Below are 133,527 nucleotides of genomic sequence, written 5' to 3'. Positions count from 1 at the left end.
ATTATTATTGCACCTAACAAAGAACAGTAGATAATGTCAGCGTTTGGGCTTCGAATTATTACATAACACAATAATAATAATAAATAACAAAAACAATGGTATTTTAAAGTCAAGATGGTCATTTAAATAATTTCAAAATAAGTAAAAAAATATATATATATTTGGATGGAGAAAATACACAAGTTTATTAAACCAAAAAAAAAAATCATCACATTTTTCGTCGAATTTTCTATGTAAACAAATCATGTAAAATGTGTATTTTCTGATAATAGTTTTTCTTCAGTATAATCACTCATGTTTAATTTTGTTTTGTAGACATTCCAGTGTTGACGACTTAGTGGCAAGCATATAACAAGTGTTCCGATGTTTCTGGCTGGTAGTGGCAGAAATTAAATAGATTTGAATCAACATATTTTATTTCATATAAGGAAGTGTTCTTTGGTGTAAGTCTATGTAGGAGTTCATATAGAAACTATAACAATGCTGGGTCTGACGGTGGAAAAGTAAATCCTTCGGCAGAGTATTTCATTTGAGATGTAGGAATGATAGTCGTATCATTAAGTACTTCTCCTTCTTTACTTCCAGATTTACCTTTCAAAGGGTGTTTCATTTTCAGTAACAGAATACGATGCTTTGCAACATCAACTGTTTGATTGTTTAAAGTAGTTTCTTGTGTATAAAAAACGTTCATAGCCTTTACTAAAGAATACAAATTCTACAACATTTGATTTTATGTTACATTTTAAACTAAGTGTTATAATCCATAAACTCTCCTTGGTTATTAAGTAAATCTTGTATAAATATAATGCCTTTTACAAAGTAATTTCTATATTTTAAAGTCTTATCAATTAAAATATTGTTATTGTAGAAAATGATCGAACTTAAAATGTCTTCTCTATTTACAAAGGTTTTTTTTTGCAATAAAAACCAACTATTTAGTACATCTTTTCATAAATAAATTGTTAATATTTTCCATTTTGATACATCCATATGTATAATAGTGCATTAAAACTGCTTTTGTTCTTATATCTGCTTTGTTTTGCCATATAGAATTTTAAAATGCAGTGTTTATTTGTTTTAATAATGTGTCGGGGGTGGGGATGAGGGTGGGGGGATTGGGTCTTATATTAATAATTAATGTTAGAAAACCCAAGTAAATAATGCAAGTTTACATGTCGGAACAAAAAATAAAAAAATATATATTTGTGTATGTACGTATACCAACGTATATGCATGTCTATAACACACACACACACACACACACACACACACACACACACATACACACACAAACACATACACATACACACACACACACACACATATATACACACACACTTACACAAACAGACACACAGACACACACGAGAATATGAAGTTTACATGTGTACTTTGAAATCCTTCATCTTTTCCCTGGTATTTCTATCAACCAGGTATATGGTGTTCATTTGGCCAATACATACAATGTTTGTCGTTTATATGTACGCGCATGTGTATGTTTAATAGTAAATGCATATGTCAATTTCTGCAAAGATTTGCGTATGTATATGCAAATGATTGCATACGCAAATGCAAATGTGCCAATTTATGTGTTCTTATATCTCTGCGTATACATACTTAGGAATGCATTTAAAACATGTTGTGTTATGTTATATGACATTACTTGAAATATGTATTTTTAAATAATTAGTTCAATGTGCCAGCCCAAAATACTGATTTATTTGGAATGTATGTATGTATGTATGTATGTATGTATGTATGTATGTATGCATGTATTTCTAAAAATTAATAATTTCTAATTTTGCATCAGGGCTTAGAAATAGATTTTAAGTTGGCCGTTGTTATATCCAAAATATAACTGTCTTCTGATCATTCTTGTTTTAAAGTGTTTGGCTAGTACTATGTTTTGTTCATTAACAAAATAATATTCATTTGTTTTTAGAAATGAATTAGGAAAAGGGGATGTCAAACAAACAAACAAATCGCTGGCCAATGGACTGGGTTAGAGGGTTACAGGCTTAGGCAGATAGTTCGGTGGAGACTACAACATCCCTGAGACTTGAATTTCTTGGGTCTGCAATAACTGGACGAGCTGTAATGGGTTGCAAATTGAAAAAAATATTCTTCTGTGCTAATTGTGCCAACATCTTGTAAGAATTTATAAGACTCGACATTGACTCCAAATGTTGTTGTTTTGTTGTTGTTTTTGTGTTGTTTTTATTGTTGGTAATGTACGAATGCAGAAGGCCTCTCGTTTAAGTCTCAAGAGGTCTGTTTCATCTTTCGAACCACATAACGGGGGTTGTTCAATTGGAATTATTTCAAAGTTTCCATCTAGTGAATGGTCAGGTAGATTGAAATGATTGGCAACCGAGGTGTTGACAAATATCATCATACTTGTGACAAACTGCTTTATTTCGCAGTTGAGTTTGGGTTTGTTCTACATACTATTCTTTTGCTTAAATTACAGGTGATTAATTATACATTTTTGTTTTTAAATCATAGTTCTAATCTGTACGTATTTGATATACAAATTTGGTCTGCTGACTTGTGAAGATCGACTGCGTTTCAATTAAGGTGTGAAGTCTACATCTAGTTTTGTTACAAGTAGCAGAAGACCAAGTGGTCGTATGGGGTTGTAATGTTGAAGTGTGTATGGTGCATATGTTTCGGTTGAAATAAGGGGATTTTCTCAGTTTCAGAATTAAAAACGTGCAGAATTTTTAAAGCACTAAATAAAAGTGAACAAGCCTCGTTGAAATAATTTTTCTTACACGAATTTCTGTGAAATCTGATATTTAATAATGCCTTTAAAAGTATGGAATGACTTGCAATTGACAAGTTGTGTGTGTGGGTTTGAAAAAACAAACACTTTGTTGTCTAGGTAACCTGATGTTTCAGACTGTATTCCTTTGTAAATTGTCACATCCAAACAGAATAAACTAATTTATCTGATAGTATTGCCTTACGCTTGATACTGTCAGCTTGCTGTTTTAATAGTTCTAAAAAGTTCCAAAATTCTTGTTTTAAGTGTGGTCAAATAATAAGTGTATCGTCCAAATATCTGAGATATAAAAGAGGAGTTTTAATTGATTTCTTTAATGCGGACTCTTCTTATTCAACGACATGATGCTAAATGTTTACTAAAACGTTTACCCATTACACAACAACACACTTGTTGGTACATTTCGTCATCAAATTCAAAATCATTTCCTTTTAGGCTTAATTCTAACAACTCAATAAAGTGTGTATCAGATCTTTCTGGATTCTTATCAAGTGCTATTTTAACCGAATCAGTGCCTATCCTGGTATACGTGGAGTCAATATCAAGGGTAACAAAGTAGGAATCTTTGGGGATTTTTTATTTTGTTCGATAGATCTTCGGTATTTTTCACCAAACTTGCATGCCTATTTGCAATTGGTTTTAAATGAAAGTCTATATATCTCGAAATATTGTATGATTCTGAACCACAGGCTGACATGATTGGTCGACTGGGTGGTGTGTTAATATCTGGATTTTTGGGAGTAGATAAAAGTTCCAAATTTGTGATTGAGACCCGGCTTCTAGATATTTTACTTGTGTGTTTTTTTTCATTTGTCTATGATGTATGTATGTATGTATGTATGTATGTATGTATGCATGCATATATGTTGTAATAGGAAAGCTCAATAGCTTCACTAAGAGGACTGACCCTTCATTGTAGTCCATTTCAAAGGAACGGATTAAAACGGAGGGGAAATCCCACTCGTTTGGCGCTCGGCCCATGATGTCCCAATTGTGACATCTTGGGCCGAGCACCGGCCTAAGATGTTCCAATTCTAAAACATATGTATCAAGGCGGCCCAAAATGTCCAAACTGCATTACATTAGCAGAAAAGGATCTTTTGTAAGCACCATCCCACATGCAGTTTGTTCTATCTGATTCCATTTCCTTTTAAAAGCAGAATCCACATGACGGGTTTTCAATCTGTATTTCTTGTTCTTTTGTTTCTAATGTGTTGTGGTTTGCTTTTTGTTTTTATTATTGGAGGGTTGGAAGGGTAATCCGCTGGTTTTCAGTTCATTTGTTTTCTTTGCAAAACTAACTCCAGATATTAGAAAGAATGTCTTTATTGCAACGTCTGTATCATCACATTGGTAAATGTTAAGGGTAAATGCAACAAGGGATAATATTAGTAGATAGACATCAGCTGCGTAGACTCCGGCAGATTGGTGGCTGTTTGGGGTTGTGTTATTGCAACGTCTGTATCATCACATTGGTAAATGTTAAGGGTATTGCAACAAGGGATAATATTAGTAGATAGACATCAGCTGTGTAGACTCAGGCAGATTGGTGGCTGTTTGGGGTTGTGCTATTTAAAATGTATCTCTGTGTTATTACTTCATATGATGCATTTTAATATGGGCAAGTATATTGACACCAAACTGTATTAATACCAAACTGTTAATCGATGGTCGAGTGGTTAACGTTTCTGGCAGTCATGTTCGAATACTGCACATTGCCTATTTTCAAAATATGTGTATTTGTGTATTTGATAGACGGAAAAAGTAAGGTTAACGCTGACAAATATATACAATCAACACACACAGACAGGAACATGTGATATTGGAAATAATTCCGTTTGTTTGTTAAAACTGATAAAAGTTGGAATGGGAATTTGTTCTCCATGTCCAGTTGCGCATTGACAGCGATTTTGAGATGTTAATATGGAAAATAAAGTTTATTACAAAATGGCACTTTAGTGCTATTGCTCCAAAAACACCCTTAAAGGGACATTCCCGAGTTTACTGCATTGTATGATATTTCCGACTAATAAAATATTTCTACGATTAAACTTACATATTAAATAAATTTTCTGGTTTAGAATATCAGTGTCTGTATATTCAATGTGCTTCTGGTCGTCTTATTATTTGTAAGAAGCCCAAACTGGATTTTGTTTTCAAATAATTTCGTACGTACGAAACAAATTTGTTTTAGGAAATATTTGAAATTTAACCTAGTACAAATATTAGAACCATCAGAAATACGTTTATTATACAGCCACTAATATTTTATGAAGATAAGTTTTTTGATAATTAATCACAATCGTTAAAAAATCTCTTTTAGTCGATAACATCTTAAAAATTGCAGCAAACTCAGGAATGTCTCTTTAACGCATTTACAACAAAATGACACTTTGAAAAATGTACCCGTGTGTCGTTTTGTAATAAACTGAAATAATTCCGTTTGTTTGTTAAAACTGATAAAAGTTGGAATGGGAATTTGTTCTCCATGTCCTGTTGAGCATTGACAGCGATTTTGAGATGTTAATAAGCAACATAACATATGGAAAATAAAGTTTATTACAAAACGGCACTTTAGCGCTACTGCTCCAAAAACACCCTTAACGCACTTATGGGTAATTTCCCAAGTCAGTGAATCGACAAACTAATGAAAAAAATATGCCAAATTTGGTCTGCTGGTACATATTTCGGCCCCAAGATTAAGTTAGAGTAGATTAGAATTAAATAAAACAATTTTAATTTTTTGTTTTCAATTCGACACTTTATTACAAAATGACAAATGGATGAATCACTCTGCTGCATGACTTTGTCGTCGTTATGTTGTGTTGTGTTGTTGTGTGTGTTGTGTTGTGTTGTGGTTTTTGTTACGTTTACCTTCAGTGTAAGTGCAATGAGGCCATGATGTATGATGTTGAAGTTACAGTGTTGGAATTGTACTTAACAGTTGTCTCACTTAAAATAATTAGGGCAGTAATTTGGTTGACGTTTGTAGTGAGGTGCATTTTTATTACCAATGAAAGAATTACACTTAATGCAGAATAACAATTCAACAATATTTTATAAAGTTTTATTATAAAAATCATAAATATTATAATAACTTCTGAATAAATATATTACACAATAATCTCATTCAAAACACATAGAAAAAAAAGATCACAAAGTGTACATTAGTGTCAACTTTAATGCATGTTTAAATAAAATTATTACAATAAATATATTTTAAAACATCATGACGAAACTAATGACATAATAATAAATGATAAATATTAAAATAAACATTTTAAGAATAATATTTTCAAATCTGATATATTACATAAAATGCTAGACCTAAATTTCAACTCAGTATAAGAAACATCAGTAATAAGGTTCATGACAAGACAATTAAAAACAACAACATTCACACTATTTTTAAATGAGAATATTGGTATTTTTGCTGTTGTAAATAGATAAACTAACACACAAATATATTAATCATAAAAGGTACACATATTATGATTGGCTCAGCTAAATGTAGGATGGAAAATGAGATAATATTCCGGATTTCGTAAATAGTTCATTCTTTCAGTTCATCAGGTGAAGATAGTTGATGGTTTGCAGAGGTAAATAGAAACCTACAAAAACAAGAACACAAATTAGGAAATGTTTGTTAATTAAAAATTGTTACTCATGTTTTGTTTGCATTTTGAGTGTGTGTGTGTGTGTGTGTGTGTGTGCGTGTGTGTGTGAGTGTGTGTGCGTGTGTGGTGTGGTGTGGTGGGGGAGGGGGCGAGGGTAGCTTTAACTAATATAAAATGTCTCATATCCTCTCCTCCTTATTTTGAAGACGACTTCTCCTCTCTATCAACCCTTCCCTAACTTTGTCACAACATCTCTCAAACGGGTTAACATATAATCGCTATCTTCTCTCTCGAACACTTAGTATGCAATCGGTTAAACTTGATTCAGTGAAAATCAGCAGGTGGCAACAAACCTGTTTGCACATAGGTCTCGGGTAGTAATTATACTCTAAGCAGGCAATGAGTGCGGGTAGTGCTTCCCACACATTTACGTCATACCGTGGGAGGTGAGATCCTGACCCTTATTTTCATTTAACTAAAAAAACCCACACCCTACCAATAAATATGTGCATGTTAGATTGTATAACCTATTTTAAGACATTAAAATCTATTTGCCCAAAACTATCAAATCTGTGGCCACTTCTAAAGTTATAGTTTGTTGTTCGTTTGAAGACACTACTAGTGTGCATTGATTTATTAATCATCTGCTATTAGAAAAATAGTTTAAACTTTGTTTTGTTTAACGACACCACTAGAACACATTGATATATTGATCATCAGCTATTAGATGCCAAATTGTTTGTAATTCTGACATATAGTCTTAAAGAGGAAACCTACTACATTTCTTCATTAGTAGCAAGGGATCTTTTATATGCCACAATTTCAGAGGATAGCACATACCACGGCCTTTGATATACCAGTCGTGGAGCACTAGCTGGAACGTGAAATGGCCCAAATGGGCCCAAAGTAATATTTTTATCTGTCTATCCTCCTGAAATAAAAGGCAGTTTATGGTCAACAACCAAGTTTATAGCGGAGTTCATATTTACCTCATCAATGTAACCCTGAAACGTTTCAGATTTTCCACAAGCTCCTATGGTCAGCGCCATTTTCGTTGTTTCCAGATTACCTACAAAACAGGTGTTTCTTACGTATTAAACATAGTCGTGTGGATATCAGATTGAAAAATTACAAATATTTACAACTCTACGGAAATGTATAAAAACAGACATCTGTACTTGTTATTGAAACCATGACCCCGAAAACGTTTTGAACATAATAACTGGTTATTTTCTTTATATTTGTTGTTCTTTTGTTGTTGTTTTTCAGTGTTTAAGTGAACGCTGCATAAATAGTTAACACAAACACAAACCACCCAAGCTACTATTCTGTAAATGAAATTATTATGTCAAAAATAATGAATCTCTTGGCAATGAACCATCATAATTCGCCTACAAGTACCTTTAGCCACTTGAGAATGTCTGTTATATCCAACCTGTCCTGTCACCTTCCCTTCATCTAGAACAAATATAGCTGTCTGGTACCCGTGGCTCTGAAAACAGTTTCACAATAATAAATGAATACGAAATACTACCCTTTTTAAAATGATTGTCTTGTTGTTATATAAAGCAAAACAATAATATGATAATATAGGTTGTTATTGCATAAGAGAGAGTTATGCCTGATGACGGTATTTTACAGAGGCGGATCTAGGAGGCACAGGGTCCCGCCCCCTCCCCCTAAATTTTGAGATAGTTATAATTTTATTTACGATCCCTCTACAAACCTCCCCCAAAATTCCCTTGGCATTCCACCTCATGACACCTAAATGGATTTTTTGGATCCGCCACTGTTTTACGTACGTGCTGAATCGCACTGAGAGACGTAGATCATTTAATATTCATGACCAAATATGGATATTCAAATGCATAAAGTTAATGTTTATTTAAAACAAAATTAACATCTAAAGCCACCTGGTACTTACTGATTGCGCAAAAGTAAAGTTAACTGCTTTGTTGCTCTCTGATGTCTTGGCATAAAACTCCACCCCTTCAGGGTTCGTGCCAATGAAAAGAGTCGGATGCGCATCACAGTCTCCGTTACAAACAAGGGATTGGCGAGACGAGCTGTCAATCACTTTGTATCTGACAGTGATGACGACAGTGCTGCCAAACCAACTGCTGGAGAACCTGTTAATCTTCAAACTTCCTTTACCGTCGAAATAAGCAACGCCATTGGATACCCTGACTCCGTTGTTTTCCACATATACCTTTCTGTCTGATTGGTCGTCAGTTGACCTATCAAAAGGCAAATATACCTCGGCCATACATGCTGAAAAAGATCGTGATAAAAATAACGATTATGCTTTGTGTCCAAGTTTATATGTTTTGTGTCATTTCCAGTATAAGAAAGAAGATACAAAACATTTGTTAGTATACAATACATACAAAACATTTGTTAGTATACAATACACACTGAGGCATGTTAACTTGCAAATTATCGTAACTTGTCAACTGAAGAGACTTACAAAATATGGCCTCTGTGAGCAGTTGAGTTGCTTCCAGTAAAATGGTAAATCTGAGAGGACTGATACTAAGTCATATTCTTAAAGTATTTCAGATTCGGCATTTTCTGATCAGAACCAAACCTGTAGTCTGTTAAGAGTTTACAGTGGATGATATAATTTTATTTACTCCAAGAAAAAGTATATGATACCATGGTCCAAGTGAAAACTTTACAGAAATGCTAATGGTCATGCTAAACATACCTGGTACTTGACTGATTATTCTCTCAGAACAGCCACAGGTATTGGGATTGAACGCTGTAAATGGAGCACAAGGCATTTGAACCCAGCCAGACTGAGTCCACTGGTTGTAGGATCGTTTGTCTGGTACAGCTCGTTTTTGACAGATGATCGCTGCAATGATAAGAGTTCAGTGTTAAATACTATTATAATTATGCCACACAGACCCCGACGGCTTTAAGTAATAAAGCCTCAACTGTTTTGTGTATAGAAACATATTAATGCTAGTTTGTATTAATACAATTGACATCGATGATAAAACTTTGATAATTGTATTCAAAATAATAATTAGGTACTAATTTAAACCTACCCTAGTTTCAACCCGTGAAAATTAACACTACCTTTAGATAATCTACAAACCTGTAACACATTTGGATAAAGTTACAATTGTGTGAAATATGAGTCTGTGACTTTGAAATGGTAAAATATCCTCTAAAAATAGACTAAAACTCGACTCCATAATTGTTACTTCTCAGACGCACGTGCATTTTTTAAAATATGAAAAAAAGGCATTTTGTGATATTAAAAACACCATTATGACCCAAAACACTTCGAATGTATGGATATTGATAATCTAAACTATAAAATCTAAGTAAAGTGTGATTTCAGTTATCAAAAACGGCTATAATAGTCAAAAATATGCCTTAGTGTTTAAAACTTAGGGTATGTCCCTTTAACTGTTGTAGCTTATTTAAAGCCAGTTGCATGAAGACAGACAAGCTGGTGGAATGAAATGCACGAAAGAGATAATGTAGATCTAAAAAGCAAGTACCTCCTACATCTCTGGCTGGACAGACATCACGACACGTCACATCCGGTACACACTGACGAAGTTGGGCGTTGAATGAGTGTCCATGAGGGCAGCATTGACCTGAAGGTGATCCAGAGTTACAATGCCAGAATCCTTTGCAGTTTCCTTCCATTGGTTGTGGTCCACTACCAGAGCATATGTCTAAAAACAGCAATACCACATTTTAGTAGACATAATAGTCATTATAGACGAACAATTCCATTCGTAGCCTAAAATAACTACGTGAATCAGGGCACAGTCATAATAATGTCTTTAAATCATAGGGACGTCTCCAGTGCAATAATAAAAAGGCATTTTCAAACTAAAAAGGACTTTTTTTCGTGGGGAGGGACAGCTTTCTCCCTCACGCCATCCCTGATTGGTTTGTTTTTGTTTAACGACATCACTAGAGCACATTGATTTATTAATCATCGGCTACTGGATGTCAAACATATGGTCATAGAGAGGAAACCCGCTACATTTCTTTTCCATTAGTAGCAAGGGATCTTTTATATGCACCATCCCACAGACAGGATAGCACATACCACGGCCTTTGATATACCAGTCGTGATGCATTGGCTGGAACGAGAAATAGCCCAATGGGACCACCGATAGGGATCGATCCAAAACCGACCGCGCATCAAGCCAGCGCTTTACCATTTTTGACTACGTCCCCCCCCCCCCCCCCCCCCCCTTTCCCCCATCTCCTTATTCTTAAACATGTGGTTGAAAACAAGCATGGGAACAATAACAAAATGTTCTGATTAGTGTTTTAGGATAAAAAATACATTTAAACATGTACATAGTCTTGCGTACCTTTACTGCACGGGACATTTTGTGGGTAATCACAGGAAAGTATTTTCTGATTCCAGAATAAGCCAAACGAACATTTTCGCTCCACTGCCCGGATGTTCGTCTGGTTATTATCGTCATAGTAACACTGGTAGTAGCGCGCGCAGTCAGGGTGTGACACATATCCAACCCCATTGGTCATGAGACAATCATTACAGATGCCTAAAAGGAAAAAAAGAGTGAACTAAAATGAATAAAACTGGAGACACATGCACTCCCAAATGAAAAGACGTATATTGCGAAATCAGAGCTTATGCTTATGATGGGCGTTCTTGTCTAGAATCTTACGTGATTGGAAGCACGTATCAGTCATTAGTTCCTTAAATTATAATATCAAATGTACATCGTTTTGCTAATCGTTAACTTGGCATTCTGACGATACGATGAATGTAAACTGCGTTAATGTAAGCAAAATTATACCTGAATATAAGAAAGGGTTTAAGCGTACTTTTTAACGATGATAATAATTATGCCATGAAAACTATCAAAGATGTAGTATAATTATGCAATATTATAGAACTTTGTTATGGTAATTGCTCCAATACTAAACATGTTGGGTAACATTGACAACGATGTAGCATCTACGTATGTATGTATGTATATATGTATTATTATTATGTTATTAGCCACATCTGTGTAGAAGTGACACCAGGTGATATTTAGTCGTATTTAATGTCGGTGTCAAGTGTTAAAAGGTAAGAAATGGTACAAGTGAAATTCTTTACAAGTATAGTCGATTTTACCTTTTCCCGATGATGTTGAAACTGGTACTGGTGATGACTCGGAGGTTATTGGCTCTGTGGTAGCTGCTGTCGTGATGTCTACTTTTGATGCCACTGTTGCGGTTTCTGTGGTTTCTTTATTTGTGATTGCCGCACTCGTTGTCGATGCTGCAGCTACAGTGGTCGTAGTTCCTGCCTCCTTTGGTGTTTTGTCTGGACAAGGTTCTACTGGTGGTATGGTTGGTATGGTTGGTATTTCTTCTGGAGTTGTTAACTCTTTCATTTTATACGTATATGGTTTCATCGTCGCTGTGGTTGTTGCTGCCGTTGTTGTTGTAGTTGTATCTACTTGAGGTGTTGGTGGTGGCATAGTCATGGATGGTGTGCTTGTTATTTCTTCTGGCGTTGTTAAATCTTTCATTTTATATGTATATAGTTCCACTATTTTTGTAGTTGTTGCCGCCGTTGTTTCTACTCGAGATTCTGTTGAGGGTATGGTTGTGGCTGATGTTGTGCTTGCTATTTCTTCTGGCGTTGTCAAATCTTTCATTTTATATGTATGTTGCGTTACTCTATTTGTCGTTGGTAATACAGTTGTGGTAGTTGTAGTTGTCGTTGTTGTTGGAGTTGTCATTGATTCTGGTGTTGTGAAATGTTTCATCTTATACGTATATGGAATTTTCATTGTGGTTGGGGTGGTAACTGCTGCTGCCGTCGTTATATCTTTCATTTTATAGGTATATGGCTTTACTGTTGTAGGTGCATTATTATTTGCATCAATTCCTTTACGTGGTGTGTAGGGTACAGGCCTTATTGTTGTTTGAAACCACTGTGTATTAGGTTTCGGTCGAGGAAGAGTCTTACAGTTGTTGATTTCATCAGAATCGTCACATTCAGTTGAATCATTATCGTCAGCACCATCACGACCATCGTCATCGTAATTGTTGTTTTGTTTGTGTGCTGGTGTCGCCCACGGCGGTGTGTATGTAGATCGCCAGTTTGTTCCTTTACGTGATGTGTACGGTACAGGCCTAGTGGTTGTTTGAAACAATTGCGTATTAGGTTTCGGTCGAGGAAGAGTCTTACAGTTGTTGCTCCCATCAGAATCATCGCATTCAGTTGAATCATCACGACCATCACGACCATCACCATCAACATTGTAGTTCTTGTTTTGTTCTGACCTTAAATACTTCAGCCAAGTAATAAAAGGTTTTACAGTTGTTGTCTTCTTCGGTGTTGGAATTGCTGCTGCCGTCGTTACATCTTTTATCTTATAGGTATATGGTTTTACTGTCGTCGGTGCATAATATTTTACATTAATTCTTTTACGTGGTGTGTTGGGTAAAGGCCTAGTGGTTGTTTGAAACAATTGTTTATTAGGTTTCAGTCGAGGAAGAGTCTTACAGTTGTTGCTTACATCAGAATCGTCACATTCAGTTGAATCATTATCGTCAGCACCATCACGACCATCGTCATCGTAGTTGTTGTTTTGTTTGTGTGCCGGTATCCATGGAGTCGCCCGCGGCGGTGTGTATGTAGTTCGCCAGTTTGTTCGTAATGGACGCTGAATTGTCTGATAATTGTTTGAAGGATGAAACCTATCTGTGTTAGGAAAAAAAATAAAAATATTAACTTTTCACAGTAAAATCAAAGTTTACTTACAAAGTGCTAAAATGACTTTTAAACATCATAAAGTACATGTAATTGTAATGACACTATTCAAACATGCAATATCAAATTAACGTTTATTTTAATAAAAAATCTTTTAGTATGGTGATGTAAATAATGCAAATACCCAAAGTTTAACTTTCAGTTTCTAACCAACTCTAAGAATATGAATTAAGATTTTTAAAAATAATATTTCAAATAATTTAAAAATAGAACCTTTAAATGCCTTAAAACATGAATCGTGGTTAGTAAAACTTAACATATTAAAACGCGCAACAAACATTAATCGTGTTTCATAAAAACCTGGATGCGATAGTTACCAATAACCCTGTCCTTTCGTGGATAGACATACGACTGGACAACCCTTCTGTCAGAACCGAATCCTCCCACTTCACCGGAGTCACCGCCGCCGAGTTCTCCCGACTCGCCGCCGTTCCACCCCCTGTACCACCCTTGTAGAGACTGCATCAGGCTTTGGGAGGACGATTCGTCCCTCTGAGGCTGCCAATAAAGCCGAGCGTGCACAGACTTCCGGTTCAGTTGAAGAAGAGAGGCAAGGAGTACCAGAGCCACTAGAGATTTCATTGTTCGTTATGTATACAATTCTGCAACAGAAAACATTTTCAAAAATAAACAAATGGAAAGAAGCAGTGTTTAACGTGGTCGTGTCAAGGGCAGACTATATTAATGATAAATATCACTTGATCATTTACTGAAGATACGTCTAGACAAGTAGACGTGTATACGTATTACGTTTCTGGTAATTTTCCCAGCTCTAACTCTTTATCATTTTTTTTAACCACAAAAACAAACAAAAGCAGAGTAAAAATCTTCCGTATCATTTTTCCTTCCTAGTATGACGCCAGTACATCTGAGCTTCTGTTGGATAAAGTTGTTCTTCAACCTCGAATGGGGCAGGGCGGTAGTGTGGTGGCGCACTGACATTGTTTTATTGAAACTCTAACCAATGTTTAAGAACGTATGATTACGTTCAAATGCCCCCCCCCCCCCCCCCCATTTATCATATCCTAGATCCGTCCCTGGTTTTGGGTCATCAGGTTTTATGATTATGATCCCTACGTATTAGAGGACATCAAGAAAGGTTTAAACATCACTTTTCAAGGAATATTATTTACCTAAAATAACATTATCAGGCGCCTGTCCAGGAAATTGTGCTTGCGGGGGTCTGTACTGTGGGGAGTCAAGTGTTTTTTTTTTTTTTTGGGGGGGGGGGGGGGGGGTCGAGTTATGCTACCCGGAAAATATATTGTAGAAAAGAAAATTCGCTTTGACCGTGTGGCGCGGGGACGGGGGTGGGGGGGGGGGGGGGGGGGGGGCTCATCAATTAAATTTGGTATTTTGTTTTATTTTATTCCTCTACTAATATATATATTTTTTTTTAATTATTATTCACCAAACGTCCTATTTTAAGCCCCACTCTATTACGTATCCGTGTTTCGGCGTCTATTTTGATGCACATGCCACAGTAAACCACTATCACTACGTCGTGTATGTTTGATGAATCACCGATGTTCCACGGAGACATGGCATACATTATTATAACACGTGGCCGAGCAGAGCGGCATAATTAATAGGAGCAGGAAATGTGACTGATATAGCGCACAGTGTCGTGTAAATAAACACAAATAAAGAATATTCCTTTATTTAACCATGCTTATAGAATTGGGGATTATTCAGTTTATGTAACTTTCAAACGATTTCTTTCTTAATACTTTTTGTTTTTATTAGTTATTTTCTTTTTGTATGCGGCAGACACTTGTGATGTAATTATTAGACGTTAGTAAGCTAACTAGTCGGGTCTGACGTTTGTACTTTAAAAAAAGAAGACAAAAAAAAAAGAAACAAACAAACAAAGAAACAAAAAGACCACGACGGACAGACGGGCAAACAGACAAACAGAAATATATGGAAATGCATTTTCTATTGACAAAAAAGAAAAGAAAAACATATGTACATAATAAAAAGATAGACCGGCACACAAATAATAATAATAATAATAATAATAATAATAATAAGAAGAAGAAGAAGAAGAAGAAGAAGAAGAAGAAGAACAGCAACAGCAACAATAACAAAAAAGACAAAAAGAACAAAAAGAAAGTTGATTAAAGCCAAAATTAAAGCTCATCGTATAACTGTACATTTACCAGCTAATAATATCAAGGGATCTTCTTAATTCGTTTCTTCTCCAGATGAACCGATGATTACAACACGTCATTATAGCTTTGTTTTACAGAACCACCATATATATTGTCTGTACACTCCTACGGCATACGGCCATATTTGGAATTGACCGCGTTTCCGGGAAACGATCGGAATATTTTTAGACAATTTTCATCTTGATTAATTCAAGAAAACCACGATTGGGTGGACACCAAGTTACACTGTGTATGCCAGACAGTGACAAAATACTAGTGAAATACGGGTGTGTGTGTGTGTGTGTGTGTGTGTGTGTATGACGTCAATTCTTAAGTTCGTTTCGTCAGTATAATCGAAATTCAACATATCATTAATTTAATTCACAACCCATATATTAACATAACTTCAGCCATTCGTGACATGCAGAACAAAACTCTGAAGATAATGATACTCCCCCACCCTGTCGAAAAGTGAATTAATACATTGTAACTGTCCACTCCATTTGCTATCATCTTCCGACATATATAAACTGTCCGTTATATGAGGATCTTCGTTTTAATTTGTTCCAACATGCTCAGTTATGTTGTAAAACGTTTATGTTGTTACCTGATTTAGGAAAGTTATGTGTTTGTAATATAACATCCAAAACCTGTTTTATATTTTACAACGTCGTAGTGACTTTTTATGTATACAATAGTGAAAAAAGTTTGTTTTTGTTTAACGACACCACTAGAGCACATCGATTTATTAATGATCGGCTACTGGATGTCAAACATTTTTTAATTTTGACATTAGTAGCAAGGGTTTTTTTCATTGATTTGTTTTTATTGAAAACATATTTTATTGCATATATATATATATATATATATATATATATATATATATATATATGCAATAAAATATGTTGTTATATATATATATATATATATATATATATATATATATACACACACACACACACACGGACTGGGAACAAGTTATCCAACTTACGAGTGATCTTTTATATGCACCATCCCACAGATAGGATAGCACATACCACGACTTTTGATGTGCAATTCGTGGTGCATTGGCTGAAGTAGTACAATGGGTCCACATACTACACAAAAGTGTTAACATTATTACTTTAATTGTACATGTATACTTGTATTATTTAACTATACTGTCTCTCATAATTCCATAAGTAATGGCTTATGTATTTTAATGTTTGTTTTATTTTGTATGTGTGATGTACATGTATAAAGCGACACGTTAATAAATTACCTACATGTCTCTCTTTCTGTGTGTCTATATATACTCGCGAAAAAAAGTTCTTATGTACCAAGTAATTGCATATAGAATATAATTTAATTGAAATCTGGTCATAAAAAGTCCAGTAAATGAACGTGTAACCACTCTCTTCGATATTCCAGCGGTGTCCTGTCTGCACGAGCTATTCATGCTTTGTGATCAAGTTGCATTACTAGCATTTTTGGTCACGTGCTCCTGTTTGACGTCATTTTTCTTATTATTGAACTCTAAAACTATTGTATGGATTCTCATCACTAAGAAAAATATTTGTGTTGGTATCACGTCTACAGTGTGATGCCACGCCTCCAAGAAAATTAGCTTCTACGAACGATGGGTATAACTGAGGTTAGAATGGCACAAATGTCGTTGCTAGTCATTTTGGTGTCCATTGGTGTGTTTATCAGAAAACTATGCAGTGTGTGCGGAGATGTTCTAATCAGTTTAGGGATACTAGGGATATTTCATGTTTAGGGAGTCGACACGTGACGTCACGTTAACAAATCGTCAATTGAAGCGGGTACACATACGGAATCATTTGGAAATGACAATCCCAATACATCCCTGTGTTAAGGCCAATCAGTGGAAGAACTGTACACAACCGAGTAGGTGATGACAGTACATCAATACGTTGTTCTGTTACATCGTCACCGACGGCGCACCAAGCATTGTGTAGACCGCACTTCAGATTCAGAAGACAGGAGAGGATCACTGTATTTTTAACAGATAAATAGTACATCTATGTAAAACATAATATTTGTAAATTTTAAAAATATATGTCTCACTGAAATGTTAATGATGTACAGGGCATTTTTTTTTCTGTGAGTATATAATTTAATAATTTAAAGAAAAGAAACCTTTTAAAAAAAAACACCCCACAAAAACATTCGGCCTACATCCAGATATTAAAAAAAAAAAAAAAAATCACAAAGTATTTTTAATTTCATTTCAGCCTACTTTCGTGCTTATATCCAATTAAAGTTCAAACACGTTGTCCTTGGCACACACCTCACGGTGGAGCAGCGTGGGCTTAGGTAGTAAATCTTAGGGCAAAGATGAATTTTACTTGCAGAATGCAGAATATTGCATTTCAGGATATCTACTTTTCAAACTTTTACAGGGAAGAACATCCCCGAAGCCTCTAGAAACTGCTTTGCGCTTTCGATCTCAGTCAGCCCCCCCCCCCCCCCACACACACACACCCACCCCCACCCCCAAAAGGTATATTTGCTTCCATGTGCTTGATAGGGACCATGGCTCTCACAAAACAAATACAGTTGATCTTTAATCACCACCCACTCTCACCCCCAAAGTATAACCGTGCCTACGTTCAGTGATTTTTTGTTGTTGTTAAACGTTTGTTGCAAAATATTTTGATTGGTTCCCGACGTTGTCATTAATTTTAAAAACGTAGCATAAAAACCGTCTGGATTTACCACAGTATAATTTCCTTGACGACGAGACATAACTTAACTGTCTCTACGTCTCTACGCAGGAAACATCGCACCATTGGGTAATGAGTTATTACCCGACCACAGTTGCACCCGAAACCACCAGTGCATTCATAGTGAAACCAGGATTGTTTAAAGATAATGGGAGCGGGGAGGAAGAAGAGGGGGTTCGCATACCGAGGGTACACATTAATTACCTACGTGTAGGAGAATACATTGCAGCCTTTCCTATCAGGAGGTTGATACGGGTTAGCGAAGAATTAGTAACATGACAAAGCGATATTTGTATAGATGAGGAAAAACTAACTGTGTTTACGAAATATAATTTATAGTTAAAGTTTGTTTTGTTTAACGACACCACTAGAGCACATTAATTTATAAATCAATTAATTAATTAATCAAAGCTATTGAATGTCAAACATTTAGCAATTCTGACATGTAGTCTGAGAGAGGAAATCCGCTACTGTAATTGTTCCATTAGTAGCAAGGGATCTTTTATATGCACTTTCCCAAGCAGGAAAGCACATACCACGGTGATGCATCAATTGAAATTAACGATACCGAAACTGACTCCTGTAACATACTAACTGTGTAAGCGTAAATAAGCTTTAGTAAAAAATATGGTTACAATCTATTAAATCTGTTTTTTGACGTGTTAAATAGCACTACAATCGCACGTGACCGTTAACTACCATTTATGTTTTAACTGTGTATATTTGTGTGGGTTGTTTTTAAGTATCCAATTTGCAACTCAACACAACTCAAACAAATAAAACTTTCTTCTTCGTCGTACGTTCAAAAGAAACAAAACCAAAACAGAAGGAAACAAAACCCAGAAAAAATCACACACAAAACATTTTATTATTTTAATAATAATAATAATAACCCCTCCCATCCCCACCTCACTTACCCCCCCCCCCCCCCCAATAATAATAATAATAAAAAATAAAAACCCTAACAAAAAAGAATAAACAGAAGTCAGCTCGCCATACCCACCTTTAAAAAAGAGAAAGAACAAAGATGGCTTGATTCATTTCATTTCAACTTATTCTTCGTGTTTAGCACGCTTTTCTGGAAACACACGTCAGCTATCTGGGCTGTATATCCAGGACAATGGTCAGTTGTTTGTGAGAACGAGAGACGGACAGACAGACAGACATAAAGACAGACAGACAGATAAAAAGAGCATTTATTAACGTCTCACCGTATGTACTTGACACATTTACAAACTAAAACAAACATAAAATACATACGCCATTCCTTATGGAATTATGAGAGACAGTATAGTTAAATAATACAAGTATGTACAATTAAAATAACAGTAATAACACTAGTGTGTATATAGTCTCTACAACGCAAATGCAAGGTTAGGTTCTGATATTAAAACACATAACTTTTCTAAATGAGGTAACAACATAAAACATTTTACAACATAACTGAGCGTGTTGGAACAAATTAAAACGAAGATCCTCATACAACGTACAGTTTATAAAAAAGTCATTTCATCCTCAACAGATTCGGGCACGGCGGAGCAGCTCTAATAATTCTGCATCAAACATATTATTGGAAGTAAATCTTAAAGAGACATTCCTGAGTTTGCTGCATTGTGAGATGTTTCCGACTAATAAAATATTTCTACGATTAAACTTACATATTAAAAAATATTTTATCGTTTAGAATATCAGTGTCTGTATATTCAATGTGTTTTTGGTCGTCTTAAAAAATGTAAGAAGCCCAAACTGGATTTTGTCTTCAAATAATTTCGTACGTACGAAAAAAAAATTTTTTAGGAAATGAAATAAAGTTTAACCTAGTACAAATATTAGATCGATCAGAAACACATTTAATGTACAGCCACTAATATTTTATGCAGAAAAATATATTTGATATGTAATTACAGTCGTTGAAAAGTCTCTGTTAGTCAGTAACATCTTAAAAATTGCAGCAAACTCAGGAATGTCCCTTTAAGGCAGAGATGAATTTTACTTGTGGAATGCACGAAATTGCATTTTAGGACATTAATTTTCAAATTTTTTACGGATGATCATATCCCTAAAACCCCTTAGAAACTTTGCTTTGCGCCCTCGACCTGTCGTTAAAACTCGCTCGGGGTGGCAACCGGTACCGGGCTGCAAACCCAGTAGCTACCAGACTTATGTCACATGGTTTAACTACGACACTACCGAGGCCGGTCAATGGCCTTATCCTCTACCTCCTATTTCAATGAACTTTACTGTGTGTGCGTGAGTGAGTGCGCAGGTAAGCAAACAGGCAATCTAGGATATTACTCAAATCTATATTTTCAACTTTTTCTGCTCCATACAGGAAGTCAAATGTAGTTTACTACGTGCAAGGGCAACTTCATGATCGTTTTAGCTATTTCGAGGTTTTTTCTTGGTTCTTTCAAATGCTCACAAGTAATTAATAGTAGCCAGGGAATATTCAGTGCATGACATCATGTCAAAAGAGTCAGTGTATATATATATATTTAGACATTCGTGTTGGGGAATACCACGTTAAGACGGGGACCAAAGTCCATGTAGTGAGAAGTCTTTTCTTTTCTTTTTTTGTTTCCTGCAGTTATCTTTAGGCTGTCAAGACATACTACTATTTACTAAAGTACTTAGACCAAAAACACTTCGAATGTACTAAAATTGATAATCTAAACCATAAAATCTAAGTAAATTATGATTTCAGTTATCAAAAACTGCTATAATAGTAACCAGTTGCTGGTCAACTTAACACAAAATAAAGCTTCATATAAAACATACCATGCCAATGATAAACAAAAAAACCTGATGCTAGCATATGTACTAAGAACATAGTAATTTGCTACATGTCGTGGTACACTTCAGAAGTGCATGTTCTAAGCCTAACCATAGTATATTACAACGAAATGCATTTAAAAAGAAAAAGAAAAACAAAGAAAAAATGAAACTATGGGGGAAAAAAAAGATTCACATGTATTTGTTTAACAGCCGAAAACACTGTTGACTAATTTAGTAAAAGTGAACTTCATAACCTCTGCTCATCTGGGTCTGGTTTGGGCATACTTATGTATTATGGCAATTAGAAACGTCTGATGACACCGTCACTCCTATTATCTTGTTAATGTTTGAATAACCCCTTCTTATTTTAAAGTATAGACACCCAATAGCCGATGTGTATTTTCGTGCTGGGGTGTCGTTAAACATTCATTCATTCATTTGTCGAGGCGGGACGTAGCCCGATGCGCGGTCGGTCTGGGATCGATCCCTGTCGATGGGCCCATTGGTCTATTTCTCGTTCCAGCCTGTGCACCATGACTGGTATATCAAAGGGATCTTTTATATGCACTATCCCATAGACAGGATAGCACATACCACGGCCTTTGGTGTACCAGTCGTGGTGCACTGGGTGGAGCGAGAAATATTGTTACAATAAAGTCACAACAATGAGAAATACGATGTAGTAAATATTTTCTCTATTCTTAGAAAGTTCAGTTAGTTATCATGTGTTTACCCATGACATTTATTTTATTTTTCGTTGATGCTGCCGACGTTTAAACGTTATATTTAACGCGAGTAACTAATGCTTATGTTGATACTTATATGAGCTTAAAGCGAAACTAAGAACGAAACAAATACTTTGGATGATCAAAATTATCCATGTGTGACGTACTTCCGTAATGTGATGTTGAACTACTGCGCAGTCTGATTAACGAAATATATTTAAAAAAATTATCAATTTCTGCTTCACGCTTTGAGCCAATATCTTTAGTAAGGTTTTCACCACAAGTTTCAAAATTAGGAAGTGAAAGCTCAGTATAATATTGGTTCAAATATCCTGGGGGTATATATTTTTTGCTTTATAAATATGCTGATTCCGTCCGTGACGTTTTGATTTATTTGGCAAATTAACGCTCACATTTTTTTCCTTCTTTTTTAAGTTTCCATGTGCATACATGTAGGCCTACCTAAAATATCAGTTAATAATGATATTGCTTAAAAATTATGCTAAAAACAAAATACTTTTTGTAGATCAAAAGCGTCCATCCGTGGAGGAGATGTTAATTAATCTCTTACTATAAAACAATTCTCAAAATTGTAAATTTCATCTGTGTATATATACACTGAGAGGGCGGGATTTAGCTCAGTCGGTTGAGTGCTCGCTTGAGAAGTTTGCGTCGCAGGATCGAACCACTTCGGTGGATCTATTCACCTGACTGGGTTTTGTTTCTCGTTCCAACCACAACTGGACAAAAGCCGTGGTATGTGCTTTCCTGTCTGTGGGAAGTGCATATAAAAGATCCCTTGCTGCATTAGGAAACATGTAGTGGGTTCCACTGATGACTATGTGTTAGAATAACCAAATGTTTGACATCCAGTAGCCGAAGATTAATTAATCAATGAGCTCCAGTGGTGTCGTTAAACAAAACACTTTACTTTGTACATTGAGACAAGACATTCAGTAATCACAAATTTAGAATGTGAAAGCTCAGTAAATTATTACCTCAAACATCTTGGAGCTTTTTTAAAACACACACCCACACACACACACACACACACACACATATGTCAATTTATTTTTAAAAGTTAGTCACTGAATGTCCGTCTCACTGAATGTCCGTCTGTGACATCACAACAATTTTAAATATGACCCACATATTATTTTTATTAATTCCAGTAAAAATAACCTATATATGTCTACTATAGGTATCAGGGTGATTCATAACAAAAGAAATATTACAAAACAGGCATCAAGCATTTTTAAAACAATACATTTCAATAATAAAACGTAACACATTTAAATTATTTTAAACCAAAGTTACATGTACTCTTAACAAAACAATAAAATGATAAGTAAAATGTGAAATGAAAGAACTAAAAAATATGGACCGAATTTACAAAGCCTTTTTTTTCGTCTTACACAATGTAACTACAGTGAAACCCATCAAAACCGGACACTCGATAAACCAAGAATTTCGTAAAACCAGATGTTTTTTCATAGTCCCTTTTTAAATGTCAATAAGAATAAATCTACCTAAACCAGATACCTCTTAAAACTAGACGTTTCAGCTGGTCCTATGGGTATTCAGTTTAAAGGGGTTTCACAGTATGTACATTTACAATGCTTAAAACATGCATTTAAGAAAAGACGAGATTCATAAATTCGTCTCTTACGATCTCTTGTCAACATAAATCTGCACCAAGTAATGCATAAAATGAAAACTAAAACAACTGTACATCATAAATAAACCAGATTCTGCCAGAATAATGGTCTTGGAAGATTATTTTTATCGCCCACTTTCACAAAACATCGTAAGCCTAATTTTGCATGTAAACATAAATCTACGAATAAAACACAATTCTTATTACTATTAATAGCACAGCAAACATAGCTTGAAATACACATACATATATTTAATTTTCTTTTGTCCTTAAAAAGCTTGATCTTTCGTAATAATGCAGTTTTGTGTGTGAAATAGATGCCAGCTACATGTACACATACGACCGGTATAACGGTTAGTCGCAGATGTAAACTTACAATGCTTTGTAAAATTGGCTTCAGAGTATTACTTTGTTGATAATAGGGAGGGATGTTTTCTGTGCCACCATATGAATGAATTAGGCTACCAAAACTAGTAGCCCATTTGGCTGCTCTGTCACTAGACAACCAACTCAGAAATCCTTGTTTATTACTGCCTATTACATTAAATTTCAATGCATAAAGGTAGAGATTAAAAATGAACTAAAAATGAATAAATAACAATTTCTACAAAAAGCTGTTTCACTAAAACTGCAATCTTGCCTCCATATTTCATAACTTTTTAATCTACTGATCAAAACAGATACAAGTACAGCTTTAAAGAAAAAATTAAAAATAAAAACCAACAAAAAACCCTCACATGTTCATTATTGACAGCTATAATCATTGGCTTGGTGTAACATACAAATCGTATTGCCATCTTTTATGCATGTATGCTATACAAAGCAACAATTCAGAAAGCATCCTACTTTTAGTGTGTCGTTAGGCAAACAGTATAGTTTTGTGTGCACTTGATTAGAGATAACAATCACAATTGTTTTAAAATTTTAAAACAGTTTGGTACTTCTATGGGTAAAATATTAACTTTGATGATCTATTCTAAATGCTAAATATTCAGAACATACTCCAGATTGTAGTTTCATTGAGGCTTTTACATTTCAGTGTCTAAACTACAATAACCATACAATAACTATATTTAATTCAATATACAAACTGCATGAAATTAAGAGTCTTTAATGTTTCAGCTAATTTCAGTATAATTTATAAAACTGATCGAACATATACCCGAGTCATCAAAAGTGAAGGTCCTGCTAGGTTATCAACCTTCTACATCAACCTTTATTTTGGAATGGATGCATCAAACATACCTTAGACACGGGCGTAGGAAAGTGCCAAAATGTGTGGACACACACACACACACACACACACAGATATATATATAAATATATATATATATAAATATATATATATATATATATATATATATATATATATATATATATATATATATATAAAAATACATGTACATGTATAAATATTTAAAAAAACCCCATCTCTGCTGCTAAAAAAGTATGGGGGGCACATGCGCCCTCTTGCTCCCCTCTCTTCTTACGCCAGTGTTAAACATAAACAGAAAGGACCAATTTTTAAAACAAATTTAAATACAAGAAGTAAAGTGAAACCCGTTTAAACCAGACCCTGAACAAACCGGAACACTGTCAAAACCGGCCAAGTTTCACAGTTCCATTTTCTAACTTCTATACTGTGACCCTCTAAACAGCGGATCCTGTCTAAATCTGATAAATATCAGGTCCCCGGCATGATCCGGTTTGAAGAGGTTTCACTGTACAACAAACACTTAATACCATCAGGTCTTATGGTCAACATTATTCAAATATCCACAAGCCAGCCTTTCCCCATCAGTGTTTTACACCAAACATGTATGTCTGGTTTCAGTTGATGTTCAGTCTATATTCATTACCAATAGAAATACCTGTAGAATGAGACGCTATATATCTTCATTTATTTTCAGTGGAAATAAAAGAGGGAAGGAGAGAACTGTTTTATTTAACGACACACTCAACATATTTTTATTTATGGTTATATGGAGTCGGACATATGGTTAAGGACCACACAGATATTGAAGGAGGAAACCCGCTGTCGCCACTTCATGGGCTACTTTCTCGATTAGCAGCAAGGGATCTTTAGACAGGATAGCACATATCACAGCCTTTGATATACCAGTCGTGGTGCACAGGCTGGACAAGTAAAATAATTTAGTTTAAAAAAATTATATATCAAAACATTTAATAAGTTTCTTATTCTATGAAAATGTTTAATTAAACAAGAATTCTGCAGAATTAAATGTCATGCTACCATAAACGTATTCGGTATTGCTAATAGTTGCACTCATAGGTGTTCATCGAAATGCATGTTTAAAAATAATAAATAATTGAACTATAAAAATGCTTTTAAAATTTTAATTTAATAAATTTGATTGTGTTAACATGCATTGAGATGAACATAAAACAAGTTTCAGCGATATACCTAGACTTGTAGTTTGTGAGAAATGGAACTAAATGTGAAACTTTAACATTGAGCTAAACGGAAATGTTGATACCGTTCCCACTATCAGAAAAGTAATATCTATATATCACTTTTATACTTCATAAAGGAGAGACACAAAACCAAAATAGAACAACTTTTAGTTCAAAAAGAAAACAATAGTCAAAATTATACCCCTCAAAAGTATCTCCATATTATTAAGGGGAGACAATTCTTCTGGAAAAACAAAATCAGAGTTTGTTTTCAAAGCCCATTCCTAAATAAATACAGGCAAACATATCTTTAAAATTCATGATGATACACATTGATGTTACAGAGACATCATAAAAAATTTAAGATTTTCTACATTATAACTTAACAACATATAATTTACCAATGTTTTTATAAACACAGTAAAACCTGGAGTTAGTATGTTTTTTATCCCCTGAGAAAGTTTAAAGTTTCTATATGAAACATTGAAATTTTAAGATAGTTTTTAAGACATATTCAATATATTTTAAAACCTAGATTAGTTTTTTTTCCAGTTTACTGTTTTATGAAATTATAAAGAGTATACAGTGAAACCTCTCAAGACCGGACCCTCTGTAAACTGGAATTCCTCAAAACCGGACGTTTTACAGAGTACCTTTTTAAAAACCAGTACAGAACTTAACCTCTATAAACTATATATATAGATATTAAACAATTTAACATTATTTTCATGTACATATATATATTAAACAATTTAACATTATTTTCATGTACAGTGTAAACTCTCAAAACCGGATCCTCTGTAAACTGGAATTCCCCCAAAACTGGACATTTTCCACTGTCCTTTTTTTAAAATCAGTACAGAACTTAAATTCTCTAAACTGGATACCTCTTAAAACCAGACATTTTACTTGGTACTGTGGGTGTCAGCCTTACAGATGTTTCACTGTATTAGCAATACTGTTCTCGTATACAGACATCTTGAATATTCTTCTTTATTTTATTTCCCCCCATTGAAAACAACAGTATAAGAATGAAGATGCCATTTTTAGTTGTCAGTTGAAAGACATATCAGGGAATCTAAAGTGCAAGTTACTCTCAGACTGATAATTATTATGTCGGTAATTTATCAAAATTTGGTGAATCTGATTTGGTTTGAACAAGATGTCCGCCATGTTTCTGCCACAGGTCTATAGCCTCGCTCACAAGTCTGTCTCCACAATCATCGGGAATCTACAATAAACACACATACTAGTTTATTAAAACCCCTGTGTACATATAGTTGTTATTTTCGATACAGTGCCTTGAAATTTGTTTCTCTTTCTTTAACAGACATTGAAAAAATATTTAAAACTATACTGACATCCAAAAGAAATATATATATATATATATATAAAATGCAATTTCAAGCCTTGTAAATATATATATATATACAGTAAAGTACTTTTAGAATGAACATGCTTCTTATAACAAACTACCAGTTAGAACGAACTGACATGTGAAACTCACTATACAGTCACTGTAATTAGCGTTAAATAATCAGATATTTTGTTTTGAAGGTAGGTAACACAAATATTATGAAATACTGAACAGTATTCGGTAGATGCGCAATAATGACAGACACGATAACACTGTTTTTCCAAAGGAAAGTTGATGTAGCTATGCCTGTTTCATTCGACTGCCGACATCACAACAGCCCTGCAGGCTATGAGACCAACGCTCACTAAGCAGATAAAATAAGCAACTTTGTTTCAAAACGTGACTGACTGAACACTCATTTGATTCAACATGCTGTATTTATTTGCATATTTTGCTTCTATTGGTGATAATAAATAAAATATTTAAAAAAACCCACCCCACTAATTCTTGTGTTTATGGTCTTTAAATTAGAAAAATCCAAAATGGTCGACTTCCTGAATGAAAACGGCTAACTTCTGTAAATGTTTACAACGAACTACTGCTATAACGAACTGATGGTCCTGGTCCCTTGCAGTTAGTTATATATATATATATAAAACAGTATGATTTGATATCAAAGTATCATGACGTTCAACATCTAATCGTCAAATATATGTAACGGGGACTAAATATTTGGCCGTTTGTATATAAATAACATATTTTATCTATTACTATTAATATTTATTTAGGATTCAATTTATTTTATTATAGGATATTCTCAATCTGCGTTGAGAATATCGTATTGGTGCATTAGACAAAGCCTTTTATGGTTGTTTCTCGCCATACTGGCTAGGGACGAGCCATTGGTTGATTCTATCCAATGGTTATGTGTATTTGGTGTCACGTGATCTTGAGTCAGGTCCGTGCAGCGCTGAGTGTAGATAGTGACACAACACGTTACATACTTACGACTTGCAGTTGCCTTTTCCTTTTCCTGAGCCTTTCGTTATCTTCAGACTTCCTTTTGGCACTTACAGGTTTGACTAATATGCATGTATTAATTGTTATAATGTTTATCTCATTATTTTAGATATATGTAAATGTAATACATAATGTGGAAAAGTGTTTAAACGTCCATAATTAATGCTAGGTAAATACGTTTTAAATATTGAATTCACTAAAACACACTAAACGAATAAATATATATATGGACGAGTTAACTTTATAAACAGTAATAAAGTAAAGGTGTTGGATATATACTATTAAACGTATAAATATAGATAGAGGCGCAAGTTAATTGTATAAACAGAATTAGTGATTAGTGTTGGATGAGATGTCTAATTGCTGTAGTTTTATTATCCATTTGAGTGGTAGCTTATATTTTACCCATTTATTCACAGGATGAAGCTCAGTACATGTAATAGTGTTATCATCCTATACGGTTCATCGCCCACAGCGAAGGTGTGTAGTAGTAGTAGTATTGTCTATTTCTTTATTACATGCAATTCTTGCAGCGAAGGTGTTTCACATGCGTCTTGACCAACGTACGTGACTTGTTTCACCTGCGCTGTAATCGAGTATTTTATGTATATATATATATATATTGTTTTAAATCGATTGTTCCAGTTTGTATTCTGTAATGGTCTTTATTTTAATGTTTGTCATACAAACCCGAACGTTATTGTTTTATATTGACAGCATTTGAAATGGGTAAGTTGTTTGTTTTGTAATCGAGTAACATTGGCAATAATGTTGCCAAGTCTTTACTGCTTTGTGGTATTTTTTTGTTTGTATAACCGCATTTAATTATCTTAAATGCATGTACTTATTTTGATTGTTTTTGGCATTAATGTCGCCGAAACGTATGTATAATTTTGAAGGAAAGTATTATGCCAGTAACTTGGCATAATTGTGTGATAATGGTTTAAATGAGTATATATATTGCTATGTAACGACATTTGTAATTTATTTTTATGATTAAGTCGAGGTTGTTAATTATTGTTATTATCAGTGTATTTATCGTTTGTAATTATTTTTACAGAACCACGCGTATGGTGTGATCGAGAGAATAAACCCTCGAACCCTTCCCAGCCTTGTTGTGTTTCTTTTGGGGAAATACTTTCGAGTAGGCTACATATATTAAAGATTTCATAATAAATAATGATTAAAGTAAACTCACATTTTTCAAATATGCAAGCATTTCTTCTGAACTGTGCATACTAAGAAGAGGTCGTCTAAAGGTCAGGAAGATTGCCACGGCAACAAATGCCAAGAAAACACAAGATCCTCCAATGACTTTGTCCCATATTCTACAGGTAAAAACAATCCATGTAATGATTAAATATATATTCATTTTTGTTCATCTTTTAAAACAATTGCTGAAAAATATTTAAAACCAATAGTCAAAGAAGTTTACTGTGCATGGAATGTCTATATTAGACAGTTCAGTGTAACCCATAAAACCACTGATACCTCAAGTAAAAGCTTTTTTTTTTTTAAATATAGTAACGTGTTTCAACGTGATATAACCCCAAAGTATTCATATAATGTGAATGCAAATAATAGCTGCAAATAAACAAACATAGTCTGATGCTGGTATAATTCCAACAAGTAACAACTCATTTTAGTGCAAAATATAAAATGAAAACGGCTTAAAAATACACACATAACCCGGCCCCCAAATATATATATAAAAAATAAATTGAGGAAATAACCCAGTGTATGTCTAGATCCCCTTTAACTTCAATGCAAAACAAATGTTGGTTTATGTGTACCTTTCAAATGATGTATCAGGTAGGACTCCAGTGAAACAGCAACTAAACCAGTCAATCAAAGGGAGACAACTTATAACATTGTGTTGTTGTAAATGATTGTACAGCTTCTGGTCAGAATCTTCTTTCTTTAAACATTGTAATGTCTTTGCTTGCTGAAAAAAAGGAAAACAAAAAAGTCCTTAACTCTCAGCTCTTCTAATATTTTACAGCAAAGCAGAAGCAACTAAAATTTAACACTGCCCTGTCTTAGTAAAAACTTTTTAAGGATTTTGTTTAACAACACCACTAGAGAACATTAATTTATTTATCATCGGCTATTGGATGTCAAACATATATATGGTAATTCCGACAGTCTTGGAGAGGAAACCCGCTACATTCTTTCATTACTAGCAAGGGATCTTTTATGTGCACCATGCCCACAGTCAGGATAGCACATACCATAGTTTATTATCCACATAGTTCAAGATACATGTATTCTGGGAAATATAATCAGTATGACCCACGTGTGTCATAATGATTTCACATGCACCACGAATGACGTAATTTTGTGAAGCAACATCATAACGTAATGTGGCTTCATCAGTGTAAACGCTTATAAAAAATGACATCATTTCAGAAAATGACGTGGTTTCGCCATCTCATTTTAGTTATGTTTCAAACTTTTTGACATGGTCCTAGCTTGTTATTCATAAACATATTTTGGATAATGTGGATAATAAAGAAATTATTATACTCACGTGTGAATGGTACCGATTTTACGAAACTCATGTCGAAATTCATGTATTAGGCCTATACTCGCTCTCACTTGGGTAATACAATAATCCTGACACTCGGTTCGTAAAATCAGTACGACACACAAGCTCGTATAATAATCTCTATTTCTGATATACATGTGCCAGTTGTGGTGCCCAGTATAAGTAATTTGTAGCTTAAATAAATGAAAATTAGCTGTAATTTGTATAAACCAAATCAAAATACACAATCATCATTTTATGTTTAATTTGGACTTCTAAATGAGACAGCTGTATTGTAGATTTTTTGTTTGTTTCATTTGTCACCACTATAGCACATTGAATAATTAACCATCATATTAGATGTCAATTTTTTTGTAATTTTGACACAGTCATCACAGGAAACCCACTACATCTTTCCTAATGCAGAAAGGGGTCTTTTATATGCACTTTCCCACAGACATGAAAGCACATACCACAGCCTTTGACCAGTTGTGGTGCACTGGTTGAAATGAGAAAAAACACAATCAGTTGAATGGATCCACCGAGGTAGTTCGATCCTGAGACGCAGGCACCTCAAGTAAGCACTCAACCGATTGAGCTAAATCTCGGCCCCATAGTATGGTTGAATGATAACAGAAATAAATAAACACAAGTCAATAAATGTCTATATTGAAAAAGAAGTACAGGTACTATGAACAGAGCTATATGAAATATACCATTCCTGTTATATATATACAATGTTACATACAAGTATAGAACCTTCCACCTCTTAATATGCTAATTCCTTCCTACATCAGGATTCTCTTAGCTATAAATAATCATGTTGGTAAAAGTGTATCAACATGCATGGTTTTTATCAAAGGATAGTTACCAGATGTAAGAACGTATCCCTATACTTCCAAAACTGTCGATAAAATCTGGATGTGATCCAGTAACGGTCAACGTCTCCATCCACTATGCTGCATACACCATGTGCCATAGCCAAGAATGATCGATAGCTTGGGTCAGTTTGCTGCAAAAAATATATCTAATTCAAAAACAAAAGAAAAAAACATGACATAGATGTACATACAGGTAAACATCTTGAATGCCATATTTGTAGGATATTACACAAGCTCCCAATTCATATCAAACTGATGTCATGCAGGCCTCTGAACACTGCAAGAGTGATAGTTTCATTCATGCATCGTTCTTGTTAGTATAGTTTGCATAACCCATTTTTTTTTTTCGTGCGTTGAATTTATGACATCATTTACATGTAAAAACAAAATAGGTCACCTGACTTTATTTTTGCATAACCCAGAGGCCTGTCATGGGTAAAATAATGTTCACTTGTCATAACATTGAGCATAAACTTGATGATACGAAATGATAGTGATCTTATTATTAAGTTTACTTTGTAATTGTTATTATCAAAGGGTCATTCCATGTCAAATCACCCAATGGGTTAAACCCTACCCTCTCCAATTTCAATGAAATTTGTTATATAAGGTTATTGTGGCAAAAAACCCTGAAATTTTGTCAAAAAAGGGCGTGGCCACCCTTTTTTAAATTGCCATAACTCGGCAACCAATGGTCCAATTTTGACAAATGAGGTATCATTGGAAAGGGGGAATTACAAGGAATCCAAATCTGGCATTATTCCTGACATTTGGTTACTTTTGGGCTGATGACTTTTTTACCTATATTTTGACCTTGAAATTGACCTTGTGGGACACGTGATTTTGAGATGACCTTTGATTAAAATTATAGCCCAACATGTTATCTACAACATATAAAAAAATTGGAGGTGGAAAATGTTTCATTAGTCAGCAATTTCAGATTTAAATATGTTTACCTGCTGTTGTTCTATGCTCTCTGTATAGACTGCATGCATTTCACTATTAAATGTATATGCGTCAACACTGTAAATGTCATGAATGTTAATGATACAATATAGTGTGGCAACCAGGCAACCAATTGATTACGGAAAATAGAATCTATAAATCACTACTGGTAGTTTCCTTCATCTTTTGTTAATTTTATATATTATTGTATTTCTGTTTATTTGAGGAGTCTGACTACTTGATTGAAGTCCACAAGCTTTCTAGTCTTTAACTATCCATGTTGAACAGACTTTAGAAATTCTGACGAGATAATTTTGGCAGATACTGTAATTCCTGGATGAAGATGATGTCAAGGATGGGGTGTTTATAACACAAAGCATATCCCTTTCTGGAATCCAACACCTGTCTGCTTTTGACGGCCAGTGGAACTGCCTTGAAGGTCCATGAGGGTGCATGAACTTGACGTTATAGTCTCCAAATTCCTCTGAAACCTCATCCACCAAACCAATCCAAGGAAGACCATCATAGAGGCTGCAGACAAAGTTCTGTGCCTTTATTTCTAGTAGAATTTGTGAATCGTCATTACCATCATCGAAATTGCTAGTATCTTGAATTTGTACCAATTCGGGTGGATTGGATTGTAAACTCAGCTTGAAAACCTGCATTGTAGACTGATAATGGGACAAAACGATGGTACTGCAGGGTTTTGTTTAACGACACCACTAGTGCTCATTGATTTATTAATCATTGGCTATTGGACGTCAAACATTTTGTAATTTTTACATATAGTCTTAGAGAGGAAACCCGTTACGTTTTTCAATTAGTAGCAATTGATCTTTTATATGCACCATCCCAGAGACAGGATAGCACATACCATGGCCTTTGATATACCAGTTGTAGTGCACTGGATGGAGCAAAACATAGCCCACTGACAGGGATCATTCCCAGACTGTCAGCGCACCAAGCGAGTGCTTTACCACAGGGCTACATACCGCCCCTGCCATCTATTTAACTATGTACAATGAAATAGCATTTGTTTGGCATTTTAAAAAAGTTCCATATATATGACTTTTCTGCCATTTATTGCTGAATTGTGACAATTCCATTTTTTTTTATATTCTTTATCCATAAAAAAAAATTGTTTTACCCTTCATTATTTATACATGTACTAAATTGTAGGCCTATCACTAAGTGCTATAAGTAACTTTTTTCAGTTGGATTCTCTGCTGCTTAAGGTACAGGCCTATGCTTGAAACCTTAGAAAATAAAGTGTCAAATCGTGAATAAATAAATTATTATTTAGCAATCTTACCATAATGACATGCTCAATGACATGATGTAGACTCAAAATTTTACAGTACAAACATTCTTCACTTCATCAATAAGGATGTAAATGTACACACACAAGTGTGCCAGTAGGCCTACAGACCACAGATAGTAATTAATCTTAAAAATAATTATCAATACTAATTACATATATAAGTAATAAGGATCAATTAGTTCTTTTGTTTGTCAGTTACCTACTGGAGATTTTCTGATACTTACATCTTAATAGATCTTGGAAATGGAGGGAAATCCAAGATCTAATGGATAAACATAAATTTCTTCGATTTTAGATACTCATGCAGCATGCTCTGAATTGGGGTTGGGGGGCTGCAGTTTCCTCCACATGGGGTCCAAAGTCCATTCAAGGGACCATAACTTCCTTTCAATGTAGTCCCCATGGTAATATAGTTTAGCCTGTTCTAAACAATATGAGTTGTTGGCACAAGATATTTTTTATAATTAGGCAATATTTCAAAAAATTAATCTTAAATCTGTTGGATGCTGGACTATATTGTTAGAACATTCATGACATGTACAGTGTTGATGCATGTACATTTAATAGTGCTTAAATACATGTGCAGTCTATACACAGAGCATAGAACAACAGCAGGTAAACATATTTCAATTTGAAATTGCTGACTAATGAAACATTTTCCACCTCCAATTTTTTTATATGTTGTAGATAACATGTTGGGCTATAATTTTAATCAAAGGTGATCTCAAGGTCACGTGTCCCACAAGGTCAATTTCAAGGTCAAAATATAGGTCAAACGGTCATCACCCCAAAAGTAACCCAAATATCAGGAATAATGCCAGATTTGGATTCCTTGTAATTCCCCCTTTCCAATGATACCTCATTTGTCAAAATTGGACCATTGGCCATAACTCAGAAATCGTTGGTCCGATTGAGCTGAAACTTGGAATTTCAGGGTTTTTTGCCACAATAACTCTATATACCAAATTTCATTGAAATTGGGGAGGGTAGGGTTTAAATTTCCTTTTTTGGGGGGGGGGGGGGATTTGACACGGAATGACCCCAAAACAGGTTTCAAAACAGTACTGATCAATGTAACTGTATAGATTAGTTTTAACAATATTGCATAAATTATTCAGAGTAATAGTTTCTGGCATGAATCCTTTTGTAGACTGTTTTCCTGACACAGGTCTCAAGAAAAAATCAATCATTCTTACATCGATCTGGTAAACAAAGATTGATTTTCTCAAAACAAGTGTCAGAAAAACCATATATAAAAGAACGAATGCCAGAAATATTTTCTAGTTCAACCAGTCTTTTAGTATAATTATTATAAAATTCACTGCATTTTATTTTTGTACCATGACGTCACAACCCTACTCACATTGGATATATATTATGTCACTAGAAGCAATGCATGCACTTTTGATTATGGAATAACGTAATGAACAAGTAGCAATGGCCATCTATCGTCTAAACGATGACACAAATTAACCAATGAAAAGGGTGCATTACCGTCTAAGGGTCGTGTGCTAGACATATTTTCTAGTATAGCTTTCTGGCACCTTTCTACAGGTTGACTGAACTAGAACCATCAGACAGACTGTAAGGATAATTTAATTTGCAAGTACCAGATCTTTGTCTTCGAATGGGAGGATGCCTTTTTCAAGCAAGTGCATTTTCAGCAACACTTCTTCCAGTGGAGTTTGTTTAGAAATTCTCCTCATTAACATCAGCCCTCTGTGACAGTCGTCAAACTGTTGTGTTCTCTGCTTCATCACAAAGTCATGTGATGGCTGATTTGCTGGTAGAATTCCTGTAGTTACAATGAAAACTTTATTTTTACAAGCAATATCCACAGTTTACATTTTATACACTGGCAGGGCTTCTAGATTATGGTAGCTCCACTCCCTTGGCTAGTGATATTCAATGTTGGGCTAGTAAATAACTAGTATTACCATGCCCGACGGCTAGTGAATAAAAGGTTGTCTATTTTGTAAATTTACCTCCCCAATCTTAGTGTTTTTAAGCTCTATCTCCCTCTTTAGATGACATATATGATTATTACTATTAGTAAAATTGTATTTACTTTAAAGTAAAGTAGGGCTAGTAGATTTTTAATCATGGCTAGTAAATTTTTAAAATTACTGATCCCATGGATAGTGGATTTTATAAAAATTCTAGAAGCCCTGCACTGGTCCTGGTTAGATGCAGGTTAACTTTTTAAAAATCAAACTAATTAGTAAAGGTTTAAACTATTTTATTTTAAAAGAAGAGCAAATAAAAAATACTTTTTCAGCAATAACATAAGCTAAATGTTTTTAATGACTTTGCCAACTATTTAAAAATATACTGCATAATTATATACCAAAAACTAAAATGGTGTTTTATTTTTTTTAAGTCCAGACTATTACTCACTTCACAAACTTAGATTATGATTGTTCAGTGGGTATGTGTATATTCATTTCATAGCATGAAAGGTATTGAAAGATGCCAGTAACCAGAGGGACCATTTATATAATTTAATTTTTAACTAAGGTGGGAGGGATAATACACAATCTTTAAAGTTTGGGATGGGGTGGGTGGTGGGGTGGTGGAGACAGTGAGGAGTAGAACAACCATTTATCTCTAATGTTACACAGCAGGATTAGCTAATTAGTTCAGAGACATTAATTTACAGTGTTTCCTTTTTATCATTTTTGGTATTTGGATGAGGCTAATTTCACATTTCTAAACTCAAATATAGCTCAAGGTGTATCATGACGAATCTTGAACAGCACCTAGTTCAGGCAGATGGAGCAAAACAATTTTCGCAAGACTGGTTTGTGTGCTTAAAGTAAACCAAATGGCCTCGTTTGCTGAACTGGGGGCAGGTGTAGTCCCATACTTATTCTGCAATAAATAGTGTTACTTGTCAGTCTTCTTACCAAGAAGAATTTTCCATAAGTAGAGCCTATACATTGCTGGCACTGGAAAACGAAGACAAAATATTCTTAGTTTTTCTACATCTAAAGGTTGTTCTTTTAAGAGAATTTCAATCGATTTTTTTTCTTCAACACCAAGAAACCCAAACTTTTCATAGTAGCAAGTACGAAAATTCCTTTCTTCTGTCATAACGTACACGTAAAAAATATTAACTGTGACTAAAAAAAAATCATTTACAACCACACATCTAAATAAAAGCTCTAAAGTAGTTTGTATGAGCCATTAGGCCTAATTTACTGTGATAAATTAAAAACTGCTATTACTAGCAGATGACAAGAGCAAGTACCCGTTAACTGGTTAACATGGCATGTTAGACCACACGACGTTTAAAGGGAAAGCGCAACTCGTTGGAGAACACTGGTGTAACCGTTATATATTACCGTTAGGTGGCGTTGTGGGTTGTTTGTTGTCGTTTGAGAAGAAGCTGTGGCCAAACCATCAGTGGTATGATGGCATCGAATCAGGACGATGTCAGTGTTCTAAATGTTGACAAAAAAGACAGCGTCACTGAAAAACATGCATCAATAGCAGCCTGCGAATTGTCAAAGAAATTGCAAAAAATTATGCTTAGGTAAGTAAATTACGATGAACACCTAGCCTATCTTCAACTCTTGCTTACGCAGCTTAGCCTTAGGCTTAGGCAGCTAGGCTAAGTAAATAAGTTTAATAAAGTTGTTTACTTCTTAAACTGTTAACACTTGGCTATCCATAAAACAAACATGGTTTCTTGTACATGTATTATTCATTCTAGTTCAGGAAGGTGACCTAGATTTGCAAAACAATAATCAGTCGATAAATCTATCGATAATCAAGCACCCAAAACATCTAGCCCGAGTACTCTGACTGTAAGAGAGCTAGACGGACATTTGGACATAAACACGCTCTCATTACAGTCAGAGACCAACCTATGTATTTTTTTGGCAATTCCTGACTACCAAACGGTAGGCAACGAGTCCCGCTCTAATACCACAACAATCCTATGTTTGACGTCAAATACCTTTACATCAATCATTTTCGAGTTAAGTGATAAAAAAAAATCCACATATTAATCAATAATACACATACTACAGAAAGAAACCCGACAGCACCCACATTCAGCTACGCTTCGTGACACTCCGTCGCAACAATTACAAAGCTCGGCGATCTATTTCGAGACTGGGCGATTCCGCCTTGTGCAACAGTTACAGGGGTCGTCTCATAAGAGGAGGCAGTACGTAGCACATACTTTTGCCGTATCCTGTCGATAACACCCCAAATGTATCCTTCAAATTCAAAATGGAATCAATAATGTGTAATTGTTTTGGTTTAATGACGTAATGAAATCCAAATTCATCCAAAACGGCATTAGCCAACTATTCCATGTTGTAACTTCGCTTGATATGAGACGGCCCCTGTAACTGCTGCACAAGGCGGAATCGCCCAGTGCGCGATCACGTGGTCTACGGCTCGAAATAGATCGCCGAGCTTTGCAATTGTCGTGACGGAGTGTCACGAAGCGTAGCTGAATGTGAGTGCTGTCGGGTTTCTTTCTGTAGTAAGTGTATTAGTGATTAATATGTGGATTTTTTTGTATCACTTGACTCAAAAATGATTGATGTAAAGGTATTTGACGTCAAACATAGGATTGTTGTGGTATTAGAGCGGGACTCGTTGCCTACCGTTTGGTAGTCAGGAATTGCCAAAAAAATACATAGGTTGGTCTCTGACTGTAATGAGAGCGTGTTTATGTCCAAATGTCCGTCTAGCTCTCTTACAGTCAGAGTACTCGGGCTACCAAACATCAATATATGATATCAATCAACCAATCAAAGAGTCAACGAACCAGTCAGTCAGTGATTCATTCAATCAATAAGCTATTTTACTGACAATGCTTACATATATACACTTTCCTACAACGAAAACTAATAATCCTTACCTTCTCAACAAAAATTATTATCAACATTGGATTTTTTTCTGTGCCACTCAAAGCAGTACCAACGTTGGATCAATAAACTACAATAATTTATTAATAAAGAATACACATGATGATACTATCATAGTAACTATGACTGGAATGAACAATGGTTGGACTTGCTGGGTGTGTGGGGGGGGGGGGGGGAATGGGGTGTCGGAAGTTAGGTTTATTAGGGCCATAAGGTGATGTAGGGGGTTTTGCCCTTAGAGAGGATGATTGATCTGACCTCCCCTTCCCACCCTCCCCTCCCTCATCTGGTCACACCCAAGTTCCGAATACAATTGGAATTTCTAAATTTCCATGCCAATTTTTCCAATGGGGCCTGGACCACCGTTTCCAGCCCTAACCTCCTGGGGCTTAAATTATTAAAATGTTAAATAATTTTTTATATACCGTAAATGAATTTTAGACTAGCCCATTTAAATTATGCGCCTTACAATTTTAAATAAATCTTGAGCAATTAATATTATAGAATTTTTTGGCGCATCTAAAAAAATTTTTTCCCCCATTTTGGAATAATTTTAAATTATTTTAAAATTGTCCAATGCCCATAATTAACTACCTTTCTGTCCCGAATCGGGTCCCTGATCTTATCAGAGACCGGACTTGTAAAGGGCGTGCTCGAAACCGCTGTGGTACATGAGCACGTTAAACTAGTTACCTATACCTACATATATATACATACACTGATTGTTTTAAAAATGCAATCTAATTAAAATTAGCTCCACTGGTTAATTACTATTACCAGTAGATCTAACAGCATTGCGTGGACTCCCATGTCCAGGTGACATTTCATCTATAAATAACAATTTAAATATCAACCAATTACAATAGTGTTATTCGGGAGCATACAAATTCTAAAAATATCGGGCGAGACTATTTATGCAATAGGCGAACTTGTTGGTCTATTTCAACATTGAAAAAATATGGGAAAAAGTGCAGTAATAAACTCTGGATTGTATACTAGTATAAACCGATTTTATAGCTATACCATCACTGGGTTTTTTCCGTCTTGAAACAAATTTTATGTAAAAGTTTACATTGAAATTAGTTTCCGGCATACTTCGTAATTCACCCGAATCTTTTCGCATACCCTCGGCATAATCCCAATTGTTTTCAAATTATTTTCAAATCACTGGAATGATTTTGCAAGTAGGGTTTTGATTGGTCGAATGAAAGGGCAACTGGACATGAGCTCCAACGGGCTGCTGTTAGATCCACATGTAATAGTGGAGCTAATTTTAATTAGATTGTTAAAAATACAGCTTTTTTTCTCTCTTTTTTGTTTGTTTAACTATACCACTAGAACACATTGATCATGTCTCACTTGGGCACATCAGATGATCTGATCTATATCCTGGAGTACCGTCTATAGCCCTATCCTGTTTATATCTGGGGATAGGGGTAGAGCATATTATATGCCTACTGTATTTTGAAAACTGTCAATTTCTAATCAACAATCTAATGGTCACCAACTATTGTGTGTAAGATACACACATTTTCCTAAAACTGATACCAGTTTCATCCTTTTTAGTCGATGAATTTACATGTAACAGGACACAAAATAGGAAGTAAAATACGGCCTGCTATTATTTTTCTAAAATAGCAGGACAACCGAAATATGGGCTGCTGGAAATAAAACAGCACATGGTGAAGGATTACAAGCTACATGTAAATACATGTAGCAGATGAAATAATCCTCGCTATTTCTGTCTTTTTTGAAAAACTGACCTGCAAATTTAAAATAGTTTTAGCGGGTGAATCTATTTTGAACACTTGCTGGGTCTAAAATAATAACAGCTTTTTGAAGGCAGCTATTTCAAGCCCTGTTTTAAGTACCCAACAAAATGTGTATTTTAGCAAAACCATGTCAAAGTTGCAATAATGGCAGTTCACGCCAAAAATATTTATTAATTTTTGCTTCAAAACATAAAAGTTTATACATTAAAAATTAAAACCAAATAATTGTAATTGGTAGTAGAAAAACAAATATTTTAAGAGAGAAAGTTTGAGGGTGTGTCACATGCATTAACAAGTGACGTTACTGTTTTGTGCGTGCACATTCAACACACTAAGAATTATTTGCAGCAGGGTTTCTAGAATTTTTTTTTAATCCACTAGCCATGGGATCAGTGATTTAGAACATTTACTAGCCACGATTAAAATTCACTAGCCCTACTTTACTTTAAGTTAATACATTTGTACTAAATAATAGTAATAATCAGATATGTCACCTAAAGAGAGAGATGGAGCCTAAAACGCTAACATTGGGGTGGGGGCAAGCTATTCATATTTACAAAATAGACTTGACTGCAACATTTGATTCTCTTTTTTTCACTAGCCGTCGGGCATGGCAATATTAGTTATTTACTAGCCCAACATTGAATATCACTAGACATGGGAGTGGGGCTATCATAATCTAGAAGCCCAGTTGCAGTCAGCTGACAAAAGAAACAAAGATGGTGGCTATGCTATATTTAGCCACAAATTGTTTGGGAAAGCGCTCTTGGTGTCCAGTGCAAGATTTGTAGTAATTTATTGCAAATAAAGGTAGTACTATACCAAATAACTTCCGGCTGGGTCAAAGTTCGAGGTGCACCGAACTTTTGATAGAGAAGTGAACACCACAAGTCCTGTGATTGGTTATAAATGTGAGTGTGTTGGTTGTAAAAAATAATAGTTTCATCTGGGTAAAATAAATGTGCAATTTTATTTCATCTAGTACCAATGTGTCAAGTAGCCTTGTGCTTGAAACATGTATGGGGTACCTGTAAAAAAAGTACTCAAATTTTGTGCGAAACTAGGGTAGTCATAGATGCTACCCGTTATCTCAGAAACGAGCAGCTTGACCCCCATTTTTTTCTGATTCACTTTAAGTGTAAGGGGTGGTAGTATTTATATCCGTGGCGTTTATGTCGGTTGATACGTTGCAGGTAGGAGTTTTAGCCGCATATGTTACTATTGTCGTCTATGGGATTTGATTTGGTAGTATACACCCTATAGCACATATTCAGTGCATAATAAAAAATATTATGATTTTGTCATTTTATTTAATTAAACTATACTGGTTGATTAATTAGCCATCACTCGATCATGCAAGTTCACAATGACCTTGACCTTGACAATAATCTCTGTATATGGCTCTGAATGGTGTTTGAATCCAAGTTAGCACTGAAGAAAAGTTGGTTTTGGCCTATAATTCATACTGTAAAGATTTCAATAATTTCTTTTTACATGGTATTTGACTTGCCATATACAACTGCTCTTAAATATGGTATTATATATAGGCAACCTGAACTAAGATTTTAATAGCAATTTATTTTTATATTAAAAATAGCATGTGCCAATAGTGGGTTAATGTCTTTAGTTTCCATTAACATTGTTAATTTTTTATGTATGAAATTCTGAAAACGCAAATTTGTAAAGAAGTTGATTTTTATTGTCATTTTGACATATTTATAGGGTGCTAAGTTATATTTTAGACAAATTTGTAGTTTTATGCAAAATTTAAAGTAAATTTGAAGGAAAACTTTACCAAAAACATAATTAAATTGTGTTTGTTTGCTTTGTTGTGTGTGTTGAAATTGTTGTCACTATTGTGCCTTCTGTTCTTATTTGTACATAACAATAAGGTTGTTAAACATGTACTTAGATCTCCAGATCATTTTTGTTTCTTAGTAATCACTTAGTTAGCCCTCATGAAAAGCATTTTGAGTTTATACTAGATTCAGAACCAATTTTTTCAGATTTGATTATCTGCCTTGGATTAAGTTGATAATTTATTTTATTGTTAAAGCTGTATTACCTAATGTTACTAGCTAAATAAAATGCTGGATTACAGATTGTAGGAATACATCTAATGTACATATTGTATTCATCCGGATTAGAAAATAATGCAAGAAAATAGATGTTCGGGTAATTTTGTCATTTAAAAATAGTTTTTTTTCAGTAATTAATCAAAAATAAATGTGTTAAAGCTGCATGATTATTCCAGATATCACAACTATTAAAACCTCCAACTACAGTAGGCTATAAATAAAATATAGTCAGGAATATTGGTGGCTGCCAATGGTTTTGATGGTTAATTATGAAAATCAGCATGGCCGATGGATTTGAAATTCTCACACCTGGTAACTTGAAGACACCCACACCCAGCATACAGGATTTCCTCCCAACACTAATGTTCAGGACATTAAGTCATTACTTCATACAGGTACAGTCATGTTTGTGTTTCCTTCCTCAGACAGTGTATTTTTTTAATACTGATATTTCTTTGATGTGCCTGTTAAGGTCTTCATAATCTAGGGGTCAATCAAGTGCATGTGTTTTAATGGCATTCTTTAAAGGGGTAGAGGTACTCTGACTATCTTTGTTGTCTCTACATATATACCTGAGTACACACACCCAACTGAAAGTAAATATCTTCAGGAGTTTTATTTTAAAACATTTTGTTGTTTAATATGACATATTGCATTTGTACAAAACTATATGCAATATATATGCTTTTTGAGGTGTACATTATATTAGGTTGCACTGTAGAAACAACAGTTTCAGTGAGGTTGTCAGTTTATGTCAGAATACACCAGATCCTGGTTGTCATAAAGACACATAGCTGGACACTTTTTGAAAAATGTATGTTATCAGTATAGGTAGTACTATACCAAATAACTTCCGGCTGGGTCAAAGTTCGAGGTGCACCGAACTTTTGATAGAGAAGTGAACACCACAAGTCCTGTGATTGGTTATAAATGTGAGTGTGTTGGTTGTAAAAAATAATAGTTTCATCTGGGTAAAATAAATGTGCAATTTTATTTGATCTAGTACCAATGTGTCAAGTAGCCTTGTGCTTGAAACATGTATGTGGTACCTGTAAAAAAAAGTACTCAAATTTTGTGCGAAACTAGGGTAGTCATAGACGCTACCCGTTATCTCAGAAACGAGCAGCTTGACCCCCATTTTTTTCTGATTCACTTTAGGTGTAAGGGGTGGTAGTATTTATATCCGTGGCATTTATGTCGGTTGATACGTTGCAGGTAGGAGTTTTAGCCGCATATGTTACTATTGTCGTCTATGGGATTTGATTTGGTAGTATACACCCTAAATGTGAAAATAACAGAATATTGTAGTTTCAACTTTGACATAGGACCTTTAAGCCCATGAAAATGGTCTGAGATGAGCAAACTATGCAATCAATGTTGTGGATTTCAGTGGTATACTGCATTATTCAGTGGCCTGAAAATATATGATTTACTCATGTTATTTTCCCCCATTAATCCATTAAATCCATTAATGTGGCCAGTTGACCAGCTAATATGAGACATATTATACAGTATTTATAACTTACACATTTATACAAATGGGAATTAACTATTTGTGACATGCAAATTTAACAGGATAATTTTTCAAAATCTTAAGTAACCAAACATTTATTGTTTAGTAACTGGTGAATATGCTGTGCATTGAGCACACATCCCAAAATCAGTCTAGGAATAACTGCACTTTTGGAATTCATAAATAAAGTTCTTGTGTTTCATAAGTTTTTTTACTTTTAATTTTAGAATATATTTATAGTAATAATTCACCAGGTAACTGACTGCCATACATCAATATAAAATTGCATATAGCTGACAAGTGAACAGAATGGCGGGCGTTTCACATCAAATAATTATATATTGCCCTGTGCAAGTCCATTCTGCACATTATTATTCAGGGCATACAATTTGAATTTTTCAGACAACCAATATGTCGTTCGTGTGGTTTTAGTGTTTACACGAACAATTTTGTTCAGTAGTTCAGATTCAAATGAAAAGGTTAATGGGCAACGATATTCAAATGAGAATCCAAGATTAGAGATTTTATTAGCTTTTCTCCTGTCATAAATACAAAAATATTATTTTTGTGCACTAGGACTAACTTAAAATCTACCAGGCAAATAAAAATTAGGTTTGTTTGTCTTAACCCGACAGACCCACGAAAATCGACCTGTGTCAAAATATTTTTTTTACCTCCTTTGGGGAACAATGTTTTTGAAAAATATTTAACCAATTTCAATTTAGGCTTAAACAATACAGCTTTGGCACGAATAATCCGTCATTTATGTTGATATTGGTTTTGCATAACTGACAGACGAACAACAAAATTGTTCTTGCCAAATTTTATCCCCTGATTATTTCATTTCAGTTATTTCCCATTAAACCTAGTAAGTACTTCATGGCTGGTGTCTATTAAAAGCTGTGGCATGAGCTAGTCTGTGGGAAAAGTATAAAATAATTTAAAGTTAATAGCTAGCTGTGTATGACTAAGGTCGATGACAGTCACTTTTCGCACCCTTGTTTTAGCTTCGTACATAATAAATAAAACATATCCAATGGTAATTTTTTTATATGATATATTTGACAAAAGGTACTTTTTATTTCTTTCATCTTTTGAAACTTAAAATTAATATTTTGTCCAGAATTATGAAAAATAACAAAATACCAACCTGTAAACAACGTTGTCCGCTTGTTATAGAAATTTTACAGGGGTCAAGGTTAGTAGACCAGTTTTTATTTTAATGTGGCGAAGCATTGTAATAATATAGCTAATTTTGAATTTGAATGATGTCAGTATTCCAATGACATCACTTTGAATCACCTTACAATAACCATACACTGGGTACATGACGTTTCCGTTGTAAGAATGCTAGAAAAATTCCATTGCAAACTTGCTATTGAAAATTGTTTGTTTGAACATTACTAATGCATCTGAATGTGTTTGAAGAAAATCTTGTGATTAAAAAATTGTACCTTTTACGAAATATGGATTTCAAGTGAAATTACGGTAAGATATGCTATATTTATTGTGTACGAACCCAAAACAAGGGTGCGAAAAGTGACTGTTGTCGACCTTAGGACAACATCATTGGATTATAGTTTATTAGTTCGTATCACTACAAAAATAATTCATGCTAACACCATATATTCTAAGAAGACTTCAAAGTGTTTTAGTTTTTTTTAATTGTCTTTTTGTTTCAGGCTGAAAGGTGAGTTTATGAGTGAGGATGGTAAAAAGATCAATTACAATCGAATAAAGGGATCTCCACTGTTTGCTGAATACAAACAGGAAGCAAAACAATTGCAGAATGTTGATCTCGAGTCTCTATCTGAACTTGAGAAGAAGGTGTTCTTTATAAGTATCCTTGTTTACTTATACATCATTACAGGGGCGAGATGTATAGCCCAGTAGTAAAGTGCTCGCTTGATGCACGGTCGGTTTAGGATCAATTCCTGTTGGTGGGCCCATTGGGCTATTTCTCGTTCTAACCAATGCACCATGACTGGTATATCAAAGGCCATGGTATGTGTTATCCTGTCTTTGGGATGGTGCATATAAAAGATCTGCTAAAGGAAAAATGTAGCAGGTTTCTTCTCTAAGACTGCATATCAAAATTACGAAATGTTTGACATCCAATAGCCGATGATTAATAAATCAATGTACTCTAGTGGTGCCGTTAAACAAAACAAACTTTTAACAAACTTTCCTGGAAAATTACATGACTAAATTACCATTTGTTATTTAACTGAATGATATATTAGTACTACAGTGTCATTAAATATAAACACAAACACAGAGAAAGGGAGAGGCAGACAGAGAAGGAAGGAAGTAAATATTTTATTTAACAATGCACTCAACACATTTTATTTACGGTTATATGGCATCAGTCTTGTGGTTAAGGACCACACAGATATTGAGAGAGGAAACCCGCTGTCGCCACTTCATGGGCTATTCTTTTCGATTAGCAGCAAGGGATCTTTTATATATACCATCCCACAGACAGGATAGTACATACCACGACCTTTGTGGAGCACTGGCTGGAACGAGAAATAGCCAAATGAGTCCACCGACGGGGATCAATCCTAGACCGACCGCACATCTAGCGAGCACTTTACCACTGGGCTACATCCCACCCAAGGCAGACAGAGAGACAGAAAGAGGCTATGATTATCCGGTCTCTGCCAGGAAAGATGAGTGATCACTCCCACTTCCCGGTACATACAATACATTCTCCTGGAACGGTTTAGGATAGCGGCAAGTTGATCGTCTTGCAGTAAAACATTTAATATGTTTTGTTTTAAATTTCATATGACTGCTCGCCTAGAACCACTTCAGGAGAGTGATCGTCAGCTCACCTTGATTTTGCTTACGGTGAAGATTGATTACATGTAGGTTACAGGTACCTGGATGTAGCATGTGTTCATTGACTGATGTACTACCATGGTGGGTATATAGACAATAACTTACGAGTTACAAGGAATTACGGATTATCTGTCCCGAGTGAAATTAATTTCGGACACATAATCCATAATTCCGAGTATCGAGTGGCTTATTGTATTTATTACCCATAGTGTAAATAGTTTAGAAACTTAAACTTTAAACTTGTTACATGACACAAACTATATAATATACAAGACTGAGGAAACTGATGACGTCACGAAAGAAAAGCAGTGACATAGCCTTTTGTGAATGGTGCCAGTTACCAGAGTCTAGAAACATAGGTGATAAAACATTGTTTCATGTAGATCAAGTTGTATGTTTGTCAACTACTGATGCTAATTGATTATTAATAAGCTTCTGTTGAATACACACAGTACAGGCATGATTTATAGTGTTTGTTTCACCGTAGTGACTCATATTATATACTCAGTGGACTACTGGTTGCTTGACTTCGCTCCAAACAATCATGACCTACTAAGTTAACCATGTTGAGTAAAATGAATTGTTTTGTTGACCATCTGGTGGCACAGAGAAAGAAAGAAAGAAAGAAAGAAATGTTTTATTTATCGACACACTCAACACATTTTATTTACAGTTATATGGCGTCAGGCATATGGTTAAGGACCACACAGATATGTTGACCACCTGGTGGCACAGAGAGTGGATCATATCAGTGACTGCTGAGGCAAAACTAATTAGTTTTTTTTAACATCATAGCTATAACTCACAGTTAAGTGTATGACCTTTGGTAAGCAGTAGTTAGCCTACTTGTATCTCTGTTGACTTCAGGGCTTGTAGAATTTTTATAAAATCCACTAGCCATGGGATCAGTGATTTTACAAATTTACTAGCCACGATTAAAAATTCACTAGCCCTACTTTGTATTATAAGTAACTTAAAATTTTGATGTTTCAATTTAGGCCACTAGCTAAAGTAGGTGGGTGGATGGATGGAGAGGGTGAACTACATTAAATTGTGTACTAAATGATAAGAAACGGAGTATAATCCAGGCTATTTTATCATGTAAATAATAGATGCTAGTGGCTGGTTTTAAGTTCACTCATGCAATGCAAGTACATGTATCTGATATGTGCAGTAAAGATGTAGAGAATACTAAATGAGTTCACGTGTGAGACTGTTTATATTACAACGAGTGTGTTTATTATTCTCTATGTAATGCAATTATTAATGTTCACCACTTAAAGTTTATTTTGTTTAATGACACCACTAGAGCATATTGATTTGTTAATCGTCAGATATTGGATGTTAAATATTTAATAATTGTGACATAGTTTTTCGAGGAAACCACAGCACTTTTTCATTATTAACAATAGGTCTTTGACAGGACAGCATTTATTTGTCGGAAGGTATTTAAAGCCACTATACATCGACTTTTCTCTTTGAGTCACTAACAGTTAAAAATTAACTTACCACTAACCCACTGTTTTGGACAAGCATGCTCAGATAGCTGAGGTGTGTGCCCAAGACAGCGTGCTTAAACGTTAATTGGATATAAGCATAACAATTCGAGTTAAAATAAAATTAATAAAGTAATCTTAACCATTCTTTATTAATTAATATAAATTTAAAGTTAAAGTTTGTTTTATTTTAACATCACCATTAGAACACATTGATGTATACATCATCTGCTATTGGATGTCATTATTCGGTAATTCTAACAAAAAAGGTCTTAGAGGGATCTTCGGTATGCACTTTCCTACAGACAGGACAACACATACCAGATGACACATGCCATGGCTTTTGATATACCATTCATGGTGCATCAGCTGGAATAAGAAATAGTCCAGTGGGCTTACTGACAGGGATCGATCCTAGACCGACTGTGCATCAGGCGAGTGCTTTACTGTGTGTTCTGCCCCCCCCCCCCCCCCAAAGAAAAATGAAGTTAAAATAAAATTAAATATTTTATTATTATTTTTTAATGAAGTAAATTAATCTTGACCATTCTTTATTGATTTATATGAACTGTGTGTCCCTCTGTATTCCTTAATGAGTTCCTAAAAAAAAAAATGAAGTTAAAATAAAATAAAATATTTTATTATTATTATTTTTTAATGAAGTAAATTAATCTTAACCAGAGTTTATTAATTTATATGAACTGTGTCTCTCTGTATTCCTTAATGAGTTCCTAAAAAAAATGAAGTTAAAATAAAATTAAATATTTTATTATTATTATTTTTTAATGAAGTAAATTAATCTTGACCAGAGTTTATTGATTTATATGAACTGTGTGTCCCTCTGTGTTCCTTAATGAGTTCCTCCAGACACGTACAACGCACTGACGATCCATGGACTGGCTGAACAGCAGACGATCCCGGACTCCGTGCTAAGGATCCAGCAGTTCTGGAAAACAACCGGCTACAACATCGGTGGCCATGTCTTCACCCTGGACGACATTGAACACGGCATTCTCAGATGTAAGAAACAGTTAACGTTTTGTTTAACGACACCACTAGAGAACATTGCTTTAGTAATCATTGGCTGTTGGATGTCTGAACGATATCGAACAACGGCATTCTCAGATGTAAGAAACAGCTAAAGTTTGTTTTGTTTAACGATACCACTAGAGAACATTGATTTAGTAATCGTTGGATGTCAAACGGACTGAAGTCCTGCTTAATCCAACCCAGCCTCGAGTATTCACAGATTCCCTAACCTGATCTTCAGATATTTATTATTAAAGTTTGTTTTAAGTTTTAACGACACCACAAGAGCATATTGATTTAGTAACCATCGGCTATTGGATGTCAAACATTGGGTAATTTGACTTATAGTCTTAGAGTGGAAACCCACTACATTTTTCCATTAGCAGCATGGGATCTTTTATGGGCACCATCCCACAGACAAGATAGCACATACCAGAGCGACCTTTGATATAACATTTGTGGTGTACTTGTTGGAATAAGAAATAGCCCAATAGGCCCACTGATGGAGATCAATCCTAGACTGATTGCACATTAGGCGAGGGCTTTACCACTGGGCTACATCTCACCCTGATTATGGTAAGAGAACTGCTGATTAAAATTTGTCAAAATACATACATGTATACATAAAATGCAGTGTCTAATTTCAAGCCTATAATCACCCACGTACCCGCAAATTATTTTCTGGCAGAAAGCCTGACTGGTTATCGTGATGTCTTTTTTAACAGTAAAATATCTCAACTATAGTACTACAGTTTATATACAGACATTGCTGTTTGGGAGGTGATTAACAAAGATACTTAAAGTTCAATTATAAATTAAAATAAGATTTAAGTAATTAAAAAATTTATAGGCTTTTTTTTTTCTGTGTTAAATTGTAAATGGGTTACAGTGGCGGATCCAGAAAATCCATCTAGGGGTGACATGAGGTGGAATGCTACGGGAACTTTTGGAGAGGTTGGAGGGGGATCATAAAAAATGAAAATTGATATATAATAAAATTATAACTATCACAAAATTTAGGGGGTGGGGGGGGCCTAGATCCGCCTCGAGATAGACTAATACTTATAGGCAAAGATACCAGATACACAGGACTGAGATGTACACAGTATTTATAGCTGTCCAGTAACTGATTGCATTGTCAGATATCCTGACATAAAACATGTCGACCTACATGTAAATGCTAAGATACATGTAGATGTATATTTTGTTTGCTTTAGCCAGCTGAGCAGGTAACTATTAAGCTGTAACTGTTGGTCTAAAGGTGAATATACTGGCACATGTAATTTCTTGTAGCATATACAGTAAAACCTCTCAATAATGCCAAATTAAGAAAAAAAGGTGTGTGTTACGGTTACATGTGAACAAAATGAGGGTAGGAAAGTTAAAGTTTGTTTTGTTTAATGACACCACTAGAGCACATTGATTTATTAATCATCGGCTATTGGGTGTCGAACATTTAGTAATTTTGACCTGTAGTCTTAGAGAAGAACCTGCTACATTTTTTCATTAGTAGCAAGGGCTCTTTTATATGCACCATCCCATAGACAGGTTAGCACATACCACGGTCTTTGATATACCAGTTGTGGTGCACTGGCTGGAATGATAGATAGCCCAGTTTTCAGTTTCATTTAAAAAACATCTTGTTAGAATTGACTACCGGTAATACTGTACATATGCTTGCATTTATTCAAATTAATATCTAGTCTTATGTATTGTTTTCAAAATATGCCTTTATATAATAAAAAATGAGAATTATTTACATTTGATTAGAAATTTTTTACTCCAATATTGGGAATAAAAAACGACATAGCTTTTGAGGAATGGTGGGGAATGATGCCGATTATCAGAGTCTAGAAACATAGGTGATAAAACCCTGAATCTTTTCCTTATATTTGTTTAACCATTTTGCACGGATTACTGTCCACTTGCAATAGTCCATCATGTTTAGACAGCCATAATAATATCATATTTTAATTATATTTTTCAGCCAATCGTGGACATCCAGCATCCATCCAGCCTCAATTTCCACCCAAGGATCCACGTTTAAAATTTATTGTCAAACAGATTGATCCAAGAATTCACTTTGCTCTTGTTTGTGGCGCTAAAGTATGTTTTTGTGCTCTAAATAGGTACTGTTATGTGACTATTTCATTTAATGCATGTGTTTGTCACAAACATAAGGGGTGGTTCACAATTATAAATCTTTTACCAAGTGTACAAACCATATGCTGGAGTGGGGATGGGGGCAGGGGGAGATAATACCAATGTAAACTTTTAAGATGAAACCCAAAAATCCTCATAAAAATATCCCCCCCCCCCCCCCCCCAAAAAAAAAAAAGAAGAAGAAAAAAAAGAAGTGTACTTAAAGAGGTGGTGGGGTGGGGGAGTATCAAACGAATGCAAGAAAATAATGATAATTGTGAACAGTGCCTATCTAAGATCTATAACTTGTTAAGATTACTGTTGATATTTAATTCTTTAGGGCCATTTATTTTCTTTGGTTGAATTTTGAACATGTTTATGGTTTGGTAACATTAAAAACTACTGAAGTTAACACTAGCTTAAATATATTTGATAACAGTCAACATGAAAAAACCCAGAAGAGTAATGAATCAGGAGAAGTGTTTCCATATACCGTAGTTTATAAATCAGATTGAAGATGAGTTACAAATGTAGTTACCTGATGGTTTTACACAATCAGAGATCATTTTATTTTAAAACCTCATGCTGACTAATATTTAAGGTTTGTTATGCTGTTATTAAAACATAATAATAAAAAATAAAGAAATAATTTGGAGGAATTTTACTATGATCTCTGTAAGTTGTAGAAACATTTATGCAGGTTATGTAAATCTTTTCTGTAAATCTTCCATTTCTGAAACTTGCATCACTGAATTATGATTTCAGTCTTGTCCTGCTATCAATGTGTACACAACAGAGAATATTGAAAATGCCCTGATGGATGCAACAAAGAATTTCTGTAAACAAGAAGTGTCGATGTTCACTGAAACAGAGGAAATATGGCTGTCCAAGCTCTTTCAGTGGTACAGACAGGATTTCGGGGAAACCGACGTCCATGTGGTCAGGTATGGCTCACTGAAATATAAGTCTGACTGAAACATAAGTGTCACTGAAACAAGTTTCACTAAAACATAAGTCTAAGTCTCACTGAAACATAAGTTTGACTGAAACATAAGTTTGACTGAAACATAAGTCTCACTGAAACATAAGTTAGACATAAGTCTCACTGAAACCTACATGTAAGTCTCACTGAAACTGTTACTGCCCACTCCAACTTTAGCTGGGATGTGATACACATTTTAAAATAGGACTGAACTGATCCTTAAAAAGCTGAAACTCTATACTATACATAATGTAACATACAAGGCTGTTTTAACAGTTTCTGATTGTTCTGGTTGCTTCTCCTCTTATGATCTGCACTGCTGACAACCTTTTTTGTACCTATCCAGTGCTGTAAATCACAAGAATCGTTTTTGCACTCCGGTCCAGTGAACTACCATAAACACATCTTGCTAAATATTGCATAAAAAGATGAATTTCATAAATACAACCAAACAGGAACATCACAACAGAAGTGGCTGTATACACAGTGTCATTGTTAATATCTTCAGCTAATGAAAGCTGGCTATCTCACAGTGGTTATATTTGTTTGGCAAGAGCTCTGTGTAAGGCAATCACACCCCATCTAAACTTTGCCATGCATTGCCATTAATTTGATTATCAAATCGTTATGCATTGCCCCTCCTACCTCTGAGGATTATGCATTATACTCCCTCCCCCCCCCCCCCCACCCCCCAAAAGGGCAAAATTAATATACATTTATAACTGCACCTGCCCCCCCCCCCTCCCCCCATATCCCTCCACCCCATTAGCTGGTATCTTCAACAACTATAGACTGAAACAATATGCAGTTTGTGGAGACTGCTATAGAGAATCATAGTACCAACTTTTATATTCTCATCAAATCTCTAAGAGATGGTAGACTTTCAGATTTTCAATTTAATTTTTAAAAACATTTTATAAAAATTTAAAGATTCAGTTTTCCAAAATGTCTCTCTATTAGTTTGTGGAGACTGCCCCTTTGAATACTTATACTGAGTTTCAGAACTATCCAGTCAAAACTCTAAGATAAAGTAAACTTAAATTGTTTTATGTTACATTTCTATTTAAAATTTAATAAAAATTCTAAATATCTCTCTATTTTGTAATATGTGAAGACTGCCCCTGAGAATCATTGTACTTAGTTTCAGAAATATTCAATCAAAATTCTAGAAGATAAGCTTTCAAATTTTCAATTTAATTCAGAATTAAAAAATATCTTATTACTGGTAGTTTGTGAAGACTGACCCTGAGAATAATTTTGCTAAAATCTAAAAATTACTAAATTAAAGTAGGGGGTGGGTCATAGCCCAGTGGTAAAGTGTCCGCCAGAAGCGGTCAGTCTAGGATTGATCCCCATTGGTGGGCTCATTGGGCCTTTTCTAGCCAGTGCACCACAACTGGTATATCAAGGTCGTGGTATGTGCTATCCTGTCTATGGGGTGGTGTATATAAAAGACCCCTTGCTGCTAATGGAAAAGACTATTTGTCAAAATTACCAAATATTTGACATCCAATAGCCGATGATTAATAAATCAATGTGCTCTAGTGGTGTCGTTAAAACAAAGTAGTTTTTTAAAGTAGAGTAGTCTCCCTTGTAAATACTCGAGACCCCCCCCCCCCCAAAAAAAATAAAATAATAATAATAATAATAAAATAATAAAAAATAAAATTGACTCAAGTCCTGTTTAACCCAACCCAACCTTGAGTTCTTGTGCATTCCCAACCCTGATCATCAGACAATTATTATGGAAGCATCGATTTACAGCTATGAAAACATTTATAATTATAACATTTAAGTTTTCTTTTGAATTTGTTTTGCCACAGATGGACAATTCCCTACTTGGAGCCCAACATACAGGACCGAGCCGAGATCCTGTTGATGAAGCTCACGACTCAAGGCACAGTGTCGATAAACTACAACTACTACGACTGGGCTTTGAACGCGTCATGATTAATGAGTCGGATAGTGCAGCGGGCTATTAATACAGAACACAGTCACTATCACATGTGGGGGGGTTTGTGTGGTTGAGGGACATGTGTTCAAAATATATGGTGCTGGAAATAATGTAATAGCATTCATTACACCCAGTGGTTATTCATAACTGGGGAAATAAAAAATACAATTTTTCGATTGAGAAATTATAATGCATTGCTGTCAGTACTAACTGATGTAATGGCATTTCTTACACACCCGTTGGTGAGAACACCATGCATTATTTTTGGTAACACATGGGTTGTTTGCACACGAATGTGTGTTAACAATTTCATGACATACGACTGGCTGCCTCTAGGTGATGACCAGGTCACCAGTGCCAAGCAGCCAGTGAAAAGTAAAACAGTGGAAATAGATTACATTGTGACGTATAGTTAACCTGACAATCATGGGTCTGTGACGTGTAAGTTCGCTACATATGCAATGGCTGTAAATAACTTTTAGTCCAAAAAGATGTTAAAATTTGCTTAAAACCTGGTATTTGCGGATATGTAAGAAATAGAATAATACATTCGTGTTCGTTAGATACCATTTATCTCACAACTCGTTGTTTAAAAACGTATCAAACTCGCTTTCGCTCATTAGATACATTTTAAAATAACTCGTGTGATAAATGATATCTAACGGCCACGCGTGTATTATTCTCTATTTATTACCCCCAGTGGGCATTCATAACTTGGGAAATAAAAATCATAATTTCTGACTGAGAAATTATGCATTGGAAGGAAGGAAGGAAATGTTTTATTTAATGACACACTCAACACATTTTATTTACGGTTATATGGTTAAGGACCACACAGATATTGAGGGAGAAAACCTGCTGTCACCACTTCATGGACTACTCTTTTCGATTAGCAGCAAGGGATCTTTTATATGCACCATCCCATAGATGGGATAGCACATACCACAGCCTTTGATATACCAGTCGTGGTGCACTGGCTGGAACGAGAAATAGCCCAATGGGCCCACCGATGGGGATCGATCCCAAACCGACTGCACATTAAGCGAGCGCTTTACCACTGATCATGCATTGGTGTCATCATGATTAAGCAAACACACAAATGACATTATGTATGGTAGTTTAAAGTGTTTGCATTTACACCTTTCTGTTGTTTGTTAATTATTTAAAATAAAATGTTATTTCAATACAGTTTATTATACCGTATACGCAAATATGTTCGCAAATAAAATATACCACGAACACGTTGATAGCACCGCAAATTTAAATACGCGCGAACTTATTTTCGATTTGGTATAATATTATTTACCTTATAATATATAGTCTTATCTCTACACGCCAAAACCCATATCAGAATCAAGCAGTCAGAGGTCACATGATTCTGTAAACGTGCCTGGTTACGTGGATTTGATCGAAGTGACACACAGTTGCGCGTAAGTCTGTTGTTACGTAACCTCAGTTTTGTTTGTTTTGTTTGTAACCTTGAATGGAAGTTTTTGGTGCCACAAATAATTCAAAGTTATTTCTTCTGATATTTGCGTTTTTCAATTTTCTGTATCGCATGTGTGTGTGTTTCATCAATAACATGTCTCATCAGACATACATACAACATTGACGTCTTGCTGATAACGTGCTTGAAATCATCATTGAAAAGAGTTTGGCAAATGAAATATGGGTAATTTTAATTTTATTATCGGGGGACACAGTCGCAAAAATAATTCCTCTCGAAAATGTAAAATGAATACCCAAACGGGAATTATTTTAGCCGCGAAAATATTTGCGTATACGGTATATATTTTTAACACAATAAATAGAACTTTGGTTTTTGAAAATTACCTGTGAATGTGAATAAAATACAAAGTTACAACAAAACTCAGAAAAGTGTGTTAAGTGGTTTACATTGTTTCTACATACCGGTAGCAGTACATGTATGGATATCAAAAGTAAACGGCGTGAAAAAAATAACTGAGGTGATAACAAATAATTGGTACCAGTTATCAAATGTAGGCTATGTTCTTCATGATATGATTTTTATTTGTCACTCACTAAAGCTGGTGGCAGTTCAAAATTATTTCACTCAGGACAAAACTGGTAACTTGTTTATTATATTCTATGCAATAAACATTTTGCATGAAACAGCACTAATAAGAATTTGTTGGACTTGGTTGTGAAACCAGTTTTTACGTTATATTATTACTTTGGGTTCTTTGTTGACTTTCAGGGTTATTAAGATACATTTATTTGTCATTTTCTATGCACATCGACTTCTAATAATAACTAAACCACTACCTGTATGTGATATAAACATTGGTGTACGGGTTCTTGCCCAAATAAAACGAAAATGCCCAAATCTGAATAACGTTTATTCATATTAGCATTACTGCCAAACAGCTATATACGGTTGTAAACAAATTACTATGCATTTTAACTGGATTACAAGTAATATTGTGGGTAGAATGATGCAAATACATGGTGAAATGGTTTCTCAATAGTTTTTGCCCGAATTTGCGGATTTGGTCCAGGCCTGTCTTCCTGTCAAGTACCCTTACGGATCCAGAATTTATGAAAGTCATTCAAGAATTATACTAGGCTGCTATCTTTCAGTCTGTATGTTCATTTCATAAATGTGGTACAGCACTTAGTAAACTGGATAAAACTAAGTAAGCCTAGCCACCTAGTCAAAAAATGTAATGGCTGATATAAGTATATAATTTTATAGTTTGATTCTAACAAATTATTTTGATTGCTGCAACAGAATATAAAGATTATGGCCCGCTTTTCACTGACAAAGTGTACAAGATTATCAATACAGTTCATTTATGTATTACCTTTTTCAGTGCCGGAAAAAAAGTCGATCAATGAGTGATTTTTCTGTAAGCAGGTTTATTCAGCACAGTAATGTCATAATGCAAAGTATTTACATTTTAGCTTAAAAGTATACTTCGATGACAATTTATTTTGTATGATAATCCACTTGGGTTATAACATAGATTTGGAAGAGAACATTTCCACGTGCAGAAATACACATGATAAATCACATGCAGAACACGTTGATGGAAAGCTGGGGCCTAATTTACTAAACTCTCGCAACTTTGCGATCTCGCAGTGCAATGCTAAACGACTTGCAAAGAGGATGCTTTGGTGTCTTGCAGAGCCCAAGAGACCTTTGTGAATTAGGCTCCTGTCCTATAATTTATAAAACAATGTTCATTCAACCATATGATACACAATCATTCCATCCATTCATCCGTCTATATCTACATAATTGTATATTCTATATTTTATATCTTTATCTGTATTTAAGTATCTAGTAGAAAATTATATACATGTATCTATAGAAAATATTACCAATGTGTGTTTCAGTATTGTCAGTATCATATATTAGGATTAAAAATATAATACTAACGATACTGAAAACACATGGGTATCAATCATATAATCTCATATTTTTGTAAATTTTATATTGGACTCTTAATGTCAATCAACCATTACTCGATATTCAAATGATGTAAGAGTATATTGTCATATTAAGAAAACCCTGATAATAATGTCAATGTTGGAATGACATAATTTTACGTATCCCTACAACCTAATAAACTAGTGCATAATGTTTTAATTTTCAGGATGTTGGACAACTTTTAATCTAAAACCATTATTGAAATGATTTTGTTTGTTGACTTAATCATGCATCTATCAATTCTAGAAAATTATCCATCTAAGTTTATTTGTTTACCAAATACATTGGCTTACATGTCAATAAACATAATCCTGTAACCTAATTAATTTACACCTAATTTACAAAGTTAACAAATTCTGAAAGTATTGACCTGAATATTATTTTATGGGATATGTTACGTATTCTATGATATATAGATATGTGGTAGATAGCCGTGGGAACTGTACATACATGTAGCTACATGTAATTCAAAATCATTTACAAATGGTGCTTCCTTTTTTTAATTCTCTGCAATCTGTGATATATAAACATATTTTCTATTCGAAATTATTGTTATTGTTATGTAATATGATCCATTTCTTGTGATTTTAATTTATGTATTATCCTTATTTTTTTTTGTATTATTACTTATTGTGTTAGCTAAATTCCTTACTCAGCATAACTGACCTCAGCAGTGTACTTGTTAAAGACATCAGACTTAAGGCTGGTAGGTACTGGGATCGCATCCTGGTACCAGCTCCCACCCAGAGCAAGCTTAAATGGCTCAATTGGGAGGTGTACGACCACTACACTGACCATTAACACACTGTCCTGTCCTGGACAGATAGCCCAGATAGCTGAGGTATCTGCCCTGGACAGCATGCTTGAACCGTACTTGGTTATGAGCATAAAAATAAAATAAAATCAGCATATTGGGATTATTAAAAGTGTTAATAATTTTTATGTATAATTATGCTAATGATGTAGGGAGCCATGATCAGTCCATTCTTTAGAAAATAATTGCTGATAAAATATTGTATAATAAACATAAATGTTATGTTTTTCTTTGGTCCGTGCAGTGTATTTGAGGAGTTATGTTTCGAAAAGTTTAATATGTTTGCTTGGGAAGGTGATGAAAACTTAAAATGACATTAAATAACTACACAATACAGGTGTTTTAAAAAAAAAAAAAATTGTTACACTATGAAGCGTTAAGGATCATTTTATGTTTCCCAAATTTACTGCAAGTTTGCTGTAAAAACTATGAAATCTTTTTATTTTAGTCTCAAATAAATATTAATGTTTGAGAACACACGGTGATGGTTTGTGTATTTGTTTTAAATAATATTTCGAATCTGATTTAATTTTTTTAATTCATGTTTGATTTTAAGATGATTAAAAAACAAATTATATTGTACATATACATGTATCTATTTCTTTTAGACTGGTGTCTATGTGACAAATTTATTTGGAGAAATACTAATGAAAATTAAAACATAATTCTATCAAGATGCATTTTTAGATACCGGTATCTTACTGAATAGTTTGCTTAACCAAATTTTAACAGACGAGCAATAGACTGGTATCTATGTGACAAATTTATTTGGAGAAATACTAATAAAAATTAAAACATTCTATCAAGATGCATTTTTAGATACCGGTATCTTACTGAATAGTTTGCTTAACCAAATTTTAACAGACGAGCAATAGACTGGTGTCTATGTGACAAATTTATTTGGAGAAATACTAATAAAAATTAAAACATTCTATCAAGATGCATTTTTAGATACCGGTATCTTACTGAATAGTTTGCTTAACCAAATTTTAACAGACAAGCAATATGGTATAGACTGGTGAACAAATTTGTTAAATCAAAATACTTCATGGGTAATAATTAAATTATATATTTGTCATTTGTTAATTGAAGAGAAGAATATGGCGAAGTTAATAATGTTAAAGATGGGTGGAATCTATTGTCCAATTATGAAAGATACTATTTTAGAGGTGATAGAGGTGAATATCCTAGATTAGCAAGCAATAATTGCTTAGTGAGAATTAGGTATTTTATTTTTTAAATTTGTTTTAGGTTTGCTTTTTCATATAGGTGGAAGATATCCTATCCAGTGAACCAATTTGTTAATTTTTAAATATCTGATTGGTAACAAGTAAAAATAATGTATTTAATTTGTTAATTAGTGCATTCTGGTCTAGTGCCTATGTCACACTTTAAGGTACCATTTTCAAAAAAGAATCCATTTACAACATTGTATTAAGTAATATACACAAAGTATGAATGTTTAATGACACCCCAGCACAACAAATACATTTGCTATTGTGTGTCAAACTATGGTAATTGCAAAACTTACATTAGGCCTATACCCAAAGAAGGCACATGTGTAGTGCTGACATCATGTTCAAATCTGTGTCATGATCAGATGACGTGAGACATGAGCCAAAATACACGTATTTTAAACCATATGGAAAACAAGCGTTCTGAGAGCACTGCTAAAGCAATACCTGTCCCCAACAAATTTTCATGGGCCATAACTATCAAAAATGGGTAAATCCTGATCTGTAACAGTACTTGATAAAGATATACAAAAATTCAGGAAAACTATATGTGGGACAGACAGACAGCACAGAGATGAAACCTATAGTCCCTTCTGGTTGGACTGGTAGGGAACTACTAAATACAGTTATCAGGAAGGAAAACCTCAAAGCTACCTTGACTGACAAAATGTTTTCTTAACAGTGATAATGTTGATCAGTATTATCGGTGAAAGGACATAAAAATTTACCACCACCACCCACCCACCCCATTCCCTAAAAAAAGAAGAGAAGATTGTACATGTATTAACAATGAGCACACATTGAAGGAAGGAAGGAAATGTTTTATTTAACAACCCACTCAACACATTTTATTTAGTTGTGGCGTCAGACCATACAGATATTGACGGAGGAAACATGCTGTTGCCACTTCATGGACTACTCTTTTCAATTAACAGCAAGAGATCTTTTATATGCACCATCCCACAGACAGGATAAACATGCCACAACTTTTGATATACCTGTCGTGGTGCACTGGCTGGAGCAAGAAACGAGCACACATTTATTAAGGGGCAGTCCATAATTTTCATGAGAGTACAAACCGAACACTTGACCACCCCCTCCCCCCCCCACCCTAAAAGTGTACATCCCCTAATAAAAAATGCTGATCGACATTTTTAATTTTCAAAAAATGTACGCTGGCCCCTTAACCCCCTGCACGTACGGTTTGTACGCTCGTGAAAATTATGGATGGCCCCTAATTAATCATCGACTACTGAATGAAAAAACGTGATTATTCCGACACAGAAGTCTTCAGAGGAAACCCACTACATTATTTCATTAGTTGCAAAGGATTTAATTGCACTTTCCCACAGATAGGACAGCACATACTATGGCCTTTGGCTTATTGTGTTGGGACACTGGTTGAGATTGGGGCGGAAAACCCCAACTAGAGAAGGAATACACTGGAGTTCGATCCTCTGACCAAACATCACAGGCGAGTACTCCACCAACTGACACAAATTTCGCACGCCTAATGCACAGTCGGTCTAGGATCAATCCCCGTTGGTGGACCCACTGGGCTATTTCTCTTTCCAGCCAGTGCACCACGACTGGTATATCAAAGGCTGTGGTATGTGCTATTCTGTCTGTGGGATGGTGCATATTAAAGACCCCTTGTTTCCTCTCTATGACTGTCAAAATGATCATAACTTTAACCTCCAATAGCTGATGAATAATAAATCAATGTGCTCTAGTGGTGTTGTTAAACAAAACAAACTTCTTCTTGCACCTGAAAAATAGGCAGCATATTTTTAACTGGCTACGAAGTGTTTTGTGTGTTTAAGATGTGGTCTAGAGTAAAAATGAAAAACGAATACAGTCGGCACAAAAACTATTTGCAGTACACACTATATAGCCTTTTGATATATTCATCATGAGAATTGCTTGGGAGTGAAGAGAAAAACAGAGGACTTGAGTAACAATTACATGTAAATAAGGCCCAACTATTTATACAAGTCAGATATCCACTTGTCAAGTTATATAGAGAATAACTAGTTGACGTCGGATGTCTGCTTTAGCCTAACTGGAAAAAGCAGATATTCAACTTGGTAACTAGTTATTATTTTTATCCTGCAGACCATAAAAATTAAGGGGAAAAGCTATGATTTCTGTTATTTCTGCCACATTTTACGATGACCTAGAGGTCAAATGAACAATTTTGTAATGTAGCTATGCATGTGACGTCACATGAGCAACATCAAAAGTCATAATCTGCTAGTATAAATTTATGACTTTGCTTTAATCAATCATCATAATCTGTCAATAGAAACAGTGGTTGCAGGATAAAATATAATTAAAAAATACTCATAAACTTCTACAAAATATTGAACAATTTATTCATACAAATCAACATGTACAATGATATGGGTACATCTTTAACCGCTGCTGCTATTTTCTCTTCTTTTTTTATTTAACCAAAACTAAGCAAAAAAAAAACTAAATAATAAAAAATTAACAAGCAAAGACAACATATGGTAATATAGAGCCATTTGGACATCAATATTTACAAAATTAGCACATTTTTTGCTGATGCTACTAAATGAGTTGCACCATTATAACAGTTTCTACAACTTTGCGTTGACTAGTTTCATAAGATATTTAAACTGGTGGGCATGTTTGTATGTGTTCATGTGTATTTGTGTTGATGAATAACGGTCTGATAAAAAGATAATTTGTTTAATGCATGCATCCAGTTTTGGGAAAAACAAATGATAGAATGTTGAAATCTTTAAAATATACGGGTAATATATTATATTATTACATATAAGAGTAAGTAATTTATGAAAATCACTTATGAATAATGAATTGATGGGAGGAAAATAAAGACTAACAAAAAATGACACCGACTTTTGTGTCATTATTTATCTTGAATTGAATAAAATAAAATAAATTTTGAATTATTTACATCATAAATGTCAACATATATTTATCAAATATATACACAAAAAGGCTGAATCCAGTTTCATGACATTAATGCAAATGTGTATAAATGACAATCACCGTAATACACACAAATGTGATGGAATTCTTTCACAATATACAAACTTTAATGGGTATTCATGAGTATCTTTTTAAGTACAATCAAACATGCCTAAATCGCACTTCCCAGACATCGGATTAATTGACAGTGTGATTAAAATGCCAATGTATTGTTAGTTATCCTCTCTTCCATGGACGTTTGCAAATGTTTACTATTTTGTAAGCATCCTATTCAGTAGTACATACATCTCAATTTTAGTATGAATGCAGGAAAAGAACACTAAAAAGTCTGGACTATATAATTTTCCAATAGATCTACAGATCAGTCGTAAACTGTTGTCTCTTACTAGACTTGCTATTTAATGGCTCTTCATTAAACTGAGAATACTACATGAGTCAAGAGTGTCTGTTACAGTCTGTTTACATCAAAACAGAATGGATGAATTGGCACTTGACTATACCAAATAATGGTAAACTCGTACTAACATACCAGCTCTCATAACGGTTGTTCCCCAAAACAATTCCAGTGCATATAAATGTCATCATATATACTTACCATCAAATTCTATTAACAATTCCAACATAAATAAAAGTTTCTTTACAAATTACCATCAAATTCTATTAACAATTCCAATTTAAATAAGTTTCTTTACAAATTACCATCAAATTCTATTAACAATTCCAATTTAAAAAAGTTTCTTTACAAATTACCATCAAATTCTATTAACAATTCCAATTTAAATAAGTTTCTTAACAAATTACCATCAAATTCTATTAACAATTCCAATATAAATAAAAGTTTCTTGACAAATTACCATCAAATTCTATTAACAATTCCAATTTAAATAAGTTTCTTTACAAATTACCATCAAATTCTATTGATTAAATCTCAGTTTTAAGGTAAGGAATACTTGTTTAATAACACCTCAGCACATTTTGGTCAACAGAGAAAGAAAAAAATCAACTGCTGCTATCTAGGCTACTCTTACTGACAGAGTTTGTTTTGTTTAACGACACCACTAGAGCACATTGATTAATTAATCATCGGCTATTTGATGTGAAGCATTTGGTAATTCTGACATGTAATCATCAGAGAAAACCTGCTACATTTTCCTAATGCAGTAGGGGATCTATTATATGCACTTTCCCACAGACAGGACAGTACATACAGTACCATGGCCATTGATCAGTTGTGGTGCACTGGTTGGAATGAGAAAAAAACCAATCAGCTGAATGGATCCACAGAGGTAGTTCGATCTTACGATGCAAGCACTTCAAGCGAGCACTCAGCCGATTGAGCTGAATCTGATTTTAGAGGCAATTTGTATACATTTGGTTTGCCAAACTAACTATATAGACTGGGTCAAGACGACACATAGACTACCATACCTAGGACATACTGGACATATTGGTATGGGCAAGTTACCAGGGCCCAATATTCCAAAACATTGTAAACCTATCTACGAGGGAAAACCAATTCATATAATTACAAGATGTAAAAATAATATTGTTAGGAATATACCTAAATCATCTGCTTTATCTAGAGCCATCATGAACCATGATAACATGCCACAAAGAAAGCTTCAACTAACACAATAGTATATTTATGGAATTGTGAGGAGGATAATGAATTTTATTTAAATTTCCCAAAATCTAATGTGAGAATTGGAGTACCGAATGACTTATTTTTATTCTGTCTGAATAAGACCCAACTAAAGATGGCTACGCATTTTTAAATAAAAATTGTCAAATACATTTGTTTATTATCTTCACCAGCTGTGTTGTATACTACATGTGTATAAAAATATATCAATATGGAATGTACCGAAGCAAGAGCAATACTATGATGTTCTCAATGGGTCTCATCCATGGTGTTTTTAAAAGTTGTCCAGCAGATATTTCCAAACTACCTTTTGAATATACTCAATTCCACAAAACAGTCTGGTTTTTCATATATATATATATTAATCTCTTGAAAGGTATTAAGAATGTACTTTCGTTGATACAAATACATCAATTACGAAACTTACAAGTCAATATCAGCCAACAAAGTAACATAATTCAATCACTAAACACTGAACAATCTAGTGGACTGGATCTCATCTGGGTGCCACGTTTCCCCTTAGAAACATCTGCTTTAGCAGACAAATAATTTAATATGAGGCTGTAAAACCTTTAGGGCCAGGAATCTTATTTCATCTATCCAATTGCCAGCACCCTTCATCTTCAGGAAAGGAATGAAATATAGTGAAATCCCTGAAAATCAGTCCTTCGGCAAACCTAAATTTTTAGTCAAAAAACAGAATTATTTTAATTAGTATATAACAGAACCTGCCTAAATCGGATACTCTAAAAACTGGACTTTTTACTTGGTCCCCTGGGTGTCCAGTTTAAAGGAGTGTCACTGTCTTTGCTTAAGACACTGTGACACATTTTGAACTATGGCTATTTGGTGTCAAGCATTTTGCCAGTAATCAGCCCTATGACCAATCACACCTGGAGTGAGTGTTCTACCAATGGGCTATACAGGTACACTACAGCTCTAATCTTCTGATTAATCCAGAACTTACTTAAATTTCAAATATAATTATTTAAAAAAAAATTATAATTGATATTATCAAAAATATAAAATTTGTTTCCAGGCCTTTAGTACCAAAGTAAGATTATAATTGTAATTTATTTGGATATAGATGTTCTTTACAAGATTAACAGGTTTATAAAATCATTAATCTGCTGCTTGGCAACATAATGAAGATAGTGCCTTGCCCTTTAGCTCGTCTTTGCTCTACTGCCAGTTTACATAATCCTTATTTAATCCATTTCGTATCTTCCTTTTCTGCACTGTATAGCCAGCTTGATATTGGAGCATGAACCCCCTGCCAGGAAAAATGCTATAACTCCATTGATGATGAGAATTAGGTACGCTGGAATAAGACTTGCAAGGTATAATGGTTCTGGTCGGCTTGCCGTTCTTTGGTTGAACAGAGTCTGGAAGGAAAAAATTGAAATAACTGTAAAGCTTTAACTACTGTACTGTAGAAGCCATTTTTTCTGATATAACCAGAATATGACAAGACAAAAGGAATACTGAAGCATCAATTGATTGTGTGTGCATGCTGGTGACTTAGCATGACATATTTTTATTTATTATCCCTGCAGTCATTCATAACAGGGGAAATATTTTTTATATTTTTCCAGTGAGAAATACTCTGCATTGGTGTACCGTACAATGATATTGGATGATTAGACGCTTACAAACCAATGACTGTGTCAATACTAAATATTTCATCATCACTATTTGGCAAGCACACAAAATGACATCACATACATGTTGTTTAAAAGAGTTTGTGTTTATGGCATTCTGTTTTCAGTGTTATAACTTGTAATTAAACAGGGAAATTTTTTTTCAAAATTTTGATTAGTCATATTTCTAGTCAATTGAAAATTAATTAGTAACTATTGCTTAATGATTGTAAAATTGTGTAGCAATCTCTGAAAGTTGTGTAGTGAATCGCAATGTGACACTGATAAAAATGTTCCCCGCAAAATGTTAGTTTAATTCATTATAGATTTTTTAACAGAATAAATAGAACTTTCAATTGGTTTTTGAAAATTATCTGTAAAAGTGATTAAAATACAAAGTTATAGTAATACTCCCTTATGTTTAGTGACTCGTAAAATAATTTTCATGTGTCACTCGCTAAAGCTTGTGACAAGTGAAAATTATTTCACTTGGGACATAAGTTTTGAAAATAAGTAGTAACTTGTTTATTACCCTCTAATTATTTTCACAAAAAAGATTTCAAAACATCTCCTCCATTCTGGAAATTAGTACCAGGGTATGTGTGTGTGTGGACGGGGGAACTAGGCGAACTCTTTATGTCTTGTGTGTTGGCTAAATTAATTTAGATTTAACTTAAATAAACTTAAAGCAATATTACTAAATTACTAAAACAAATGATGTAAAATTATTTTGGTAACCCAGTTCGTTACAACTTTAGGTATAGTTACCAAGTGTGTATGAACGGGGTTCAATTAATTGTTCTTGCCTGCTAGATTGATTGAGAAAACAATTTTTATGCATGTTAGCTTTTTGAAAAAAATATTATTTGATGTTGGTAAAATAAAAGTGAGAGGTTTTGCACGTGTGTGTGTGTGTGTGTGTGTGTGTGTGTGTGTGTGTAGGGTACTTTCCCCAAGAAGATTCTGTTTTCCCATGCATGGTTTGAATTATATTAAAGCATATTTACTGGATGATTTCTAAGTATTTGATATTACTGTGATGGGAGATAGTAGGAATTAAAAGAAACTGGTTTCCAGCCCCCCCAACACAACTGTTTTAGAACAACTCTAGAAAGCACCCAGTTGATCTTACCATACATGACACAACCATGTGCGAGACTATGACGACCGACAGCAGCACAGCACATGGAACGAATCGCTTGGTGTCGAGAGCGTGGAAGAATATCACCCCCCAGAATGTATGCAACAGGATGAAGCTCAGAGACAGGAAAGCTGAAAATGAAAGGTAAAGTATGTTTTGTTTTTTAAAGACACTACTAAAGCAGACTGATTAATTAATCATCGGCTATTGAATGTCAAACATTTGGTAATTCTGACTCGTAGTCATCAGAGGAAATCCGCTACATTTTTTTCATGAGCAGCAAGGGATCTTTTATATGCACTTTCCCACAGACAGTAAAGCACATACCACGGCTTTGACCAGTTGTGGTGAACTGGTTGATCCTGCGATGCAAGCACTTCAGGCAAGTGCCCTGCAAATGAAAGAACCAAAAAAGGATGGTCAAGGCTCACATAGGAATGGATTTTGGTTTAACCAATATTATTAAAATGTGGTTAATTTAAGGAATATATGATTAGCCAAAGACTAAATGTTGTAGCCACTTTGTACAGAAATTAGCAATTGGCTAATTTGTCAATGGACACAGCGAGCCTTGGATGACCTATTAGACAACAAATGAACATTTATAAAGCATAAACCTACCTGATACAAGGAGGAAGAATTTCGAATCACCATGGATACCAATGGTGCCTGGTCCCCACATATCTGCTAAAACGTTAATCAGTGAAAATGCTCCGCAGATGATTCCAAAGCCGAATCCAGACACTACAAATAGAAGGGCCATGTTTATAAGTGTCAGCTAAAAACGGTTACTAGCATATTAAATTTAAAAAAATAAAAGTATACTTACAATGGCCAGAGAAGTGTGGGATATATTCAGGGCTAGCTCTGGGTGAGCAGAAACATTTCGCCAAATTATCTAGTAAACTTCAAAAAGTTAGTTTTATTTTCCAACAAAATATCAATAAATACATTAAATATTTCTGCCAAATTAAAATAAAATGTGGCAATTGTTTTTAAAATTTGCAACTGGCAAATATGACTATTGGCAGAGCCAGTCTTGATACTGAAACTAGATGTAACCTGTGCTACGTACGGGAAAGACGCAAAGTGTACATGGGGTATGGTGACCTTACACTGGGCTTCCCAACAAAAATATGAAAGCCATTTAGATAGCCAGTTATAGTAATGGAATTAATCTTTGTATGCAATATTTAGTCTCGAGTGCAAAAAGATCCTTATGAACATGGCATTGGGAAAGTACAAAGAAGGTGGTCGACAGTACAAATTGAAAGAGGCGACAAGGTCGGAAAGATGGGAAACTGTTAAAATGCCCATGCATATTATATTACAGATTCTAGTATAAATATTAAATAAATGCAACTGTTAAAGACATAAATATGGTTAATCAGTATTTGCTTCGGCAGTGCCTTGACAAATAGTAATTAACACAGACTTGGTTGATATTTTCCATATTAAAAATTAAAGCAATGGTAACAAATTCTCAGTTTATGATTCCTGTAACATTAGAGTATATCTTCTCACCGTAAGCCATGATATGTTTGTTGGTGATGTCTTTACTTGTCAGACTGTCCGAATCTGTGGTCTGGGTCACTTTCTGCAGTCCGTCATCAGCTTTTCTGAATGGAAATTTCAAACATTTATAAACATAAATTCATTATCAGATTACAAGCTTTTCGGTTTGAAATGTTTATTGATCAAGTCCAAAATGTTCCAAAATAGACATTAGGTAAGATATATAATTATATATAAATGACTAAGAAGATCATGTAATTAAATGACATTGTATAATATATATGTGTATAATTACATTAATATTACTATCTAGAATTAAGATAATACAGTGAAACTCCTCTAAACCGGACACGCTCGGGACTAAGTTAAAAGTCCAGTTTAAAGAGGTATCCAGTTTACAGAGGTTCTCTTCTACACAGATATTTAAACAGGGACCACGAAAAACATCCGGTTTTGAGGGAATTCCGGTTAACAGAGGGTCCGGTTTTTAGAGGTTTCACTGTATGTATACAGAGGTTATTACCAGTGTTTTGGGAGGTTTCACTGTATATATATACAGAGGTTATTACCAGTGTTTTGAGAGGTTTCACTGTATATATATATATATATATAGAGAGGTTATTACCAGTGTTTTGAGAGGTTTCACTGTATATATATATATATATAGAGGTTATTACCAGTGTTTTGGGAGGTTTCACTCTATATATATAGAGGTTATTACAAGTGTTTTGAGAGGTTTCACTCTATATATATAGAGGTTATTACCAGTGTTTTGGGAGGTTTCACTCTCTATATATATAGAGGTTATTACCCGTGTTTTGGGAGGTTTCACTGTGTATATATATAGAGGTTATTACCAGTGTTTTGGGAGGTTTCACTGTATATATATATTTATATATATAGAGGTTATTACCAGTGTTTTGTGAGGTTTCACTGTATATATATATATATATATATATATATATATATATATATATATATATATAGAGGTTATTACCAGTGTTTTGAGAGGTTTCACTGTATATATATATATATAGAGGTTATTACCAGTGTTTTGGGAGGTTTCACTGTATATATATATATATACAGAGGTTATTACCAGTGTTTTGAGAGGTTTCACTGTATATATATATATATATATATATATATATATATATATATATATATATATATATATATATATATATATATATATATAGAGGTTATTACCAGTGTTTTGGGAGGTTTCACTGTATATATATATATAGAGGTTATTATCAGTGTTTTGGGAGGTTTCAATGTATATATATATAGAGGTTATTACCCGTGTTTTGAGAGGTTTCACTGTATATATATATATATATATATATATATATATATATATATATATATATATATATAGAGGTTATTACCAGTGTTTTGAGAGGTTTCACTGTATAGATATAGAGGTTATTACCAGTGTTTTTCGGTATCGTCAATATCATATATTAGGAATAAAAATTGTATTATGCGAGCCTCTGGTGAGCATAATACATTATTTTTATTCCTAATATATGATATTGACGATACCGAAATACACGAGGGTAATAATCTCTTTATCATATAAGCTCAAGCTTAACGTGTTTTTGTAAACTGTACATGCAACTTTAATTCCAGTCCACCATTACTAGATGTAAGAATATGTGGCGCGGTGTATTTTTGAATGGAAATGATGTCAAACACGAATGACGTCATTTTGGATGTCCTTACATTAAAATAAAGTTATGCCTAACGTTTTTTGTTTTCTGAACGCTGGACAGCTTTCAGTGTCAAATTGTCATTGAAATGTTTTTATTTGATGACTATGAATGCATATGTCAATCATGGAGTGTCACCCGAGTACGTTTGCTTAAATGTCAATAAACCTAGTGCCAAGACCGTGACTAATTTACATCTAATTTGCAAAGTTATCAAATTCTTAAAGTATGGGATCTGAAAAATATCACATACTTTGATTGCACTGAAAATGTAAGATATTATATGACAAATATATATATATATATATATATATATATATATATACGAATAATGGTTAACAATTTCCATCAATAACTTATCTTATAAGAGGTTTTTAAATTCAAACATTCGCTGTAGTTTGTGAATGTGTGTGTGCATGCATACATGTTTATATGTACATATGTGTGAATAGATACATGTATGTACTATATGCTTGCTTTTCAAAGTATTTCAAGGCTTGAACTTAATGACGGCAACAACAGCATTTGCTGTCGATGAGATATAAACTGCCATAGGTAGAGAGCATCACCGACGGTGCTCCTCAACAATGACAAAATGTATACACCTGGTGTATATTATCTGCCAATACTTAACATTTGCATGTTTGAAATATGTTTACATACAGCAAAATAACCTTTTAGTCATGTTTATTTGCTGCAAATGTTACTATAAAAAAAACCTGTTACAGGCAGTCTCAAAATTGCAATCGTTGGACCATTTCGCCCATGGCAATTCTTTAAAACATTGCCGTGAGAAACAACTTAAGTTTGAGGCTTGTATTCCACTTGTTTTTTTTCAGAGAGTATACACCCTTGCACTGCATGGAGCCAGAAATTCTACTTCATATATACATTAATATGTAGAAAACTGTGATTCTCATTTCTTTAATAATATAAACTAGTTTGCTAACTAAATGTATGGCTGTACCTGAGCATCTTGTAGAACAAGAACCTGAAGACTTCTTGGAAAATCACCGAGAACACCAGACCAAATGCCAACTGATCTCGGAGAGGCACCACAGCAAACCATAATATGGAAGAAATCAGTAGAGCAAGTAGCCAGAAAAACCCACTGGAAGACAAAAACAAAAAATGTATTATACAAAACATTATTAGTGTTAAGAGTAATTTGCATCAGAATATTTACCTGTTGTTAGGATCATGCTCAGTCTGATTATACAAATGTTTATATTATCACCTAATATCTTATTACCTTGATCCTCTCAAATTAAATTTGCCTGTTGTCATTTATACGCATGTATATACACATACACATTGTACATGTATGTATTTGGTATCCATGCCAGTTAGAATATATACATACATCAGAAATGTATCCACAATATTTTGCCATGGTCCCATGTCTGATGGGACTGGAAAAAGGAAGGAAGAAGGAAATGTTTTATTTAATGACACACTCAACACATTTTATTTACGGTTATATGGCATCAGACATATGGTTAAGGACCACACAGATATTGAGAGAGGAAACCCACTGGTGCTACTTCATGGGCTACTCTTTTCGATTAGCAGCAAGGTATCTTTTATATGCACCATTCCACAGACAGGAAAGCCTTTGTTACACCAGTTGTGTAGCACTGGCTGGAACGAGAAATAGCCCAATAGGTCCACCGACAGGGATCGATCCTAGACCAATCGCGCATCAAGTGAATGCTTTACCACTGGGCTTCGTCCCGCCACTGTGGAAAAATGAGTGCATATAAATGTTTTTAGGTCACTGAATAATGCAGTACACCATTTAAATTAATTTATTACAACAGATATAATAAAATATATATATGTATTGGGAATTTTAAGTATGAAACTTGAGAATTGTAAGTGCCTCTTTTTGGGGGGAAGGGGCCAATGATCGGACCCACAGAATGCCTGGATGGATCCTTGTACATGTACCATCATTTTAACAAAACCATTTTTAAATTAATATACCTTGAAAGCAAACATTAATAAACTAAAGAATGTCATGCATGTAAATCCTTAAAAAATTGTTTTAATAACTGTAAAGGAGAATAATGGAACTTCATAACTGGTTGACACATTTATCTATATGTAGGGCCTACAGGATCTAAAATAACAAACTAAATATATATCACAAGACTGAACAAACCTTGCTATCCAGACAATAATGCGCAATGGGTGTCTGGCGATGGTGAACACAAACATAGCCAATGCAGGACCAAAGGCTATGAAAGTACAGCCAAAAAACTCCATCATAGTCATGGTGGCAAGATTTCTTTACTAGTTAGTTACCTGAAAATTAATGTTGAAATATTAACAAAAAATGTATTACTTATTTTCATATGTACATGTGTGTATATTTTCATTATTACTTGATGTGTATCTACAATAATGTCATTAACAGGAAGCTGTCAATGTTAGGGGCATAAATTTAATAAATGTTCATCAGAAATAGAAATGCAAAGAAAATCCTTCCTAACCGAATATTCGTATTTTTGCAATCTGATTGGCACATATTGATGAAAAAGTTGACATCATCATCAGAAAACTAATATCTACAGGCCCTGGAGTAGAGTCAGGTAATTCCATACAGATTTGGATGGAAGTGCCTGTACAACACACTCTAGACAGATGGTATGCCAGAACAATACTAATAATGAGTGATTTTCCTTTTATGAAGTGTAAAATGTTGAACATTTTGAGTATGCTCTGAATAAAAATTATTTACAGTTATTCTGAGTAATGAAAACACAAAGTCGTAGAATGTAGAACATGCTTTATTTGGGTGTATGGAGTTAGCCAACTGTACGGATTACCAGACTCAACTCTAATTTAGAACTACATGTAAAAAAAGTAGTAGAGAATTGACAATAGGCAAAATGAACATTTATCTGTACATTTCATTGTTTTGTCTTGTTCCATGTTCATTGGGAAATTTCCAAATTACACTCAGTTCAAAATGTAAATTTCGATTTCAAACACCAATACTTCAGGGAATAAAATGTGATATTATTAAGTAATTGATCATTAATGTGCTGTTATGTTATTTAAAATGAAAGTAATAATTAGTATTTTGGGGCATTTATTACAGAAATGAATCTGGCTGAGAACCAAACAATGATTGACTGGACACTGCAAACAGCACGACATGCACTGATGTACAATCTGGTGTTAAAGTACAATGTAAAAACACTAACCGACAAAGTGACAAGTGAGCTATGGTATTTTAAACAAGTCAGTGTTTTAATGTCTGTTGGGTTATTTTGTTTTTAAAATCAAATTAGGTTGACTGTCAGTGAAAACCAATGCATTTCCCTGGCTAGATTAGGGCTTATATCTCGAGGCCATAGTTTATTATTTATTCCTCCTTCCCTTTCCTTTCCTTTCTTTTGAGTTTCATTCATTTCTGTCCAACAAACTCTTGTTTCTTGTTGTAATCTGTGCCACACACAACAATTTCCCATCAGCTTATACATGTATATTGGTAGAATATATTTTATTTTATTACACAAATTTGGCAAAATCTAGTAATCAGTAGCTTACGTGTTACTGGGATGTAAGTAATTTAACAGTATTTTTAACCACCTCTATTTTGTCCCATACCTGTATCCATTTGTATGTTTGATCACGATACACGCAATAAAAGTTATATTTTATTTGAACAATGAAAACATTTTATTTGTTATCGACTCGACAATCTCGAAAAAATGTGTCACGTGATCAAACCTGTCATTCTGTCTTTTCTTTCCACGACCGTCTGATATTTTGTCCTCAATTGCAGATTTAATTGGTTGTAACTAATGAATTTTACTTTCTGTCATATCTGACATTCTATTAATTCAGCAATTCTTTATAAAATATAATAAACTTTTCATTTTTGGGGGGATATCACAGCTTATAAAAACAACGGAAGTGGTAGTGTTTATAATTAAAATAATTTATCTTGGGTTTCAAATAATATATTATTATATACAATGCAGGCCTGCACAAATTAAAACTTTGCATAACCTGAAAAGGGGTTATGCCAAAAGATTTTGCATAACCTATTTTGGTTTGCATAAACTGTTTTTTTTCTTTAGAATTTAAAACAACAAAAAAAACCACTTAATTTTGAGAAACAAGAGAGTGGCAATGGTAAGTAAGAAGTATATGTATACAAATGTTTAAGAGATTTAAAATAATAATAAAGATTAGGACTATTGTAATAAATTACCAAAATATAGTGAATGTCAGGCTTGACCTATTATATAAAACACATCATCATGTGTGCATAACTACGTGTGAATAAATAAGAATTCACTGCAAGGCAATCTCTTACCATTAATTTTATAATATTATTCTTTTGTGTATATAATGTCATGACATTCAGTCTTGAGTGGGAAACTCGGTGCCATCTTCGTCATCTGAGGAACAGTGGATACTGATACTGTCACTGTCATTATCATTGTCACTATCCGATTCGAAATTACAGTTAATAATAGGGTCTCTGTGACTATTTTACTCTGGTTGCTGATCCAGTTCGAGATTGTAATGACCATTACAATATCGCCATTTTTGACTGGTTAAATTCGGCTATAACGCCTTCTAACAACCAATGGGAATGCACCTATTTCGCAAAATATTTATACAAACTTGACTGGTTACGTTACACGCTACGAAAAAGCACTGCGTCAGGAACAAGTCTAATGTTTGTACTCACAATAAAAATATTTTGGTACTTTGCCGGGACTAATCATTCAGTAAATTTTACACAAACGGTAAATCGGTTATGCCAAATAAAATGGTATAATCTATGCACGAACGAAACGGTCGTTCATGTAATTTGTGGAGGCCTGCACCGCCTTTCCAATTATAAAACTACTTTTTATCAGTTGGCGATATCAAACGCGATCGATTTATTCGATGAAGATGGAAATAATCCCACATTCGGGGATCACTTTACAAACATATGTATTGTTTTACATATATCTTGAAATCTTTATTAAAATAATATTAAAACTTTGATCGGTTTAGTAAAACCGGAATTGTCTGTGAATATCACACCGAGTCCGACAACTGTCACAACATAGTCAGCTTGTATTTTGTATCAACTTTTTTGTACCAAATAATGAGAGGCAAAATAATGAGTATGTTTTCCACAAAGTCGACCAACCGATACACAACGATATATGGTAACCAAGGTTTCCTTTTTTTTTTTTGGCTTTTCGGTTGGTTTTTGTTGTTTTTTTGGAAGGGTGGCCACCCTCCTTTAATTTTCACCCACTGCCCAGCGAGAACACTGCCAGTTTTGGCTTTTTAGTAAATTATATGCCAAACAGTACTTTTTGTACATTTTGTACTTGATGAATGGTACTTTTTTTTTCTTTTTAAATTTAAACAAAACTTCTTTTTTGTTTACAATAGAGACCACACCGGAAGACTGGTAGCGCCACTCACATCCGTTACACCACTGCCGAATGCAAGGTTTGAAAAGCACATGTTAGTTAACGTCTATAAAATATTTATTGTTTAATATTGGAAGAATACCAGGTATAAAATACATTGATAAAACTTTATAACAAATATAGAACTCATGTTACTTGCCACTTTACGTTTTATTCAGTGTGAAAGTAAAAAAAGTAGCGATACTGCATTTAATTATTGAAAAAATAGTGTTGATGTCGTTATTGCAAGTATTTATTTTTGTGAGGTAATTATATTTAATTTATTACTCTTGCAGTACATGACAAAATTTAGATGTTTTGATTTATTGTATAACTGTGATCGCCCGTTAACAACATCTTCCTGTTTGTCGGAATTAACGGATGTAGGAAAAAATGTCAAGTCAAAATATCAACTATTAAAGTGGAAGGAAGGAAGGAAATGTTTTATTTAACGACGCACTCAACACATTTTATTTACGGTTATATGGCGTCAGACATATGGTTAAGAACCACACAGATATTGTGAGAGGAAACCCGCTGTCGCCACTTCATGGGCTCTTTTTTTATTAGCATCAAGGGATCTTTTATATGCACCATCCCACCGACAGGATAGTACACACCATGGCCTTTGTTACACCAGTTGTGGGGCACTGGCTGTAATCAATTAAAGTGGTACCCAGGTAAAAATGTCAACTTTGACATTATACTTAATGTATAAAAAAACTTTTTAAAATCCTAACCATGTATTCTACGACTTTTTGTTTCACCAATTAAACCACTGTTTGCACACCTTTGACAATGACAGCACTAAATGTGTATATAATTGTCTCAATAACACAGCATGGGTGATGTAATTTTGTTTTTTAATGCCACTAACTTATTTTTAAAAAATCAAAGACAGGCTGGCTAATAAGCCATACAAACAACAATGAAGCATTCTCTAATTATTCCAAATTTTGTAATTATGAAGAAACTCAATTTCCCAAAACCTAACACATACATCTGTTATCTCTCTTGCTCTGTCCTTCTTTTCCTCTATCCCCCTCTTTCACTGTCTCTCGGTCTCACTTCTCTCTATCTCTCATATAAAACACACACAAGTTGACATTTTGACAGAGATACAACATTAATGGTACACATTTTGTCCTCTTACATATTGACCATTGACCTGTATATCACTTTTTGCATGGTCGACTGATGCTCTTTACTCTGTACAAGGCAAAGATTCCCGCTCTAATACCACAACAATTCTATGTTTGACGTCAAATACCTTTACATCGATCATTTTCGAGTTAACTGATACAAAAAAATCCACATATTAATCACCAATACACATACTACAGAAAGAAATCCGACAGCACCCACATTCAGCTACGCTTCGTGACACTCCGTCGCCATAATTACAAAGCTCGGCGATCTATTTCGCAGCCGTCCACTTTTATCCTCGAAACGTTCTTTACAGCATGCACATTCCATCACAGAAATACAAAAAGAAACTAATCCATGTTGTAACGTCGCTGCGTAGGAACAGGAATTTGTACACGGCATTAGCCAAATCTTCCATGTTGTAACGTCGTTTGGTATGAGACGGCCCCTGTAACTGCTGCACAAGGCGGAATCGCCCAGTGGCGATCACGTGATCTATGTCTCGAAATAGATCGCCAAGCTTTGTAATTGTGGCGACAGAGTGTCACGAAGCGTAGCTGAATGTGGGTGCTGTCGGGTTTCTTTCTGTAGTATGTGTATTAGTGATTAATATGTGGATTTTTTTGTATCAGTTAACTCGAAAATGATCGATGTAAAGGTATTTGACGTCAAACATAGGATTGTTGTGGTATTAGAGCGGGAATCTTTGCCTACCGTTTGGTAGTCAGGAATTGCCAAAAATATACATAGGTTGATCTCTGACTTTATGTCCAAATGTCCGTCTAGCTCTCTTACAGTCAGAGTACTCGGTCTAATTCTAGTCATATTTAAAAAGTGTCCCCGGTCCCTATTTACAATCAAATTTAAAAATAAATAAAAACAGTATTTTCTGCTCAACATGTAACTCAGAAAGTTATATTTTTAAAGGGATCGTCGTCAAACTCAATGTGTCAAGCCAGTTCATTTGACCACATTACATAATTGTATTATCAAACAAAATAATAACGATTATCTTTAATCTTATGAGTCATTGATCAGTTAAATTCATCGTAAAATTTAAAATTGTAATCTCACACTCTGCATTCACGGCGAAAAAAAAAATACATGTAAGGACGTCTTCCCATTATTATCTAATTGTTAATAATAATCAAATAACAGGTAATATTATTTTTTAGGTACAAATAATATAAATAAAATGATTTATATGAAAATTCTCAACAAAACCCACCAGGAAGTTCAAAACCGGAAGTAATTTTGTTTTTGACAGAACCGCAACTAAACAAAAACGAATGTTAATTCAACCGACAGCCGTCTTTCTTTCTTTCTTTTTCTTTTGTTTGTTTGTTGTTGTTGTTGTTTTCTCTGTTTTTGTTTTATTTGTTGTGAGTTTATTTTTACTTTAGTTAAATGTACAATCTCACTTTTGAATCCCGCCAAAAGTATTAACGAGCAGAAATATTGAACCTGTTAATGTTAATGTTAATGAAGTCAAAACGACCAAAGAAAAACGAGACCCCCCCCCCACCAAAAACCCCCCAACAAAAACCACTGCCATAGAAAAAAGTAAAAACGACAAAAAAATTATTACTAGTATAAATATTTATGCATTAGACCTAGGTATATGCATCCACTGCAGATGTTTAATTTGAGCCCTATTATTTAATTCTTATATATGTGTGGTGTGTGCTATCCTGTCTGTGGGATATGGTGCATATAAAAGATCCCTTGCTACTAATGGAAATGTTGCGGGATTCCTATGTCAAAATTATAAAATATTTGTCATATATCCATCAGTTGATGATTAATATTTTAATATGCTCTAGTAGTTTCGTTGAACAACATACTTATATAACTTTAAACTTTATCTAGAAGTCTACCGCAGTTACACGTGATTGATCTCCGTCGGTGGGATTATAGGGATAGCTATATCTCGCTTCAACCAATATATGCTACAAAGCTTAGGCTACTGTAACTAAGACTATGGTATACATTTTTATTCTCTCTGTTGGATATGATTCATATAAAAGATCTCAGGCTACTATTCGAAAAACAAACCCCAGTAGCCCATAGCGTAGCGAGAGCGGATTTTTTCTTATTTTCTGTGTATCATAAATAATATGTCCGACAGTGCCTCATGTCTCTTCCCCACTCCCCCCCCCCCCCCCCCCCCCCCCCCAAGCCTGTTCGCCCCAGTCAATTCACCCACACGTCACATTTAAACCTATATAACCGTTATTAAAATATGATTTTGTACGTCTTACTTCCTTCGTTGATGCAGATCGAAATACTGGATTCAAAATTTTATTTGTGCAATTCGAACATTAAGGTTCTGAACTTCATACTGTAGTCCGAGTAGGCCTACTCTGACGGTAAGAGAGCTAGACACACATTTGGACAGTTATCAACGCTCTTTAGATAACTGTTCAAATGAACGTCTAGCTCTCTTACCGTCAGAGTACCCGGGCTATGAATTGGCCTATTGTGCCGTTTGAGAGCTAAACGGACACTTGGATTTTACCGTCTAAATGTCCGTCTCGCTCTCGAACGGCAGAGTATATCGGCGTACTGATGTCCACTAGCAAGACCTACGGCTGGCCCTGTACAGACACTATGTTGATATTTGTTGAATTACAAGTGTATAGCCTATTCACCCCCCCCCCCCCCCATTATTTTGAATACAAATATTCATAGATCTTTGCTCCATCACGTCACACGTGTGAATATGTTTGTTTTTTTACTACGGTTCCGAACGCTTATCCGTTATTCTTTATTATTATTATCTCATAGAAAAACATTATTATATAAAATACACAGCTAGTTAATGATTAAAACATATTTTTGTCTGATGTACTGTGTAGATTTAACAAAATTAATAATTTGTTATTGTTGTTTTTATTATTTTCCTCGCCATGCACTAAGACTAAGCTTTTTAATAAAAAAATAAAAATCTAAATCAAACATTAAGTAGCGTTATTTCCAAAACTTAGGTTTTGATCATTTAGATTTTTTGTTATAAAGCTTTATTTTAATTTGGTAATTATTATTACTAAATTACTCTCTTAAATTGAATTCTGTCTTTGGCTCATCACGTCGCAATACGGAAGTGGGGGACCTGTTGTGTGTTAAAAAGTTCTCGTTCATTGTGTTATGTTTTCTTTTTATAGTTTACAATAATTAATAATCTCGATATATTCTGTTTATCATGATCGGTAGTAAAGAAGGAGGCAGATGTATTGAATTTGGAATTTTCGTTTTATGGTAGGAATTAATTAGTTCTGTTGTTTGCGATATTATGTGGATGTGTAAACTTTTTGACACTTTTTAAAGTTTTTTTAAAATTTTATTATTTCTGGTTGAATGAAATTGTTATAAAATAATTATAGGTCAGACGTGATAGTACATAGTAAGATCCCCTGTTGTAAATCCGGAATTGGGGGTTGGGGGTCACATGGTTCCTTTGACCCACCGTTTTCAAACTTCAAACGGTACCAGACATATCACCAGTTTGCCTAAGTCGGTTCACCCCCAGTTTGACCGAAGTATGGCGATCTCGCCCCGTGTGGATCTCGCCCTGGTGAAGTCGCCCCGGGTGAGTTTGCCAGGACTTATTTTCATCGTTAGGCGAAGTTATCATACATATTAGACTTGCTAGAAGACATATATTACAACATATATTATAGTATATATCTACTGTCATTATCAGCATGTTTTTGTGCCAAAACTACAGGGTTATACCACTTAAAGTTATACTACTATTTTTGTGTTGGGACACGCTGTGGCGAGATCGCCATATTTACTTCCGTGTTACATGTCTGTTTAGCGAAGTCGCCAGTACATTATAACTCAACAATATTCAAGTTACAAGCAGTTTAATGTTTACTTCATTAAGTAAATACAAGTGCAGTAGTCATGTTTTGATTTTCTTGTTGTAAAATGTAATACATTGGTAGTTTACTTGCAAGCCGGGGCGAGATCGCCAGGATTTTTCTTGTTTAAGTTTACATTTTAACGATTATTTGATATATACTAAATACTAAAGTATGCACTGAACCGATGAGGTACATTTATGATATATTATACCGGAGACACCAAGCGGGAGCAAGCACAGAGAAGTCTGGCTGCACTTCTCTCACCACATTCGTACTCCTCCCAATACTTGAATGTCTTAGCCTGCATGTCGCAGTACTTCTTCTTCTGCATCCGCTTCAACTTTCTATCTGACACCAGTCGAACCTGGTTGCTGATGTGGATGGCTTCTTGGTGCAGCAGGGACACAAGCAGGTAGAGCTGGACTTGGGGACGACCTCGGTTGTTAAGTCTGAAATGCCATCCTTCAACGTCGTTGTTGGTGCGTATACTCTGAAAGTATACACTCCAGCTGTCTGGTGTCCATGTTGCATCCAGGATCCAGGTCGCTTCCAGGTATTCGACTAAAGTTGTCAGCTGGTCAGTTGATGCTTCTGCCTTCAACCCATCAAACACAGCTGGAATGTGTTGATGGGGAAGAAAAGGCAATGACGTCAATTTCTTCAGATATCTGTGAGTGTCGTTGTCACTAAGGTAGGCTTGACGAAGACCAAGGTCTTGAATCTGTAGAGATACCATAATGATTATTTCAAAAATTAAACAAATTTTAAATTCAACAATCTGACCATCAATTTCCATACACACACACACAATATATATATATATACAATAATATAATAATAATGATATATTTACCTTTCTCCAGACAGCCTGTGTCCAGTGAAACGAACACCCCTTTATCTGTACGTCTGGGATCACGGATGCAGCAGCTCTCCACAAGGCTGATTCAAAGTCAATCACCAGACGTTGTACCCTCGGATGAACTGGATGATCGCAAACAAGGCATCCGTTAGCAGCCATATTTTGTAAATTCTATCTCAGTATTTGAAAGCGAATGATGTGTGCATATTTGTGAGAAGCTTTTTATAAAAGTGAATGGATTAAGAGGTTAACAATGTTAACTGATTAAAACAGCAGTGTAATTAATAGAACAAGGCATGTTTTGTGAGTTCCGTTGTGACAGTGAATACTGTGCACACTGTAATCGGGGGGGTAATGGTGAACAGTTAATCAGTCAATCAAGATTAATCAAGTAATGATGGCATTAATTCAGTAAATTGTGAACGGTTATCAGTAACAGCACTTCCATGTTTAATTACCATTCACATTAATTACCACTGTTTAGTTTCAACCAAAGGATGTACTCACTCACAGTAACATACAATTTAATTGTGAATGCTGTACATTTATTTATTTACTGTAACGAAATAAACGAATATGCATCAATAAAATCATAGTGATTTGGCACAGCTTGTTGAAGTGGAATGGACAGAACTAATAATTATGAATATATCACATTATACAAGAAAACAAACAAGTAAGTACTGTTTATGTATTTATTATTAATGAAATAATGGTTATATAACGAATGGCTCGCTGAGTAGTCAGTGAAATGTGGAAAAAATTCTGACTATCTCGCCATACCCTGGACATGCAAACTACGAAAATTACACATTACACAATGAAAACAAAACAATAAATGAATGTTGTCTTGTTCATATATTTATTATACCAAATTGAACCTCAAAGTGTGCACTTATGACAAATAGTTGCGTAGTAACGTGTGACAACTACCCAACATAAAAATGCTACACTGAGAAAATCCTGGTGATCTCGCCACAGCCTGAAAAACTGAAATAATAAAAAATGTAAACTTAAAAAATGTTACATTACATGATGAAAACAAACCATAAATGTGTACTTTACGTGTATTTATTATAATAAACTGTACCCATGAAGATATTGTCAAGTAATATGTAGGCGACTTCGCCCAACAGAAATCCAAATCGTAGAAAATCCTGGCGATCTCGCCCCAGTCTGAAAAAGTGAAATATATCTAAACACATTAACATTGTATAGCAGTAACGATGTATAGCAACCTCGTCAGTTCAGTACATACTTTAGTATTTAGTATATATCAAATAATCGTTAAAATGTAAACTTAAACAAGAAAAATCCTGGCGATCTCGCCCCGGCTTGCAAGTAAACTACCAATGTATTACATTTTACAACAAGAAAATCAAAACATGACTACTGCACGTGTATTTACTTAATGAAGTAAACATTAAACTGCTTGTAACTTGAATATTGTTGAGTTATAATGTACTGGCGACTTCGCTAAACAGACATGTAACACGGAAGTAAATATGGCGATCTCGCCACAGCGTGTCCCAACACAAAAATAGTAGTATAACTTTAAGTGGTATAACCCTGTAGTTTTGGCACAAAAACATGCTGATAATGACAGTAGATATATACTATAATATATGTTGTAATATATGTCTTCTAGCAAGTCTAATATGTATGATAACTTCGCCTAACGATGAAAATAAGTCCTGGCGAACTCTCCCGGGGCGACTTCGCCAGGACGAGATCGACACGGGACGAGATCGCCAGGCTCCGTTTGACCAGTTCACCCCAAGTGTCAGTTTTCCCTCAGTCATTTCAAACCCCCCCCAAAAAAAATGTCAGTCTCTCTCTCTCTCTCTCCCTCCCCCCCCCCCCCCCCCCCAACAATTTGTCAGTTCGCCCCTCCCGCAATATTCACAGTGCCCCTTATCTACTAGTGGGATTAACATCAGTTCCGGTGATTAGTAATTAAGTATCAAGAAGATAATCACCATCTGGAAACACATGCAATGATGTCTGTTAAAGGAGGGGACAATTAAGGCATTTGGCCTGGTATGCATATTCAACGATATATCATGCACATTACTGCTTAATATCAACAAGTATAATCGTATAGTTAATTAATAAAACGGTTAAATGTGACGGCTATTATATATAACGGGCGCAGCCATTTTGTACCATCCCAGTGAATACGCCCTCTGGCGAGCTGGTGGTTACGTAATACCTAATGTGTCACGTCAGGAATTAGTCTTCGAACTGAAGAAACAAAACATACCTGATTTTTGCAGATGCATCGCAATGTTCTGTAATTATATCCATCCTAGTAAGCCAGTACCAATTATATATTATTTTTCAATACAAAATAAACCACCATTGTCAAAGTATTGAAATAACTGTATTATGTTTCGTACATAAATTAACCCACGTACTGAAAACAATAATCGGAGTGTTTTCTTGGTTAATTGGTCTTTTCTTTCCATGACCTTTCTGTGGTTCCTGATTGGCAGGTGTATATTCAGACGGTCCCCATGACACCGTGACTAGACACAATTAAAAGACGTACCTCTTTTATGAAGATCACAGGGTATTGTGTGATAACAGCATGGATACACCTCAAATCGTAATGGACATTACCAACCGCCCTGCTTTATTACTGTAAGTAATTCTGTAAAACCCTTGATTAAGTAGACTTTCCCATCTAAAATCACAAAACTGACCAATTACGTCGTCCCAAAGAAAAGAAAAGTATCACTTGGGTATCGTGAGTGGTAGTTTTTGCTCAAACGTGCCCTACCAATAGGCCTAATAGTATGCATTTTTTCTTTGGTATGCATCTGTCCAACACATAAATCTCTTATTTGAGTTGACTCTACCTTTAACTATTAATATATGGGAAATTCCATGACGAAGCAGACAAAGACTTAAAATTTAAATATTAATTATTTTAATGAATGAATGTGTTTTGTGATCAACAATATGCTGAAGTTCTTGGATAAAAAAATCCAAATTATCATTGAGGTTATTGCCAAAAAGATATCACATGCAGAATAGTTGCCTATTATTTTGACAAATAAATACAATAAAAGCATATTTTTAAAGGTCATAATACATAAATTATGCTTTATACAATCAAATACAGGTTGCATATATGTAATAGCATATCTAATACCTACATGTTACACCCACTGCAGTTGCATAATATGATATGTTATGTTTGTAATTCTTGGTCAAATAGACCACCTGGCACAATGTAATGCGAGTAACCGAAATAGCTATTTTTTCCTCTCTATCATTTATTTCTTGTTTCAAACAAATGGCACTTGATATTTTCCTACACTAATACATACTACAGGTAATGAAACCACAAATTTTTCACAATAGTGACATGAAACACGACACGGATACATAAACAATTGTAATGCGAGTAACCGAAAAATATGTAACGGCAGTTACCAACATTATATTTTAATAGAACAATACCAGTGTATGAATAATTATGCCAACATACTTCTCACTAACACCAAGTTAGTATTTGCTGCCACTTACTGGCTAATAAGCCTAAATATATATGTGCAATTCCAGGGTTACTCGCTTTACATTTTTACCATTCTAATTCTTTTGGTTTTCTCAGGATTAATAATTATACATTCAACACTTATTGTTTTTTATTACATTTTATTAGTTAAATAATCAATGTATATTATAAAATATAGTAAAAGGAAATATGATGATTAGTTTTTATACTGTGAATGTGTAAACATCGGTTACTCGCGTTACAAAAAAAGGACATGACAAAAAATTAACACACTTAAAATCCAGTCTCCTCATACTGTAACAGCTATGATAAAAGTGGTTATATTGGTGCATAGCTATGGTGTTTAGGTATCTTTATATGATAAGAGTTTTGAAATTGTACAATTAATACATTTTTGGTTATCAAAATAGTCCGCTATTTGATAATGGCTAAAAAAAAATAGATTATAAAAAAAAAACCCAGTTTTTAAATGTCAAACTTTTATTGAAAGAAACATCAAAAAGCCACACAAATCAACTAGGTAAATATTACCAACAAATTGAACTTACAATAAGTTAAACAATGAATAAATTAACCATTTTCGGGAATTAACGTAAATATTTTGAAAAATGAAATTTGAATTAAAACAAAACTCTAAAAAGAAGTATAAAATTTGAAATGTCCACGACTGTTGGCAATATATACTTTGTACTGTCCTTTGAAAGAGTGAATGGCACTGATTTGGAATTGGTTTTCATGTGGTGCACACGTCGAATTCCAGGGACTGCAGTAGCACCTTTGAACGAGTATGCCATTCACCCTTTCAAAGGACAGTACAGAGTGGAATAGTCCCAATGCAGTACCAAATTTGCAAGATTCTGAAATCATGGTCGATGACAGGTATGTTGTTGAATACGACGGGACATTGTTCCCAGGAGAAGTGATTGATATCGGCTTGCAGGAAAATGACTATCTGGTATCAGTGATGGAACCAGCAGGATGTTATTGGAAATGGCCACACAAGAGAGACAGCATTTACTACATGAGGAATAAAATGATTAAGGCTCTAGACAAACCTGATATTGCCAACAGTCGTTGACATTTCAAATTTCAACTTCTTTTTAGAGTGTTGTTTTAATTCAAATTTCAATTTCCTAAAAATTGACGTTAAGTCACGAAAATTGTTAATTTATTCATAGGTTAACTTATTGTAAGTTTAATTTGTTGGTAATATTTACTCAGTTGATTTATATGGCTTTCTGATGTTTCTTTCAATAAAAGTTGACATTTAAAAACTATTACGTTTCTTTAAAATAATTTTATTTAGTCATTAGCAAATAGCGGACAAATTGTAACTCAAGTAACCATAACGCGAGTAACCGACTATTTTGATAACCAAAAATATATTAATCGTACAATTTCAAAACTTTTATCATATAAAGATACCTAAACACCATAGCTATACACCAATATATCCACTTTTATCATAACTGTTACAGTATGAGGAGACTTTGGATTTTAAGTGTGTTAATTTTTTGTCATGTCCTTTTTTTGTAACACGAGTAACCAATGTTTACGCATTCACAGTATGAAAACTAATCATCATATTTCCTTTTTTTTATTTTTTTATAATATACATTGATTATTTAACTAATAAAATGCAATAAAGAAAATAAGTGTTGAATGTATAATTATTAATCCTGAGCAAATCAAAAGAATTAGTATGGTAAAAATGTAATGCGAGTAACCGTGGAATTGCCCCTATGCATTGCAATTTGGCAACAAACTTGGCTTTTACCTTGCATAGCACCTATCTTGTCACAGCCATAGTGAGAAATCTCTCATTTCAGCTCATTAATAACTATATTATAATCTATATTATTATTAAATAAACTAATATATGAATATTATATATATTTATTTTATTTTATTCAAATAAAAGAATGAAATATAATTTGAATTTCTTTCTATCTGAATTTGAATTTCCTTCCAAGTGTCATAAAACAATATGGGTGTCAATGATCACATGACATATTTTACATATACATACATGTATGTAAACATAGTCTGTTTCATAATTTTGATTTCTTCTTATTGATATTTTAGAAAGGGTACACCAAAGCTCAAGTGGGGATGAACAGGATGTTTCTGTTGGGCAAAATGGTAATGCATTGGGGGGCGAACTGACATTTGTTTAGGGGTTGAACTGGTATGGGGCGAAGTGGCATGGAGGCAAAATGTCGGGCATTCTAATACTGGGTTATAGTGAAAACGGCACTGTGCCAAAACATCCCAGAGCAAAAACGGAACCAATTGGACAAAAGGGAACTTTGCATTGGCTAAAATCAAATGGCACCAAAATCTATGGACAAAACGGAACCTAGTGTTGGTTGAAATGGCACCAAATATTTTAAAATGTATGGCTAAAACAAAACAAGAATCATTATAAGTTGTGAACGATGATATACCTTAGGCGCTCACCTGTTTGAACGTACACCAGATTGGAGGCAAGGCCCACCACTTTGCTAACCTTTCCTCCAAGGCTTTAAATTATAAATAGTTTAATATATTAAAGTTAATATTATTTTAAAATATACTGTTTAGACCAGCCCAACTGAAAAATGCACCAACTAATATGTAATTTAGTAAGTTCAATAAGTTATTATTTTTAGGCACCTTTTATATATTGTTTTTCTTGTGTTTTATGAACAAACAAAATAAATAAAATGCTTTGACTTTGTAAACTTATTTACAAAAAAACATATTTGTAGGAGGATAGGACTGACTATTTTAAGTATCTCAGTGACGGAATAGATGTTCGGACCAGGCATAACACAATGCATCAATCTTTTAACTGTTAGGTCCTACCTGGTATATTAAAAAATAATTTAAAAAGGTTCCGTTTTCACCAAAACATTGAGGTGCCGTTATAGCCAAATTGGTTTAATTTTCGCCAACAAAAATGGTTCCGTTTTGGTAGTGGTGCTGTTTCATCTCTGTCTGTTCATCTGTCTGTTCCACATATAGTTTTCCTGATGTTTTTTTGTTTTTTTAATGTCTTAAGATATTGAGTTGAAATTTTCTGTATACCGTTATCATTAACTGTTAAAGATCAAGTTTGACTTTCATGGCGACTTAACCATTTTTGACAGAGTTATGGCCTTTGAACTTAGGAGATATGGGCCATTTTCACTAAAAGGGGCAAATAACGGTAAAGACATTGCAGCTGCAATATTTTTCACAAAACAGCATACAATGTAAATAAACAGGGATGCACATAAAAGCATTGTCACTTGATGCTCTGGATGTGATAATTGACCTTGTAAATGCATTAAAAAAGCTTGTGGTTAAAATTATATACCCAAAATGTCCATTCCGTTATTGTGTAGAAAAGCACATGTTATTGTTATGGAATCGCTAAACTCCCTAAAATAGGAAGTGTTTGCCTTTAAACTGCAAAATGTAAGTAAACCACTCACAAATACATTAGTTTCTTAAATTTCAATTTCAAATATTAAAATAAAACTACACTGCATCAACTTTAAGTTGCACCTTTTATTTTTCATTTTATTGTCTTTACCATTATATTATCTACAAAAAGTACCAAATTTTTTATTAGTTTAAAAGTTATCCACAAGATGGCACTGTCACATCTAGGTTAAGCTTAGATCAACATGTTAAGTACATGAATACCAGCTGGGTATCTTTATAGGCAAGTTATTTTTACTTCTTAAAAATCTTCTTTTCAATGTCACGCTTATTGTCTGTCTTTACTGTTAGTTTTATCAAGTATCCTGGAAGCAAGAGAAGCCATCATTTATATTTTTTTATTCAGTAAATCTGTTTTTAAAAGCCATTTGCATAATTGCATTACTGAAGTACATTGCAGATGGCACAAATATCATGTCATGTGTCTTTACCGTGATAGAATTTTTGTCTTTACCGTTATCTATGTTGAATAATTGAGAAGACAGATTTGGCACTTTTTCACAAAAATCCAGTCTAGCATTACATCTTACATATGCCTGTAATAGTAACAATTATAGATGTCTACCTACATTTATAAAAGTATTTGCCATTATTGATTTTTGTGCTATTAATAAATTAACAGGAAAGACATAACGGTAAAGATAAGAAAGAAAGAAATGTTTTATTTAACGATGCACTCAATACATTTTATTAACCAGTCACTGGTCAGTGCAAGTGGTTTACACCTACCCATTGAGCCTTGCGGAGCACTCACTCAGGGTTTGGAGTCTGTATCTGGATTAAAAATCCCATGCCTCGACTGGGATCCGAACCCAGTACTTACCAGCCTGTAGACCGATGGCCTAACCACGACGCCACCGAGGCCGGTAACGGTAAAGACAATTGTTTACTAATATGCCTTACGATTAAGGGTTAAAAACAGAAGCATGGAAATATTTTTATGTACATTTCCAAAAAATTATACATCTCTAGTTTAGCTACTTGAAATTATGCACCACTGAACATATCTGTTTTAGATTTTACTATTAAAGACATAAAAAAACATTTTTTATTTTTAAAAATTCTTTACCGTTATTTGACCCTTTTTGTGAAAATAGTCCATACAAAACATTCTCAGTTTCAGTAGGGGACATGTATTGCTTTAGCAGTATTCGCAGAATGCTTGTTAATCCAGTATTGGAAAAAAATTAACCTTGTAATCTATGATACCACTGCTTGAACTTGAGAATGTTTTACCTATGTCAATATTGAAATGATTTTGTCATAGGCAAAATGTTGACCTATGGCAAATGTGAGCCTGCTTACAGCAATTGTAAGCCAGTAACTTTTTCAACAAATAAACACAAAATTAAAAACCAAACATATTCCTTCAGCTGAGTGGAATTATAATGTTTATCCAGTAGCAAAACACTGCTATCGGTAAACATGATAGCTGTGGTAATTTTGCTTTCTGTGTGATTGTTAAGTACGAGCAGGGCCGGATTTAGACCATGGGGGCACTTCAGGTTCGTGGCCCCCTCAACATAGAAATTAAATCACATGACAAATAAAAAAATGAACTAAGTTTATAATTATTACATATTTTTTATAAAGGAAGTCCTTAGTCTGGGGACCCCTCTGGCAGTGGGGCCTGGGGCAATTGCCCCCTTTGCCCCCTTATAAATCTGGCAGTGAGTTGGAGCCCTGTGATACTGTACCTTTAAACACTTTCCTTGTCTTGCAGTTAGCGGATGACACTGGTGAACGATGCTGCATGCTCATTGTGAGGGCTGTGTTTCCAGACACTGCAATGTGAGGGGAAATGGAGTGGACAGCTGTCCTGTTGTTCCTTGTGAACAAGGCTGTTCCGCTAGGTAAATATACACTTTGACACATTTTACTGATCTCTCCATGACAGGTGAGCAGTGGCTTACATTTACCTCTTAGTCCCCCAAAACTGGCCTTGGTGCATGTTTAATGACTCAGTGGGTAGGTGTAAGGCAATTAACCCAATTTCACTCTCACTAACCGCACACACACTGTCTTGGACAGACATCCTTAGAAAAGCTGGAAATTGGTGAATGGAACAGCATTTGTCTTTCTTTTCTTAATCAGTGGATTGCTGTTCTATTATTTTTAAACAGAGAGACTTGCTCTGACAAATGATTGCTCGTACTACCAAGCATGGAGGAAGCAAGTAGTCATTTATGGGGCTGACAGATCGAGGGTGCAAAGACGCCCAAGTTTCTAGGGGGGTGGGGGTTTACTACCAATAATAAGATTTACTACCAGTAATAATTTTTATTCAGAATTCCCACCCCTCTTGCTCTGTTGTGCCTGACTGCTGGTAGTCCATCCCGAAAAGAACTAGCCCACCATTTTAGTAGTAAGTCGGTTTTATTTTTGCATGTTTTAAATTTTTTTTTTAATATATTATTAATTAGTTTTTAAAATGATGAAATTTATTTAAAATAATGAAAGGTGGTATTAGTGGTTTCTATGTGATACTTAGGTAACAACAGGTCAACAACAATGGGGGAGGGGTGAGGAAAGAAGTGAAAATTGGACCAATGTAAAAGTGTACTACATGTATATGCAAAATAATAATAGTGAATGTAACACATTTTATTATTGTTACCAATCTTCCAGGTACCACCAGTGCCTCCAGAGTGAACACACACTGCTGTGTCCTGAAGAGCGGGTGAGCTGCATCAACGCTGTCAATGGCTGCCCTCTTATTATGGTGCGTCGCAAGCTGGCGAGTCATCTGGAGGTGTGTCCAGCCAGCGTCCTGTGCTGCCCAACTGAGTGGAACCGCTGGCCCATGCACTCCAAGGAGGATGGCAAGAAAATGCCAGTCCCATCCTGTAGTCGATACATCATGTGCGGCCAGCTGGATGTCGCCTTGGCGATGAGGGATCAACGCATGCTCATCCAGACTCTGAATGCTCCCAAGAAGACGAAGCGAATAATGAGGAATTCCCTGACAACGCGTTACCCTGCCGCGCCCTTCAGTCACCGAGGTGCTTCGATGGAGTCTGATGTATTGACGTCGGAGGAGAATTCGAGGAATGTTTCCGACGACGACTGCGATGTGCCTTGGAATCTGGGTCAGTACCCGCCGGGACTACAGAGGAGTGTTTGCAGTCGACTGATCCGAGCGACGAAGCAGGCGACGGAGAGTTTGACGGTGACTCTGGACTTAGTTTCCAACCACTTGTCTGGTCAGGCTCCCTCGTGCAGCAATTCATCGCTGGAAGAGTTGTGTAAAGGGCCCGATGGTGTTGATGGTGTGGATGATATGCAGGAGTCCGCAGGGTGTGCAGATGGCAGTCTTCCCATTGCTTGTGGGTTATGTAAACCCCAGTCAAAGCACGTGCACTCTGTGCAGTGTATGACCGGTTTCCATAATGGCAGTCTTCCACAAGCAGAGGTAGCAGAGCCAGAGGAACCGCAGGTAAGTAAAGTAAATTATATTTAGTATGATGGAATTTTACATAGGCATCAAAATAAGCATTGTATCTGGTAACCCATTTACAGGTTACCACAAAATAGGCATCGAAGTAAGCATTGTATCTGGTAACCTAGCCAGAGTACTCTGACTGTAAGAGAGCTAGACGAACATTTGGACATAAACACGCTCTCATTACAGTCAGAGACCAACCTATGTCTTTTTTTGGCAATTCCTGACTACCAAACGGTAGGCAACCAATCCCGCTCTAATACCACAACAATCCTATGTTTGACGTCAAATACCTTTACATCAATCATTTTCGATTGTTGCGACGGAGTGTCACGAAGCGTAGCTGAATGTGGGTGCTGTCGGGTTTCTTTCTGTAGTATGTGTATTAGTGATTAATATGTGGATTTTTTTGTATCACTTAACTCGAAAATGATTGATGTAAAGGTATTTGACGTCAAACAGGATTGTTGTGGTATTAGAGCGGGACTCGTTGCCTACCGTTTGGTAGTCAGGAATTGCCAAAAAAAGACATAGGTTGGTCTCTGACTGTAATGAGAGCGTGTTTATGTCCAAATGTCCGTCTAGCTCTCTTACAGTCAGAGTACTCGGGCTACTGGTAACCCATTTACACTGTTACAGGTTACCACAAAATAGGCATCGAAGTAAGCATTGTATCTGGTAACCCATTTACACTGTTACAGGTTACCACAAAATAGGCATCGAAGTAAGCATTGTATCTGGTAACCCATTTACACTGTTACAGGTTACCACAAAATAGGCATCGAAGTAAGCATTGTGTTTGGTAATCCATTTACACTGTTACAGGTTACCACAAAATATGGCCTGGTTACCACAACAAAATGAAAGTTAGAATTGAATTCCTGTTACTACTACTTTTAAAGCGGATGTTCTGAAATTGTATCGGTGCCGCAAACATCGGTACGAGAAACGAAATCCGGAAGTAAATTTATCTAGTGGGAGCTGCTTAAACGCGGATTGCTGAAATTGCTTGCAAGTGCGCACAAACATTGGTGCAATTTCATATGAGAAAACGAAATGCGGAAGTAAATTCATCTAGTGGACGCTGCTTTAACGCGGATTAACTATAACTGCTTGCAATTGCACAAGTGCGCGTGAACATCGATGCAATTCCTGACGAGAAAATGAAATGTGGAAGTCCGGAATGCATTGCCTGATTTACATTCGGAAACTTAGAAATGTTTGTCGAGAATGAAACACCGTTCTCGACTTTTCTTACATGTGGTAACTTCCCGGTAACCTGAACGACCGTTCTCGACTTATTTCGATGTCTGAGTAATCCTGTATCAATAAAGCAGATTTCAGACTAAAATAAATGATCTATCCAGTAATGTTTATATAAATTGTTGGGTATTTACTTGGTTATTATTTGGACAAAAGTGTCATGTCAAGAGTTGTGCATCAAGATGGATGATTGTTTAATTTTTTACTAGTGCTGTCAGTTGATTGTCCAAGTGTGCAATTTGTTTAGTACCTTTTTAAAAATGTTGAAACGGCTTGTGTGGGTTTTTTTTTAATCATTATTGGGTATTTACTTTGTAATTATATATATAAAATTGCCATCAGAAAATATCTGAATTTCAAGATCACATCACTTAATTTTTTACAAATTTCAGGGTTTCTGCCAGAGGGTAATATGGGTATGGTGCCATACCAAAAATGTTTTGCAGATTTTATTTTTTTAAGTTAAACTTTTGACAAAATTAATTAATCTTATCATTACTATATGATTTTCTTAACCCTAACCCTAACCCCCTAACCCAGTTTCTTTCTGGGGGACAGCAGGTGCATGCAGCAAACACATTGTAAATATACAATTCCATAGCTCCATACCCAAACATTTCTTTCTAGCAAAATCCCTAACAATGCAATGATTTCTTTCTAAAGTTACCTCTTTCATTTGTCTAGGAGCTTGTTGACAATCTGGATTGCCTGGACAGTAAACCGATTAACGAGGACACCAAGCTCCACGAACTGCTGGGTGTTGACATCAACATTGACTGTATAACACGGTACCAGCCGAAACCGGCCGAGATGTACACGTTTCTATGTGCGCAGGAGTTCCGGCGAGACGAGTTCGCCTGGCACTACAAGAACGTGCACGTCGACCTACAGAGCTGCTTCAACGGCTGGATGGAGCAGCGCTGTCCCCTCGCCCACCGTGGCTGCACCTTCTCCTTCCGCCGATTCCAGCCGCGCTCCAACGGTGCTCACATCACTCACAGCTACCTGAGCGAAAGCTTCGGCTTGGTTTTGAATGATCTCCCGCAGGTGAAATGTTTGACAAATAAATCCGCGGAGCCCAATGCTTGCTGTGATACCCACAGAACAGACGATACTGTGATACCTCAGTCGGGCTTATCGCCGAACGATATACGACACGCCCGCAGTGTAGATGTAACAAATTCAAACGTAAGCAGCTTAGTCTGTGACACTATGGAAACCAGCTGTCTTTCAGATGTCGCGTCCACGCCCTTGTCTTTCAATGCCAGCGATTATGATTACCACCACAATGATGATGACGATGTTGATCTTGACAACGATGGTGCTAAGGATGTAGAAATTGATGTCTCCGGTTCAAGCGTTGTCTCACAACAGTCTCACACTTCGCTTGTTGCAGAGGATAATAATAATGTCATTGTGTTTACGTCTCAGCGAGCCTACTCGCCAATTCTTTTATGTACAGTGCAAGATTCTGCCTTGACAGATGTTAATTCAGGTACAATTAGCAATATGTTTGTTTCATTTCTTAAAGTACAAGGCAAAGTAGACATAGTAGGAGACACTACCTTTCCCCCTTAATAAAAATAGATTTCTTTAATGCTTGGCATTAGTAAATGGCAGAAATTTTCATAACATAATGTACACTGCAGGCAATAGTAGATGGCTGCAAATTCTCTTTTTTGTTACTTTTTTCACAGTCATAATCATATGTTGCAAACATCTCACACAGTGCCCTACAACAGATACATTGAAGGTAGTGATATATGTATGTGCTGTCCTGCCTGTGGAAATCTGCGTATAAAAGATCCTTTGCTGCTTGTATGGAAAAATGTAGCAGGTTTCCTCGTCTGGAAATATATGAAGAGTTCAGGCGCAAAACGCGATATAAACCATTTTCTTTCTAGTTTTTGGTTAAAGCTATTATTGTATGTCTGTAAATGCTAATCGTAGGCTCGCTGATTTGCTGCAAAACGAGATTGATCCTTATGAAATTGTATTGGGTAAATCCCAGTTTTTTGTATCAAAACGCGATATACGCCAATTAAAAACATCACTTTTACTGAAAATTAAAAATGGATATATCGCGTTTTGCGCCTGAACTCTTCATATATATATGAAGAGTTCAGGCGCAATATGAAATAAAAAGAAGTTTAAGCTACTACAAACATTAGGATGATCAGAAACACACTGGATATATAGACACTGATGTTTTTAACAAGAAAATTGTAGTTTTAGTCTTTAATAAGAAAATATATTTGAAGTGTAATTTTAGTTATTAAATAGACCTGATTAGTGAGAATCTTACATATATATTCATGTACAAGCCAGCAAACTTGGGACAGTCCCTTTAAAGAAAACAAAGTTTACTTTTCTAGCATGGAGCACGGCCCTGTCAAGTAGTCCCTCACTGAAATGGGAATACTGCGGCTTCACCATTCATCACTTCATCATCCATGTTTGTAAACACACATTTTAAAGTCCTTGTCTCTATGTGTATGTACATGTGTGTTAAATTTTTGTGGTAGGTTTTTTATTTTATTTTATTTTTATTTTTATTTTTATTTTTATTTTTTTAAAGTTAACTTTTGTGTTTCAGATCTCTTTATGAAGCTTCCGTTTGAAGTGTTGCGTCACGTGGCCCGCCACCTCGACTCGTTCAGTCTGCGCAATCTGGCTCTGACCAGTCGCCTGCTGCGTGACGTCTGCTGCAGCCTGCTCAACGAGCGCGGTATCGTCACCACCACGTGGAGGAAGACCGTCATCGGCCTGAAAGTCTCATGGCAGCCGGCCGGCAGGGTACGTAGCATGTTCAAGATGTTTCTCAAACAGCACATTAATGTAGTACAAGAATCAGTAGACAGAGCACAATATTTCAAGATTTTTATGACTGCATATTAAAGATCCTTTGCTACTTATGGACATCCAATAGCCGATGATTAATGAATCAATGTGCTCTAGTGGTGTCATTAAACAAAACAATTGTTTTTGCTACCAATGGGAAAATTTAGCAGGTTTCCTCTCTAAGACTACATGTACATGTATATGTTAAAAAAAAAAAAATTATCATTGAATAGCCAATGATTAATAAATCAGTGTGATCTAGTGCTGTCGTCAAACCAAACAAACTTTAACCTACTGTTTCACGATTTTAGGTAACCTGAACTTAGTTCACGTGATTTTCACCCAGGTAGCCGATTGTTTGGTTACATGAGTTACATTTGGTTATTGAATAAGTTCTGATGACACTGAAGTTTCTAACTTTTAATATACGAATGTAAAGGTTCACAATACATGTATAACGGATTGGCAGTTTGCATGTTACGTAACCGCCACGAGAACAGAACAACAGTTCACAGGAAATATTGTGCCAGTGGTATAGATTGTTTTGGAAGGTTTGTTTTTCTGGAATTTGTCAAAGTCTCGAAAAAGATAATCCTCCCCTCTTGTGGTACGTGCAAGTATGTGATTCTGCAGGTGGTTTGTCCAATTTCAGCTTTTTTGCATTGGCTAGTTTTAAAACAGTAAACTTAATTTGATTGGAAATGCTAAAGGAATGACTCTTATAAGTATGGTGTAGCTTTTCCAGATCTATTCAACTTTTATTTTTAAATGGCCATCAGATTCTTTTTATACCTCTGACAGTGGGCATTTCTTCCCTGTTCCCATGGATTGGCCCACTTGATAGCTACTACTTTTTTAAGCTTTTGTGCTATACACATCTTCTTTGACCTTTTTTATTCCGTTTCTTTAATAATAATAATTTAATTGTGTTTTGTAGGTGTGGCAGTTCAGCACGTCATTCTCTCCGGTTGAACAGTGGCACTTCAGTGGAGACAACCCAGTGAGTGAACACCTCAAGGTGTGTCCGTTCAACCAGGAGCTGAACGTTCACGCGGAACCGTTCCAGGTGGGCCCGCCGTTCATTGCAGAGAGCGACAACAAGCTGAAGGACCTCCTGGCCCAGAGACAGCGCGACTCCGTCAGCATGAGGCTGCGCGAACTCGGCAACCTGCAGGCCTGTCACATGATGAACAACTGTTAATCCAGCCTCGTTACGTTACCATGGAAACAGTCGTATTTATTAGTGATAACTAGAGGTAGTAATCCATAACATATTGGCTAGAGGGCGTTGTACAGGCCTGTCACATGATGAGACATCTGTTAGTCCAGCCTTGTTACGTTACCATGGAAACAGTCGTATTAGTGATAACTAGAGGTAGTAATCCATAACATATTGGCTGGAGGGTATTGTACAGGCCTGTCACATGATGAGATATCTGTTAGTCCAGCCTTGTTACGTTACCATGGAAACAGTCGTATTAGTGATAACTAGAGGTAGTAATCCATGAGCTTGTGGCTGGAGGGTATTGTACAGGCCTGTCACATGATGAGATATCTGTTAGTCCAGTCTTGTTATGTTTCTATGGAAACTTGTATTTATTAGTGATAACTAGAGGTAGTAATCCATAACATAATGGCTAGAGGGCGTTGTACAGGCCTGTCACATGATGACACCACTGTTAGTCCAGCCTTGTTACGTTACCATGGAAACTAATCCATAACCTCATGGTTAGAGGGCATTTTGCAGGCCTGCCACATGATAAGACAACTGTTACCATGGAAATTTTTATTTATTAGTGGTAACTAAAGGTGCAATCCATCTAGAGAGTACTGTGCAGGCCTGTCACATGGTGAACACCTACTGTTAATTCAGCCTGTTATGTTACCATGGAAACTCATATTTATTAGTGATAATGATTGAGTGATAACTAAGTTTAGTAATCAGTAACCTCCTGGCTGGAATGCCTGACACATAAGACAACCGTTAATTCAGCTGGGTTAAATTGCCATTGAAAACTCATACAGGGCTAGCTCTGGCACTCACCAAATTCGCCAATTGCGAATTTTGAAGGCATTTGGCGAATTTTATTTTAATTTGGCGAAAAAATGCATGTAATAATTTTTTTTAAATTTTTGTGAAAATAACTGTTGATTTCTGCAATTTTTCAAGTTTAATAGACAATTTGGTGAAATATTTTTCTCACCCATAGCTAGCCCTGTCATATTTATTATTAATAATTAGGCCTGATTTCTCTTCAGTGGTTCAGATGTGAGAGGCTTCAAATACTCTCGGATAAACCCAGTTTTCAACGAGCTGTTGATCGTGTGGAAAATGACTTCACATGGAACAACATTCACTTCAAACTGATTCTGAGCAGATTGAAACTGAATCGTTGACACAAAGTTCAACTGGTCCTCCCTGAATCGTGAATCATGGTTTTAAACTTCAACAAGAAATAGGGCTTATGAATAACTACATGTAGTAGTCCATCACTTTATGACTAGTGGGCATTGTGCAAGCCTGACATATGAAAGACAACTGTTAGTACAGACAACTGTTAATACAGACAACTGTTAGTACAGACAACTGTTAATACAGACTCGTGTTAGGAGGATGAGCACTCACAGGTGCTCACTGGACTGGTTTTTGCACTTAATATGAAATTAACCAGTCAAATTCTTATTGAGCGCTCGCCCTCATTAGTAGGCTACAACTGAGTAATCTTACCATGGCAACTCGTGTTTATATAATACATAGTAACCCATACCTCATGGCTGGTGAACAATATAACCTGCAACAGTTTCATGTTACCAGGTTGACTCAAATTTATTACTGATAATTGGTGATACATATATATAGTAATCCATAACGTGACCAATTTGCAAAGAAACTTGGAAAACCAGTCATTAGATTTAGCACCTCAATGACTGGCTTTGATATGATACCTCTCTAGTAATCAGAGGGGATTGGGGGTGGGGGTTGGGGGGGGGGGGGGGGGGGGGAACATATCCCAGTGGTAAAGAGCTAGCTTGATGTGCAGCCAATCTGGGGTCGATCACTGTCGGTGGTGCCATTGGGCTATTTCTTGTTCCATCCAGTGCACTACAACTGGTATATCAAAGACCATGGTATGTGCTATCCTGTCTGGGATTGTGCATATAAAATATCCTTTGCTACTAATGGAAATTTGTATCAGGTTTCCTCTCTAAGACTATATGTCACAATTACAAATTGTTTGACGTCCAATAGCCAATGATTAATAAATCATGTGCTCTAGTGGTGGTGTTAATTTTTTTTAAATAATAATAAAATCTACCAATCAATAGCAGGTTGTTCTTTATAAACTCAATTGTACCAGATTAAACTATGTGTTAGGGTGCCATTCATTAAAAAAAAGTTTCTTTCTGTTATCATCTAAATTACTGAATGTTTTTAGATCATCCAGGAATATGTTCATTGTAGTATATTCTTAAAAGACATAATAATCCAATTTGTATCATACAAAGTAAACTGGCATGTTAAAATTAACATATACATTGTCAAGTAATAAAATGTAGTTGTTTTGAGAATGTAATGTTTATATATTGATTCTGATGAATGTCACATATGTATGAGGGTCATATCAAATTCCTATTTATATACACAGGTTGATGTTATACAAGGTGCCAATTTTTGAAAGTTGAACCATAATGCAATTTGTCATAAATGCATAGAGATCATACAGTTCATAGATAATCAGTAACTTGTCACACCTTTGTGAGTGCTATACATAATTTATCTAACTTACTTGAAAAGTTTTTAATAACAGCTTCAGCCTTGACTCACCATATTGTAACATCATTTACTAAATTAACGTAGAATACAAACACAACAGTTGCTACAATTTTAATAAACTTGTGATTTATTGTCAATATCCTTCATACAACTTATAAGCTAGTTGCCAGGTTTCTTTTTTTAATACTTTGCAACACAAACCCGTGAAAGAACACCCTACATTTTAATGTTAAAATAGGAAATAATTAAAAAAAATTGTGAATGTAGATAGCAAGTCCATGACTGTATAGTCGAACAATATCAAAGAATGGCATATGACTGTAGCAAAATTAATGTGGTTTGATGTACTGTATTCAAGATGGTTAATTAATTAAAATATATCTAAGACTGTAGGTTTAATGTAATTTCTACATGAGTTCCATAAAATTCATATGGCACTAATACATACATATTTAGTGTAGTAATTTATTTATTATCTTACAAACTATATTTAATAATAAATCTAAGTACAAAATAATGTGTTCACTGTACAATCGTATTATTATCCATATGCTTCATAGCAATACATGCACGGCTATCATGATAATCTCGCACCCACTCATTAGTAAAATAGATTTATTTATATCAAAAATTTATATAATATCCATACTTTATGGATTGATTCAGGTTATAAATTGATTGTAAAATATTTGATCTATTTTTAATTATATTGTTTTGATGCAACTGCCCAATGCAAGACATAACTGACCATAATATATATAAAATATTAAACGTAGAAGACAAATGATGATACTCATAAGTGTACAAAATGACATGGGGATGGAGGCAGCTACTCTTCCCCCCCCCCCCCCCCCCCCCCCCCCCCCCCCCCCCCCCCCCCCCCCCACCCACCCCCCCCCCCCCCCCCCCCCCCCCCCCCCCCCCCCCCGTTTAATTCTGGCATAAAGCAATCTGCCCCCTACAAAAATGGGAGCCAATATGCCTATGATTGTACTTACATGTAGTTGATGTGTAATGTCAAAACAAAACAAAAATGGGAGCCAATATGCCTATGATTGTACTTACATGTAGTTGATCTGTAATGTCAAAACAAAACAAAAACCAAAAAACTCTTCAGGAATCGATTGACAATTACAACTGGAGTTAAAGCCCTCCACTCTTTCAATCAAATGTCAGTTAACATTTTCACTATTTAGATCATACTTTATGTTTTCATCAAATAAGCATTCTGCCTACATGCGAGATGTTAATTTGTTTTTGTTTGATATGAAATATCTGGAAATCTTGTAACATTAGGTCAAGTATTTATTAATTTCTTATTTTATTAATTTAACGCTTTGATGGTGTGTCACATTTTAATATATTTCAAAACAGTTTTACATTGGTGCAAATTTGGTATGAATTGGGAATGTTTTGTCTGTAGATGAATGTATTAGATTTTGCAACTTTGCATGCTGTTTGTGATATTCATTTGTTTATTGACTCGCCTCGTTTCACAGAGGAAATAAAAATATGGTATACACATCCATTTTTGCATATATTAATATCTGTCTTTGCCAAGAAAGGCGAGTAATCTTCATCACTCCCGCTCCCCTCCACACTCCCCTGGAAACGTTTAGGAGAGAGCAGGGACATAGCTGGGGGGGGGGGCGGCGGCAAGAATAAAATCCGGAAAAATTATAGCAACTTAAAGAAAATTATCTTCTTAAGCGTTTAAGGAGTTTTAGACTATTAACTACTCAGTTGCCCCCCCCCCCCCCCCCCCCCCCCCCCCAACAAAAAATCCTAGCTACGGCCCTGGAGAGGCAAACTGATCTGGCAATAAATATTTTTTAAACATTTTATTTGAAACTGGATGTGATTGTTTGCCTGGCATCATTTAAGGAGAGTGATCCTCAGCGTGCCGTGATTATTGATGCTCATGGTGAAGACTATAATTATGATTGTTGTATGCAGACAGCACTTCGCTATATAATTACACTTTTATTTTCAAAACAATGTCATGTACTTTGACTGGAAAAGTGTCCTTTGTTTTGATGTAAAAGATGAAGTGCACACCTGGGTTTAATTTGGTGTATACTTAGTGATAGACATAGTTTTAAACACTACTACATACGTTTTACTATTAGAGCCATTTTTTAAAATTAAAATTTGACATTACTTACATTTTATTGTTTAGATTATATATTTCTATATACCAAAAATGTTTCTGGTCATTCTGGTGTTTGTAATACCATGAAATACATCTTTTATAACTCTAAAAATGCACATACCTCTGAGAAGTAACAGTTATAGATGCAAACTCTAGTCTTATTTTTAGAGGGTATTTTTCATCTTTCAGCGTCACAAACTCTAGTTGTATCTTTATCCAGCGCTGTATGAAGATAAACCAAACTTAGTATCCAGGGGCCTAATTCACAAAGCTCTCTTAGGCTCTACTAGACAACAAAGCATCCTCTTTGCAAGTCGTTTTGCATTGCACTGTGATACTGCAAAGTCACGAGAGTTTAATGAATTAAGTCCTTGGACTGAAAGTAGTATATTGGTTATTGCTTTGTTCTAGCTGTCGGGGAAACCCTGACTAGCTGCTGAGACTTTTAAACTAAAAAACAATATACTTAAAAGGAAGGAAGAAATGTTTTATTTGTGAAAGAGGAAACTTGCAGCCATCACATCATAGACTGGGTGGTACATAAATATTTGTTGTCAGTCTGTCAATATTCTGCATGTTTGTTATTTTATCACATACATGTAGGATACCTCTCAAAATGGTATGTCATATAATGCTTGCAGTCTTTGCCATATTTTTAAAACATTAATATAAATTATAATATAAATATTAAAGAAAATTACTGGTATTGTGTGACTTACAAGTTGATTGGCCAACCAACTAATGGCCTCTATATACAGTTTATTGCATTTCCACTTTGCATGTGGAACCATATTCAGGTAATATGTGCAGTTTTCAGGTCATTTATATTTGTCAAATTTTGTACGTAGGGTCTGCATGTATATTGTTCATGCACAAGTCTTCGTACAAAATATATATGTTGATCTCCCTTTTTTTGCTTTGGGTTAGGCCTATTTATTCTTTGTGTGGTTTGTTTGTATAATGCAAAAATCCATATATTATGTAATATTCATGAACAAAAGGATTTTGAAAATGATTTACTGTCAATATTTATAATTTCTCTTATTAGCTTTGCGTAGCTTAGATTTACAAACCAGATTGTCTTCAATAAGCTTATTCCAAGCTATTTAACCTTTGACACAGCTGGTGAACATACTTCTTTTTTTTCCTGAGCCATTATCTTATTTTCTAGTTGAAGAAACACTTCAATCCAAACTTCGGATCACATCAAATTCAGTTATGTTACATCTATATGCACAGAAACAACTAACACCCTGCCAAAATTGAATGATAATAGGAATTGCTTCAAACATTTCATTAAAAAAAACAACAACATTTAGATATGTTTTTTTCTCAGCAATTCAAGCTGTGATGACATCCATTGTGATATAGGGTATTTTGAAAAGTTGTTTGTTCTCAGCTTGGGCCAGTGTCTTATCCATGCTTTCATCTTGTTGAGTGTATCATATGCATGTTAATGAAGGTGACTCTTCGAAGCATATCAATTCATGACAATTATTTCGGGTTTGCTTGTGTGTTGTTGTGTGTCATGTTATGGAGTTAATGCAATAGATAGATGTATTTTAACATCTTGTAGATCACTACACTCAAAATATGTGCCATCTTGTTTAGTTTCAGTTTAAAAACAAGACATCTCTTCACCAAGTTTTATATATTTTTATTTATAAAATGTATCTAAAACAATTGTTGTTTTGTGTTAATGTTAAAAGTTAATAGTTTTTGGATCTCTTCTGTTTAACCAAGAGTACATATTTTAATAATTAATAATGTGGATGTGTAGTAGTGTTGGTATAAAGTGCTACTGGCAGTAGATAGTGGGAATTTCCCTATTAGCTCATTTGGTAGAGCGTTACTGTCTCATACTGAGAGACCGTGGTTCGAATTCCCTTAGTGGAGGTTGATTATTCTCTTACATTTGGAGCCGATGTAGGGACTGACAGTGTACAATAATACAATTATAACCCAGCCAGAACCCGTAACAGATCAACTGCCTGTGACCCACAACTCCAGGACGTAGCTTCACTTGAGGGGGTAGTATGTAGTAGCAATGATACAAAGTGCTCCTACTGGCAGTAGCTAGTGGGTATTTCGCTATTGGTTCAGTTGGTAGAGCGTTAAGACTCTCACACTGAGAGACCGTGGTTTGAATCCCCTCAATGGAGGTTGATTATTCAATTACATTTTAGGTAGCGGCATCAACAAACACAGATGGTTATCAAATGTTGATTTATTCAGGGTTCCACATTAAAACCATTCGAAACGGTCTGTTACGGGAAATACAAATAACCACCTGAACAACAATCCTAAACCTAGTAGCAAATAACAATATTTGCCCAGGTACACATCTATTTATTCACCTTGATGCAACAGATAAAACGTGCGTGAAAATATGCTGCAGTGCAACAAGCTTATGCAGCTAGTATGTATACACTATGCCACATGCTGTATATCGATCCATGTACCCAACATAAGTTTGTTTTGTTCAGCGACACCACTAGAGCACATTGATTTATTAATCATAGGCTATTTGGATGTACCCAATAGTGCAATCTACAATACCGGTACATTACGTTTCCAAATTTATATTAGACTATAGTCACGGTCCATGTATTACAATATTCAAGATAAAGCTATATACATATATATTCCCCCCCCCCCCCCAATAAAACCCTACCACAGATGGATTTAGAACATTTGTGATATCATTACTAATTGAAAGCAAACTACAGGTACCTGGGTCCAGTTATGTGCAGTGCATAGCCAGGTTATGATGCTGCAACAGGATGTGACCACTTTCTTCAGAACGAAGAGTGAAAATCCAGAGTTTGACATATCAACTAGCTCTCGGTCCTGGCTAGTGGAAATAACAACTATTAAATATCCTGGTTGCAAAAACAAATTTGCGAGAAAATAGTGAAAGGAAAATTGGTTTTCATTTTTTCTGAATCGGTACACCCCCAGTGTCTAATAAAAAAAAAAATACCCATGTTTGGGACTTGGGAATTTTTTTTTTTTTTTTTTTTTTTTTACAGCACTTTGAAATTAGGCTTTTTATGTCAATGAAATTAGCAAGAAGTTAAAAAAATAATTACACTTTACAATTAGTTTCAGTTGCTTTTGATGAGTTAGAATGACTTGAGCCGACCACCAAACAATGTTTTAGTTTTTCCTGCAAAAATGGCAGCCATCTTGGATTTGATCATGATAACATCATCCCATCAAGTCTTTACATAGACAACAGAAAAGCGTAATTATTTTTGTAACTTCTTGCCAATTTTTATCGACATGAAAAGACTACAAAGTGACCGAAACCGTAAGTTTGTTATCCCTACCTCGGTGAATCCAAGATCGGTTTTGAAGTCCTAATTTCAAAGTGCTGTAAAACAAATTCCGCAAGCCCCAGACATGGTTTTTGGGGTGTGTTTTTTTTACAACACTATGGGGTGTACCGATTCAGAAAAATATAGAATTAATTTTCCTTTAATTTTTTCCAATATATTCATTTTGAAATTATACAACCAGTTACCAGACTATATAGCCAAAGCTCCTGTGAGGGCTTGCGACTTTCTCAAACATTTCTCAAACACTGTTCAAGATCTTGGCAATTTTGGAGAGAACACCATTTTTGTTTGTGAAAAGAAACATTTTCTCTTCTTGGTCAGGGAACATTTTCTGTAAATGAGGCCAGGTGTTAAACAAAAATCTTGCTACAAACATACAAACCCATTGGAGAAAATAAAGGCACTTGATGCAGGCATGTTTCTAACATGCAAACAGGTTTGGTGCAAATATAACATCTAAGTGGTCTACAAGAGGACATTCAACCCACATATGGTTAGAAACAATCAGATTGGGTTACAGAGGATAATGTGGTTTTAATACCACTCGAGTTTACAGTCGCATACCACATTGTCAATACCATGGAACCTAAAAATGTTGAAGATGGATATAATGATGGTACAGATATCAATTCAAAGATCTGATTATTTGTGGCTAAAACTATTTGTTTTAATACGTTTTTCTTTAAAGATTTGTTACTGTACATACAAGTTATTTAATCTATGCACAATATACTGGTTAAAAACTGAGCACCAAGTCATAAAAGCCAAATTGTAATTTTTATATGTATTTGGCTTTAATAATGGGATTTTTAATGAATTTTTTACTTACTATTCATATAGAGTACAATATAATTCTGTCAATTAACCATTACTGACCAAACGTTGGCTAGGCCACAAACTAGCACTGTACAATATTCAGAAGCTTATTAGATGCAAGGTAACACCATTACATGTAGATTTGTTTGGCTATATTTGTGGGAGGAAATGGTCAAAATCGCAAGTTACTGCCACTGTAAACATCAAGACCAGAAATGGATGTGTAGACATCAATATTGGATTAGTTTAAAAGAATTTACAAGATGAAAAACCTCCAAAATTTATCTATTTAAGAGCATCTATAAACTGTTCCCATCTGTATTCTTTGAAAAACAGCTCATGTCAGACATTTGGTAACAGTATTTTAAAAAATAAATCTAATAAAACAGTTAACACATCACAGAAAATCAACAGATTTATTCAGGCAAAGGTACTCAACATGATTCATAATTTATCAAACGCGTTCAAAGATTACATGTAAATCAAATGTTAAACTGAACAACGAGATACTGATGTTATTTAGCATCATCACCACTAAAATTATTTTTGGAATGGCTCCGATGATCTTTTAATCATTACTCAAAGATTACAAATAATTTAAGTAAAAACTAATTTCTAGGAACAGTAAAATAAAACAAAAACGTATATCTAAATGAAATAAAAAGACTAATAATGAATGTCCAAATACTGTGACATAGCAAAAGAGATGGAAAAATAAATAAATTCAAAAGCACATCTCATCTATAGGTGGAGTTTAGTTTGCATATTAAAGGGTTGTTACTCAAAACGGTTCACACGATTTAAACTTGCATAAAATTACTGACAAACATTCCAACAGTAACATACCCAAATGAACATCATTGATTATAGTGAAAAAATAACCTTAAGATGAATGTCAAACTACCAAAATTAATGCACTGTGCCTAATATTTACGACTAGAATGAGAGTACATTTCAAGAAATCACCATTAAAAGCAAAACTAGGAACTACATCATAAAATATTTTGTTATGAATGAAGTATAATATAGTATACCGTTATACACTTTTGGATTTTTGTTTTAGTTTCTTGCAAAAACAGTTACATAAGCATTGAAAACAATAACAGATCAAATAGATGAAGGAAAAAAAAAAAAGCATACACACCAGACCAAGTACAGTGCATAACCCTAAATGAAATTTAATTATAAATGGGGAATCTTAGCTGCACAAAAGAGGTACAAATAACTAAGTAAGAATACATTTCAAGATATTCAAAAAAATATCATCATCCAAGAATGCCATGAAATATGCCACTTAAATATGACCTGAGTACTCCTAAAAAAAATATTGGGTTGAATTAACGAAGCCCGTTTTTCTTAAACCATGCTTATAAAACTTTTAGCATCCAGACTCGATCTCTAATGATGTCACACGCATACAATTTGTATGGCATTGTCATATCATTAGTGTCTCAGACTCTATTTGAGTCTCGAGTCTCTAAGACTGGTATACATTCATTGCAAGGAATATTTTAGCACCGTATATAAAAGGTCACAAGTTACTCTTGCCCACATCATTTTTAAAATAATGTTTTTATTCTGAAACAACATACTCACAAATGCTTGTGTATTTAGATAAAAAAGACAACCCCAAAAGCTAATGCTGCATTTGTAAATGTTCACAATATATAGTTTGATTATTATTCACTCATCCCGTTTGATGAAAGATCACATTTCACAAAAATATACTAGTTTCATAAAATGATATTAAAATGGCAACAATCATAATGAATGAATTAAGATCATGGATTGTAACACTGATAAATGTCTTTCTACTTAAAATAACTATAAATTGTTTTATCGTAATATAAAAGCCAAGGGCCAAATAACTGAAGCCTGTTTTTTTCTTAAATGCAGGTGTTTAAGCATTGTAAATATATGCAGTTACACATGTGCAAGTCTAAAATAGGCTTTGTAAATTCCACCCCAAATGTTTACTCTATAGTTCAGTCTCTAGTTTTGAACCACAAATTAAACAGAAACACATTCTAAGACTAGTAACAACATGTGGACATGTAAAATCCTGATAAGAATATGATAACATGATTAAATTATAAAAACCTCCAACAGTCCGTAAGACTTTTAAAGCACGTCAATAAGCCAAACTCTGACAAGAATACCATAACACAGTTAAATTATGAAAACTTCATATCAATCCGTAAGATGTTTAGACAATGCCAACAAGCAAAATCCTGTTTAAAAATATGACAACATGATTAAATTATGAAAATGTAGCTCAACAGTCGGTCACAAATTGTAAGACAGTCTTATTTTCTCAAACAACTCCAACAGGTACGGAGGCATGCAGCAATAGAGCCCGGCTGCCAGTAATGGCGTGCACGCGTCTTTCATCTCCTGTCATCTGGAGTTCTTGGGCGTGCTCGAAACGCTGCGGCTACTCTCCCTCTGTTTCTTGTGAGATCGCCCACCGCTGCTGGAGCGGGACCGAGATCGGCGATCCTGATGGTGGAAATGCATGTGCTGCTTACTTCCGTTCGGGGTCAAGGAACGGGACCGCGTCGCTGAAGATGATCTTTCTTTAACTTTTCTTCTAAAAAAACCCCACCCAAACAAATCGAAATCACCATGATAGTAGTTTTCAAACATGAGTCATTATGACGAGAATTCCACTGTAACAGAACAATTAAATGTCTCGTCAACCAAAATAATTATTATAGTTTTCAGTGCACTGTGATGAATATCTATCGCAGACCTAAAGTCAGAACCACATTGTTAACAACTACGATAAATACCTTTATTTACCATTAGATTTCCCCTACATTTTGTCCAGAATGAAATCTTGAAAAAAAAAACCCATTACAATGACACAGATTCAACATACTAGATAACAACTATGTCACCTATATCGACTTTGCTGAGATCACATGGGGCAAAAAGCATGTAATTTTGTGCAGGCTGCCATTTTGCCTTTTTATGGAATACTCTTCAAGATGGGTGAAAGAATGTGAAGTAATCTAACAATATCATAACATGCATTGTGGTATAAAGCACTCGTGATGACATCAGGGCTCAAACTTAATGACTGCACTAGATGATAAACATGTCACCTATCTCGACTTTGCCAAGATCTTGTAGGACAAAAAGCATGCAGTTTTTCGCTGTCTTCTATTTTACTTTTTTATGGAATACTCTTCAAGAGGGGTGGAAGCCTCTGAAGTATGTGACGTAATTAATATGAAGTCACAGGGCTCGAACTTAAGAATGTCTCCCAAGACAATATAAAAACGAAATTGCCGTGGATGAAACAGCCCACCGATGGCAATTTAAAGCCTACCCATGGCAACTGAAAAAAAGAAGAAGACTTTTGCAGCAAATAAATAAAGACTGAAAGGTTATTTTGCTGTACGCAGACGTTTTTTAAATTTACTAATGTTATATACTGGCAGCTAATGTATACCAGGTGTAAACATTTTGCTATCATTGAGGTTTACTGATGGCACTTTTGTGATGCTCCTGACCTATGGCAATTTATATCTCAGCGACGGCACTGTCGGAAAAGGTTTGTAAAGGTTTCAGTGCACTGTGCTAACAGCTATACGAGCAGCTATAACCTACGTTTCTCTGACCTAGGATGTAGTTTGTGAGAAACTGATCTAAACTGATTAATGCAAAAGTTGACACCATCACTGTCAGAAAAGTAATACCAATAACTCATCTTTTAACTTTGTAACTGCAAGACAAATATGGCTAAAAATGTAAATGATATTAATATGTCAAAGATTTCATAGTATATCTTTACCAAATACAAAAAAGATAGAAGATATTATAGTATATTTTTACCAAATACAAAAATATTTAGTATATCTTTACAAAAAAAGGAAAGAAAAAGAAGATATTATAGTATATCTTTACCAAATACAAAAAAAGAGAAAAAATATAGTATATCTTTACCAATGACAAAAAAAGAGAAAAAAAAAGAGAGTAAATATTATAGTAAATGAATAAAAAGAGAGTAGATATTATAGTATATATTTACCAATTACAAAAAAAAGAGAGTAAATATAGTATATCTTTACCAAATACAAAAAATGAGAGAAGATATTATAGTATATATTTACCAATTACAAAAAGAGAGAGAAGATATAGTATATTTTTACCAAATATAAAACAATAATCATCAACATCAGTGAAAGTCCATTATGCTGCCTACAAACCTCTTCCTGTTGGACAGCTGTTGTTGAGCGTCACTGTCGCTGTCTGAACTGCTGGAACTACTCGAGCTGGACGACGCGGAACTCGAACTGTCCGAGTTCATCCCGGACGGCTGGTTCAGGTCAACTCTGTCTGCCATCTCCGCTACGTCGGGACGCACTTTCTGCAAGAAGAATTATTTATCTTTGTTGAAAGTAACAGGATTTTTTTTTTAAATTTTGATTAGTAATAATTGCTAATTGATTAAAAAAATTATTAACAAATACTATTTAATATTTCAGAAGTGTGTAGTGACCTCTGAAACGTGGTCAGTGAGTCGCTATGTGATGCAGAAGAACATATTCTACTTTTGCAACAACAGAGCATACTTTCTTAACAAATATAATTTATTAGCATTTACTTGAACTCTGAAGTAATTAAATTTCTATAAACTGCTTTTATTGTTGTGTCAGGGGTACTTTTTGTGATACTGGTAATCATTGTTAGTGTATAAAAACTGAAAAAAGAAAGAAAAAGCAATCGACAATTCTGGATGTCAGGAATCAAGTATTTTTTTTTTATATTGGCCAAGCTTACCATAAGATTCGATACCACTTCTTGAATAATTTTGATCAAGCTTACCTATAAAATCTGATACCATGTCTCGGATAAAAGAGGTAACTCTCACCTTTAATATCTGATACGACGTCTTGAATAAATGAGGTAAAGCTCACCTTTAAGGTCCGATACCACTTCTTGGATAACTTGGGCCTGCCTCGAACTGTCTTGTGCCACACAATGGGGAAGTTGGCAACACTACAAAAGTTCTGTGTCACAGCCACTGTGTCATCCAGGTTAATAACCACATGCCACCAGCCACCCGGAACAAACACAGTCTCTCCTGGTTTCTGAAGAATTTCAAGCTGCAAGAAATAGTAATGATAAGATTAGAATTTATACCAAATCTAATACATTGTCTGTGAATTGAAATGCATGATAATTAGTTAAATTAAGTTAAAATAAGTTAAAATTATCTGCGATTTTTAAAACAACAAGTTAATTTATTTATGGAAGTTGTTTTTTTAGGCATATGGGTTTGAAGACATACATGTACATACATGTAAAATTTTTGTGGCAAAAACGTTTTGAATTCATTCCTCACAGAATATATTAGGTATATTTGTTGTACAGAGGTAGTGAGACCAGCAACATAGGAACATTACTTATCAGGGGCCGAATTTTACACTATTCTGCAAATAGTAAATTTCGAAACGGAATAGTAAAACAATTCTTCCAATATTTCGTCATGAAAGTGAAAAGAAAGCACGGAATACCGAAAATCGCCTGCGACTATTCTGCTTACGCTTTTTTTTCAGCTACATTTTTCTGCAGAACAAATCCTCGTGCTACTAAGACCTTTCTCATGCACTTACCAGTATAAAATAAACGTCTTTTTGATCGAGACTAACGTTTGGAGTGAGTTCGTTTGTAATGCCAACTAGTACGCAGTAATGCATAGACTGGTATATAAACAATTATTTGTTATGCAATGTTGTACAGGGTGACATAGCACATTCAGGAAAACTAGTGGTACATTAATAATTGAAGGGATAGTACATTTTTAGACGGAATAGTGTTTTTTGAAATTCACTATTCCATTGGGATAGTGGTAAAACAAATTAAATTTCAACCCCTGCTAATAGGGGATTTGGATTTTGAAAAACAATGAAAAAAACAGAGAAGCTTTTCCCTGGCCCCAGTTTATTACTATAATTATAATGATATTGTTATTAAATGGGTATATTCATATTAGTTTTCCTACAGGTCCAAGAACAGTTGTACTGACTTCAGCAGACCTTGCGATGAAAAACAAATGTGGAGAGTGATTACTCCCCTTAAACGGGCTCCACTGATCCAAGATGGCAATTTTCAAGATAGTGTCCCGAGATTTAAATGTTATACATGCAGTTGAGTATTGTAATTTCGAAACCCTAAGGTTTGACTTGATCGGAAAGACCATACTTTCATACATAGTAATGTCAAATGAAAATAAAATCCACTGTAACACTGCTGAATAAATAAACACCATTCCAAACACACTCCCCCTAAAACAAATGGCATCCAGTTAGAGTATTGTAAAGTCGAGAGTAAACACAGTGTTACTTTCTATGACGTCACATTCAATTGGGGTCACTTTAAAGAATTCTTTTGTTCCTGGAACATTTTATCACATTTCTTTTCTATTAAAAACAAACCTCCTTTCTTTAAACAACTGATGAAAAGGACAGTAAAATGCATAAAACAATGCATAATGAAACATCATAAAAATTTTTTAAATGTTGATAATTGTGGAAAAACTGAAATCAGTATGGAACATGCAATTTACTGTTCATTGTTTTGACTATTGGATTTACAGTGAGGGCAACAAATCGATCACCTCTCATGATCACTCTTTCTTTGGTGCAGTACATTAAAGCAGAATTTCTGGCATTATAACCCACTTTCAAGTAATCTGTCAACACTTTATTTGCTGTTTATTTGATAAGAACCCCAACTCTGTTAGTACCTATTTAATTATTGTATCATGGTTGTACAGAGTCCCTCCCAATGTGTCACGTGACCGAAAGCTGTCATTTTTGCCATCCAACTCAAACGATTTTCATCTACTTCTGTATTTTTGATAATGTTGGGTTTCGTTTCCAGGGTGAAAAAAGAAATTAGTGAAAATAGTTAAAAACTATGTAAGCAAATATTTTGTTCTCGTTATATCTGTTTGTATTGCATTATTTCTGTGAAACTTGTTTGTAACCTCTTGGTGTCTCTTCTGATGTTTTTATTACCAAAAAACAACGGTTGAAATACAAGTATGCTCGTGAATTTCACGAAAATCACCAAGTCTCAAACTTACAATACTCAACCATATATATCCAGTGATATGGTAAACTGACATCCCGCAGTAGCTGTTTTTACTAAAAGTTTTCAAGTATAATGTTAATGAATGAAACTTACTGGGTTTAGATCTTTTGGCCTTAAACTTTATATGTATACATCCAGTGATGTGGTAAATTGATGTTACAGTAGCAGGTGACAAATGTTTTTATTAAAAGTTTTCAAGTACAATGTTAATGAAACTTACTGGTTTTAGATCTTTTGGCCATGAAGGGTGACAGATCTTCGGGTAGATATACCTGAACCAGGTGATGGCCTCGTCCCTCTGTTTACCACCTTCCTCAGGCTTCACCTTAATATACTCTTTAGGGGTGTGTGTGGGCAGGAGACACCATCTAAAACAAGACAATCAAACAAAACTCGGTACATTTATGGTATAAACGTAACACCTGGAGCCTGAATAACCTGCTTTTAGTTGTAGCTGTGACATTATACATGTATAAACCTTAAAAGCTGTATTTCTGCTATGATCTTGGTGGGTGGGGTTTTTTTTTTTTTTTTTTTTTTGTTTTGTGTTTGGGGTTGTGGGGTTTTTTTTTGGGGGGGGGGGGAGGATTTGGGCACCAACATATGATCAGTATGGTTTTAATATCTCACTGTTTCATTCAGACTGTTTTGGATTCATATGCCAATTCTGACACCCTTGAAATTAAAATGTTTCTTCTTAAAAATACCTTCAAATAAAACGACTACAGAAAAAGTTATCAGGACAATATTTAGTATGAGTGAGAGTGACTTGCAACAGTGGGTTGCAACGCCAACAAGCAAATCGTAACTTTTGGCATATCATACGATTGAATCAGCCTGAGTCACTCGTACAAGTCGAAGTTTAGAACCTGTTCTATTTTCACATGATTGAATAGGATGTTTGGTGATGTTGACCAATCAGATCATGGCACAGATAACCTCAATGTAAAGAGTGTAATGGTGGAAAACTCTGTTCGCTTCTCATCGGCAAAAACCCAACAGCTCATAGAGTTGTATCAGGGGCACAACTGTTTTTGGGATGTGTCCAGTCATTATATACAAAGACAGAAACGTTAGGACAGCTGCTTTCTTATCAATACCCGACATTCTTTATCATGGTTACAGCAAGGATGTTTTTCAATGATGTCACGTTCCATACGATTGACAAGTACCATATGGCAACATGTCCGATTCAGCTGGTCTGATTGACTCGTACGAGTCACTTGGTCCAATTCTATTGCATCGTGTAGCAGGCCCTTTAGTGTTAATGAGACTGCTAGTAAAGATGCAACAACAGACACTCACAATGATAGGTCTATCAACAATGATTGAAGGTAGAGGATAATAAAAGTATAAAAGTGTAAACGATGAAAAACGTCACTCACCTCTTGTGACCTTTAACCAGGGCATTCCAGGCACTTGTCCCCAAAGGATCAATGTGAACTCCAGTTCCTGAACGTGCAGAACCCATCACAAACCACCTAGAAATGAAAAACGCTCAACTATTTCAAGTTCTTAAACATCTACTCCTGTTTATCATGTCATAAACAATTTATTATTAAAAACAAAGATGGAAAACTTTTTAAGACAGACAAAAAGGGAATGTTAATGTAATGACATATCATCGTGCATTGTTTAATCAGTGACTATTAGGAAACATAAATAAGATATGAAATCCAATGCATGCTACTCTTTCCAGTTATCAAGTCTTTTATATATATATATGGACTGTTTTTTTATAAAAAGGACAGAAGACACCACAGCGTTTGATACAGCAGTCATGGAACACTAGTTTGAACACTGCAATGGATCAATCATTGGTAGTCACTGGGCACAAAAATAACCAACGAGCTCTGAATAGTACCAATAATGTCGTAAACTAATATGAATTTTACAATGACCAATTTCGAAACCGTATACAGTTATATTACAAATTTAATAACACTGCAAAATTCTGTCACAAGCATAACAAAAAGTGACATTTCATAAATTTATGACATTCCAACAGAGATGTAATCAAGTCAATCTTATGTAATATGCATGACTCAGAATATGTTGAATATTCTCAGGTTAGTCTTAGAATGAATGAGTGTTTAATGACACCCCAGCACAAAAAATACACATTGGTTATCGGGTGTCAACCAAAGGTAAGTACAGTGAAACCTCTCAAAACCAGACCCTCTGTAAACCGGGCGTTTTTGATAGTCCTTTTTTAAATATCTGTGCAGACGAGAACCTCTCTAAACCGGATACCTCTTAAAACCAGACTTTTTACTTGGTCCCTATGGTGTCCGGTTTAGAGGAGTATCACTGTATATGAATAGGATTATTTAAGTCAAAAATAAATATATAATTATGTAAAAACAGTGTAAAGGAAATGTTTTATTTAACAACGCATTCAACATATTTCATTTATGGTTATATGGCGTCAGACATATGGTTAAGGACCACACAGATATTGAGAAAGAAAGAAATGTTTTATTTAACGACGCACTCAACACATTTTATTTACGGTTATATGGCGTCAGACATATGGTTAAGGACCACACAGATATTGAGAGGAAATCCCTGTCGCCACTACATGTACATGGGCTACTCTTTCTGATTAGCAGCAAGGGATCTTTTATTTGCGCTTCCCACAGGCAGGATAGCACAAACCATGGCCTTTGTTGAACCAGTTATGGATCACTGGTCGGTGCAAGTGGTTTACACCTACCCATTGAGCCTTGCGGAGCACACACTCAGGGTTTGGAGTCGGTATCTGGATTAAAAATCCCATGCCTCGACTGGGATCCGAACCCAGTACCTACCAGCCTGTAGACTGATGGCCTAACCACGACGCCACCAAGGCCGGTACACAGATATTGAGAGAGAAAACCTGCTGTTGCCACTTCATAAGCTATTCTGTTTGATTAGCAGTAAGGGATCTTTTATATGCACCATCCCACAGACAGGATAACACGTACCACGGCCTTTGATATACCAGTTGTGGTGCACTGGCTGGAACGAGAAATAGCCCAATGAACCCACAGACGGGGATCGATCCCAGACTGACCGTGCATTGAGCGAGCGCTTTACCACTGGGCTATTTCTAGCCCCCCCCCCCCCCCAATGTAAAAAGCTGTGGGAAAAGGCTGCCAAGTCACAACATAGAGCACTGTAAGCACACATTTAACAATAAGAAATGACTTGTTTCATTTACCTGTACGGTGGTCGTCTGTCCTCTCCAGCAAACTGGAACAGATCATCTCGGAAGTATCTAGGAACATCATAGTCTTCAAGAAGTCTTTTCCTCTTCACATGCTGTGTGGAAAAGAATGTCTCAATCAGATGAAAGCAAAATTTAGTAATGGTGATTAATAAATGACCGATTATTGCTGTACAAAGGGCAACATTCTTTATCAGATATTCATTGTCTGCTTTATGTAAAAGTAAATTGAAACATACTATAGAATAGTATGCGGTTTTTTAGTTGGAAATATTACAGTATTTAAAGAAGGGTGTGTATAACACACAGGGAAAAGTGTTAATAATGGTCAGCCATTTAATGTTTTTACGTTAAATTCAAAGAACAAAAAGCAGACTTTTAAAAAGCATTATGTAAGAATTTGGTAAATTTTATGTACAAGTTACAAGCAACATTTTGTCATGGTTAATCTAAAAAGTTAGTAATTCCCAATAGTTAGCTATTGTTAATGAAAACATTTTAAATGTGGTTACCTCACCATAGCTGCTGTCAAAAATATATAAAGGGCTGTCATCAGTGTTGTTTTTCATGTAGGCAACAAAATATTTCATCTTCATCTTTACCGAATATCCTTCATCATCCTCTCCACACTTGAATCGCTGGTTGCGATACTTCTTTGCCAGTCGCTAAAACACAAGTATTCTACGTATTGAAACCACAATCTTAGTACATTTTAAAAATCATTAAATATTAATAACTGAGCATCCAGCCTTGTTTCTCTGAAAATATTATAGTAGTATTTAGTACTTCTACTCTAATTTGTGTGTGCTACTTAAGGTTATGTACAAACCAACTTCTAACTTAAGGCAATATAACAACAATATATTTACATAAGTTGAACTTTGCATAAAAAACATAATGGACACTTTTAGTTGCTTTAAGGCAGTTGAAATGTCTGCTGATAGCTAAAATTAGCTTGTTAATCCGTAGTAACTGATGTGTTTGTGTTTTTCATTCATTAGCAAAACATGTTAAATGGCAAGTTGCAGGGATGTGAGAGGGGCTGGAACAAAAAAGCTTACTGTGGCCGGGGTCCAGGGGCCGCTGAAGGGCCCCTGAAGGAAAATTGGTGTTTACAACCCCTAGAACTGCCAAAAATTGCATTCAATGCTAACAAATCTAAACTTGTTATAACTTATAATATATAGCACACATCATAAACTTGAAACTGTGAAAACATGCAAATGAACCTTGTGTGGTCAACAGTATTGAACATCATGGTTTTTGTTTTTTTTAAGACGAAATGGAAAAGTGCATTTCCGCATAACTCTCACATCCATGGAGTTGACAATGAGGTTGAGGTGTTTTCTCTTTTGTAGGTATATCATCTGTCCTCACCACAAGTGCATATTCCCCTACAGGTAGTAGTCTGGTCCGAACATCCCAACATCCAATCAAACCAAACCAGTGAAGGAAACAAAGGAAGTTACAGTCATGTGACCAGAACAAGAGGGAGCATACAGCAGAAGACGTTTAGACCATCCCATTGGCTGTTGGGAAGTTCGGACAAGACTACATGTACTATCCATAGGAGAATATGCACTTGCACTTCATGTAAAATCTTTACATCTGTTCAGAATGATCGGCTGCGAAGGTGGTGCGATGAAAATCTAGAGACTTAAGTCTCAATCTAATTATTCTACTACAGACCATATTTTTACTCTTCATGTGGTGATTGAGAAATATATATATAAACCTAGAGGTTGATTACTGTATACTGTTTATTTGTAGACTTTTCCAAAGCGTTTGATGTTACAGCATGATGTACTGTTGGATAGCTTAGTTGAAGTGGGAATTTTGGGCAAAGTTTTAAATAGCATTTCATCAATGTACAGTAAATTACATTTGTGTGTAAAAACAGTAAATGGTCTTACTGATTATTTCAAGTGTGACATCGGTACGCGTCAGGGGTGTATTTTGAGTCCACAAATTTGCTTAAAGGCGACCGGACACCAAAAGACACGTAGTGTGTAATGGATTAAGTCAGCGTCAAAGACCGCATTACTCGGGACGCCCGGCTCGCTGCGAGACACCGGTCAGCTGCGCGCCTTAGGTTTGGGGTAAAAACAGAAGTGGGCGGGATTATGCATAGATCTGAACGAAAGCGACGGACCGCGTATAAACGCTACATCAGATTTTGGTTACAATGACAAAAATTAATGTGATAAAAAAAAAAAGCTCACAAGTAGGGGGGGGGGGGGGGGGAGAGGGTTGTTTTATTACATACTCTCAAATTATTTTCTGGCAAAAAACCTGGTATCTTTGGCAGAGGTTGAAACAATTGGTCGTCTAATTTTCGACTGTTACTATAAAATAATATAATTAATCACTTTTGGCATCTAGCAATTTAAAGCAAAATTAACAATAGTTACCACATGGAATAAGCATCATATATTATTTTGTTTTACCTGTAATATATGTTCATCAGGACTTCTTTCTTCCTCCATGAATGATTAAAGAAAATAACACTGGATATATTGTAATTATTTTTATTTTATTCCAATATATAACAAATGTGTTTTATGTCAGTATGTGGAGCAAACTACCTGAAACAGTTGGTTTGAAATCATGATTACAAAATCCTAAAGATAAAAGGAACTGGCTCCTAACCTCACCCTCTACATATTATCTACATTTGTACAGGCCTGTAGGAACGATATTTGAAGTGTGTGTGTGTGTGGTGTGTGGGGGGGGGGGGGGGGGGGGGGGGGGATACAGTCTCTAGTGAAGGATACAAACTAGATTTTTATCTTTGTATCATCTTTATTTATATAGTGAAAATTTAAAACATACATTTTCATCCTAGAGTGTGTGATGGAGAACAAGCCCCTAGGCCCGCCCCTCCCCAGTTCATATGGGCCTGTTGGATTTTATATTAATTAATAAATGCAAAGACTATATAATAATATTGTCGATAAGACATATATTAGTTAATTGTCAGTATATTTCCCAACATTTCTGTGTTTCTGTACCTGGCTGTGGACAGTTTCGGCAGGCTGGTAACACATTTTCTTAATAATAAAAAATACACGGTTTAACCTAACACATTAAAACTTGGAGGATAACTAGTTAAGATAACAAAGAAAATTGTGCTAATTTAAGTTTTTTGTTAAATTATTATATCTTTTTTTTTTTAAAGATTTATTGCCCCCAGAACATAGACAGTGAACAGGTTGGGGAGAGAGAGACAGACAGACAGACAGACAGACAGAGACAGAGAGAGAGAGAGAGAGAGAGAGAGAGAGAGAGAGAGAGAGACAGAGAGAGAGAGAGAGAGAAATCACCTTTTTCGTTGTTGATCATGCCTAACATAACTATGTCTCTGCTTAGAGTGATATTAATTCCAGTTTCATTTCTTATCCATTTTTCTATTGCTTCCCACAGAGAATGTACTAAACTACATTCAAATAGAAGGTGTTGTATGGTTTCAGGTGATTTGCTGCAAAAGCTACAGGCATTGGAATCAATATAATTAATCATATTTAGAAATTTCTTAGTTGTAAGAATTCGGTGTATGATTTTATACTGAAACCAAGATAATGTTGTGCTTTTGACAGATCTAAAGGGTAGAATGTAATATTTTTCCCAATCGTATATATCATAGATATATCCTTCTTTAGAATATTTTATTTGTGATTTTGGAATGGTGGTTTGAGTGTTCAGTAAATCATATATATGTTTGCAACCTTTCTGATCTTTGAACAAAACCTTTAAGTTACTAGTATATGGAAGAACAGGATTTTGTAATGCTATAAAAACGTCCTCATTTAAATTATCTAGGTTGTTATTATATCTTGCTTTGGTGAGGAGGGGATGCTTTTTGCAAATTTGGCCTCTGGAATATCCACTGACGTGTCATATTTACATCTATGCTGAAAAAAATGTATGATGAAATAAAATACATTTTGTGTGCTTTTCTTCTAATTTTTTATGACTTTTTTAATGTAAACTGAAGGAAATCTTCAGTTTACATTAAAAAAGTCATAAAAAATTATGTTTAAAAAAATGCTTGTATGCTAGTCTATGACCGTGTGGCTTCCTCGTCTTCGTCGGCAGTTGATTCATCCGGATTTTCGTCTAAAACAACATTTCCAGGATTACGGACAAAGTCTCTGATAAGTGGTTCAAACTGATACGGTTTGATGCCATTAGCATCAGCTGGACACAATTCTTCGTCTCTCGAATCGCTAAGTTCATCTATGCTGCTTGGTAGTTTTTTCCATTTTCCTCTCATCAATGACGTCACGGGTCTAGCTCATCAATTGTCGACAGTTTCCGGCAAACATCGGAGATCGGCGAAAAAAAACAACCCAACCAAGACTGGCACGCTTAACCTGATCAATAAGGGGAGCGCGGTAGTTGCGTGTTGTGGTTTATGACGGCAAACAAATTCATTACGCCGTATATATGGTTTGGTGTCCGGTCTCCTTTATTTTTTATTAATAAATTGAACAGATTTTTCTGAAATTCTGGTAATCATGGGGTCTTTATTACAGCAAATTTGGAAAATATGCACATATTAATGTTTGCAGATGATGTTACTGCTCTTGCCGACTCAAGTTTACAGTTACAGCTAGACATTAAAGTTTTTGAAAAAATTTCTCAAGCTACATCTTGACAAGACAAAAGTGATGGTGTTTAGGAAAGAACGTCGTTTGCAATCTTATGAAAAATGGTTTTATAATGGACGCGAGTCGAAACAGTAACATTGTATAAATATTTGGGTATTGTGTTTACTCAAAAATTATTCTGGAATAAAGCTCAGCTGTGTCTGGCTGTTCAGGCAAATAAGTCCACGTTGGCACTATTTAGATACCAAAAAAGGGTAGGAGATATTAAGTGTAGCTGACAGCTTGAAAATATTTGATACTATGATAACACCAGTTCTAACTTATGGGTCAGAAATCTGGGGTAATAGAAGCCATTCAGATTAAATTTTATAAACACCTTTTAAAGGTGGGGAAGTCAGTAAAAAATTATATGGTATTAGGTGAATGTGGAAGAGCTTCTCTCCAACTTATTTACATTACTCGTGCTATCAAATACTGGTGTAAATTAATACAGCTTTCTCTTTTCAGATAGCCCAGACAGAGTTATGTCATGCTTAAATCTCTTGATGATGCAGGTCATATTGCTTGGGCGACAGGCATTAAAACAATTCTTTTCAAACTTTGTTTTGGATTTGTATGGATAAGCCAGGATGTGGGAGACATCAGTAGGTTTATTAATGTATTTAAGCAAAGACTATATGATATTCTACAACAAGAATGGGCTTCCTCTATGAACGGTTTGGATTCTTGCTATTGTAACCAGTATAAATCTCTATTAAATGTTGAATGTTATTTACACATGAATATCCCCTTGAGATTCCAAATTGCATTAACAAAATTTAGATGTAATAGTTTTGGTTTATGTGTAAATACAGGTAGATTTAATAATATTGTATATGAGAGAAGATTATGCACCTTTTGTCACGATAATAACCAGTTTTTTATTATTGAAGATCAGCTCCATGTATTATTTGTATGCAAAAAATATAGTTATTTGAGAATATGTTCATTTCACCCTTTGTGAAAGTAAATGCTGGTCTACCATTAACAATTATCTTCATTAATCTGATGTCATCTCAAAACAATTTTTTAATACTAAATTTATCAAAATTCTTTTACTATGTATTTAGATTTATAAATGCACTACCTAATTAAATGGCAGACCGTTATGTGACTAAATCATGTAAAGCATGCTCTTAAATTGTGTAAATTGATTGTATTTTGGGCCAGAGGCCTTTTACTGAATAAACTGTCTGTCTGTCTATGCACTTGTGTTGAGGACGTGATGTTAAAAAGAAATAAACAAAACAGACAAGTCAATATTAAGCATTATGTTAATAAAATTTCTGATTGAAAATAGATTTTTTTTTTTTTTAAATGTATAAATTATACATGTACATGTATGTATAATTATTAATACTGTGATAGTTTCAACTGACAATGACATCTTACCACAAACTGATAAACCAAATGACGACTTGAAATAAAAGTAAAAGAACTTAGTACTAGTTACCAGCGTTTCTGCCAGAGAGTACTAATGGTAAAATTATGTATATGTACCCTAAAAGCTTGGAAATCACTTGATACATGATTTTAATAGATTATAGTAAGACAACATCTGTTTAAAAGTTATCAAAGTACATAAAATGCAGCGTCCATTGTCAGTTGACTTTAAACCCATAAGTGCATACCTAACAACCCAGTAGAGGCACTTACGATCAGTTTTGGTTTTATAAAATGCAGCGTCCATTGTCAGTTGACTTTAAACCCATAAGTGCATACCTAACAACCCAGTAGAGGCACTTACGATCAGTTTTGGTTTTATAAAATGCAGCGTCCATTGTCAGTAGACTTTAAACCCATAAGTGCATACCTAACAACCCAGTAGAGGCACTTATGATCAGTTTTGGTTTTATTAAATGCAGCGTCCATTGTCAGTAGACTTTAAACCCACAAGTGCCTACCTAACAACCCAGTAGAGGCACTTACGATCAGTTTTGGTTTTATAAAATGCAGCGTCCATTGTCAGTAGACTTTAAACCCATAAGTGCATACCTAACAACCCAGTAGAGGCACTTATGATCAGTTTGGGTTTTATTAAATGCAGCGTCCATTGTCAGTAGACTTTAAACCCATAAGTGCCTACCTAACAACCCAGTAGAGGCACTTACGATCAGTTTGGGTTTTATTAAATGCAGCGTCCATTGTCAGTAGACTTTAAACCCATAAGTGCCTACCTAACAACCCAGTAGAGGCACTTACGATCAGTTTGGGTTTTATTAAATGCAGCGTCCATTGTCAGTAGACTTTAAACCCATAAGTGCCTACCTAACAACCCAGTAGAGGCACTCATGATCAGTTTGGGTTTTATTAAATGCAGCGTCCATTGTCAATAGACTTTAAACCCATAAGTGCCTACCTAACAACCCAGTAGAGGCACTCATGATCAGTTTGGGTTTTATTAAATGCAGGGCTAGCTCTGGTACTTGACAAATTCGCCAAATGCGAATTTAACAAATAGGGAATTATATTTTAGTTTGGTGAAATAATTTCATGTAATAATTGAAATATTTTTAGGAAAATAACTGACAATTTCAGCAAGTTTAATAAACAATTTGTCAAATAGTTTTGCTCACTCAGAGCTAGCCGTGAAATGTATTATGTACCCTCAAATTATTTCCAGGCAGAAAGCCTGGCTTCTATTATACAAGTACACAGTACTTAGTCGTGTCAGTTTCAACACACAAACTGCCTTTACCTCAAGGGTCCATTTAGTTTGGGCATTCCAATCATCTTGTGCATGAGTTACTACAACCGGCGTGTATGTCTTTTCATACTTTTCCACAAACTCCTGACAGCTAACTCTTGATGCATCCACTCTCTCAACATTATCCTTCACAGAAGATAAACTCACATCGAATGTATGCGCATAATTTTCTTTGTACCAGCCAGCTTTATCAGAGCAGAGTTCTACACAAAAAAGAAATGAAGAAAACAAGCTGCACATAATCATATTGATTCTTAGGAAATTAGCCAAAATTTTAGCAATACTTCATTTGGGATTCTTTCCTTGATTTTATGTTACCGAAAGAAAAGACGTTATTTATAAAGTAAAGCTGGCAAAGACATTAATTTGCGTTCAAATGGTCTTTTTTTTCTGGAATATTTATTTTGTTGATAGTATGGAAATTACTTGGAAATGAAGATTTAAAGTATGGTAGGTTATTATTTGTTTCATTTGACTACTACATGTAATTTCTTGTGTTGATTTGGTTTGGAAAGTGGAGCTGGAATTAGTTTACTTTAATAAATGAAAGCATAAGGCCTTGCACACTATGGTAGGTACCATTAATATGTACACTACACTACAACAGGGTTTACGCTGTCGCTCGCCAAATATAGCCAAGTGTGAACTAAAAAATTTTATACAAAATTGTATGTTGTTTACAGATGTACCACCATTTTTGCTGTTTGGTTAAATGAAACTTGAATTTAGCAACAGATTTTCTTAGCAAATTCATCAAATTGCTAATTAATATTTTACGCTCTTCCACATAAACCCTGCTAGAATGCAATGTAACTTTAACGATACACTGTATTGTGCACAAAATAATTCTAACCTTTCTTTTCAAAGATATAATTTATTATTCTTTTTAAAAATGCTCCATAAACAAATGTCAAAATTAATTTGTTAACTCGCCCCACACCGTTTAGTCCATTCCCCCAAAAAGTGTTAGCAACTCGCCCCAGATGCATTTTATTTTATGTAAAGTATTATACATGTATATTAGATTTGATGGAAATGCAATATACTTCATGCCAGAACATACATTAGGAGTTCAAAGATGTAAATTGTCATGAGTACTGAACTAAATTTTTTATATTAAATTTAAACTGTTTTCGTTTGCCGTAACCAGACCGGAACAGATAAGTTGGAGCTACTATTAACAAGTACTAAATATCAGTCAACCAACTCATGCAAGGTGTTTAAAGTATATAAAATTCTTATTATTACTAAATAAAATGACGGACGATTTGGCAAGTTGTCCAAACACTGGGGTGAGTAGCCAGAGTACTCCGACAATAAGAGAGCTAGGACATTTGGACAGTTATCATGCTCTCTCACCACCAAAGAACTATCTATATCAATACTGTACAAAGATTCCCGCTCTAACACAACAACAATCCTATGTTTCACATTTAATACCTTAACCAGGGTTCTCATTCATCCAAAAATATTGAGAGTCTGTGGACTCATGACCGTATATTTTGAGTCCATTTGGAATGTAGGAGTCCACATTTGAAGATGAATTGATATATCCAATAAAATATCAAGTGAATTGTACAACAACTGACAACACAAAAACATTGACATTTAAATGGTTTTAGCCTATGTCGTAATAAAAAGTACATGAACATGAATACATTTTTTTAATTACCGGTATTAAAATGTATAATAAAATATAAAACAAATACCAGGTAACTCATATATATTCAACTAATAATGACACAAAAGAACTCAAATACATATGTATTTATATATTTTATACAGAATGCCCCACATACAAAATATTTTCACTACCACCTTACCAACATCTAAAAAAAAAAAGAGCTAAAATAAAATTTCACCATTCTATCAAGGTTACTAATTCAATCCATAAACTAAAATTTGTTGTATTAACCCTTTGTTTGTCATTATAGCAACAAGTATCTTCAACCAGATCGATATAACAAAACATATTTGGTGACTATTATTAATATTTCACCAATTGCGTTAAAAAAAAAATTATTGCGAAAGAATTTTTGGGTTTGGCGAAAATATTTGTGAAAAAAAAAATTCCATCGCAATTTTTAGAACCAAACATTTTCAACCAGTTTTGTTCAGTTGATCCGCCTCACGGTGTGAATAAGCGCTGTTTGCAGGTCCATGTGGCCAGTCTACTATTCAGTAGTGTACTGCCAGCTGCTTGTCGTAAAGCTAGAAAACATGATTAAATAAAATGAAATACTGTTTAAGACATGTTGTATTTTCTATATTAAATGTTTGATTACTAGCAACAACAAGTTTTACTTTTTATTAGTCATGTTTTGTCGTACCAGTTAATGTTGTAAATCTGGGTAACATGGTTGAGTTCATTTCCACGAAGTGGGTGCATTGATGAGGAATACATATTGTTTCTCACTTACATACAATCATTATTAGTTGAAACTTTCTACGTTTACAGTAACAGATTATACTTCAAACATGGTGAAATTATAATTAATTTGTGCTATATCTACTGATATAATACTTGCGCCGACATGATACATCCCTTCGCCCCTTGCACAGAAATACAAAACTCGAAACCAGCATGAAAATTAAAGCTTTTCTGTGCCCAGGACAGGCGTGTGCTATAACAGCTTGCTTTAAATATGCACGTAAAGCCCTATGACCTGACCTTATCAAAACCATAGTATTAGTCGGTGTTTTGACGACAATTGTTTTGTCGTTGAATTTACATGTGTCAAGACATGGCCGCTAACAAATTTAATAATAATTTCCTTTTAAATTATGAATGGATAATCTTTAATAAGAAATGCGCCCAGAAAAAGCAAACAGAGTAGTTGTCACAACAGTAATTGGTCTAAGGGGCCTCAGTCATCCCGATCATTTCGCACCTTTGATAACACCGACAGAACCGATTCACAAAGCTGAAGGCAATCGTCGACAGTCGGTGATCACATCAATCAACTACAAGATGACTTCTCATTGGCTGCAGTAAAACAGTGATCTCCATTTGTCTCGCATAATGAATGAGTAACCCCACTTAAAAACATCGACGTATAACCGGAGATATCATTTCCGGGTGGCTTTCTGGAGTGACCAACTGATTGTACCAATTAACACTAATTTCCAATTTTTTTTTATGAATGTTGCCGATTTACTTTACAGTAAATTTAGATTAAAAAAAAAAAAATCGTACTGAAGTTAAATAAAAATAAAAATATACTGCATCCACAGGGATGCATGTGCATGCAATATGGTGTGTCCCATCCTTGATCGCTGCGTCAGGGACCTGGGACTCCGGGTCTGTGAGAACCCTGTTAACATTAAAAAATTTCGAGCTACTAAATACTAATACACACACTACAGGAAGAAACCTTACAGCACACCCTTTCAATAGGGAGCATGCCAACTCGCCCCAGCAGTTGATCATCTCGCCCCACACTGTTTAGTCAACCCATAGCATTGCCATTTTATTAATTAATATACCAATATTTTAAGCAATAATGTGCATTAAATATTGTTGAATTTACCAGTATTTTACATTTTGGCCTGTGCCTGGATTTTGCGTAGACCCAACTTAAAGCTGCACACCCTAGTTCCATCCAGGGAAAATATATTATAATTTGGTTAATCTACAAACCTGTAACACACTTAGATCACATTTTTATCAAATGGAGTGAAAAAGCAGGTTTTATATCGATAAATACCATGGGAATCCCCATGTCCCAATTGCTTGAAATAATTTTGAAAGTTAGTATTCTGATGTCACCGGTAGATGTCGCTCGAAGCACAACAATGCCTACGTCACAAATTTCACAGACTTGGGGTATGTTCCTTTCACCTCTCCTGGACATGTTCCAACTGTTCTGTCCTGGTTGTATCCCCTCTCCAGATATCGTAAGACTTAGCAAAATTATTGGTTTTAAGAGTTTGTAACGTTTTGTATTGAGACTTACTTGTCTGAACTTTATTGTTACTGAAAATGTTCACGAACTGTGAAGAAACATCTCACAAATGAACAACAAGCAAACGACAACAAATCGGATGTTGATTGCGCGAACCATGAACGAGAAAAAAACCCGAACCAAAATGATAACGGTCACGTGGTATACCAACGTCTGTGATGTTCACACAGGAAGATTCCCTCTAAAAATAGATTGGACCTCGCTTGCGTAACGTTTTTTTCTCGAGTGCGTGCGGCATTTTAAGAAATAAAAAAAATGCATTTCGTGGTTTTACAAACATCAGGATTACCAGGATTACCAAAAAGCACATCAGGTGAATGGAAATGTGTATTCTAAATAAAAAATGTAAGTAAAGTGCAATTTTATTTGTGAAAAAATGGGTTGAATAGCGAAAAACGCCGTAATGGTTAACAACTAGCCGTAACTATGGCGTGTCCCTTTAAGTGAAACTGACCCAGTATAAACAGGGTTCGAAAATCGCCCAAAAATAATAATGCATGTTAGCAAATTATGGTAAGCGAACCACGAGCAAGATTTTAATGTAGAATACAAATATTAATAATAATAGTGGCTCATGTGTTATAGCTATAGAGGAGATAATATTATTTGGTCGACTAATGCCATTATTTTTTAAATATTTAAGTCGCCCAAGCAGTGGTTGCATTTGGCGACCTGGCCACAGGAATTTTCGAGCCCTGTTGCAATTTAGATCAGGAAAACTAAACTGTCAGTGTGAATGCTTGGTCACAGCAAAATTTTGCTAAAAATCTTTAAATTTATTAAAATGCTTGTGAGAGCGCAGACTATTGTTTTACAGACACACGAGCCGTGATGGGTTATTCACAGAAAGACATACGTCGCGTTACGACTCTTATGAGCATGCGTGAGAATAGTCACGTACACCATTTCCATCTCTCGATCACTGCTTAAGTTACCTGGCCTAGCCCTCTTTTTCGCTTCTTTTATTCGTTTTCGAACTGTTGAACTCTGGTCGTCCATACAGGACAACTGTAGATGCAAACAGTAAAGGGAAATATTAATTTTTAAAAATTTAAGATCAAAATTTGGTCCAAAATCTTCTGCAAATAACAACTGCGCACAGACAAAATGAACCGAAGCGAATGAATGCAAATTGCAATACACCATTTGCAAAGGACAGAGGACCAGTTAATTCTGAGCTTGCGGCTGTCTTTGTCCATCGTAATGGATCCACTATCCATTGGATGTTGTGTCTAACTAAAGCCAGCACAGGTGACATGAAAATGAATAGGACCTAATGTTTTCACGACAACAATTTAATTATGTTTAAGAAAGCATTTCACAATTCTCGAAATTAAAAAAATATAATATATATTATGTATCGTATTCGCATACTTTTTGGAACATCATGTTTTTTGGGACAGCAATTTCCAAGGCGGTTTTTAATTGTGTATAATGAAGAATGTCTGAAATGGCGTTAACAAACATCGCACTTTGAGACAGTGTCACGGGGATCCTTTAATACCCGTAACTGAATAAAACACGATTATCCAAATATCTCTCCTAACTGTATATCTATTAGATTTCTCTGTATCGGACAGGCTACTACCCGAGTGGCTCGGCTCTAGGTATAATCAGAGATAAGATCTGATATATATATATATATATATATATATATATATATATATATATATATATATATATATATATATATATATATATATATATATATATATATATATATATATATATGTTACAGTCAATCTGTGAAACCAGTCATTACACGTAATGCCTAAACAAATCAGTCATTTCACAAAGTGCCTGTGACCACCAGGCAATACGCGAAATGACTGAAAATTCCAGGCATTTCACGAAATGACTGAAAATCATGACCAGCCATTACGCCAAATGACTAAAGTGCTATCTATAATACCACACCACTCAAGTCCTAATGTAACGCTTTATTTAAATTCAAATTAAACCATTTCAGAAGTTGTACATGAAGATGAAGTTGAATGTTACCAAGTAGTCCGTGTCAAATCATGAAAGTAACATATTGGTATAGAAAGGTCACTTGTTTTTGCACACAAGGCTACCGTGACAACGGCTGGAACATTGAATTTTTGTTTTGAAACATTTTCAACGATTGGACTCGCATCTCTTAGGACCAGCACAGTTACACCTAACATATCCCTGTCTCTCACTTGCAGTGGTATGTTCTAGGACGGTTGGTAAATTGAATACGGCAGATATAAGATCATCCTCACTCTGCCATCATGTACTGGTTGCAACAGAAGAACTTATTGGAATGGGAACTGTTTTTACGTGCCCATATCCAATGAAGGTTCAGGCACGCCTACCCCGGACTTAGCCTCTGACTTCGCCAGTGACTAATTCCGGCATAGGATGTGTGTGTGTGTGTGTGTGTGTGTGTGTGTGTGTGTGTGTGTAAGTTTGAGGTGGACGGAATTTGGAAAATTTTATTAAGTTGGGAATAACCATGTCTGGGATCAATTAGAGGCCAAACCAAAAATTAGACTGCTCATCCAAAGTTGAGGGTGATTGAAGCAATTTAGACGGACTGCCAAAAAATAAAAGGTGCCAGACTGTTTACAAAAAAATAAACAATTTTTTTGAAATGGCGGCCAAAAAAATTAAAGTCTGACAAAGTCCATACTCGCGGAGGTGAAGGAGGTTGGTAGGTGGGCGCCGCCTAAGGTGTGCCGATGAAGTCGGTGACGTCAAGCTGCGGGAGGTAACTGCCGGTACGCGGAGGCCGCTAAACTTCTGGCGATGGGACGGTAGTCTTTCCCCGACGCGGTGATATAATCCTGTCCGGAGGATGGTGACGCACTTTGCGTTTCATCCCTCCTGCAGCTTGACGCGATGAAAGGCAAAGTCCCCGTCAGCACGGCTTGTTGATAAGTGCTGGTAGGCCTTGTGCTTGGACATGCTGATGAGCTTACGGACGTCCTTTAAGATCAGCTTGACAAGTTGAGCGTAGCTCTGTTGGAGACGACCGGCCTGTAGTGACCATTGCCCCCATTGGGGGGTGGGGGGGTGGGGGGGGGGGGGGGAGAGGGTGGTTGCCTTCCGCCGGTGGAGTTGGTCGCTGGTACGGCGTGTCACAGATGGCTGTGTTCAAGTCGTCCTGGTCCTTTGTGGGTGAAGCTGGAGCATCCGGGGCTGGCGCATCTTTCGATCCAGTCTTCTTCCTCGGGTGGGCGGCGTTGGGCGACGGAGCAGAAGGAGCCGCTGCCGGCAGTTTAGCCACCGGTGTTGCCCCCCCCCCCCCCTGCACCGCCCCTGACGCACGTCTCCTCTTCCTCCACCGTCCCTTCTTCTGTACCCGGTCGCCGTACACCAAGGTCACGGTCGCCCGTGACCCAGGGTGCGACTCTGTACGCCAACAAGGCTCCATAAGTTTCGATCAGTCCCCCCCCCCCGGAGGGGGGGGGGGGGTGGGGGTGTAATTGCAACAAACAAAGGCACACGTTTTGACGCATTGCAATACAAAACTAGAGTGGAAGAACTTATGAGTAAACCCCAGAAAGAGATGAAAGTCATATGGTGCTGTAATCACAGATTTGTACTAAGGGATTAGAAGAAGCCACTAGAAAGTAGCCATGTCTTAATCCATTTGCTTTTATAAGCACAAAGCAAGGCTAGGTTTGAGAATAAACCAGCAAATCATTATATCTAATCAGGGATGGAAAGAAGCTCCTAGATAACAAGACATCAATAATATAGCAGATTTTGTGTTCTTTGTTTAAGAATAAACCAGAGAAACATTAATTACCAGAAACGTTTGTTAGTAATATTCAAGTGTTATTAAGCATATTTTGTATAAGATTCTTTAATCTGAAACTATAGCAAAAGTTGAATATTAAGTTATTGTATAATAATAAATAATTAATATTAAGTAGTATTTTAAATCGTATAATCAATATACTTATCCTTGTTTGTTCTTAAAATGTGATTTTATCAATATTTAAGACCAAAAGCCTGTATACAAGTGTCAACAATAAGACTTGAATCACTTTAGTCATTTTGCGTAATGGCTGGCCATGATTTTCAGTCATTTCGTGAAATACCTGGAATTTTCAGTCATTTCGCGTATTGCCTGATGGTCACAGGCACTTCGCGAAATGACTGATTTGTTTCGGCATTACGCGTAATGACTGGTTTCACAGATTGACCCATAATCTCTTTATAGAAACGGGCAGATACCACAATATTGACAGGAATAATAGAATTTGTCGTCTGTGCAATATGAATGTAGTAGAAGACGAATATCACTTTGTTCTAGTGTGTCTGTCACGGGGATCCTATAATACCCGTAACTGAATAAAACACGATTATCCAAATATCTCTCCTAACTGTATATCTATTTGATTTCTCTGTATCGGGCAGTATAATACCCGAGTGGCTCGGCTCTAGGTATAATCAGAGATAAGATCTTATATGAATATATATATGTAGCACGTTTAGTTCACTAGAAAACACAACAAAACACAATACACTTTGGAATCTGTATTAACGCTATGCTGACAAATGTACTTGCCGCAGTAGTTAATTAACAACAACAATATAATAACAACCCAGAGCTAATCACTTAATTAGTTAATCACTAGGTGTCTAGTTTACACAATATTCTAATCACATCACCGTGATACAACACACACACGTGTGATAATTGAGAAACGCTTCCAGGGGAACTTAATTAATAAAGGAATTACAACTCTATTCCTAACTGGTTAATTTTTAATTAACACTTAAATACTCAGTCAGTAACCTTGTAATACAGAATTAATACTGGTACATATCACAATAAAGACAATAACCTACAGTTTACCTAGGTCCTCTAGGATGACCGGCTAAGCTTTATTTTACCAAATACTCGTATAAATATATTAGAACAGTGAATCCTACAATTTACTTCGTCAGATTACCGGAGACACTGTCTAAAGAATATTGGTACAATACAGTGTTAAAATATTTAAAGTCACATCAATCACATCAAGGTTATACAACGGAGCAGAAAAATATATTTACCAGTCCAGTCGGACAAACGTTCCCCGGGAGCCTTCCAATGTTTCTACCCGATATATCTAAAATCCTATCTATTTATTCAAAAATCTCAGAGACAGCGAATATCGCCTGGGGGCACAACGCGGTACCTCACCTATCATGTGATTTTTCCACAACTCCCAGGGACGGTATTTTTTCTTAGCTGGCCAGACTTACTGTCGCCAGTTCGCTAGAATTATCCCGGTCGTAAACCGCAATACCGGAGTTATTACGTAACTACTGGCCACATGGCCTCCACACCTGGTCTAAGTGCATATTGGGACGCAGCTCTACCACGTCGCGCGGGGGTATTACGTAACCAAGCTGCACACGGCCCTCTAAAACAATTAACATCGCCACAGGCGAAAAGATAAGAGCATGTTCCGTCACAGA

General features: G+C 35.1%; 8 protein-coding genes across 11 annotated transcripts; 2 read left to right on the top strand and 6 right to left on the bottom strand.

Annotated features, from left to right (window-relative positions):
- Positions 1 to 6,072: 6,072 nt before the first annotated feature.
- On the bottom strand, positions 6,073 to 12,218 carry LOC121382132. Its single transcript, XM_041511639.1, has 8 exons — positions 11,531 to 12,218; positions 10,752 to 10,949; positions 9,918 to 10,097; positions 9,110 to 9,259; positions 8,327 to 8,673; positions 7,804 to 7,894; positions 7,392 to 7,471; positions 6,073 to 6,396 (listed from the first exon to the last, which is right to left on the bottom strand). Exons 1-8 carry the CDS (start codon positions 12,192 to 12,194, stop codon positions 6,355 to 6,357), a joined length of 1,752 nt encoding a protein of 583 aa, XP_041367573.1. The 5' UTR covers positions 12,195 to 12,218; the 3' UTR covers positions 6,073 to 6,354.
- A 76-nt stretch (positions 12,219 to 12,294) lies between these two features.
- LOC121381746 lies at positions 12,295 to 13,765 on the bottom strand. Its single transcript, XM_041511094.1, has 3 exons — positions 13,498 to 13,765; positions 12,374 to 13,111; positions 12,295 to 12,338 (listed from the first exon to the last, which is right to left on the bottom strand). The coding sequence occupies exons 1-3, from the start codon at positions 13,760 to 13,762 to the stop codon at positions 12,295 to 12,297; spliced, it is 1,047 nt and encodes a 348-aa protein (XP_041367028.1). The 5' UTR covers positions 13,763 to 13,765.
- Positions 13,766 to 26,426: 12,661 nt separating this feature from the next.
- LOC121382325 (TBC1 domain family member 7-like) lies at positions 26,427 to 36,902 on the bottom strand. The gene is made up of 6 exons (XM_041511907.1): positions 36,592 to 36,902; positions 35,296 to 35,480; positions 31,410 to 31,550; positions 29,805 to 29,956; positions 29,210 to 29,339; positions 26,427 to 26,865 (listed from the first exon to the last, which is right to left on the bottom strand). The coding sequence occupies exons 1-6, from the start codon at positions 36,776 to 36,778 to the stop codon at positions 26,746 to 26,748; spliced, it is 915 nt and encodes a 304-aa protein (XP_041367841.1). The 5' UTR covers positions 36,779 to 36,902; the 3' UTR covers positions 26,427 to 26,745.
- Positions 36,903 to 37,043: 141 nt separating this feature from the next.
- On the top strand, positions 37,044 to 54,554 carry LOC121382326. Its single transcript, XM_041511908.1, has 6 exons — positions 37,044 to 37,220; positions 45,617 to 45,774; positions 49,142 to 49,294; positions 51,291 to 51,409; positions 52,211 to 52,389; positions 54,251 to 54,554. Exons 1-6 carry the CDS (start codon positions 37,096 to 37,098, stop codon positions 54,375 to 54,377), a joined length of 861 nt encoding a protein of 286 aa, XP_041367842.1. The 5' UTR covers positions 37,044 to 37,095; the 3' UTR covers positions 54,378 to 54,554.
- Positions 54,555 to 64,068: 9,514 nt separating this feature from the next.
- LOC121381872 (gamma-secretase subunit Aph-1-like) lies at positions 64,069 to 77,198 on the bottom strand. The gene is made up of 7 exons (XM_041511258.1): positions 76,955 to 77,198; positions 72,681 to 72,823; positions 71,484 to 71,627; positions 68,811 to 68,905; positions 67,908 to 68,030; positions 67,278 to 67,417; positions 64,069 to 65,890 (listed from the first exon to the last, which is right to left on the bottom strand). The coding sequence occupies exons 2-7, from the start codon at positions 72,791 to 72,793 to the stop codon at positions 65,714 to 65,716; spliced, it is 792 nt and encodes a 263-aa protein (XP_041367192.1). The 5' UTR covers positions 72,794 to 72,823; positions 76,955 to 77,198; the 3' UTR covers positions 64,069 to 65,713.
- A 3,015-nt stretch (positions 77,199 to 80,213) lies between these two features.
- On the top strand, positions 80,214 to 99,562 carry LOC121381224 (F-box only protein 30-like). Of its 4 annotated transcripts, XR_005959064.1 has the most exons (8): positions 80,214 to 80,358; positions 81,833 to 81,992; positions 90,543 to 90,672; positions 91,448 to 92,255; positions 94,209 to 95,019; positions 96,121 to 96,320; positions 97,303 to 97,621; positions 98,625 to 99,562. XR_005959064.1 is itself a non-coding variant. In XM_041510437.1 (7 exons), the coding sequence occupies exons 3-7, from the start codon at positions 90,566 to 90,568 to the stop codon at positions 97,564 to 97,566; spliced, it is 2,190 nt and encodes a 729-aa protein (XP_041366371.1). In that variant the 5' UTR covers positions 80,214 to 80,358; positions 81,833 to 81,975; positions 90,543 to 90,565; the 3' UTR covers positions 97,567 to 99,562. The 4 variants fall into 4 exon arrangements, 3 of the variants coding, with proteins under 3 accessions (XP_041366371.1, XP_041366369.1, XP_041366372.1); XM_041510437.1 differs by having other exon boundaries at positions 81,833 to 81,975; positions 97,303 to 99,562; XM_041510435.1 differs by having other exon boundaries at positions 97,303 to 99,562.
- On the bottom strand, positions 81,175 to 81,705 carry LOC121381745. The gene has a single exon (XM_041511093.1). The coding sequence runs from the start codon at positions 81,703 to 81,705 to the stop codon at positions 81,175 to 81,177; it is 531 nt and encodes a 176-aa protein (XP_041367027.1).
- Positions 99,563 to 106,851: 7,289 nt separating the features above from the next.
- LOC121380775 (bifunctional arginine demethylase and lysyl-hydroxylase JMJD6-like) lies at positions 106,852 to 129,217 on the bottom strand. Its single transcript, XM_041509743.1, has 9 exons — positions 129,021 to 129,217; positions 124,112 to 124,323; positions 117,277 to 117,429; positions 116,759 to 116,859; positions 114,942 to 115,037; positions 113,777 to 113,924; positions 111,375 to 111,563; positions 110,664 to 110,824; positions 106,852 to 109,039 (listed from the first exon to the last, which is right to left on the bottom strand). Exons 1-9 carry the CDS (start codon positions 129,082 to 129,084, stop codon positions 108,847 to 108,849), a joined length of 1,317 nt encoding a protein of 438 aa, XP_041365677.1. The 5' UTR covers positions 129,085 to 129,217; the 3' UTR covers positions 106,852 to 108,846.
- Positions 129,218 to 133,527: the final 4,310 nt, after the last annotated feature.

The sequence above is a fragment of the Gigantopelta aegis genome, chromosome 9 (genome assembly GCF_016097555.1).
Source record: "Gigantopelta aegis isolate Gae_Host chromosome 9, Gae_host_genome, whole genome shotgun sequence".
NCBI lineage: Eukaryota > Metazoa > Mollusca > Gastropoda > Neomphalida > Peltospiridae > Gigantopelta > Gigantopelta aegis.
This window is presented reverse-complemented; position numbering and strand designations above follow the sequence as displayed.

Bases quoted from the DNA above. Each gene is read 5' to 3' on its own strand.
- LOC121382132 (XM_041511639.1), bottom strand. From the start codon at position 12,194: ATGAAAATTCCATATACGTATAAGATGAAACATTTCACAACACCAGAA. The intron at 10,098-10,751 runs GTACGCAAGACT...TGCTGTTTTTAG, and splicing joins AAATGTCCCGTGCAGTAAAG to ACATATGCTCTGGTAGTGGA. The intron at 6,397-7,391 runs GTAAATATGAAC...TTGTTTTTGTAG, and splicing joins TTCAGGGTTACATTGATGAG to GTTTCTATTTACCTCTGCAA.
- LOC121381746 (XM_041511094.1), bottom strand. From the start codon at position 13,762: ATGAAATCTCTAGTGGCTCTGGTACTCCTTGCCTCTCTTCTTCAACTG. The intron at 13,112-13,497 runs GTAACTATCGCA...TTCCTAACACAG, and splicing joins ACGAAAGGACAGGGTTATTG to ATAGGTTTCATCCTTCAAAC. The intron at 12,339-12,373 runs GTAAGACTCTTC...CCTAATACACAG, and splicing joins TTCTGATGAAATCAACAACT to TGGTTTCAAACAACAATAAG.
- LOC121382325 (XM_041511907.1), bottom strand. From the start codon at position 36,778: ATGACAGAAGAAAGGAATTTTCGTACTTGCTACTATGAAAAGTTTGGG. The intron at 29,957-31,409 runs GTAACTATCCTT...CCTTTTTTTCAG, and splicing joins GGGATACGTTCTTACATCTG to CAAGCAAAGACATTACAATG. The intron at 26,866-29,209 runs GTGAGTTTACTT...TGTTTATTGTAG, and splicing joins TGCTTGCATATTTGAAAAAT to ATTCCCGATGATTGTGGAGA.
- LOC121382326 (XM_041511908.1), top strand. From the start codon at position 37,096: ATGATGGCATCGAATCAGGACGATGTCAGTGTTCTAAATGTTGACAAA. The intron at 51,410-52,210 runs GTATGTTTTTGT...TTATGATTTCAG, and splicing joins CTCTTGTTTGTGGCGCTAAA to TCTTGTCCTGCTATCAATGT. The intron at 52,390-54,250 runs GTATGGCTCACT...GTTTTGCCACAG, and splicing joins ACCGACGTCCATGTGGTCAG to ATGGACAATTCCCTACTTGG.
- LOC121381872 (XM_041511258.1), bottom strand. From the start codon at position 72,793: ATGACTATGATGGAGTTTTTTGGCTGTACTTTCATAGCCTTTGGTCCT. The intron at 68,031-68,810 runs GTGAGAAGATAT...TTCTATTTGTAG, and splicing joins CAAACATATCATGGCTTACG to TGTCTGGATTCGGCTTTGGA. The intron at 65,891-67,277 runs GTAAGATCAACT...TTTTCCTTCCAG, and splicing joins ACATGGTTGTGTCATGTATG to ACTCTGTTCAACCAAAGAAC.
- LOC121381745 (XM_041511093.1), bottom strand. From the start codon at position 81,705: ATGGTATCTCTACAGATTCAAGACCTTGGTCTTCGTCAAGCCTACCTT.
- LOC121381224 (XM_041510438.1), top strand. From the start codon at position 90,566: ATGCTGCATGCTCATTGTGAGGGCTGTGTTTCCAGACACTGCAATGTG. The intron at 90,673-91,447 runs GTAAATATACAC...CCAATCTTCCAG, and splicing joins GAACAAGGCTGTTCCGCTAG to GTACCACCAGTGCCTCCAGA. The intron at 95,020-96,120 runs GTACAATTAGCA...TTTGTGTTTCAG, and splicing joins CTTGACAGATGTTAATTCAG to ATCTCTTTATGAAGCTTCCG.
- LOC121380775 (XM_041509743.1), bottom strand. From the start codon at position 129,084: ATGGACGACCAGAGTTCAACAGTTCGAAAACGAATAAAAGAAGCGAAA. The intron at 124,324-129,020 runs GTAACTTAAGCA...TTTTTTGTGTAG, and splicing joins GAAAAAGAGGGCTAGGCCAG to AACTCTGCTCTGATAAAGCT. The intron at 111,564-113,776 runs GTAAGTTTCATT...TATTTCTTGCAG, and splicing joins GGCCAAAAGATCTAAAACCA to CTTGAAATTCTTCAGAAACC.